The sequence below is a fragment of the Drosophila grimshawi genome, unplaced genomic scaffold (genome assembly GCF_018153295.1).
Source record: "Drosophila grimshawi isolate 15287-2541.00 unplaced genomic scaffold, ASM1815329v1 contig_311, whole genome shotgun sequence".
NCBI classification, from domain to species: Eukaryota; Metazoa; Arthropoda; class Insecta; order Diptera; family Drosophilidae; genus Drosophila; species Drosophila grimshawi.
This window is the reverse complement of record NW_025063098.1, coordinates 5,954,668-6,076,289: the sequence shown is the minus strand read 5'-3', so window position 1 is coordinate 6,076,289 and position 121,622 is coordinate 5,954,668. Positions and strand designations below refer to the sequence as shown.

The window sequence follows — 121,622 nt, the reverse complement described above, 5'->3', positions numbered from 1 at the left end:
TCCTGCTTCGTGGAAATCAATGTCAGTTGTAATTACAGACAATGCACATTGGGGCAAGCGAAAAAAAAGAGAGAACTTGATTGCATGGAGTAAGCTGCTTAAAATTCCTTATTGGTATTCAAAATCAATCAGTAAATGAATAAAAACGTTTCATTAGCAGAACTATCTCTAAAGCAGCCAAATTATAGAATCATTTTATCATACTTCATATCAGTTAAATATTAATAAAATATGCGGAGCCATTTTTTATTTTGTATTTGCCAATTTTGAAATGATTTGAAATTTATAGAAATAATAGCATTTTTTAAAGTTAAACTAATATAATAAATTGAAGATAGAATCACAGAAGAGTCTAAAATAAGATCAGATTAGATATTTTAAAGAAATGTCAATTCGCGATTCTGAATTATAAATTGTAGTTGAATTTCTTCTGGCCTTAACAATTTTCTGATTGTTATTTTTTCACTAGAAATAGTTCGGTATTATTTTTTTATTCACTGATTGTTTTATTAATGTGTAAGCAAAAATGAATTACAACAATAAATTTGTAAAGAGGCGTTAAAGGCGTATTTTCAACAAGAGTAATTTTAATTCGCCTAATAACTTCATTTTCATTGTTGTGCATGGCCAACGATTTGTTGACTGTTACATATAATAGGCGTCCGCTTCCCAGTCTCATCTGCAGGTCAGCAAGCGTTTTACAGTTGTGTTTTCGCTTGGAAAATACAAACCGTTGCCAGTTGCTGTTGCACCTGCAGCAGCAGCCAGTGGCGCATCATTGGCAGCAATAATAACAAGAACAACTGCCGGCAATAAATCTCAATTTAAATGGCGCCCCAGCATGCGTGGCCAAAACGGTGCTTGGTGCTTGCTGGCTTGCTGGTGGCTGTTGGCTGGTTTGCTGGTTTGCTGGTTGGCCTTCCACTAGTTTTCCTTCAGCATTTTGGTTTGCTTTCTTTCTTTTCATCTTGCATCTATCTATCTGTACGTATCTGGCCCCGCTCATTTGTAGCAGCGCGCGTCAAATTTGTTGCCGAACCAGTTAGGAGGCTGTGCAGCTGTTGCAAATACGATCTGGGCGGCTCATCGCCGCAGCAGCAGCAGCAGCAACAGCAGCAGCAGCAAATTCGAACTGTACTCTTGTGTCCGTTGAGTTTCGAATTGCGATTTACTGTGCCAAAGCGCGATCATTATCCTAACGCAATTTATGCGCGCTGCAACCGCGCCCCACGCCCAAACTAATTGCAACAGGCAACTGGCAACTGGCAACGGGCAACTGGCAACTGGCAACCGGCAACGGATTGCATTGTTAGTTGCCTTTTGTGTGCAACAGTAGCTAACAGCAACAGCAGTCAGTAATGGCGATAATCATTATAAAAATCGAACGTTTCTCGATAACAGCAAAAGCAACACCAACAAAAACAACAACTTGCTGCAACAGGTTCTGCACGCGTCACCAGGCAAACTTCGAGCGGCTTGGACTAGCTGGCATAAGCAGCCAATCTTAGGTCTTTGTCTTCCTGTCATCAACAAGATCGTTTTGCAACGACATTAAGCCTACCCCCAAACACGGCCCAAACCCAGGCCGGCTAGTTCTGGGTATTAACATTGCCATCAACGGATTTGTCGGTCTTTATCAATTACGCTGGCTTGCATTCTGTATTCTGTATTCTGCATTCGACATTTGCCACATTTACAGCATGTGACATCGAAGCATTGGCATCTGCTGCTTCTGCTGTCCATGTAACTGTTCCTGGCAAGCTTAATCTATGCCACAACTAACAGTTAGCGGAACTGATGTGCAATGCCGATTTAGTTGCTCAATTTGAAGATTGTTTCAGATTCGAGATTTCATTCAAATACTCTATTGACATTATTAAATATTAAAATTACAATACACGAATATGTATTATATATAAATATATATATATAAATCACTAACTTTGATCAGCAGCCTTTTCTTACTAGCGATTTCCATTTATCTCTGTCATCTTACAAATGTTTTTTCTTTCGCACTTTTCTCACACAACAATTTATGTTTATGATATTTCTTATCCCACAGCTGTCAATACTTGAACGATATAAATGTTATTTGTGAACTATTTTTGTAAATCTATTTTACATGACAGCTTTCAGAATGGAAATGAAAAGGAAATTCTTTTTTCAATGGGCAAGTTACAACTAAATATTTATGCAGTTTAAGATACTCTTCTAATGGTTTAGTTAAAGTTCAGGTGTTGGTATTAGCTACAGCTCCTCTATCACCGATCAATTACAGTTAACTCTCTCAAGGACAGCGAAGTGACGGGCAGCAATAGTCGATGCTAGCGGTAATGCCACTCACAGACAGACACACACACACACAGAGTCGACACGAACAAGTGCAACTAATGCAAGAAAAATAAAAGATACAATACGACAGCCCAACAGATAACTCACTTTATAAGATTTAACGGGCGAGGGAACCCAGTGACGACAACTCGCGCAACGGTATCAACGGAAAGAAACTGGCAAACATAACAGGGAACAATAACGAGTACAAGCAGCGTTGATAGTTGGCCGATAACAGGGAGTAACAATAATAACGACAACAACAACAACAACAACAACAGCAACAGCAACAACAAACCAAAGTAAAAACAATAAACAGGGTTAGCAAAAATCGAGGAATTTTCAAGTGGATTACCCAGTTTTTTTTTCTCTTTTTTTTTTTTTTTTGTTGAGCAAATGCAACATGAAAATAAATAAACTTGTGGCATGATTGGCTGTGCATGATTAGTCATATGTTGAAAGGAGAGAGGGATAACGACTGAAAGAAAGAGAGAGAGAGAGAGAGAGAGAAAGAAAAGATCTGGGAAGCTATTGTGCTTAATAGAATTGATATAAGCAAGGCCGGTTGTTAGATACACGAAAGATAGGCAACATCAACAGCAGCAGCAGCAACAGCAGCAGCATTGCAATGCCGTTGTTGCAGCAGCAGCAGCAAGAGCAGCAACAACAGTTATTGTAACAATAAAATTAGCTAACGATATGAAGGCAAGGCTAAGCAAGACACAATAACGGCAAACCAACACAAGAACACAGGAACAGGTGGCAAACGTTGCACGAACAACGGAAAATGGAATTGCTCTCCACTGTTAAAGTTACTGTTGCTGCTGTTGCCACTGCTCCTCTTCTAGGGTAAATGCTGCATTTAAATCACACTCGTGGCTTCCAGTCTCTTATAGCCAATATTCAAAATTATTCGCTGTTCAATTATGAAGAGAATTATTCGAAAAAAAAATTGGCCACCGTTGTCACTGCCCGGAACCTTGCCTTTCTTCGATTTTATTGATTGTCTGCTTCACGCTTTTCATGTTCTCTGTTTTGTTTCAGTCTATTCAACTTTGGTCTCAGCTTTTATCTATGTCTCGTCTTTGCTGGCTGCTCTGACTGTGCTCGCTGTTTCTGTTACACATTTTATTGACACTTTAATGCTGGACTACACCTGCTAAGCCAGGCTCAAAATTGGCATTTTACTTGATTAACTTTTGGTAGCTGACGACACAGGTGTGTTGCGTAATTTCCATAAATTGATGGACCTATTCATTCTGGCTTTTCCCATGGAATTACTGTTTGTGTAAACAACATAACGTATACGTAATATTTCGGGTTATACAAGGAAGATAATACAAGACAAGGAAATAATAAATAAATTATATGATAATACAAATTGCAGAGCAACTGTTAGTTGAATAGTTAAAAACAAAAAATAAATACAGTTTATTTTGCGCTTGTTTACGTTGTTATTGCCTTGACAGCTGCTTATACATATTAATTGAATATATTTAAATGATTTTCAAAATCGTCCATCATAATTAATGACAGTCAACTTATGTGAAAGAAACTTCGCAAGCAAATTGCAAGTAAGCAACACACAAACAGAGAAAAACGAGAATCGAGCAAAAAATCAATTTACATAAGAAATGCATACGACATGGCGCCCAGCCAAGTGGCAGGCAGGGGATGAAGCAGGGGAATGGAGCATCCCGGTGCATTGGTGTGCTGGTCAGTCAGCTGGCCATTCAGGCGGCACTGCGATGCGTGCGCCATTAGAAATTGCCGGTGGGCAGCCAGGCAGCCAGGCAGGTGGCCAGGTATGAGACGAGAAGCTATTCTCGATGGGTTTACGTGGCTGGGTACCGTTAGGCCGTAGCATGAGCAGCATCTAGAAGAAGTTTCATTGATGGCAGCCCCGTCCGGTCCATTGCGGGCCAACTCAATCAGGCAGTCAGTTAGACAGTCAGACATGCGCAGGGAAGACTGGAAAGCAGTTTGCAGTTCTTGTTGCCCAATGGGACGCCCCAAGGATCAATGGCAGGTTTTTGCCGTTATTGGCCGCTTGACTGTTGTGTAATGCATGTTAATTTCATTAACTGGCTAAATTATTGTTATTATTGATTTGCCAGTCTGCAAAACGAAGCGAGGCAAGTGGCCAATGAGCGATGCCATTTTATTGTACAGGGTATATTTGACAGCAAATATATCTTACTATTTGTCAGCCACGTTTGGATATAAAGAATTCAATTGAAAATTGAATGCAGGAAATATTAAGCTCCAATTGGCCAATTTATATAATAGTAAAACTAAATTGGCAATAATATTAAAAGGGTCAAGGGCAAAAAATATTGTCTCATTTTATAAAATTTATATTTATTAATAATTGAACAAGCAAAAATACATTTGATAAACGCAATGAAAACTACATTTCAAATTTCTCGCACTTGCTAAATTCTTAGAAAATATGATAAAAATGCAAGAATAAAATGTTGGACATCTGAAGCTTGTGCGCGTTATTCAACACTGCTTAAGGCATTGAATTTGGACAGCAATTTATTTGGGCCACAAATAAAACTTTGGAGCCGCTTCGTTTTTGAGCACTCGAAACACCTGCAACCCAATAAGCTGATAGATACTTACTAATAATTGAAAGCCTTAGCTTCTTTCTGATGCCGTCGTTGTCGTCGTCGTCGTCGTCGTCGTCGCAGTCGCTGCGCGATGGTGCGATTAGCGTGCAACAAATTGCACAGATTTATTACGCGCCGCGCGACTGCAACGTCGACTGCGACTGCGACTGCGACTGCGAGTGGCGAGCAAGTGTGCGACTTAGCGGCGGCTTATCAAGCGGCTTTTGCCAATTTTGGCAACAACAGTTGCTGTGTTATGAATTATTGGACGCTTTTGACTGCCGCCACACGGCGTGCTACCAAATTTGTGCGCCATGCTGGCCGGAGGACTTCCATTCGATGCTGATGCTGGCGACAACAACAGCAGCAGCAGCAGCAGCAACAGCAGCAGCAACAGCAAAAGCAGCAGCAGCAACAACAGCAACAACAACAGCAGCAGGAGGCGACTGTGGCAATTTGTCAGCAGAGTCGCAACGTGTCTGGGTTTGGGTTTTAAGTTTGGGCAGTTGGCAAAGCCAATGCCAAATATGGCCGGTCCGTGGTAAATGCTGCGTCTCTCGATGTTGGCCAGCTGCCTTATGTCCGTTTGCCCGTTTGCCCGTTTGCCCGTTTGCCCGTTGAATGCAGGCAACTGGCCCCCTCGTGCCACCTTGCACCACCAATGCGGCCGCTGTTGTGCACTTGCGCATGCGCATTTATCGTTTACGTTATTTGTTGCCGCTAGTTTTCCAGTTAGCCTCAGTTAGCTGTGCTGCATTTGCTCAAAGTGAAAGATTTACGCGGCCTCGGCCATCTTTCTGTTGCCCGCTAAACCCCCGTCCATCACTCTGGTGGTGGTGCTGTGGTGCAGTGGTGCGCATGCGTGCCGTTATGGTTTATTTAATGCGTTTTGAAAGTGCATTTTCATGTTCGATGAGATTGATGAGAAAATTTGATTTATTATTTCAACGTATCGTACTTCTGTACTCTCATAATATTGTATTGTTTTTACTTAAGTCTATCTCTCTCAGACCATCGGTTGTCAGTTACACTTGCAGGTTGCGGCATTTTGTCAGAGGGACAGTTAGAAAAGGCCGCCTTTGCCGCTCGGCATTCGGACTTGCATTCAATGCCATAAATGGCCAGCCATGGGAAATGTGATGAAGTATTTTTTTGCTGTCTTCGTTTGGCTTGGGAAATGAATCGAATGCAGCGCATCGAATGCCAAAGTTGGGATTGGTATTGACATTGGCGTTTGGCAAAATGGTTTTAGCCTTATACATTTAAACACCACACGCATTTGATAAGCTGCATTGCTTACATTTTATTCGATCTACACTTAACGTCTTTCTAATTTTTTGGTCAAGCAACTAAAAGGAGATTTTAACATACAAAAAAAAATGATCAATTAATTATATTAAATCAAATGAGATCATATAATGAGAAAACTATTTTTTGATGATATGAATAAGATATTGTTAAATCAAAAATAAAACAACTAAAAGCCAATGAATGCAACAACTTCAATTACAAATGCTACTGTCTGCTAATTGAGAACTTCTCTCCATAAATTGGCAGGCACTTAATGCGATCATAAAAATATTGCAAGCCGCATAACGTTAAGAAAGTTGCCCAGGAAGATGCTGCGTCTGCAGACTTTGTTGCCAATATTAGTTACGTTGGCCAATTAATTACATGATCGTAAAATATACATTTCTAAGCGAATTGATAACGGAGATAAAGGCCGATGCAGTGGCCCATAAAACGTGTCTAGTTGTTGTTATTGTATTTGTGATCGTGCCACTGCCACTGGCAACTTACAACTGCCGCATAGCCGTCTGTCGTTTGCCACTGACGGTATCAATAAACGCATCGTTAAACGTCTCAGCAGCCGCTCGTTATAACTGTGGTCGCATCTCAAGCTCTGCTCGGTCTGCGGTCTTCTTTCGCCGATCGCTGCTTCTCTCGGACTCTCTCGGACTGCATATTACATAAAATTCACACACCTCAGTGGGGGTCAAGCTTCTAGAACTGGCACTCCTTCTCGGTTCTTGTTGTTGTTGTTGTTGCTAGCCGCATCAGATTGGCAAGCAACGTGTCGCCTCATTTGCTGTCTGTCGCATCTTGCATAATGTTTATTAATGCGCAAATTTTTACGATGAGCTGCCCCCTTTAACGATGCCTTTTAACGATTGTGAACGACGCGTGAGGACGGGGCCCAAGATACTACCAATAGCTATTCAATAAGTTCCAGTTGCCAAGCAACAATCGCTTTTAGGCCTTAACAGCATTTTTATGGCCCATGGATATGTCCGGGCCGGTCAGTTAACTGCTAATGCTGCTGCTGCTGCTGCTGCTGCGGCGGCTGCTGCTTACTGTTCTTTGGCAACAATTTAAATTGCAACAATTTACAATTAGCCACGTTTGTGCTCCATTTTGTTGCTGCTGTCGTCGTTGTCTAACGGTCAAGAAATGTACACTATGTGGTCTCCAATGAAGAACCTCGATGCACAGCAATTAAATTTGCTATTTTTCTATATGCGATTTGCCGTTAATAATGTTGCTTCACTTCCAACTCTCTCACTTCTTTCACCGAGGCGTAAATCAATTGTGCAGCAAGCTTCTGCTGTTGCTGTTGCTGCAACACTAAATCATGTTTTACCAATAATTCAGACACTTCATTGCCACACGCCACCCACTTGGCCGGTTTTTGGTCTTCTCTCTTGGCTCGCTTTTCGTTGTTTGCCAGCTTTTGCCACGACCTTGACCAAGAAAATTGGACAATGCTGCTCCTGATGCCTTCTGCTGCATCTACTCACATTTGGGCGTGACATTACATATTTGATAACAACTGCACAGTCTTTTATTAACCTTACAGTTTTACTTAGTTTCTTACAACTTCACCGAATACAGTAATAACAGGGCAGTCTTCGAATTTCCCTTTGCCACAGTCAGCTGCAAGTTAAAGAACTGATGCCACAATTTCTTTGAAGTGCATTTTTTTATATGTGTTCAGGAATTGAAATGAGCGTTGTAAGATAACATATCTCAATCGATTTGGTAAATATGTATGTAGTAAAATATGTAATTTTAAATCGATCAAATAGTAACTGAACGGAAATACTGAATATTTACTGCATCTACCTAAAAATAGTGGATCATTCAATGTATTTGTATACACACCAAAAGCGATTTTAATTTATATTGCTTAAATATCCTTGGCATTACAAGTGTCACAGTGGCTAAGAGCAAAGCTTTTTTTAAATGCGTAATTAGTTTGTCAGCAGTTTCGCTCGAAGTGTTGGCTAAAATACAAATAGATATATATATTTAGATATATATATATATCTATATATATACAATCGTAGATCGACGTACGCATTTTTGTAGCTTTGATGGATGATTACGGCTTTACCTCTATATCAATATTTCATTACAATATTCATTTAATGTTCTTGATTAATATTAAAATTAACACTCCTACCCAAAAAAAATAATAATAACAATAAGTTGAGCATCGATCCACTGTACAACTCTCATAATTATGATAAAGGTAATCAAATTGATATTAGCATATTAACATTTATATTAAGCGATCAACCAAATTGGTCGACCTGTCAATTTAAATGGATTAAAATCAAGACTCAATTAGAATACACCCGCCCTTAATACTGACATAGCTGACATCAATAAAGATTATCAACTGTTGCAAGTGGTGCATGAATGTCAACAAGGTTGACTTATATTTCTTCTCAGCATCGATCCAGTTTATTTGAGACAATCAGTCTAACATTTCTACTAGGAAACAAGAGAGAACATTGCAGTTGAACAGGTAGAAAAGAACACGGTGCGTGTAGCCAAGAAATACCATCCAAGTTTGCCTTTAAAATTGCGGTAGATATAGGCTTTTGGGAATTTTGAAGATGGGAGTGGGCGTGGCCATCCAATTTTGTATTGATCTCATAAGGGTCATAAGTTACCAATAAAATACGTTCAAAATTTAAAGACGAGCTTACAAATTGTGGAAGATATGCATATTTCAAATTTCTATGGCCCAAGTTCATGGAGGCGGTGGGCGTGGTCTGAAAATGTATATGCCAATCTTGGAAAGAGGTTACCAGCAAGTTAACTTCCAAGTGTGGTGACTCTATCTTTAACATTGTGGAAGATATTCGGATTTATCGATTTACACTTTCCGATATATCGACTTCGGCGCAGGCTACAAAAATTTGTTATCGGTTCCTAAAAGCAGCTATCAGTAATATACTTACCAAATTTGAAAAACTACGGAAGATATATCCATTTAACATTTTTTTATTTTGGGTGGCGGGATGGGTGTTGCATTTGCCGATCTTCAAAGTATATCAAATGGGAGATATGTGGCTTTGTCGATGTGCAATTATAGATTTTATCGATTTCCTAGACCCCTACTGGAAGTAGCACTCAAATTTTTACACTTATATACCATGTGACCTTCTGTATCAAGGTATAATTATGAGTGACATAGCAATGATGCATTAAGTCACAACATCTGGTCGAAAATATTACTAGAAATACTTGACACATTCAAGCAGCGTAATGCAGAATCTGCTTGTAGTACTTGTCATAGTTCTCCATTTCTGAGTTTTGTGGATCTGTTTATACATTGCAAATGTGGTCCTTTAAGAATACGATAAATATTTATAAACATGAGACATGTTTATTTATGTTATATCCACAATAATTACAAAAAATATCATCATAACCAAGTTTTCAGGAATCGTTTGTAATCACAAGCTAAATATAAATCAGCAAGGGCGGGTGTCCGATCGCAGCTCTTGCAACAAACGCAGATACAACTTACGTAAATAATACTGTAAATAAAAAAGATGTAGTTGCATGGAGCTATTTGGATCTTCTGGCGATCATTGTTGAGCTGCACTTGCTCGTAAAGTGTCCGTCGAATGCCAACGCGAATAGAAAACTTGCACAAATGTAATCTTTATGGTCACTTCCATAAAGTTGAAGCATACTTAAAGCACACTAAGGAATTCTCCAGGCGTCAACTTCTTGAAGTCAATAATGACGCTGAGAGAATATTCGATTAGAAGATAAACTGATAAACTTTAATCCCTCATTTGTTGATATACAACACAAAAACACTTTCTAGAACATATCCGTGTTGGATATGGATAAATGAGTCTAAACTACTGGACATTGAAAGTAGTACTGTGACCAGAACGTAGAACACAAATCGAGGAGTGACAATTTCTCAATAAGCCACAATAGGAATCCGACCAGCTGCTTTGATTCGCGCGTTTCTCATCACTCCTCGTAAATTCAAGTAACCTGTAATTATGCAATGGAACAAGCCTATAAAATGTTTCAATCACTAAAGTCTATCGGCTGTGGCAAGTGATGCATGAATATCTACATAGTAAATGCCGATATGGAAATATATATGTCCCGAATGATTAACTGTATCCACAATCTGCCACAACCATTTCGCCAATCGAAGAACGGATTGTAATTCATCCAAGATGCATACCGACACAGTAAATCAACAACTTAGTACGCAGTCTCTCGTCCAGATTGTCAAGGATCGACTCCGATTAATCCAGATGCGTACAAATTCTTAAATTATTCAACAATGGTAGATGCAAGTCTGCCAAAGATAATTTCAAGTCAATACAATTAGGTAAATTGGAAATAATTCGTAGCAAGCAAAACCAATTGGAGCTGGATAAATTATCCGGAATATCCAAGTACAACTGAGACCTAAATTAAACCAACTTCAACTGTATACCATTTGTATGCGTGGGATATTCCCAGCTGTTCTCTTGACGCGTCAATAGGTGTCAATCACGCCTTTAAAAGGCGATCGGCCTATAATGAACAGCCAGCATTAAATGCCAATTTATGTCAAATGAATTTTTAAGCTGCGTTCATCAATAAAATGGTTGAAAGTATAATTAAAATATTTTAAAATGCCGAATCAAAAAGGTTCGCAACCTCAACCTTGGGCATTGATATTTGAACTCTGCTCATGAACTAAAACAATTACTGAATTATACACATATATATATATGACAATTATAATTAATTTGTTAATATGTTTGTTCATTACAATTATAGACAAAATAACGAGAATTCTAAATGTCAAAGGTTCGAATTGCTCTATAGCTTGCAACTAATTTTAATTGTTTATGCAATAAGTTAAATTATTAACTGAGAATGTCAATTACTACGGATATAATTTTCAATTAAATTTTTCAAGACTTTGCTGCGTTTGCTGGGTAAAAAAAAAGACTTGTTAAATTACAATAAATATATAATTATAGGAACTAATCAGATGTGCCATTACGAACTAACATCCAAATAGTAATTTACAGTCCTTAATTTAATAAATTATCCTCTAATATAATAAGCAGCTCAGGCCACACATACATAGATACATAGATACATAGATACATATATACTTACCTAATGATTAGCGTCAGTGGCATTAATTTTAGATCAGCATATGAAGAGGCGATGCTGTCGTGCTTCTACTTTTACTGCTGCCATTGCCAGTTACAGTTAACATTATTAGCCCCGCCATTGAGAACAAGTCTGCAAGTGGCCGCTTAATGACTTTAATAATCCTGTCACCGATCATTAAAAAATCTGTGCGAACACACAAAAGAAATTCCATGGCAGCTCCAATCAAAATAAAGTACACGCTCTTCCTGCCCATTCCGCTGAGATGGCCGGAGACTTTGTTTCGGTGCCAGCTGAGAGAAGAAGGCGGCCAATTATAGTGAGGCCAAGAGACATTGTTGGTCAAAAACAGCCAAGATCTGGACGAAGCATTGGCCGTCAGTGACGATCGTCTCTTCTCACATGGTATTCAAATTTTAACAACATTTTAATGATAACTTCAGCAAACATTAAAACTCATTCAGGCATAATAAACATTAATAACACTTTAATCCAGCGAAAGGCAAAGGCGATAGCTATGTGTGGGGGGGGTGGGTGGGTATAGGGGGGAATGTGTGCTGCAGCTGCGCACCAAGTGCTATCGAAATAATCAGAGGAGAGGCTGCAACATATGTAGGCAGGGAGGGGGGGGAGGAAGAGCAAAAACAGTGCAATCGTGGACTGTGGCCGCCAGGTTGGAATAAATAATAGAGAAACTTGTTGTTGCCTGGGCGCGTTGTAAGTCTATAAAAATGCATGTTTGCTAAATCAATGCAACAACTTGGGGGCATGGCAGCGGCGGCAACAACAACAACAACAACATGCAGTGGCAGCAATAGCATCCCACATTCAGCCCGTTGCACTTTTGTGCGAGTATGTATGTGTGTGTGTGTGTGTGTGTGTGTGTGTGTGTGTGTGTGTGTGTGTGTGTATATCTATCTACCTGCCCACCTTTCGCTTGGCATCCTTTAGTGGCAGCTCGGTCGGCTGTGTGCGATCTTGCCACTTACGTAGGCCGCGTGTGGCAGGTTGCAGTTGCTCATTGCAATGGGCCCATACCACATGCCCCATACCCCATACCCCATACCCCATACCAAGGTCTTTCTTGCTCGCAGGCCAGATCAGTTTGCTTCCTAGTTGCTCCATGTAATTGTATAGCCATATGTGCGTTTGTGTGTGAGCGAGACAGGCAAAGCAGCTCGCCTGGTTCTTGGCGGGTTCTAAATGTCGCTGTCCCTTGGACTGTGATGTGATTGACCGGTTCAATCAATTATCGCATGCAGCTTGCTACGCTCAGAAAAAATGATTTATTTCTTACTTTAACTGAACTAATTTGTTTCAGTTAAAAGAAAATTAAAAATAAATATTTAAAAAGTTATACAAATATAAAACAAAACTTGCCTATTAAGTTGATATTACTTAAAAATTTATAAATGAAAAAAACAATTTTTACTTAAAATGTATTTTGTTATAATATTCATTTATTGCCTCATTGAGGTAAGTGTACACAATTCGTTGGCTTTGTATGGTTTCCATTGCATTGGATTCTATTACTTTTATTTCAGTTATCGGGCAAACATGTTGCCGTTGCACGGCCCCCTGCCGCAAACTTGTTGCCACAGGAAAATGGCAAATGGTGGTGGACGGTCCGCTATCTTTCGTATGGTCGCTTCTTATGGCCAACGAGTAGGTTCGCAAAAAAAAGCGTTTAGAATCTGGTTGGCCGTACCGGACCGGTCCTCTGGCATATTTAAAGGTTATGTGGAGGGCTGGTTGACTGGTTGACTGGCTGCCTGGCTGCCTGGTTGCTTGCAGTTAGGAGAGTTTAAAGTGCTAGGCTGCGTAATAAACATAAAATTCAATTTTCATTAAGATGTTGGCTAGATCCCTTGGAATATACCGTTATGAGCCAGACAGAGCAACGGGCCACATAGGGCTTACGGTAAAGAATTATTTCAATAATGAATTCGCGATAAGCTGGTCGCATCTCGACCGTTCACTCGCATGCCGGCCAAACAAGAATGGTATAAAGCATTTGTGGCCTCGAAGAATTTTCACTTTATACGCTTTTGCAACGCGGCTTTAGCGATCCCAGACTCAGACCCAGACCCGAACGGTGAGTGTGAGTAACCTGAAGGTTCTCAGCGCTCAAGTGAGCAATTTTCTCACATGGCACAATCCCATCCCAGTGCCCAGCATCCAGTATCCAGCATCCAGTCCACTCTTGGTCTGGTGCAGCCAGTCAAGTTATCCCTCGGAAAGTTGTAGATTTAAATGAACATGGCGCTGCTAGAATGGGACATGAGACAGAGGGACAGCGGGACATCGGCTAATGCCCAGGCCCATGCGTGTTGATCTTACTGCATCGGCCTCAGCCTCAGCCTCGGCCTCGGCCGTACAGCGATTTCAGGCGATTGCAGTTAGTTGCCCATTGCTGACACCGTTGACGAACATCATTATGAGCTAGCTGCTGATAATGAAGATTAGCGGAGCGGGCAGCGATTCAGATTGCAGATGCATTTGCGAGCTTTTAACCCAAAAAACAAGTTTTGCTTCAATGCAGTTGCCGTTGTTCGTTATTGTTGTTGTTGCAAGTGCAGCGCGGCAATATTTAAATTGTTTTATGCTTCGGAGTGCTGTTAGATGCCCCTTTCTGCTGCTTCTGTTGCACTCAGACAAAAAAGTAGAAAGCCAATCTAAATCATAAATAAAATCATTTTTTATGTTTGTTTCAATAATTTTAAATTGCGTTTGTAAAATTGTTTAAAAACAGCAATCAAAAAATGGCACAAATTATTTTAGTTTTTAATTTTATTCAGAAATACTGATTACAAAGCTTTAAATGAAATTCTTACAATCTTTTTCTATAATGCACTAATTTGTTTAATATCTATTTGCTTACATGAATACAAATAAAATCTTAACACATGCACATGATAAGCTTTGAAAAATGGTTGAGCCACTTGAAAAGTGTAGCGAATTCCTCACTCAATGGCATACATATTTTTTGAAGTGTACTTCTTCCGCTTCGGTTCAACTCTCCCCGGTTGGGCCAACGCATGTCCTAATGCGTAAAACAGCGCTGCTTTGGAGCTACAACGCAATTGCTTCCTTGTTGGGATGGGATTTGGCGCGTTGCATCGTTGTTTGCTATTTGAATTGCTTTTACTGGGGCTACTGCTATACCTGCTTTAAATTTCCGCTTATGCCTTTTGAGAGCCTGTAAAATGTTGAATAAAATTTAAATTTATTGCATTGCCGAGCGGCGATTGACGTCTGCGCATATGACCAAGCAAGTGCTCCGCCAGCCAGGCGGGCAACCACGCAACCAGGCAACCAGGCAACCAGGCAGCCAGGCAGCCAAGCAGCCAGCTGGCCATCGCTTAATGCTTATCGCAATTGCTTATGGCTTCTACTTGCCACAACTTCAGTAGAAAAGTCTCGTTTTTGTTTTTTTTTTTTATTTTTTTTATTTTTAGGGTGGGCCTCAAACGCATATTGCCTGCATTACCCATTCCAGGGCAACTAACGGAAAACACTTGAAACATAAAATTTTATTGCAGAATTCAATTTAATTGATTAAATGGAAAAGCAGCTGCGACCAAATTTAACGCTTTTAGCAATTGTTGTTGGTTTTAGCTAGACAAAATATTTATATTTATATATTTCCAAGCATTTTCCATGTGAACTTGAATGAAAACTAAAAGTCATCCAGCTTTTATAGATCATATGTTATATAATTTATAGATCATATGTTATATTAACTGCAAAAAAATTATTAACTGTCAAATTAACAACTTTTCTCATGGTTTCTACAAAACATCACTTAGAAATTGAAATTATTTAAATTATAAATATAATATTAAGTATCCAGAAAGTGGCTTACCTTTTCAATTGGTAAACAGCTCAAGCTGATTACCTCTTCCTGTGATTTAAAGTTAACAAACATATCCGTCCACAAACTGTTTTTAAACTGGATTACTTAGTTCAATATATATATATATAAATATCTATATTTTTTTGTTGTAAACAAATCTTATTGCCTGTAATGCCTCGTGGTTTTACTTGCTAAATAGGGGCATTAAATACAAAATGAGAGTAACCACAAAATGGCAACAACAACAATAACAATTTTCCACTTGACTTGAGCATTGCAGTTACGAACAAGTGGGCAGAGGCCGACCAAGGCATTTAGGAGGGGAGTCGCTCCGCAGGAGTCGCCTCCGTTTTTTGTCGGCCTCGGTCACTGCCTACTTTTTTTTGTACCTAAAAGGAGTCCGAGCACAGTGCACAAATCCAAAAGCCGAACAGGCAACTCGAAACTAAACTCGAACCTGTTGCCTACTGAAATGTAAATCTTGATGGTAATTTTAATAGAAAAAGCAACAAACTCCGTTGCACGGCCCTCGCAAATAAGCTGTGAGACAACAGGAGCAACCCGGTGGCAGGGGAGGTTGCAGCAGCAACAACACATAAGCGTTGGGCATACAAAACGTTGGCTAACTAAGCGCTGCCACGGGGTAACACTATGGCAACAACAACAGCAACAACAACAGCAATAACAACTACAAGACCAACAACAAAAACAATGAGAGACCCACACCCATGCGAGAAGGCAACACCTAATGTTTATTGTGCCATATAAATGGCAGCATTTGCAGTTAACCAATGTCCGCTTGATAGTCGCCGTTGTTGTTGTTGTTGTTGCAGGCTGCTGAACGGATTCCTTGTTCAAAGTGTCTGCTTCTCAGAGGTACATTGGCCCAATCCTATCTAGCCGCAACTGTGCTGGGCCGTCGCCCGCTGAGCTGAACCTGGCGCTGTAGCTGGAGCTGAGTGGACAAACCAGATATTGATAACGGCTCTTCCGATGCTGTTACTTTGCAGCCGCATTGCTTAGTCCCTGGTTGCTAAAAAGAAGATGAAGATGAAGCAGAAGAAGAAGAAGAAGAAGCGTCGCAACATTGGCTATCATGCAACATTTGTTGCCTGCCTCACACACAGCAACACTCGGCGTTTTTTTCCTTTTTTTTTTTTTTCTTCTTCTAGCTGTTGTTGGTGGTTGGGCTGTTTGTTTTCGTATGGAATTAAATGCCGCGCACAGGTGCTGGTGCCAAGAACGAAGTCTTTGGCTTCAGGTGCAACAGTGCTGCAGTTGCAGTTGCAGTTGCAGCTAAAGCTGAAGCTGAAGCTGAAGCTGGCTGCATTTTATTTGCAATTATTTTGTAGCGCACTTTATTTTTGTTGGCCAATGGAATTACTTGGCCATGGCTTTGGCTCTGTTGGCTCTCTGCGAGCGTGCCTTTTTATCAGCTACCTGGCCATCTTCGAGCGCGACTTTGGCCCGACTGAAATTCTAATTTTGCCATGCAGCTGTGCGCCTGTGCAGCCTGCACACACACACACACACACACACAGAGAGCCTGCACACACCTCCTGGCCACAGCCCCTTGTCCCCATTTCAGTACATTCAATGCGGCCTATGTCGACCCGATTGCCTGTCGCGCTGTTGGTGGCTCTGTTGGTGTTCATTACGCAAGAGGTTAATGCACCAGCCTCGTCGCACTTGGACTCACCGCACTTGCTGCCCTGCAGTCATTGCATTAAATCAAGACGAACTTGTTCGCTAATTGGTGCCGCCGTGTGGCCCATCTATGTGTGTATATATGTATGTGGCACTTAGGGACAACAAAATTGTGAGAGGCAGCATATTTTAAATATACATTTGAAATGAATTGCCAGATGAGCTACAGCTTGCAAACATATTACACAACTGTACTCCAACTCCAACAACAACTCCAACAACATATAATTTATTATGAAGTGTTTAACAATTTATTGAATTGACTTCCATTTAATTGTTGGAAATATGTTAACTTTACAAAAACAAGCTTATCTTAACTTTAATTTTTTTTAATGTAATTAAGGGATTATATTTTTCAAGCTTGGTTATGTTTTTCTTAATGGTTTGCTTAATTAACTTAACATAATTTATTATTGCATTCAGGATGCTTAAAAGTGGTTTTGATTGGACTTATGGCTTTGCCTAAAAGCATGCAATGGAAAATGTTTTCTATACATTTGTGAATACGATTTTAGTGGCATAAGAAATTGCCCCACACACTTGCAACTTTTATGTACGAATACTGATTATGGGAGCACAAAAAAAATCAATCCAAATTATTAAAAAATATTTACATTATTCACATTGCACAAAAAGCTCATATATGAAATTTAGGTATGACATAAGAGTCATTTTAAATAGCAAATAAATGATTTATAAATGAAACATTTGTTATAAATCACAAGCTTTAAAGCATCACAATCATTCAATTGTATTGAATTTGTTTTAATATTCTCACAAAATGAGTTAATTATTTTTTTTATTATTTTTATTAACATATCGTGAGAGTTTTTAATTTGTGGATTGCTTCTTAAAAGATCATAAACTTAAACTGTGACTGCCTCTTGGATTATGTAAGCAAATGGGAAAACATGTTTTACCCCAGCAAAACACAAAAAATCTAAAAAAAAAAAAAACTAAACATAACAGCAACTTAATATGCAAACAAAATACAATTTAAATTCTTCAAAATAGCAAAGGTCGACCAGCAAATCAGTGACAGCAACAGCAACAGCAACAACAACAACAACAACAACAAGAAAAAGCATTAGCTGCGATAACGAAAGCATTTTTGAAGGCTGTTCCCATGCAGCGGCCCAAATCCGAGCAAATACATTAACTAACCGAAATACAAAAAAAAAAAAAAAAAAAAAAAAAAACAATAACTAAAAAACCAAAAAAAGCAAAAAAAAACACCTAATCTTAGCTCACAAAATAGCAATAGCAATAAATAAATAAAAGCAAACAGCAACAAAATCGGGTATCGATGACTGCAACAAATGCTCAACAAGTTTATTACACTTTAAGACAAAAGATAAAACAGCAGCAAACGCAGCCAAAATAGAAACTTCCGTATTTGCAACAAGAAAAAATACAAAGCTGTCATTTTGCTGCTTTTTTTTTCATTGTTGTTTGTTTGTTTTTTTTTTTGGTGCTCTACGATTTTTGCTATAAATTACGAGACGACCTGTCGCGGCCACAGGGGCCAAGAGGCGGTCATGGGGACTGCGGCTGAGGGCAGCTCGCATAATTTTGGCAAAGTTAACGAAGGCCTGCGCCGGCGTCGCAACGCGTCGGGGTCCCCACTAGACCAGTTTTTTTAAATTACATGCAAAGCATTCAAAATGCAAACTAAAACATTTATTTTATACGCTACTGTTGTTGTTGTTGTTGTTGTTGCTGTTGTTGCTGTTGTTGTTGCTGCTGCTGATTTTGGTGTTGTTGTAGTGCTGCTGTTGCTGTTGCTGTTGCTGTAGCTTTTGGCGACGTGTCTTCCTGCATTTATGTTGTGTGTGCTTTTGTATATCAAATGTTAAATAAAATGCAAACAGCTCAACAAAAACCAAAAACCAAAACCAAAACCAAAAACAACAACAAAACACAAGCAACAACAACATTTGCTTGCAAACTAAACTTTATTTTCAAGGGCAAATACGCGATTTTTTGGCGATTTTTTTGCTGTTGTTTTCTGGCGCTGTCTTGCCAACATTGCAATGCGGCGTCATCGTCTTGGCTGTTGAATACCCTACAATTAAGTGGTTTGACAAATGGGGCATGTATCTTGCAACGCTTGAGCGTTCCATTCAGTTGGGGTGAATTTACTTTATAAATGACTAAAACTTATCAAGCTGATAAATGATGTTTGTCAACATTTCATTTTCTACTTTGAATGGATAAATATGACAAATCTAGACATATCTAATCTGAAGGTATACAAAGTTCTTAAGTGGACATATCTAATCTGTACAAATATGGAAATGTCCTATCGAAATCAGTACACTTGAATTAATTTGTTCAATTGTTTAATTTGACAAAATTTTCGTTCAACAAATAAATAAATTAATGAAATGAATGAATAAACACAATAATTCATAGCTTAAGAGATACAAATTTTAAGCGATTATCAATTTTAAAGGATATTTTTCAAGTCTATGAGACACGTTCGCCAAAGTTCGTCTTCTTTTTTATTTTTATTTTATTTTTATTTTTTATTTTTTTTTATTCTTGGTTGATTTTGATAAATTGTGGGGCGCCAAACGCAGGCGCTTTGTTTTCTGAGTAAACTTTACTGAGGCGCTTTAGATTTATGCACACAGGCAATTAAATTCATTAAACGAAACTTATGAGCAGTTTGTGGGTGACATAATTGAGTGCCTTCGAGGGAGTCGAGACTCAACAAGTCAAGAACTCAAGAACTGCAAATCGGTTAGACAGTTCAATAGCCGACTGGAATTATAAATACAAGTAAACAATATTATTACGCGGAATTTGAAAATGGGCTAAGTAAATTACGCACATTTGACTTCAGCAAACAGGTCGAGTAAACAATTACTTTGTAAGGCATACGTACGTATTTATGCAAAACGTATGTAAACATAATATAGCCCGATTGTAGGCAGCACAACTATAACACTACAAGACCACAGCGTGTAATATTTGTGCTATAATCAAAATTGAGGCGATAAAAACCATATTGTTTTGCCGATCGCGCCAATTCGGCTAGGTGTGCATATGGTGCCCTACTTTCTGCTGGGTTTTCTTCTATATATCTAGCTATTTTGGCGGAATATACTTAGCATTAAAGTAACATACATAAATTTGAGCTATTGGTAATTATTTGAGGCGGTTCATATTGAAATTTAGGGCAGCTACACGCGTTTATTTGTAAAACTGGCTATTATTGTTGTTCTTCTTGTTGCTGTTGCCGAATAAAAGAAAACACATGTGTGCAAACTTTTACCAAATGCTTAATAAAAACAGCAACAGAAATAAAAAAAAAAAACATATAATAACAAAAAATGCTAAATACTATTTGCAAAATACGAAAAAATATACACACAAAACGCGCACTGCTCGTTACTCATACGCAGCGTGAGCCGCTTCTTGGCCAAGTGGCAAATCCATGTCCATGCAGGCCAATAAAAAGATCGTCTACAAATTCTACTTGCAACCGAATTCACTCTCATTTAATATGTCCACATATATATAGTATTTAATATATGTTCTAGTTTTCATACTAGCAGCAGCAGTTTATGATTGATAGCCCAGATAAGATACAATAAAAAATAGTATGCATTATATATGGCTTTATCACTGGGACAGGTCAGCTGATAACTACTGGCGTTCAACTGGTCTTTGTTAATAATTTGACATTTTGTTTATTTCATGTGTAAAATTTGTGTATTTGGGCACATTTCGTACTCTTTGTCTTTACATTATTCAATTACATATTTTACAAATGCGTTACTTAAATAAATAATTCAACAGAAAGATGTAAAAAAAATGAGTAAACTGCAATTTATCGAATCTTGATTTATGTAACTGAAACCAATTCTATTCGCTGTAATTCAAACTTCGCCGTAACTCGAAAAAAGAGTCAAGTTTTGTTACGAAACATCAGCTAAAGCTGAGCTTTCGGCCAAATTTAATGCTCAATTTATTACAACGTTTTTTTTTTTTTTAGAATGGGAAGCAATCAGTGCAAAGGCCCTCGCTGATTTATTTGGTATCAGTTTAGGTTATTTGGGGAAAAAGTGTAAAAGTTCATTATTTGCTAACTAACGACCCAACAACAAGGTAATGGCAAATTTAACAAAGGCATTCAATTTTTTGGTCAAGTGTTTTTTTTTTTTTATTGTTTTATGTTGTTTTTGTTAGTGTTGCGGCTGTTTGCTCTTAGCCCGGCAACTTGTAATGCGAACGGTGCTTCTCATGGGTCTGGGACACACAACAAATGCAAACAGGCAAAGTTTGTTTTTGCCATTCGTTCGACTGTCTCTCGTTCGGTTGCTCATTTGTTCGTTTGCAGTTGGCCAAAAAGCAAACGCGGCGCAGCAGCAGCAGAAGCCAAGCAAAACGTTGCCAATGATTACGACAAATGCCGAAACGACCTTGCCAATTACTGCCACCACACTCCCCAAATAACCACAAGCCATACACAATTTGTTGTTGTTGTTGTTGTTGTTGTTGTTGCTTGTTTTTTGTTTCTCCGCGCGCTGTTTGCGTATGCGTGGCGAGTGCTCAGCTAGATGAGTATCTGTGTGTGTAGTATGTGTCTCCTGGTGGGTGTGTGAGTGCTGTATGTGTGTGTGTGTGTGTGTAGCTAAGCAATGTTAAAGGTTAAATGCAAACCCTAAAATTATTGACTGGGGCAAACTTTAAAAGCAACCAAGTGCGAATAAAGTATAATTTTGAGTGCCCTAATACTATACAGTTATTGATATGTACATATGTATTGATGTATGTATGTATATATGTTCAAACATCAACAACACAACAACAACGAGAAACTCTTGCGAATAATTAGCGCAAATTTGACGCTAGTCGCTCAGTCGCTGAGTGCGTGCGATCAGCCAGCGCTGAGTGCCGTTTCTTCTTGCGCTTGTCTCTGTGTGTGTGTATCTACACAGCTGTGAATCTTTTGGCGTTCAAAACTGTTTTTACATGCGATAGAGAATGAGAAGAGAGTCGTGCACAAAAGAGAGCATGCGTATATATATGCATATATGTGTGTGTGTGTGAGAGAGTGCGCGATAGAAAGAATGAGAGACAGATAGAGAAGGATAGAGGGAGGGAGGGAGAGAGGGAGAGCAAGAGAAAGACGACTTAGGCGCGCAAAAATGTTTGCGAAAAATCGTTGAGGCAGCGTCGTCAGATAGTTTGACTGTTGTCCGCATGTACGAAAACGAAGCGATCTATGTACGCCTTGTTGTTGTTGTTATTGTTGTTGGTGTGCCCATCTTTTGTGTGTGTGTGTTTTTTGCACAGTTTACGCATGGCCCCTGGCCCCTTTGTTCCCCCCTCTCTGTTTGTGTTTGCCTTTGTATTTGCTTTTGTATTTGTGTTTGTGTTTGTGTTTGTGTTTTGTATCTGTGGGCCAGTAGCAGCGGCAGCGACAGCACTTCGAAAGCCACTTAAAAGTTGTTGCGCACATGTGCCGCAAGAACTGAGCATCACACACACACACACACATACACACACACACACACACAGATGCACACTTAGAGACAGTAGGCATTTCATTGCTCAGCTGCAAACCGGCAAGTCAAGAAAGCAAACCGATCTGGCCAAAGGCACGAAGCCCACTCGGACTTTGGTTCGGACTTAGTCTTAATCTAAGTCTATTCTAATGCAGGCCCTGGCGAGAGCGAGAGCGAGAGCGCCAATCGTGCGATAGAGATGGCAAGCATGCGAGAGCAACTGCAGTTGGTATTTTTTTTTGTTTTTTTTTCTTATTTTTTGCTTATTTTTTTTTCGCCAGCTTCAGCATTTGCCACATGCGGCGTCGCGTTGTTGTTGCTGTTGTTTGCTCTCAGCTGCAACTGCGGCGACTGCGGCGACTGCGACGCTGCTGCTAAAGTTGTAGCTATTGTTTTTGTTGTTGCTGCCGCCGCCGCCGCCACTGCTGCTGCTGCTGAACGTGTTCTTTTTAGACTTTTAGCATTATTTGCAGCATTTGCAACGAACACTCGCTAAAAACAACTGCAACCGCGACGTTGTGGCACGCGTTTCTATCGCAACAAGAAAAACAAAAAAAAAGAAAAAAAAAACAAAACAAACAAAAAATACAACAACAAAAAACACAACACAACACAACCAAAATTGAGAACATAATGCAAAAATAATAATAATAGATTTGAAAAAGATCAACTTTGACAAAACTGTGACTAACTGTGAACTGTGTGCAAAGTGTGTGTGTGTGTGTGTGTGTGTGTGTGTCTATGTGTGTGTGTGTGCGTGTGTGCGTCGAACAATCGGCGTAGCGGTGCAATATTGCCACAACAACAACAACAACAACAATGCAAACAATCTGCCAAACAAATGCCAACAACAACAATTGCAACTAAAGCGAAACAACATCAAAGTCGAACAACAACTTTAAGCTCAAGCTTATCAACGGCAGCGTGCAACATGTGTCGCGCAACATATTGAACTACTCCCTTTTTTATTTTTCGTTGGCATTGCCAATGAGATCAGCAAAAAACACACACACATCGAAATTTTGGCCAAGTATGTGACAGGTATTGGGCTGCTTGGGCTTAGTAACAGAAACGATTGAAAATCTTAAGAAATTTGGCTTATTTATTGCTGTATTTTGACCTTTAATTATATGAAAAATATTGTTAGCATATTGTTGGGCAGACTTTCGTAGTAATGTAATGTTATATTCAATCAGAAAACTTCGATTGAAAAATGCAAATGTGCTGTAAGAGAACCAGAATAAACAAATGCAAATCGCGAATTTCAAATTCCAATAAAATAAAAAAATAAAATAAAAAAGGTGCGCAAACAGACAAAAGCCAGACAGGCACAAAGCTCGAACAGCTGATGATGATCATTAAGAAGCCAAGGAGCCGAATGATCGTCATCAGGCTCAACTGTCAGTCCCTTTGAATCTCTGACAAACACATGAGTCGCACATTTTGCACACAGGCGCAGCTTTTTCAGCTTTTTCTGCTTTTTCTGTTTTTGCGCGCTTAATTTTTCAGACAATTCCATGGAATTAAAATGATATGAGACTGTTTTTTTTTTTTCTCATATTTTATTTGGGGATGATGCCGATGATGGGCACACGAAACGGAAAAGCAAAGCAAACGCAAAAGCGACAGAGACAAAACGAGACTTACAAGAAGCTAATGAAAACAAAGAATGAAAAAAAAGTATGTATATATATATATATATATATATATGTATAAAGGCAAAGATCGGGTACTAGGTTAGCAGGCGAAAGAGGAATGGGAATAAAATGCCGCTGTCGAAGAAGAAATTCGCAAGTTGCGCGTTTGAAAGCGAAAACCCAAACAGCAGATACATAGCGCACACAGATACAGATACACAGATACAGATACACAGATACAGATACACAGATACAGATACACAGATGCAGATACATATACAGATGCAGAGACACCGACATAGACACAGATACAAATGCATGCGGCTGTAAGCGCCTTCAAGGGTGAGACAACAGCAGCGACAGCAGCGACGCTTCAGCGTCAACGTCGACGTCGTCGTGTCCAATATGCCCTTGATCGTTGCTGCTGCGGCTGCTCGAAATGTCGCGCCTGCAGAGACAGCAGCAGCAGCGGCAACAGCAGCAGCAACAGCAGCAGCAGCGACAGCGACAGCAAACGTATCTGTAAGCTTTGCCGCCGCTTTGCCTGTCCCTGTGCCTGTCCCTGTCCCTTTCCACACCCGACCCGACCAGGCCCCGAATTTTGGCAACACACACACACACACACATACACACAAAAAACAAAAAAGATATTCAAGCAGAAAGAAGAAGAAGCAGAAAAAAAGCAAAAGAGGAAGAGGAAGAAACAAAGCATAAAGAGCGTTCGCTGTTTTGCCGTCGCTCGCCTTTAGATACTCAAATTTTTTGCTCAGTTTTTGCGCTTTTGTGCTTTTTTAAATTATGTTATTTATTTTGTTTACTTGGGAATTGGCAAGGGTTAGGTCTGTCGCATGGCCGGCCAGCCAGTCGGCGCTACGTGCTGATGCGGTTCGCTTTGCATTCTACGTTTGCTAACACCAAATTACAAGCATCTACATACAACATACAACATACATACACAAATAAATACGTATCCGTATCCGTCAGATAGTGCCACTGCTATTAATTAGCCAACCAACCAGCCAGCCAGTCAGCCAGCCAGTCAGCCTGTCCGTTCTCTTTTCTTTTTGGCCTTTTTTTTTTGGTGGGGCGGGAACTCTCTTCAACGAATTGTGTAACAATTTGCCAAATTGCCAAACAACAGCAACAGCAACAGCAGCAACAGCAACAGCAGCAGCAATAACTAAAACAACAAATATTTCGCGCGTTCTTCACAGCTCATAAAATTTTTTACTGCCGTTCGCGTAGGAAGTCGCACGTTGGCCGTCGAAAGTTAGAATGCGTGTGTGTATTCTAGATACAAAGATACAATAAAATATTGATTGGTGCTAGTTGGACACATTAGATACTGCAGCATACCAAAAAAAAACATCAAAAAATCAAAAAAATCAAAAAATAACAAAAATAATTAAAAACAAAATAAAATCGCGAAAGAGAAAAATAATCACAACAAAAATACTCTGCATGTATCTCAACTGCTTACGCACATGGTGCAAATGTTATAAGTCGTCCAACTCTACTTTGCGGAAATGACCAGGTTGGTGTTGCACTTCAATTTCATGCCACTCAAAATGAGTTCTATAGTTTTATATATAAATAAACAACAATCAAATGGGGTATACAAATATATAAATCATTTATTTTTAAAAAATACAATTCTCACAATTCTGGTTTGATATGATTCGAATTCTTGTCTTAAAAAAATGATTAATAAAATAAAATCAAACTTGACAAACATATTTAGAAACTTGTGTAAAAAGTAGCTTCTGGAGATGGAACTTTTAGTTGTGTAACCTCAAAAAAGAATCAGAAGATGCAAATAAATGTAGATCGAAACAAACAATGATGAGCTCATCTATATAGAATTTGTAGAGATTTTTAGATGAAAACCTATAAAGTTTTTTATTTAAAATGAAAGTTTTACATCCATATTGATTTTAATTATAAAATGAAATTTCGAAAATTAAGTGGGTTGTTTGACATAGTTGTAACCATAAAATAATTAAATTTAACAATATAAAAATGCATATTTAAAATTGAAATGTTCATTTTACATATAAATTTCAGTTTGCACTGCTTTATGGTCAACAATTGCTAATTGGCCATGTTTAGTGGCCCGCATGTTGCGCCCAGCTTGATTTCAATTTGATTTTTTTTTTTCAAAATGAATTTTTGCAGCAGTAACTTAGTCGTGGTCATTAAAGCATAAAAGTCGTCTGCTCGCGCCCATATGGCTAAAGTTGCTGCTGCTGCTGCTGCTGCTGCTGCTGCTGCTGCCGCAAGCGTTGCCAAATCAATTCCAATTTAGTCAACGGCTTGTGAAGGACAAATCGAAACGATCGTGTGGCCAGCTGAAACACTTACTATGGCAATGTGGGGCTTAGCTAAATAGGAGCAGCTCGTAGCTCGTAGCTGATTGGCGACGTCATCAATTTAAAATAGATGAAAATACGCAATGCATGCTAATTGGCTAAGTGGCACCTACAACAACTACCGACTTTGCCGACATTTGTCAAAATGTTTATTTAGCTGTTGTTTTTACAATCGCTGCAATTGATATTTTGACGGCTCTGATTGCGTTGGCGTCGTCTCAGGTGTGCATGTTGCCGTTGCCGTTGCTGTGGGTGGCAGCAACATCGCCAGCAACAACAGCAACAAACAACAGCAACAACAACAATCAATGCAAATGCACATTTTTGGTCAATTGTGCGCAAATGTAATTTATAACGTTCAACATTTTCGAATACGACTTTGGCTAACTTTGGCTAACACTGCGCTTAAAACACACATTCTCAAAATGATGTCATCCTGCAGCTGCTGCTGCTGCTGCTGCTGTTTGTTGCTGCTGCTGTTTGTTGCTGCAATTGTGTGACAGACATGCAGGGTCAGGTTAAAGTTGAATCATTTGTTTTGTTTTGCAACACGATTTTTCTTTTAGAACAGCAGAACATTTGATATGCCATTGCAATTGCCTGCTAATTAATTGAAAGCCATTTTATCGCGCGCACAAAAGCCGACTGGCAATCAATTTCTCAGCAATTGTTGCTGCCATTATTATTATTATTATTATTATTATTATGACGCGTATTGTGCAACAATAACTTACTTACAATACACAATACACTTACAATAACGGCTAATGCAATATGGACAGCATATCTTCTAACTGCTGTTTTGTTAGCATTTCAAACACGCCCCAAAAACGGGCACAGGCTCGCCCCAGACAAAGTCCTCCAACCAAAAAAACAAAGCCATAACAACAACAACAAAAGCAACAGCAACAACAACAACGATAACCGCAACAATAAAACCAGACAACAGCTTGTGTTTTGCGAGATATTCTTTTTGGCGTTTTCAGTTTCGTTTTTTGTTGGACTGGCCATCGCCTGCTGGCTGTTAACTGTTGGCTATTCGCTGCTGGCTTACAACAAATAAACTGCTTTTAACCTTGAGCCGCGCGCATTTAGTTTGTAAGTCACGTCTAAGTCGCCATCGCCGCTCAAAGGTTTTGACAGTGAACGTTGACGTTGACGTTGGCGCTGGCGCTGGCTGCGACGCTAGCAGAGGCAGCGACACTTGCGCTCTTTTATTTTTCGGCCACAGACTTCGACGCGTCTGCGTCGGCTTCAGCTTCGGTTAGAGGTTTTTTTCTTATATTTTGCTTTTGTATTATTTTAATTTTTTATTTTTTTGTTGCCATTTTTGCAAATTTTTGGCGTGCTTCGTTTCTACCCTTTTTGCCTTATTCTTGTTGCCAAGTGAGTGTGTGTGTGTGTGTGTGTATTTAATTTTTTTTAACTTGTAAAGTTGCTCAGACGCTTGACCATTTTGAGTTTGAGTTCTGCACGCCACAAAAAAAAAAAGTTAAAACATGTTTTTGAAGAAGGTTTTGCACTCGCTTCTAATGGCCTGCCTGATACATTTACAAACTGGGCAGAGCTGAGTGGCAATAGGCATCTGTTAATGTAATGCCAGAAATGTTGCCTATTTTAGTAGTTTAGCCAAATACGATGTCTTCACTCTTGGGAATAAATTTCATTAAAAATTTAGTTTAGTATCTTTAAAGCACTTAATTCTGTTGTACACAACTTTTTTTCAAAACAAACAAAGCTGATCAAGATTTTCATTCAATAAAAGGTTGACCACTTAACAGATAATTTGATAGGAATTCCAAATTATGAAAAAAAATATCCGAAAAAAAAATGATTAAAAATAAAAAGTGAATAAAAAACAAATCATAAAGTCGTCAATTGTTAAACTTTAGACACTTTAACTAAAGTACTTGTCGTTGTTGTTATTTCAATAGTTGCTATCTGAAATGAATTCTAAGGCAGATAAGAAATATACTCATTATGGGCGTAATGAAAATCTCCTTTCCGTTTGCTTATCAATTGTTTTTATCACAGAAATATAATATTTTTATATTTATATTTGTATGCTTACATTTAATTTAGCCAAACACGCGCGTTTCCATTTGTTTAATCCACATCATTAATCGCTTCACACACACACACAACACACACACACACAACACACACACACACATAAAGTTGCCAAAAAGTTGTAGACGCACACAGAGCGATATAGGAAATACTTAAATGTGTTGAGGGAGAGCGAGTAAGAGCGAAGTAATCAAATGTGCAGTTGTATTGGTTTATTGCTTTACCAAATTTTTAACAAATACACATCAATTAAAAATTAAAAGAGCACAAAAAATATAAAAAAAAAAAACGAAGAACACCAAACACACACCAACAGTAAAAGCAAATAATAAAAATTTAACATCGAAAAATTAATACAAATATTTTAATATAGTTGTTAGTGGCCACATACATATACATATGCAGATTGTTGTAGTTGTTGGCTATTTCGGGTTTTTTTTAAGTGTATTCAGTTACACACACACACACATACGTGTACAGACAACAACAGCCTTTTTGTGTGCATGTGTGCGATCTTTAAATTAGACGAAATACGACAACAACAGCAGCAGCAACAACAACAACAACAGCAACAACAACAACAGCTGCCCATGCGAGCAGACCCTAATAAATTTCGCATACTTTGCGAATTTATGCTGAGAGCGAACAACAACAACAACAACAAGAACAGCAGCAGTACAAAAAGCAACGACAGTTGTTCGCTGCTGAGCAGCAGCGATGGCAGCAGCAGCCAAGCCCAAAGCAGCGACGCCTCGCTTCGTCTAATGGCGTAGACGTCGACGTCGACTGCAGCTGGCAGCGCTGGCGTCGCTGCCGTCGCTTTGGCTGCTCATTTGGCGTTTGTGTGATCTTCTTTTGCTTCGCTTAGCATTCAAGGACAAGTGGCTGGAGTCCGCTCTTCTGCCTGCCTGCCTGCCTGCTCTGTTACTGCCCCGGTTCGGGATGAATATCGCTTAGTCACTCTTCTTCTTCTCATTCTCTCAACTTCTTTTGTATTTTATGTTTTTTGGTTTTTGAGATGTGTTCAATTCTTTTTGAATTGAGACAAGTCTTGAATAAGTTTCAGAAAGACTAGTTGGTATCAGCAAAAGAAACTTGAATTCGAAAAACTCTGAGAAATTAATTACAATAACAAGTATGTGTGTTATAAATACATACTTGTGGATTGTTTTGGTCAACACATCAACTCTAAAATAACAGTGATGTAATTAATCTCAATTTCGTGTTGACTTAGCACTTTCTTATCAATCAGCGCTGATAAAATATATGTATTAAGCAAGAAGAACTATGAATGAATGACGGGAAAGTACAAGACCCTCATAAAATGCGCACACATTAGTTATAAACAAAATTTCTAAGGTAATAAACTTCAATATGTACTGCCTATCTAAAGAATAATATATACCAGCTTAATTGCAGTAATGTGAACAAAATAGCCCCCTAAATTCTGCATTAATAACAAAGAATGCAAAAATCTATGCAATCCGACTAGCTGATACCCTTTTTAGTGGCGCATGATAAATTGTACACATCAAATGTATGATTAAATTCGAGAATATTTTATTCCCCATTTTCTTTACGTTAACAAAACATTTATTCCCCAGCTTTCTAGCACGGGTGCAGGGTATAAAAACACGGCAAAGAAAGAAAAAAAGAAACAGCTTTAAGATTTCTCCATTTGCTCATTTCATGCTGCTCTCTTAGGTTGGTTGGCTGTTTTTTTTTTTTCGTTCGTTTTCGTTTTGCTTACTTTTTATTCGCTCTTTATCGTGCGCTTAATTTTTGCATGCACGTTTCGGCACTGACCTTGAATATTTTTTTCTTTTGCTTTTGCGTTTTGTTTGCTGCTAATGTTGTTGTTGTTTCTGCTGCTGCTGCTGCTACGTTACTGTTGTTTATTATTTTTTTGTGTCTTTTTTGTTTATTTAAATTTCTTATATATATATTTTTTTTTTTATTACGTTACTACGACTGCAAAATGCTGAAAAGGAAGCAATATTCACAAGGCAGCAGCAGCAACAACATGCAGCCGAATATAATACATAATAATAATGAAATAATGAAAAAAAAAACCAATCGACAACAGGAACAACAAAAACAATGCGCACGCATTGCGGTTATGTCTTAAATTTATTTATTGTACATATGCATTTAAATGAACCTGCTTTTTGTATTTTCGTGTGTATTTCTAAAGCCGGCGTTAATCAGGTGACGTTTCACCCACCAAATGAAGCTGGCAATTAATTTAATTTACTTAAAATTGTTTTTATTTGTATTTCGGCTTTTATTTCTAGTTTTTTTTTGTGGGTTTTAAATTAGCTCATTTTGGCGTTATTTGTGTTTTAATGAAACTGACTTTCTTTGGGCTCTTAAAAATTAAGTTGATTTACAAATTAATCAATTGCGAAATAGCGCATGCAATACAAGTAGTTTGTCAGAATTGTGAACTTAATTAATTTACATGACTTTTAAAATTTGTACCCGGTACCCAATTCGGCTCTTTATAGCGCATACAATGTATGCATTTACATATGTTTTTATCGTTGCCTTTTTGCAGCTCATTAAATGGTAAAAGAATTGTCGCCAGCATTCGCACCTGTCGCGTCGACTGCCACCTTCAAAATGTTTACTGACAATGCGGCCAAGATGGCAACAACAAAATCACACACACACACACACACAGACAGAGAAAAAGAATCTTCATTGAAATCGAAAGTGTCTGTTTTGCTTGATTTGGCTGCCTTTGTAAATTTGCAGTCATCTTTCGCCTACCAGTTGCAGTTTTTAATTTAGTTTTTAATTCTCATAATGTGTCTATTTACAAATGTCTGTATTTTTTTTTATGTGCGTGTGTATGTAATTTTACAAATTCATTTTGTATTTGTTTTTATTTCTTATTTTTTTTTTTCATTTATTTTTATGCTTGCTTTCGCATTACTTGTGCGCAAATTTTTGTACACGCATTTTTTTGTTTTTGTGGTTATTAATTTGACCCAATTTCTGTGAAAAGTCGACAAATATTGCGGATGGCCAACACTTTGGGCTATCTTTAACAACATGATGAGGCAGCCAGCCTTAAGCATGCAAAGGTGCGTATACCCTGCTGCAAATGTGACAGCTGGCTATGCACAACTATTTGGGAAGAATGTCTAAACTATTAATTAAAGCGACAAGATGGGTTGAAGTGATTAACATCAATTAATATATATATATATATGATTCTTTTATATGGCTTGACTTTTGTGAATCTCAGATTTGTTTTCAACTTAAAAATAACAAAATTATTATGTAAAATAACTGATCTAAAATTGATGTATTTTATGTAAACGGTATCGCAAAACTGTATGAATGCACACAGGAATTGTGATATTGCTGTAAGATATATATATCTGTATATATGTTGCAGCATTTCGTCAGTTGAGAGTCAGTTTGAGGCATTGGGTAATTTATCAAACGAGAGCAGTGTTCACAGGCGGCTTCATTATCCAAATGACAGTTTTGTGACAGTTGCTGTGACAGCACTTTCCGCATTATTAGCTGACATTACATGTGTGCCATGTGCCATGTGCCATGTGCTTGGTGGCCTGGCCGATGAAAGCGAAAGCGAAAGCAGCCAAAGGAAGCGAATCCCGAACGGGGTCGATAGATCAAAACTACTTCAAATTCAATGCAGCTGTTAATTCTGTCAATTATGCCATGTGTCAATTTGTTGTTAAACACGGCCGGCAAATAAATTCATTTAATTAGTGAGTGGAAAGCGTGTATTGAGCGTGTGGATCTAACACCTCTGATCGGTATTAATTTCACACATTGCGCATACGCCACGCAAGCAAGTTGGCTGAGAGACAAAAGGCTGGCAAAACTGTTGCCGCTTGTAATTTATCATTTGGCTTGTGCATAAAGTCGGTGCATGTCTGCACCAATTATAAAATAAATACATCATGCTCGCCCAAAAAAACAAAAAGAAAAATAAAAAGAAAAGGCAGCAAAAGCACAAAAGACGCCACACGAAAATTAACTTGTACCAAGCGACTAAGTGCCGGACTTGGCCACATTCAAAGCGTCTTCCCAACCTGTCGTCTGTCGGCTCGTGCAATATTTTGGTTGACAGAACGAGTGCAGCAAGCGAAGGCGTTTTGGCGTCTACGTTGCCCAAAAGGCCTCTCCGTCCCCTTCTCTGTCTATGTTTTTGTTTTCTGTTAATTATCACATTTCTTAATACTCTTCCTATAACTAAAACAACACTGCACAAAACAACACTAGCCGAGTCAATATATTGCCTTCGTTTTGACCCATTTTCGATAAGAGTTGTAGCATATCTTGCAACATATTATTTTTTAAATGAAAAGATGTATTGCTTTTAATTATGCTTATTACTGATGAGTGTATCTAATCATCGGTGTGCCACTGAGTAAGCAATTCCTTCTTGTTTTGTTGACAACTGCAAAAAACATGCTGGCCATTTAATTGGGTTCCTCGTTTGATTTTTGAGCGCTGGAGCGCCCACGCATGTGAAATGCGTACAAATGAAAAGCTGCAACTCATAAAGATGCACAAATTATGTCTTATTAAGTGTGAAGAGGCCACTTGGCCGCATTTGTCATTAGCATTTGGCCTGTCGCTGCAAATTATGCAAAAGGCAATTACACAACAAAATGAAAACTAAGCAAGAATCTTAGCCCAAGGCGTTGTGTACATTTCGTATTTGTTGGTGAGGGGAGGGGGGTGATTTGGGGAGGGGCTGTCAGTTCAGATGCTTCCAGTTTGGCTTCCAGCGCCGAAACATTTGCGCCGAGCACTCGTTAATTGCACCGGAAGTGCCGTCATCAACATTTTGCAGTACGAATATTATTATTATTATTATTAGTATTTTTGTTATTTTTGTTCTTTTCTATTTATTTATGTATGTATTTGTTGTTAATGCGTTTTTGCTTTTGCACTGGCCAATTAAATCCAGCGACAACTGTTGTGTGTGGTCAAGAAATGAGGCAGGCAACCAGACAAACCAAAATTTGAATATTACTTTTTGCCTGAGTTTCGCGTATAAATCTTTCACGTCCATGAATCACAATCATATTCTGCTCTGTGTCCCAACCCATATACATATATATACATATATATGTATATGTATGCATATATATAGGTACTCTAAACATTCCCCGACTACTTTGAATAATCCTCGAGAGTGTCAACTTAACGCAACCTTTTGTGATGTGCACCAGACTGGGCGTGTTGGCCATCGTCTGGACACTTTCGCATCTAAATAAATTGAGTCAGACGACACACAAAACTTCATATAGATATGTATGTATTTAGCTATGTACGTATGTAAATGCCTCTGAATTTGTGAGCCAGTCACGCCAAAATTGCCGCGCTTCGGTAAGCCACCTTACAAACCGGGCTGTAACTGCAGCCTGTGTCAGCGAAGCGGGTAACCAGCCAACAGCCAGCAGCCAAACTTCCAACAATGTGAAAATGTGGCAAATATGCAAGGGGAGCGTTAACAAATCAGACCGCAGAATCAACTCAACTTTTTCTGTTGTCATTTCACATCACAGCGCTGTAGCAGGATGGTTGGGGCAGGTGTGTAGAGAAAGGTGTTGTGCTGCCAGAGAAAGTTGCTGCATTTGCCATACTGAATTTAATAAATATATATTTTCATTTGTCATGACTTGTACCCATATTTACTTCATATTCCATCAGACGTCAACTCTCTCAGTAATAAACTTGAAGACAAACTCAGTGTTGCACCAGAAACACAGTGTTGCACCAAAAATACAGTGTTGCACCCAAAATGCTAAACATTTCAAGTCCAGCATATTCAACAAAACTATGAATAGTTGAAGGATTGAGTGTTCTTGTTATCGTTTAGAGAAATAAAGTTACATTTGCCTTGATATACACTCTAAAATAAACTTTTAGTAAAGTCTTAAAAGACTCTGATTAATAATAATATTTAAGAAATTTGTAGGCATTTTTGAGTAGGATGCTCAATACTGAAGAAGTTCCATGCAGTCCAAAATAAATCTAGATATAGTCACAAGTTTTTTATTTTTTATTTGTACAACGAACAAAATTAATATTTAAGCTTTAGCTTTCAGAGCATAACTAATTTGTAAATGAATAATACGTTTTTTACAACAAATTGCGTTAATAAATTATATTTTTAACAGACAAACTATTTGTAATATTTTGCAAAGCTCTTAATTGCAATAAAGTGATTACAAACTTTCATTAAAATTCAAATATATTATTGACCTTAGCACAAACGACAAGCAGCATAAACAAAACTAAAACAAAACAATAAAAAAAAATTCAACGAGCCGCTTAAGTTGTAGTTAGCCTAATTAATGTGCGTGTAACAACAATAAATTAGCAACAAATTATTATCAAGGCTAACCTCAACTTAAACTCTGAGTCAAAATTTCTTGTAAGCCAACGCAAAATTTCAATACAAAACAAATTGAAAAACCAATTTCGCATGCGTTAAAGACTGAGACCAAATAACAACAACAACAACAACAACAATAAAAAAATAAAACTAACAACAACAGCAACAACAACAACAACAGCAACTGTAAAATGGGCCTGCCAATATATTAGGTATTCAAATGCTTACAGCGCGAACAACTTGGGTCTGTATAGCATTGCGGGCGTCAGTTGTTGTTGTGGTTGTTGTGGTTGGTTGGTTGGCAGGGGGGGGCTGGTGGTAGGGTGGCCGAGGGACTGAAGGTGGTTTGATGGTTTCATCGAACGCCCTTTACCTTGCTGACACACATTTTATGCAAAATAGCCGACGGCAAAGCGGACGTTGTTGCTGTTGTTGTTGCTGGCGTTGGTTTGTGCTGGTTATGTCAGTGGGTCTAGTGGATCTTGTTGTCTACGACCCACTAATTTGGCAATAATCTAAACGGGGGATTTTTGTTTTTTGTTGTTTCGTTGTTGTTGTTGTTTTATGCGTGTGTGCTTTTAACCTTGAAGAGCAACAACAACAAAGTACATTTACATTTGAGCTGAGCAAAAAGCAGACAAAAATGTAGGCGAAGGTGTAGGAATTTTAGCATATTCTCTAACTTAACAAACCTGAAACATTTTATGTCTTTATTCAAAAATATAATTTTTGAATTTAATAACATTAAAAGAAAATCATTAAATTATGTTCAAATTGAATATGCTATTCAAAAAAATTAGCAATTTTTTTAAAGGCTTTTTGGCCGCAAAAAAAAAGTGCTGAATTAATTGCATCATAAATATAAAAAATAATTAGAACACTTGTACAACAACAATAAATAATTTTTTTTCCTCTCACTTATCAATTTATGTGCCAACTCAAAATTGCTTACAAGTGCCAACAAACTTGGCCCAAAGTAAAAGCAAGAAATTAACTATTTCTTAGACGCCGAATATGATATACTCTTAAAGATCCGAGTCTATTATTAACATATATATTATGAGGTTGAAGATATCTAGAAACGTGACACACTTCATGCCAAGCATTTAATAGCCGCTGCAAGAGTATTCAACAAATAATTTTTGCTGATTTGCTGAAAGAGACAAAATTTCAAAAACCTTTTCAGCTTTTTGTTGACGCAGCTGGGCCAAGTTTGGGGGGCCTCTCAACTTACAGTGTTAAGCCCGTTGGCGCCAACGGCTGCGGGGAGACAACCCTCGCGAAGGTCTACACTAGCGCCAGCTATCACAGCAGAATTTGCTTTGTTAACCAAAGTGCAATTCAAAAACAATATATATATGTATATATATACGTGATATATATGCATAAATATAACTTTATAACTGTTCGACAAACAATGCCACTTACAATGACTCTTTACAGCAGCAGTAGGCATGACACTGAAGTGCTGTTGAGTGCCGGCCAACAAATTGTTCATCAATTGTACAGTCAAAACTGTTTTACGAGTCCACTGCATCTATTCTGAGTTTGCATACAATTAAGAATTTTTGAGATGACACAACACAAAATTATAAATATTTATATATATATATTTGAATGTTGTTCTGCAAAATTATAATACAATTCTATTTTTCTATGATTTGATGCAAATAATTTAAAACATATTTTAAATAGCTGTAATTTAAAATTTTGTTTATATATATATATATATATTTTTTTTTTGCAGTGATTTTTTTTTTTATTTGTTTGTCAAACAAGTTTTTTTTAGTTTTTTTTTTGTTCATTTCCCGCAAAAGGCCAGCGGAGCGTGCAGTTTGACTAAGTCGACGACTTCGACTTTGGTGGTAGCAGTTGCCCCTTGGTTCGGTTACCGGATTGCCATTTGGCAAATTCAGTTGTCGCTGCTTCGTTTTGGCAGTGTTGCATGAGCGTGTTCTAATGTGAAATTAATTCAGCATGTTTTTTAATTCGTTTTTGTATTTTATTTTCTTCTTTTTTTTTTTTTGAATGTAATTTTTGTTGTTGGCTTGCAAATTAAAAATCTTTAAAACCAAAAACCACAGACAGACAAAAATTCTAAAGTTAATTTTATTACTAGTTAGACGCAGCTGCTGTCGGTTAGCTGCAGCTAACTGGTTTTCATCTTAGCCAAATATGACCGTTTTTTTTTAGGTTTATGTCTTGCTATGCGCTCTGCTGTCGTTAATGAACGAAGGTCAGTTTTGTGCCGGCTCTCTTTTTGCTCAACACTCGATACACACTCGAGAAATATTCAAATATTCAATTCAAATATTTTTTCGTATTAGATATGTTAAAAATATGTAAAAGATCAATACAACATTCCGATTACTAATGTTAATAACAGAAAATATCGATACTGCGCTCGATACCTTAACCTAAGAATACATTGAATAAATCTTCTTAGTCTAACCGCCAAACATAGTGCATCACTTTTTGCCGCTTTAAAAACCCAACCAGATATATTATATGAAAATATACTAGCAGTAAAAACTAACTTGATAAGTATAATAATTGCATTTTAAAATGCATTACGACAGAATATTGTATTTCAAAATTGAAATCCATTACTTGCATATAAAACTATAAAACAAAAGTCAAAACATGATCTAAAAGGTATAGCTTAGTAATTGATAACAACACTTGGAAGATAATTTAAAACAATCAAATATATAATAGATTCATTATATATAATAAATAAATATATTTCAAAAATAAAATAAATTTATATTTCGCTCAAACTAAAAACATAAAACAAATAGGAAAAGCACACTTATCTGTAATCTTTATTAAATTACAAGTTTTAAAATTTTGCTTGCTAAGGATTTATAACAACTTTTTTATTGTGCTCTACATATCTTGATATAAGATTAAGGTTTAAGTTTTTGCGTGTTGATTATATTTTGACCATTTATATAGAATAGTAAGCTTAGTTAAGCCAATCGGTCAGATTCATTCTCTGCACTAAAGTCATAACACTAAAGGCAAATTTAGCCATCTGAAATTAGCAGAAAAAAATAATACACAATCAAATGATATATTTATGCATTCATATTAATGAAGTTCGACCCACCTTTATATTGGTGTTCAAGGAGATGGGAAAAAGTCCTCCTGCAATGAAGATGATCGGTTTCTGAATTTGTATCATGAAAATGTGCAACGATGATTTGTATTTGCGATCAGCATCGATCCAATTCGATTGACCCAATATATTGGCCAAATCTGTCGCATCCTCGGCGAGCAAATCGCAAAAGTAACAAAACGGAAATGTCTCAACCAAAACTGCAGCGACAAAACCAATCGGGGAAATTGCTCGAAATCCATCGGAGAAATATAAAACGTTTATCAGAGCCTCTCCCAGCACAGCGCCAATCAGCAGAAACTGTACGAAAATTGTACACTCTACAATGGGACGTATCATCTCGCAACAGCTGGTGAAAATGAATAGATTAATGGCGCAACTATTATTTCCGATATGAGGTAGACTTACTTGCGGATCGACTCGTAGTCGGAGATGCAGGACACGAGATCATCATAGTTGTCGGCCTCTGTCTTGAGAGGATCGGTGCGGAGATGACGAATATGGTCCTTTAATATATTGATGTGGGTTAGAACTATATTGAGAATGACTATTGGATATGTGTCCAAAATTAATAACACAACCGACAGTAACAACAATTGTATTTTCTCAATTAATGTTTGTAGCCACATTTGGCTACATCCGTGTGGCCAATCGAAAATTGGATTGTACACCAAACAGGACGGCTGGTCATTTGCCATATCGGCTATAAAATCAGACACCAGATAGACCAAGAAAATTGTGCCAAAACCCAAAAAAATTCGGTTCGAAAACGCCACACCCTTATGGACCTTCTCCCGATCGCTATCGCTCTGCAATCCCACGTCGAGGGAATCCAGTAATGAGAGCGTTTTATGCAAACGGTGAAGGAAATTCAACATTGCAATATTTTTTATCAGTGCTCCACTTGTGTTTGAGAACAGTTGCACGCAGTTAAGAAATTCAAACGGGGTAAACCGTTTCGAATTAATAATAAGGCTGAGACCGAGACCGACTAGTACGTAAAAAGATGACCCAAAATATAGACACGACCACAATAGATATAGATATCGCCTTGGTCCTTGCTCGGGTGGTATCCAGCCAACAAACGTCATGGCTCGATACATATAGCTGGAACAGTCTCTGGATCGAACCCGAACTGACAACGGAGCTGGATAAATCAGTTTGAAAGTTGCGGCCATTTAAATGTCACTGTGCGCTGAGCGATACGTGCCGGGTTTTTATACTAAAACAAAGGACTGACAATCCAATAAATATATATAAATATGAATATGGCCAGATGTGCTTTTGGCTCAAATGATGGGTTCGTCCCATGGAATCCGAGCAGGTGCAATAAAAGGTGTTCACTAAATAAAATAACAATACTTTTGCCTGTAATTAAGGGAATCGGACATTCAGGTATCGAATGTCAATCAATTCAAAAACGCATTTAATAACTTGGCCACCTTAAAATGGCCAAAGTATTTAGATATGGTGCCGCCAGCAATGAAGTTGATCGACTTTTGTAAGTGAATCATGTATTTTCTTTCAAAATGTGTCTTATTGGATTGATTTAATGGGATTGCCAATTTGTTTATATTATTTTGCTTACTGCAATTGCAATTGAGATTAAGACTTTATATAGCCCAGGAATAATTATCTATATACATATATAATTATATATATGTTCATGTTGGGTTTTTAAAGTGGCAATAAGTGATGCACCAGGTTTGGCGGTTAGACTAAGATGATTTATTCAATGTATTCTTAAGTTAAGGTATCGAGCGCAGTATCGATATTTTCTGTTATTAACATTAGTAATCGGAATATTGTATTGATCTTTTACATATTTTCAACAGTTCATTTGGAGCCAGCTTCTGTTTCTTCAATACTCGAGAAATATTCAAATATTTTTTCGTATTAGATATATTATATGAAAATATACTAGCAGTAAAAACTAACTTGATAAGCATAATAATTGAATTTTAAAATGCATTTCGACAGAATATTGTATATCGATATTGAAGTGCATAACTTGTATTTGTTTCTAACTATAAAACAAAGGTCAAAACATGATTTAAAAGGTATAGCTTTTGAAAACAGGTTCAAATTGTTTTATCGGGATAGAATTTATATTTAAATTTCACACAAATATCGTATATCAACTTTATGTGCACAGAATGACAGTACCAATACAGTTGGCAAGCGATGATCCAAAATTCTGTGCCTTTAAGAATTGATTCGGTTTCGTAAATGTAACTAAAAAGTTTCATTTGGCTTAGAATGTTAAAATACTAATTAGGGTTCTTATCAAAAAATTGTGACTCTTTTTATTATTGCCATCTGCCGTTGGGAATTTGAAAAACATGCCGACAAAATATAAGTTTCAGAATTCTGATTTCATTTTCAGAATTTATTGCTAGTAATCTGCAAGTTAAATGATTATGTAAACATCCAGCTATTTCACAGATGTACAATGAAATGATTTATTAATGGAATAAATTCGACTTGCGTTGCAGTAAACTCAGTTCATAAAGAATACAAAAAAAACAACAGATTCCACAGCAATGCTTAACTAAGCAACATCGATCTCAGCAAACAGCGGTGCCTGCCCCCTTGAGATATAGGTATTCAATGGAAACATAAAGCTCAGCGCTACTCGCCCAACCAGACAGCCGCCCCTTTCCGTTTGTAAACCCGCCCCGCCCCCCGTTGGCGGACGTTGTTAACGCGGCTCATGTGAAATGCAAACAGGCAATTAAATGGCGTTGCAAAAGGCGCAAAAGCCAGCAATGTGCCACAGTTGCAGTTCCAGTTGCAGTTGCTTTTGCTGCACTTGCCCAGACTAAGGCGATCTGTGCATTAGTCTCTGTGTGTGTATGTGTGTGTGTGTTTATTTGTGTGTGCGCATGCGTCCAGTTTTTACAGTTTTATTAACTGCATTTTTATCTAGCTGCAACCAAACAACAACTCGCAGCAAACTGCACGAACTGGCTCTCAAACTCGGCGCATTGAGCGGAAAAAAACATTGCCCATGTTGCTGATTTTGTTGTTGTTGCTGTTGTTGTTGCAGTTGCTGTTCGTATCGCACGAAATACCCTTTTGGCCAAGAAGAATTTTGCTGGCTAAAGGTACTAGCACGAGGAGGAGGAAGCTGTTCGGCGGCCTCAATGCAGCCACTTGTTTCCACAAACCAGTTGAGCGCCAAGCAACGTCAACGGTTTCTAACTGTTCACTGCAGCGGCGGCCAGTTGGGGCAAGTGCAACAGCAACAGGCAGCAGCCAGGTCCGTTGGATCTTGGCTTATTACTTATAAAATTTATTTGGCCCACAACACACCAACCAAGCAAGCAGGCAGGCAGGCTGCTGCTGCTGCAGCAAAACACGACAGACTTGTACAGCAAAAAAAAAAAACAAAAAAATATAAAATAATGATAACTGCTGAATCGTAAAAAAAAGGTTGTGCATTTTTTATAACTACTGGCATTTGCCAATACCCAGGAGCAGAGCCAGATCTAAGGCAGCAAAAATTGTTTGTCCTACAAAAAAACAAAAAAATAGAAATAGAAAAAAAATAAGCCGGCTGCTGTTTGTTATTTGTTCTCATTGCTGACTTACTGGTGGTTGTAATAGAGATAGCGCTGCCGGGCACGGGCTGTTTTCCTTATAGGGGCAATCAGCCATCGACAACTTGGCTCTAATTCAGGTTGCAGCAGTAGCTGCTGCTTGCCGCAGTTGCAGTTGCAGTTACCGTTGCAATTGCATATTTACCAAGGAATGTCAACAATTTCCTTTTAATAATTTGCCATCGACAGACAGGTTTTCCAATGTTCACAACCCCGCAACTTATTTGATTGATGTGAAAAACAATACAATTTTTCACTTTGGCCAATAAATTAATTAGTTAAGCAACTGGCTAATGCACACCCATGCATTTATGTATGTCTATGCATGTTTGTATATCTGATCGTGCTGCTTGCCACAAATCCGCAGTACCGTAACATTCCAAACTTAATACTGAAACATTGGGCAGTGGCAAGCAAACAGCCGTTGGAGAGCTGCTGCCACAACATACATATACAAACAAAACACACACACACACACACTTCTACATACATATGTTTATCAGAGTACTCACTCCGATGCTTCCTCACACCTCGGCGAATGTTAAACAGATCATTTTGGTACCAAGTATTTGGACTTAAATAATATTGGCGAAGCGCTTGTTTTCGCAGCTTGTGGAATTTCACACATTTGTGACGTCACTTAGTAATGGATAAAAACACTTGGAAGATAGTTTAAAACAATCAAATATATAATAAATAAATATATTTAAAAAATATAAAAAATTTATGTTTCGCTCAAACTAAAAAGATAAAACAAATAGGAAAAGAATACGGATCAGTAAATCTTTATTAAATTACAAGCTTTAATATTTTGCCAAGGATTTATTCCAACTTTTTTATTTTGTTCTACATTTCTCGATATAAGATTAAGGTTTAAGTTTTTACGTGCTGTTTATATTTTGACCATTTATATAGAATAGTAAGCTTAGTTAAGCCAATCTTTCAGATTCATTCTCTGCAGTAAAGTCATAACACTAAAGGCAAATTTAGCCATCTGAAATTAGCAAAAAAAAAATAATACACAATCAAATGATATATTTATTCATTCATATTAATAAAGTTCGACCCACCTTTATATTGGTGTTCAAGGAGATGGGAAAAAGTCCTCCTGCAATGAAGATGATCGGTTTCTGAATTTGTATCATGAAAATGTGCAACGATGATTTGTATTTGCGATCAGCATCGATCCAATTCGATTGACCCAATATATTGGCCAAATCTGTCGCATCCTCGGCGAGCAAATCGCAAAAGTAACAAAACGGAAATGTCTCAATCAAAACTGCAGCGGCAAAACCAATCGGGGAAATTGCTCGAAATCCATCGGAGAAATATAAAACGTTTATCAGAGCCTCTCCCAGCACAGCGCCAATCAGCAGAAACTGTACGAAAATTGTACAATCTACAATGGGACGTATCATCTCACAACAGCTGGTGAAAATGAATAGATTCATGGCGCAACTATTATTTCCGATATGATGTAGACTTACTTGCGGATCGACTCGTAGTCGGAGACACAGGACACGAGATCATCATAGTTGTCGGCCTCTGTCTTGAGAGGATCGGAGCGGAGATTACGAATATGGTCCTTTAATATATCGACGTGGGTTAGAACTATATTGAGAATGATTATTGGATATGTGTCCAAAATTAATAACACAACTGACAGTAACAACAATTGTATTTTCTCAATTAATGTTTGTAGCCACATGTGGCAACATCCGTTTCGCGAATCGAAAATTGGATTGTACACCAAAGAGGACGGCTGGCCATTTGCCATATCGGCTATAAAATCAGACACCAGATAGACCAAGAAAATTGTGCCAAAACCCAAAAAAATTCGGTTCGAAAACGCCACACCCTTATGGACCTTCTCCCGATCGCTATCGCTCTGCAATCTCTCGTCGAGGGAATCCAGTAATGAGTGGGTTTTATGCAAACGGTGAAGGAAATTCAACATTGCAATATTTTTTATCAGTGCTCCACTTGTGTTTGAGAACAGTTGCACGCAGTTAAGAAATTCAAAACGGGGTAAACCGTTTCGAATTAATAATAAGGCTAAGACCGAGACCGACTGGTATGTAAAAAGATAACACAAAACATAGACACGACCACAATAGATATAGATATCGCCTTGGTCCTTGCTCGGGTGGTATCCAGCCAACAAACGTCATGGCTCGATACATATAGTTGGAACAGTCTCTGGATCGAACCCGAACCGACAACGGAGCTGGATAAATCAGTTTGAAAGTTGCGGCCATTTAAATGTCACTGTGCGCTGAGCGATACGTGCTGGGTTTTTATACTAAAACAAAGGACTAACAATCCGATAAATATATATAAATATGAATATGGCCAGATGTGCTTTTGGCTCAAATGATGGATTCGTCCCATGGAATCCGAGCAGGTGCAATAAAAGGTGTTCACTAAATAAAATAACATTACTTTGGCCTGTAATTAAGGGAATCAGCCATTCAAGTATCGAATGTCAATCAATTCAAAAATATGCATTTAATAACTTGGCCACCTTAAAATTGCGTTCGGTTGAAATCATTCGAATTGTTTTTGCTATTTTTTCCTCATGCTCGAAGCAAACTCATTTTAAATTTTTAAAGCAACTATGCTAAAATGGTTGTCTAAAAATTGGAATCCTTCCAAGTGTTTTTTTGAGCTCGCAGCACTTTTGCCAATTCTTTGGCGAAGTTATTAACTTTCTAGATTGATGCTTCTAGCTGCTTTTTGCAATTAAATGTTGATTGACACATGTTCAAAGACTTGTACTACACTTAAGTGGAAGAGATTCTAAGGCTGTGAGTTCCTGGACTTTAAGATTTGCTTGACTCTTCCGCTTTTGCACTTCCAACAGGTTTAGTGAAATTGAGGTAATAGAGTTGCATGTTGCTGACTGATTGGCTATAATATTGGCATTTGACCAGATAAAAAATAATAATAAAATAAGAGTTGGCAAATTATTATAATTTACACACCGCTTAAGCGCAATTTATATTCTGGGCGTGGTCGCTCCGGATACGAAATACTTAAGACAAATATGTATGTAAATAAATATTTTAGCCTAGTTGTAAGTAGCTAAGAATTGCAAGCTGTGAATTCCATTGCCTGTGCTAGATTATAGTGTCTTGGAACAAAATGAAAATTAGTTGACACCTAATTGATAATCTTGAAAATATCTAGTCCATAAAAAAATGTAGCTTAAATATGCATTCATAAACAGAACATAAATTGCATTATATAAATTAATGAAAACTAAAACCAATATAAAAGCATCAGCTAAACACATTAGTGTAAACATTAAACACACTAGCTGATTACAAATATTATTTTTATAGTTTCAATTCACGTATATATTTTCAATTATTAACTTGCTGCATTTTTGCACTCGACTAATTTACACTTTTCTCTATTTTTAGGTAAGTTCTGTTGAATGAAGCATCCACCAACTGTTAAACGATACACATAAGCCAAATCAACGTTTCAGGTAATAATGTAATATTAAGTAAGAAATAACTTATGACCAAGATTTAAATTTGAACTGCAAGTGCATAAGTAATTGAAATTCCACAAAACCAATTTAAAGCTCACAATGAACTTCAAAAATTTCGCTTTTACAACAAACTGTGTGAGATTTTTTATTCCGGCATTTTTAAAATTCCGTTTTTTCGCCTCTCGGGCATTTAAAACACTTGATAGCAAAAAAAAAAAAAAACAAAACAAAAAAAAAAAAACAAACAAAAATGAACAACAAAAAATGTGAAAAGTAAAGCCACAAAAAATGCCACAAGCTTAAAAAGCGACACAGCTGAAGGGCTATGCAGCAACAACAACAAGCACAAAGGCAACAAGAGCAACAAGGGAACAAGGGAACAACATTTAAGTGGCAAGAGCTGAGAGAAGGGTGGTGGTGGTGGTGGTCCGTCAACCACATGCCGGCATAAAAGTAAAAGCGCAAAATAATGACATAAAAGTGTGTAATAAACTGAACGCCCATTTTGACCACACCCACGACGCGTCATTGCTTACCAAATAAAAGCTGCAATTTTGAATGCCATAAACATTAATGCGCATAGATAAATTTTCGCTTAAGCAGCAATATTGCGAGGAGCGCTTTCGACCATGGGCAACGTTGCAGCAGCAGCAGCAGCTATGACGGTGCTACATTGCGTATGTGCAATTTTTAAATGCATTTGCATTTGCCTATCATATTTTTGCATTCTTTAGTGGCTGTTGCATTTGTCAAACTGCAAGATCCGCGTGGGCAGCCACCGATTGGCTAATAAAGCCATAAAGAACACAGCAACAAATTAATTAAACAAAGCAACAAGATAACTCGCAGCCAGACAACGAGTGAGAGACTGAGAGACTGAGAGAGAGAAGGGAGATGGAGACAGAGACAGAGATGGAGTCATAGAACGCGCGACATAACTCAGTGCTCGTGAAATCTATGCAAATCTGTTAAGTTGCATGATGTCAGCGCCCAAAAAGAGCAGACACCGAAAAAGCGCGACACAGATACAAATATACATAAGTATGTAGATATGTATCCATGCCGCATGTGGGTTGCAGCAGTGCGCATCTGTCAGATACTTATGCCATGTTGCACTTTGCTGTCACCTGCCTGGCAGCCTGGCAGCTGCCCACGCCCGCCTGCCGCCGATCGCGTTGTCTGTGCACCTTGTTTGTGGCAAATGCAAGTAGCGCAAAACCCCCGTAAAACCTCGACCAAACCGAAATGGCCAAAAACATTAGTCATAATTGTGTCGTCCGCGTCGAGAAACCTTTTTTGTGTTTGGCCATCTTTTTTGGGGTGCGCGTTGGCGTGATTTTGGGTCAGCTTTTGGCGGCAGCTCCTTTTTGGCGTTGTTATTTTTGCTGTCTTTGGCTTTGGCTCGTGATACGAATTAAAGTCAAGGAGAACTTTTCGATGCTGACCAAGCAAACCGGTTTTCTATTTTCTATACCCTGTAACCAATTCTAATATGTGCCAGGCAATTGCCTTTACATATGGTTCACAAATAACAAGAGTTGGTTCAACCAAAATCGCAGAACTATTTCGTTAAAGTTGGAGAATTGGAGCTTAAAATGCTTAACTTCTTTTTCATATTTTAGATACAGCTGCTCTTCGAAACTCATTCCTTGCCAAATCCAAAAATGCTTGACTTGAGTAGAGGGCATCTCCTAAGCAAGCATATTCTTACTTGTATTTTGATATTGTGTCAGGCATGTCAGGGCGTGGGTGTGCCAGTGCCAGTGCCAGTGCCAGTGCCAGTGCCTGAATCTGAGTCTGAGTCTGAGCCTGTGCCTTTGAACAGCAGCAGGCGCAACAACGAATCTCGTTTGGCCTAAACCGCACTGACGGATTGCTTTCTAATAGATGGCAAATGTAAGCCATTTGTTGCTGCTGTTGTTATTATTGCTGGCTGACCCTTTGCATGGCTTGTTGGCGTGACCACAGCGAGGCCAATAAAAGGCAGGCGGCACGAACAGCGCAGTTGTGGCTGCCTCATGCGGCTGCTGTTAGCGGCTTGCATAAAAACGGTTAGATCACCGCAGGCGCGTAACCTGTCTTAAGACCTTTACCACAAGTGCAAAAATTGGCCAGAGTGGCGGCGGCAACATTTAACTGCGTCGGAGTCAAAGTCAAAGTTGGTCAAATCCGTTTTTAATGTATCTTGTGCCGTTCGTTTGCCTGCCACATGGCCACTTTGGATCCGCAGCATGAAATCGCCATATTTGGCCAAAAAATTATATACACACATGTATACATATATATATATATATATATATGCAGGTATAAATACTGCATTTAGCTTGTTGGCCATTTTGGCTAGCAAAAAAAAAGAAGAAAAATAGGTTTGCATGCCACTTGACTTGCTGCTTTACTCGTATTTGGTTAGACGTCGCCCTAGGCCCCAGCTTGACTACAGTCAGACTGGCCGACAGATAGACAGACAGACAGGCAGCCATTCATTTACCGCACCCCTGCATTGGCCAAAACCCTTGTCTAAGCCGGTTTCGTTTGCATGCGCGCTCATAATTCACAAGGCATTCGCATTTTGGCTTCCAGTTGTTGTTTTTGTTGTTGTTGTTTCTGCCATTTTGTTAGTAATTCAAGCTCACATTTGACTTTTAACTTTGGACTAACCGAAATGTGCAACGTGGCTTAAATCGTTGGCAGCCATTTTGATGATATGTGTGCCCAAATTGAAATCAATTCCAAGCCACGCATCGCTAAGAATACATTAAAATATGCATTTAGTTTGTGAGGAATTTGCAAACTTTTTTTTAAATTTTTTATTTATTATTTACTTATTTTTTATTTACTTATTATTTGCTGTTTTAGTTAGAAATTATAGACACAACAAAGTCATCCACTTGAATATTCTAATTCTAATCCTTAAACACAGTTTTTGATGGAAATTTTTTATTTTTAATTTTAAGAAAATTGTTGTATTTTTCACTAGAAAAAAAATGGGCATGTTCAAGTTTGGGATTGGTTTATTCTTTTTACAATTGGTATGGGAAAAAATGTGAAAATCTTAAGAAACTAATTAACCGATACAAAAGCAGAAAATGCAGCTGCTTACATTAATTAATAAAATATTAATAATATTAATAATTACATAGTGCAAAATTAATAAAAATGACTAAGCTCTTAACTAAGTCAGGCTGGGCTTCTGGAGCAGCCAAGCAAATCTAAGCAAATCAAATTAAGGCCACACTTTAAGAATTAACGTGGCTTGTAAATTTGCTTTAACGGTGCTGAAGTAATGCGCGACGTCAAAATCGCTGCAGCGTGCCACCAACAACACCAACAACAGCAACAACAGCAGCAACAACAACAGCAACAACAACAGTAACAGCACATATAACAACAACAACAGCACTTTATCCGACAACGAGCAAAATAAATATGTTTGTTTGTATACGAAAAAAAAATTGCAAACAGTAAAGCTGCGATCTGGCCAGCAACAAAAAAAAAAATAATAATAAACAACAACAATAACAACAACAGCAACAACAACAATAAGAAAAATAAAGCAAGCATATTATATATAAATATAATCGCTGGCGCCACGACACGCTTCGTGGGTCAAAAGCGGTTGCAGTTGCAGTTGCATGGCAAAATAATACACCAACAACAGCAACAACAGCAACAGCAACAAAAAATTAAGCGCCAAATACAAAAACAACAACATCAACAACAACAACAATCGTCAGCCACCAATGGCCAAAAGTGCAGTGGCAAATAAATGCCGAAGAGAAAGAAGAATAATGTTTAAAAAAGAAACAGTATGAAAAGAAACAAACTGCACATGCAACGTCAGCAGCAGCAGAAGCAGCATCACCAGCAGCAGCAGCATAAGCAGCAGCAGCAGCAGCAGAATCGACAGCAACAGCCAGAAAGGCAGACAGCAAGACCAAGGGCTAAGGGGTGGCAGGAGGGGGTGTGTGGAGCTGCAGCATACTATCTGTCATGCAGTCAGTCAATGGCACATTTCTTTTTTTTACAACTTGCACGCGCACAGTCTGGCTGGCAATCCATCAATAAAATGGGACCAGGAGCGTGCAAAGAATCAGCCAGCTAGCCAATAAACACCACTATTAGCAGGGAGCGCTGCAGATGAGAGGGAGTAGGAGATGGAGATGGAGAGCCGTCTGTGGTGTCTTTGAAGGCATATAGCATATTATGGCTCTGGGTTTTTTCATTACTTTGGCTTGGCTGCACTTGACTGCTTGCCATCGTTTCCTACTCAGCTGAGTCTCAAGGCCCTGTAAACAGAGAGCACTGATTTAAGATAATCAAAATATTAAATACGTTTACCTAATTTTTTAAACATTTTTCCCTTCATTTTTTTAATTTGACAACGAATTCTGTAAATAAAAAATGCTTAACAAAAATTATTTAAATGCAATATTCAGTTTCAGAGTCTCTGAGGTACACCAAAAAAAAAGCATAAATTTCAAATTTATATATTTTGTCGAATTTTTTTATTATTTTTTTTATTTTATTTTTTTTTATGTAGCAATTTATTTAAACATTAATCAACCTATTGAATTGAATTTGTTTTCAATATCAGTAAAAAAAAAAGTAACGTGCAACGTCTAAGCTTCATTTTGGATTAAATTATTGGATAACTTTTAGTCTAATTTCTGTTGCTTGCCATTATTATTTTTATTATAATTTTTACGTTTAGAATTTGATTAATATTATTATTATAATTATTTATTTTTTATTATTATGATTATGTGTATTCGCTTAGCAGACTTGCTGCTGCAGTTTGCCCCTTCAGGCGCCCCACATTTGTATTACTCCGTGCCCCAGCCACCATTCGCCATTCGCCATTCAACTGCTGCTAATGTGGCGCACTCATTCAATCAGCAGCAACAAGCAACAAAAACAAACAACATGAATCTGACTGCAGCTAAGCAGCGTGCAATCAACGTGCGCATCAACGTTGCATATTTCACATAGCACGCTTCACCCTCAGACTTGCCACCTTGCCCCTCCCTATGCTTCATGCTCAATGTTTTTCTCTCTTTCCACACGTCATTCGCACTGTTTTTCTTCTTCTGTTTTTCTTCTTCTGTTTAGTTTTTTTTTTCTTCTCTCTCTGTGTGTGTGTGTGTGTGTGTGTTGTGCGCTTGTTTGCTCATCTCATGTAGCCACTTAACGGTTTTTCAGTATACACCACTCGCCCAGTAAGCAGCCGCAGCAGTTAATTTCCGAGTAATTGGCTAAGCTAAGCGTTTCGCTTGCGTTCAGATTGTGGGGTGTCTGTCACAATTGGGCAGAAACACGTCCGGCGAAACGGTGCTATTAGCTCAAATGATATCGAGTCTGCTAATAGGCGAAAAGAAATACTAAGAAAAGATGCTGAATTTATATCGAACACATTGAAAATGATGTGATTAATTGATCAAGCACAGCACATAAAACCGATCTCAGCTGAAGCAAAGTCTCACACATATAATTGTCAAATAATACTATTAAAACAATTTATTTATTATATTAGATAATAATTGGTTGTAATGTGAAATGTGCCCTTTTATTTTCTATTCAATTGAAAATGATAAAGTCACGATAATTATTTAATTATTATTAAATATTTCACTAGCACACAAAACTTTTCAGTTACTTGAAATTTGGTCTAGAGATTTGATTAACCCAAATAAATGTGAGCCAAAATAGTTAATTAGGGCTGAGTATTGCTGCCAACAATCCCAAATAATTTCAAATATTTTACTAACCATTTAGATGATGTCAAAACGCGTTTGTCAATTAAACATTTAATCTGGTCATTGCCCCTAATTTAAGCCAAATACCAACAAAAGCAATAACAACGTAATAATTATGCTGCAAATTGTAGCGTAACTGAATAAAATCGGCTGTACTCAAGTATTGTAATTGCTGTCGTTATTGTTGCCATTGTTGGCACGTGCCATCATCATTCATTAAGTGGCAGAGGCGACAACAACGACAACGGTGCAAGGTGCAACAAAAGTAAATCGAATAAAAAGCAGCCAACAGACAACTTTAAAGCTGCAGTTGAAAAAAATTCCACGTCTTTTAATCAAATTTGTTATTAATAAATATACAATTATTATTAAATTAAATGTATAAATATCAAATGTTAAAAATGTTGAAAAGTAAACTTTTCATGTAATTAATTTTTTAGCTAGGTAATTATAAACTCGGGTTGAAAGGGTCAAGTTGCTTACTTGGCTAATTGGCCGCCGGTAGCAGCATAATTAAGTACAGTAACTTGCTGCAGCCGATAGATATAGAGGATATCGAGAACTGTGTGAAAAGTGCGGCAAACGGCACCTTTGACATTGCTATTCCTGACCAAAAGAGCGTCGTGCCACAAACAGTTGCATGCATGCTCGTGAAGATGCTGCTCAGCATGCGCAAAATTTGCTGTTGCTCAACCGTCTGTCAGAGCAGACAGATTACCGGTAACAACAACAACAACAGCAACAACAACAACATTTCAACTGTGCCCAAGAACCGCTCACGACTGAAGGTCGACGTTGTAGTCATCATTGTGAATAAAGTTATCTGACTCACGTTTTGCTCATTCGCTCAACACTTACCCCCCAATCCCCCATTCAGTCGGTGAGTCAATTCGTCAGTCTCCGGCGTACTCTCACCAACGCAGTTGGCGCTCTTCGGGTCAAGGTAGCCTTCCCTTGATAACGACTACGAGGACTCAGCTGATTCAATCTGGTGTCTTTGGGGGTTGACGTTTCGCTTTCGCAACGCACTCTGGGTCAGCACTTACCGTTTTTTTTTCGACCTTATACAAAAACTGATAATGTATTTCACTAAAAAAAAACACAAATTAAAACAAAAAAAAACACGTAATGCATATTTTGCTATAGTTCTCGATGACGCTGTTTAATTTCACAGCTCAGTGCGTTACGCGACTTAGACGAGCCCATCTCAATAACTAAATGTATCTGTATCTACAAAACGTACATCGTTTTTTAGACACTTTCACATTTACAAGCCGCAAGCAGACATTTGGTTAGACAGCCGCCGACAGCCGCCACATTTGCAATGCCATAAATTGTGGACTTTTTGGTTTGGTTTGGTTTGAAATCATTTTTTTTTTTTCTTTTCATAAAAATGGCAACGGATACAAAAACAATGCTGGTCGTTTTTGTAGCCAACATGTAACCTTGCCTTTAAAAACCGGAAGTCGCTTTTGCTTTAGTATTTGTTATTGTTTCCTATGTTTAAGCAGTGCATCATATTTTTATGGCTCCATAAGTGAGATCTTTGGTACATATCCTTAACCCTTGATTTTGTTCGGTCAAAAATATTTATGGGCCCTTTTTAAAATGATTTATATTTATGCAGACTACATTCACTCCTTGCCAATTCGAATTTCTTTTTAAGTTGAACATCGTATTGAATTTAAAAAAAGAAAATGTAAATTTATTTGATGTTAAAGGCACGATTACTAAATGATAAGCTCATCTTATGGTGTCAATCAATTGATAAAAATGCATATGAATGGATTCATATTATTTAACAATTGTTTTCCCCAATCCGTCATTTATGGAGTATTATTTGCAAAGATAAATGGTTTCAGCTCTCATAAAGACATACAAAATAAAATTACAATGACATGCGTTGACATTTCGCTTTTATTGAAATTATTATTTGTATTTTTATTTTATTTATTTTTTTGTAATTGTTCTTTCCACAAAATTGAAATGCTATTAAAGTCAATTACAAACATTTTTTTGTTTGCCCATTTTTTCGTTAATGGCGAACAGTTGGAGGGAAGGAAAACAAACAAAAAAAAATCGAGCCATAAATAATAAACTGTTTTCGTGTCGACCAATTGAAAATGCCGTTGCGTTGACAATTTGAGCACCAGGATATTAAAGTCGGATTCCAGGACACTCTACGTGAATGCCTTTTTTTGAAACGATTGCTGTCACTTGACTTGTTCAGTAGTGGACACTGGAAACTGTTGACAAAATCTCATCCATTGTTGCTTACCGAGATTTACAGAACCCCCCTCCACTCCACTTACCAGCATCCCACTACCCCATCCTGCAACAAGACCAACGCTTAATTACGCCATAAGTTTGCTGTCATGCGGAGCTGTCACAAAACCGCGTCCATTTCGCGCATTGTTTTTTAATTATTTGCTTAACTTTTGTGGAGTTTGTAAAAACGAAGCCTTTACTGCTGCTGCTGCTGTTAATGAGCCAACATTGTTGTGTTAATTTACTAGACCGAGCGCCCAGCGGTCCTTGGGAGAGTGTGGGGTGTTTTTTCCTTTTGGGTGCATTTTTGCCTCAGTTATTAAATTGACATTCGTGCTGATGGCACGTTGATTGCGATGTCCCGGCACAGGGACATGTAATTTTTATGGCCGCCATTTTTTATGGAAATTCAATTTGGCATTTAATTGATTTTAATGTGCACACTGCGCATTGCATTGCATTGCCCATTGATATTTGTATTTGGGGCGACACACACACACACACACACACACACACACAGATAGAGAGAGAGACAGAAATGCAAATGCCTTTCATTGGCAACTTTAACAGGATACAAAAAAGAAATTGATAACCTGCACACTTGATATTTTATGCATATTTTGTGTTCAATAAACATTAAATTAAACAAGCAAATGCACTTTTTATTTATTGCTTTTTGCACACTGACTCCGCTCGACGCGGCCACAAGCGAGGACTCAAAAAAAAGAGAAGAAGCACGTTTAGCCGCCTTAAAATATGCAACACTAGAGTATAACCAAAATATGGGAATGTATGGTAACTACAGGCGTACAGGTAATACAATTGTTGTAAAAACATTTTCAAAGCGTCAGCAATCGACAATCCCAAATGCATTGTCCATTTAAATATACAAGAGAAGTCTGTTATTTATGTAAATTTTTGTGTACTTGCATTTGTTCATTGGATTTGCGTACTGGCTGGCAACATTTTTCACAATTTGCACAATTTTATTCAAATACAAATATTGTCTACACAATTACAAATCAAATTATAAAAATAAAATGCTCGTACTCTGTGTGAAAAATATCGTAAACCAATCTTAAATGATCGTTGGTTATTTACAATAAATTTAATTACAATAAATGTGTAGAAAATTCTTGTAAATTATTATTACACTTTTAATCGAATTACTTTTGTTAATAACATCGTTAATTATACAATTGAGATTTTAAATTCGAAAGTTAATGGAACAAAACACTCAGTTTACACTTCTAATTCATTTAATTATAAACATAATTTACGTAATAAAGCTAATTTATTGTAATATTTTGTAAAGTGCATATTTAACACATACGTTTAAGGTTCATAAACCAAAGTTATAGTGCAATTAAATGCACCCAAAAACTCCTAAAAATAATTTGCGTCTACAGTTTATTTTGATGGCCAAATGTACTGGGCCCGAAACATAATGTCTTCTGTAAAATATAAAAAGCGTATGTGTGTGTGTGTGTGTGTGATTGTGTGCGAGTTACATGGCCAACATAAACTGACGCTATATTTGACAATAAATAATTGTGCTGCAAGTTAATTACATATTGCACTCGACGCACACTTTGTTTAGCTTATTAGCGCATTGCATTTATTTGTGTTTTGGCTCGGTCAAGTGTGGGATTTGTGGGCTGTGTTGCTTTGGGATTATACTGGCTGGTTGGTTAGGCACACGTTAGTTGATTTGGCTAAATTGTTTGTGCAAATATATGCTTATTAAATGAGCTGCTGGCAACGGCAACCACTTAATTCCAGTCATGGCTGCCCCACATATCAAACAAATATGTATTAGAAAACAAAAGTATTCGTAATAATAAAATTTACAATTACAACAACAAAATCAACCGAGAAATGAGAATGAAAAATTAACGCGTTGAAATGCCAAAATCATATTTATAAAAATATTTACGATGCTATTTTCTCGCTGCCGATATAAAATAAATTCTGTTTCTTTTTTTCACTTTTACTCGAGTATCTGTATATTTATACTATTTACTTATCTGCGTGCTGCGTGCTGCGTGAGTACTTGCTACGTGCAACTTGGACCCGTTGTGGTATCTACGGGTATTATTATAATATTTTTTTATTTTTATTTTTTTTTTCGCATTTTTTTGCGCACTTTTCGATTATAATGCAACCACTGATAAAGTATTACAGAACCACGGGGACCGCTGAGGTCGCCCACGCGCCATTTGTGGCGAACGTGAACTTTGCGCGCCAACTGTATCTAGAAAATAGTATATATGTGTGATATATATTTGTACATAGATATACACACACACACATACATCTTTCCATATCAGTTTCTCACGCTCACAATATGGTTTTTTACAACAGGTAAAATGCCAGCCAAGATTTTGCCGTTTTTGGGCGCCAGAAGGTTTTCTGTTGCCTGCGATTTTTGCGCTTACATGACAAGCGCCCGTTTGGGCCTTTTCATTTGTTGTTGTTTCTGTTGTTGCTGTTGTTGTTGTTTTTGTTGGTGTTGTGGTTGGGTTGAGTTTTTGCACAGCGCATGCGCCACACGTTTTGGGCGAGTGTGTCAAGGCGAATAGATATAAAAACAAGCAAAAGTATGTATGTATTTATGTCCGAATCCAATTGGCGTCTACTGTCAGCTTCTGTAACTGAATGTCAGCCTTTTATGGCCATTTCGCTTTGTAGATTTCATATTTTAAGCGAGGCACAGTTTGATCAGTACAGATCAGATCAACGACAACGTGTCCCCTAATTAATGGGCGCTAATAGAGCTGAAATTAACTTTTGTCATTAACAGTCACGGCTAAGTTGGAGTCGCGTGATTCTCAATTTACATATATATTTTTGCGTGTGTTGCGCCGAGATTTTTAGCAAGCAGATTTACAACAAATTTTCAATTTATCCAAATTTATTATTAAAAACAAATATATATTTTATACTAAATATCTGTAATTCTAACATATAAAAAATTTAAATAAATAAGAATATATACAAATAATCATGGGTTCAATTCAAAAACCGCTTTTTTGAGGCTGCTGAGTTTAGTGAAATTTATTTTGCTAAACAGGTGAAATGCAATTTTTTTGTAAGTCTTAAAATAATAATTCTTATTTTTTATTTACAATACCAATGTTTATTACTTATGAAAACTATTGAGTCTAATATTGTATTGAAGTGTATTCCAATAAATTTATTCAATTTTTGTTTATTTTGTTTTGTTTCTAATCGAAAGCATTTGATTGCATTATTATGAAGTTTAGAATTTCTTGTTTTAATTTAATTTTGCACAGTAGTGGAATTTTCCTCAGCTTCCAATTTTATAGGCAACACTTTTAAAGCTTTGTTGCTTATGCAAAGCATTTTTCAAATTTATATTATTAACAAATTTAAGAACATATTCTTAAGCTGCAAAGTGTTGCACATCATGTTGCACATTATATAAAATTTGTATTCAAGCTGGGGTGATTTAATGTTGTCTTAATTCTCTGCATTCTGGCTCTTAGTGTGAAAAACGCAGGCGCAGCAGCAGCGTCATGACACACACACACACACACACACACACACAGACAGATACAAGCAGGCGTGAATGATTCTCTGATAGCGTCGTGTCGTGACGTCGACTGCGCAAATTGCTTGCCAAAATAAGAGCCAGTTGTGCTGGCATTCGCTCTTTTCTCGCTCTTACTCTCTTCATTGCTTGCGACGCAAATACCGTTCTTTTCATTTATTTATTTTTTTTTGCTATATTTCGCATAACTTTTTCGCTGTGTGCGTGCGCGTGCGTTTTTATTTAATAAGTTTGTTGTAGCTGCTACTGCTACTGCTGCCTCTGCCTCTGCCTCTGCTTGTGCCTGTGCTTGATTATGTGAGCGCGACGCTCAACAACATTATTGCGTGTTCAGTTCTTTTCTAAGCGGCATGCGGTGTAATTCTTCTTCTAATCGCTCTGAATTTTTCGCACTACGTTCGGCTCTCTCTCTCTCTCTCTCTTTCTGTCGCGTTATTGTTATTGTTGTAAGAAAAGTTTAAAGGCGTGCGTGTGTGTATGTGTGTCAATGCGCGTGTGTGAGTGTGCTGAAAGTGAAGTTCTTGTTGTCATTGTTAGCTCATCGATTATATATGTACGTGTGTCACATAAAAAACGCTGCTCGCGAAAGCTCCTTGTAATAATTACCAGCCCCAATTGACGTATGTGAAACCAAGAGCCCAAAGCGATAATATTGTGTATTTTTAGCATTGTCTAATCACGCGTGATTGATAATCATGCTGTCAATCGTGCCCACCATATGTGCATACACACACACAAACACATCTACACTTAGAAATGCATGCTATGTGTGCAAATATGTAATGCGGAATTGTAACGCTTCCATTTGCAATAACAGATACTTTTTGCGATTGAGCATTTGATGTTTGATTCGAAATTGGAGTAAAATACCGTTGCTTAAAGAAATAAATAACTGCATGTGTGCCTATAAAAATAATGTTCAAAATAAGCAAAATAAAAATTAAAATTTATAGATGACCTTTTAGTCCGCTTCGATGTCTATATTTTCACATTTGTGTTTCCTATTGTTTGCATCAACATTTAATGTATTGAAACGGTCAGTTCCGAGCGAATAGCTTACTTTTGAAAACTACAACGAAAACCTATTCGATTTTTAAATAAGATATTTATATGTGAATAAACATCTGGTAGTTAATGAACTTCAAAAGTTGCAATTTATACTACAAATTGAAAGAGATTCAAAAAAAATAAAAATAAATACAAAGAAAAAGCTTTTGTGTAATCTACAGGAGATATTTAATCTTATCAATAATTGGTTGAAGTCAATTCATTCATAAAAAATGTCGCCCTGCGAAGAACTAACTGGAGTAGGATTATGTGCACATATGCACATGTACATATATAAACACATATGTATGTATGTATATGTACTTTTATATACATTTTTGTATGGCTGTATGTGTAACTTGCAGCAATAAAAAATCAACAATTAAAAATACTCAAACGGAACGAGCCCAACAGCGGTTTTGATTATATAAATGCAAAAAAAAACTGCAAAAATTCTAAATTTATAAAAAGGCAACAACAAAGCTCCATATACACATATACAAATAAATACATACATATGTATGCATGTGTGTTTTATTCGCTAACGGCTACAACAAATTGGGCAGCTTGCGTTAGTGTGTGTGCGTGATCAAGGCAGCCGGCGCAGCGGCAGCGACGCCGGCATCGGCCGTTAAAAAGGCAGCGGACCGACCCTACACGCGCATGTAAAGTTACCCGAGCGCACACACACTCGCAAGCGCAGAACCAAAAAGCCGAATGTGCCAAAAATAAAGCAAAAAAAAAAAACAACAACAACAAACGTTGGCAGCGTCAAGCGGCGGCATCGACTGCGACTGCGACGCAACTAACGCCAAGTAAAACTGGGAGCAACAACAAATTTTGCGCTTATGGGTCGTAAAGTTGACCTTCAAAAAACACACAACGAAAATTGGTCAAAAAAATTGCATGTTTTTTTTTTGTGTTTGTTGGCTATGCTGCGCCCAGTTTAAGTTTATTTTTTTTTCAAAAGCCGTCAGCGCACGACGATGACGCTATGTGCACGCCATTGTAGTTGTTGTTGTTGTTGCTGCTGTTATTGTTGCTTTTGTTTCATAAATGTGTACGGGCAGCGGCAAAATCTAACTTGCTGAGCGCATTTTACAAAGAGAGTCGAGTCGATCAGATCGCTGCTCATGGCGGGGGCGAGGACGCTGCACATGCTGCTGCTTTGTGTTTTGTTTTTTTTGTTGTTTTTTTTTCTTTATTACTTTTGCGCGGTTTTTTTTTTGCAAACACTAGCGCTCTCTTACTCTTCTTTGATTGTGTTTGCTTTGCTCTTTTTCTGCTGGCTGCGGTGCTCTTATTGCTGTTGCCTTTTGCGATTTCTATACCCTATATGCGTCAGCAGCATTGGGGGTATATTTATATATGTAACAGGCAAATGATGACATTTAGGTATATATATATGCAAATGAGCTCATCTGAATTCGATGCCGAGCTGAGTTGGTTGACAAGGAGCTGTAGTTTTTGAATAGATTGATTCAATGCGAATTGTTTTTGCTCAGATACTGCAAGTCGCACTCTTAAGGGGTATTTTGCAATCGAGGACTGAGCTGAAAGCTGAATTAAACTTATGGATATATATCTGTGTGTGTGTGTGCGACGCGATCGGTATCAAGGTTTTTGGCAATTTGGTGTGTGCTGCCGCTTCAGTCGGTTGGTAGGTCGCGTCGTCAACGCCGGCTGATGTTGTTCTGCTGCTGCCGCTGTCGCTGTCGCTGCCATTGCTTACTGCGCTGCTTGCTGCTGCTGCTGTTGCGCCTTTTTCTAGCTGTGGCTCGCTTGAAATTATTTTCTGTATTTGTATTTTTTTTTTTCGCAAATTGCCAATGCAGAGATCAACATAGTCGCGTCGTACGTGTGTGCTCCGCTCGCGTGCGCGTTTAGTTTTTGAAACGTTGACGTTGACGTCGCCGTCGTCGTCGCAGTCAACGCCAACGCAGTTGCCGCAGCACTGCGCGACACTCTTAACCTATTTTCTCGCGAACCGAACATTAGTTACAATTTTGTTGTGATGTTGCGTGGCAGATACGCGTCGGACACGGACGCTGCTTGCGCGGATTCTAAGCACGCACACTTACACTAGCCCCACACACACATACATACTACACACATACACATACTCAAACGCATAATACACAGATACACGCGCGATAATGTTGTCCAATCAGATCTTGTAACAAAATCAAAAATAATTGATGAACAATAATTGTTCTAGAATTTCGCAAAAAAAAAAAAAAAAAAAATTTATATTAATTGAATAGTGTGTAAAATAATTAAATATTGATTGCAATGTCTACCGAAATTGGGTTTAATTAATATAAATAATTATATGCAATCAATTTACAGTTTAAGAAAATGTGGTGCCTTGATAAAATCTTAAAATTGTATGCATAAAAAGTGAAAAACACAATTAAACGCCAAACATTTTATTGGATAATATACGGATAAACTATTTTTGCCGCACGTCAACTGTACCCCCAAAAAGAAAAACGCATCAAATTGGATTACAATCATTTTTGGCTCCTGCACTCGCTCTGTGAAAGGTTAGTACGGCATTAAGTATACGCCATATCAGCCGACAAATGATCAGTGGAACAGCAACGAAAGCAAGAGTGCCGCTTTAGCAAGAATAAGTACACAAGTAAATACATATATGAACTAGAAAGTATAGTATATGAATAATGACATAGAACAAGTGCTGATAACGATTCTCTTGAGAATTTCAAAAAAATACTAGGAATCTCTAAGCACTTGGGTGATATATAGGAATTTAGGTTAACTCTGTGGAGAGACTTTTAAAAGTGATTTTAAAAAGAGGAAACAATATAAAATCCACTTTTGTATTTGTTATATAACACATCAGTTAATAATAGCTTGTTGATTTTTTCTTCATTTTTTAAGCTATGGTTTTTATTTTGTGTTTATTAATAGGCACTTTGAATAAATTCGATTTTTAAGACAAATTTTGAATCGTTTTTATGCTCAGATTTATCCAAAACAAAAAATTCAAGAACATATTCAAAATGTTTGCAGATATGTTTTTATGAGTTCTCTCTCCTTACTGAGGTAATTTACTTTAATTTGTTTAAATGTTAGCTTCATATATTGAAGATCTAAAGATAAACTCGTTCATATATAGTTAATCTTCTATCTACTTAATTATTCATATTTTAATAACTTAAATATTTAAATAACTGCTGTTACATCGATAGATAAGCAATTTATAATTATTGTTTCACTTTTAATTGCAATTGGAAATTTCAAATTTAGTTTTTTGTTTGTTGCAAAAAGAACCCGTTGCTTTAAAAACTTTGCTCGAGTTCTGTTTCAGTCTGTGCAAACTAGTTATATAACTGGGTTCAAAAGTGTCCTATCCAAAGTAAACAAGTTTTTTTTTTTTTTTTGTAACTTTGAAAAGTTAACGTATCTTATCTGTGCAGGGTGTTCCCTAGATATAGCCTTAGTTTCGTAATAACCGAAATTAAACTGTGAATTGAATTAACAAATATTAAATTTATTTTTTTTTTTGTATAATATTAGATTTGCTTTAGGAATTAGATCTTGTTATTTATGTCTTGAGCACATTTGAATAATTACTAAAATTGGCTAATTTATTTATTTTTTATTATTTCCGTCTCCAAAAAGAACAAACGATGAATTCAGACGATTTATGGTAGTTGTTCTTTATTTCGTGCAGTTCATCTCAAATAAATACGAATTATAATGGCAGGCCCTATTATGCTCTCTTATATAACTGTACATTTATACATGTATACTTATTATATGTTCTAATTATGATGTAAAAGGTACCGTTACTCATATATAAACGAGTCATGCGTTAAGGTACACACATACATGGATATTTGTATTTAAATACTATATGCACAAAAACATGCGAAAATTATCTATAAATTTAAATTTTTACAATCTGTGTGCGATTATACGAACAACAACAACAACAAGTACAACAAAAAGTGCTGCCCAAAAAAGCTTTGGGCTGACGTCAAACGGTGAAGTCGACTGCGTCGCAGGCAGAGCCAATTTATTTTACACAATTAAGGGTGTGCGCGTAGCCTGCGACTGAGCGAGAGAAAGAGAGGCAGAGAGAAAAAGATAGAGAGAGACAGAGAGAGATAGAGAGGGAGAGGGAGAGGGAGAGAGAAAGATATATAGAGAGAGAGAGAGAGGGAAAAGCAGGGGCAGATATGTATGTATGAACATTTTATATACATGTAAAAATTGAGCGATCACACACACAATGATGTGAAGAAAAAACACACACACAAACACACACACACACACATTTCTATGCGCCAATTTAGATTAAAGCAATGAGCGACCACGCCCCACTGCCGGCTGCCTGGCCCACCAGCCAACTGTCAAACAAAAAAAATAATGAAGAAGAAGAAGAACCATAGAGTATATAAAATGTTGGTTAACCGCTTTTAAATTAATAATAGAAAAAGGAACTCTTCACTGCACAAAGCGAACGCATTGTTGCTGCCATTTGGCGTATTATTTATTTATTTGTATATATATATATATTTATGACAAATCTATTATTATTATTATAAGTAATTTATTTTTATTTTTAAATACCAACCATAAAATGTTGCGCCAACTGTGCAAATATTGCGCGTTCCTATTGTTGTTGTCGCTGTGTATTGAACGAGAACGAGCACAAGCGAAAATATTACCCTATCATTGCTTTACATATGTACACATATGTATACTTTGTACACAGGGCAAAAAAGTTCAAGAAAATTGGCCATCAAATTGAATGTTTTTCCTTCAGCGTCGTTTCTCCGATCAATACACCAAATATGCATTAATTATTCATTATATTGTTGCATTAACATAATATGTGTGTTGCTACCCTCGATCCATAAGATATCGATTTTAGCTAGGTTTTAGTTTTCTGTGTATCTATTGCATTGTTGGGCCCATGGCCCATACCATACAAATACATATGGGGATCACTCATTCCGATCACTGGCAAAATACCAGCAGCACAGCACACAAATTGGGGGATGTATGTCAGTCTAGCCGAACAACCCACCAAGCAGCACACCCAACCCAACCCAATCCAACCCAATCCAACCCACTCATCCACCTACCACACACCTTGTGCTGCTTACGTAGTAGATCATATGTACGCGTGCGGTTGTCTGTGTGTGTGTATGTGTGTGTGTGTATATGTATGTGTGTGTGTGTGGGTGTGTGTGTGCCCATTACGCCTCATTTCGTTTTGTTGCTGGTGTTGTTGTTGCTGCTTCGTTCCCTTAGCAGAGGCGCGAATCGTTTCTTGTTGTAGTTTCTTTAGCACATGTTTATACCCTACCAAAAGGGTATTCAAATTTGTTCATAAAATACATCAACCAAAAAATATATAAAAGTATATATTTATGTTCTAAATTAAACCATAGAATTTACAAATTTCAGCTTAAACCCTTTTTTTTTAATATAAATCTATCAAACTAAAATTTTTTCTTGGCAATTCTGGGTTTGGTAGGGTATTTTATCTTCGGCAACGCTCAGTTAACTAACTCTACCTGCATGTTTTGTTTTTGCTACTCGCACAGCTTAAAAATAAATTTGTTGGCAAAATGTTGAAAACAGAAAAAAATTGAAAAAAAAATAAACATTGAGCAAAAAAAAAAATGAAAAGTTTAATATTATTTTCATACGTAGCCTTTGGCTTGACGGTTGTTCCTGTTGCCTGCTTTGTTGGCCCACCGCTTGCCAACTCGCGACATGCCACTACACTACAGCGAAAAGTATTTGCAAACAAAAACATAAATTCATCGCGTATACGAATATATATTTAGACGCTTGAGTTGTCCGAACGCATATTTATAAATGCCTGCTACCAAAAAATTCGACTATTAATACATCGCACCATGTGCGGCATTCAAGTTTAAGTAACAATCATAATATTCAAAACACGATGATTATTGTTCAACTTTATTAAGTATTATTGCCCTTTGTATTCCAAATTGGAATCTCCACTACAGTAAATCAAAAAAAAATAAATAAAATAATAAAACATGATAAGCTTATCGGTCACAAGTTTGAAACGTCAATTCATGCCGACGGCTCCTTCCTTCTTGGTAACTATCTAAGCGTCTAAGCTTGCGCTTGATTGACAATCCAGATAACTATAGGCAGTATATGTTGATGTTATTCTTTAACTGTGCAACCACTTTTAACCTATATGTAAATCAAATAAAAGTTTGTATAAATTGAAAAAATACATTTGTTTTTGAACTTCTTTGTCAATGTATTAAATTCACAAGAGAAAAGAATTCGCATCTTTGTTTTAAACTCTGAGGATATGAAAGCACTCAAACCGACAAACACTCTCACATTCGTCCAGGAATTGGGGTTGAATAAAGAGATATAGATGCAGAATAGTCACAATAACAAATCTCAGTGCAACGATCATAATAATATCATAGTTAAATTAGTTTTTCTGTGTCGACTGTTGGCAAACATTAAAAATAAAAATGAAAAATAAATTGAAAACAAATCTTGACAAGCGAAAAAGATATTTATATAGGAATATTAAATGAAAGCGTTAAGTCAACTTGTGTGACACTCTGCAATTTAGATAAAGTACAACTCAATGCTTAATCATGCTCAGCGCAGTTAACTGATTCACTTAACTGAATTCTCAACGCTGACTTACACTTACCTTAGGCGTTTCCTGCCTGTCGCACACATAATTACGATCGCTGATTCTCGTCATTCGTTTGCATGAATTAGGGCCACATGTTGGCGATCCACGCTGCCGCAACAACAATAACAACAACAACAACTCCAACAACAGCAACAACAAAGCGCACTCAGTGCCGCTGCCGCTGCTGCTGCTGCTGCTGCTGCCCACGCAATGCGCACGCAAAAATTTACGCGATTTGTCAGCTCGTTTTTGTCTGCTCTTTTTTGCCTTCAATTTGTTGTTGTTGTTGTTGTGGCATATTGTGTGCTTACATATTGCTTGTTGGTTCTTTCAAATGCTTGAGGTTGCTTTCGGCAGGGTTTAAGTGGGCCTACACACATACACACATACATACACACATACATGCAGAGTATTTGTTTTTCTTGTTGTGTACTTAGTGCTATCGAAGCTGTCGTTGTTGTTGCCGTTGTATTTTGCTTGTAGACAATTTCTAAGTGTGTTCAAATTTAGGTCAGCTCTTCTACGCACTGACGCTGCCTGCCTGCCTGGCTGCCTGCCTGTCAGTCCGGCCACAAAGTGTCATTGTAATTGCAAATATCGCAGCCGCAGCGACACTCACTCACTCACTCAGTTAAAATGCGAAAATCACTCATACGCCAGCGTGTACGCGGCCCACGCTCAAAAGGAGAAAAACCAAACGCAAAATTGTCATCATTTTCATTTCAGTTGTTGCTTGTAACACGCTAGCCAAATGAAAATTAGCGCATTTAATTGCCCAAAATGTGATGTCTGCCAACCCGACGTAATGCAACTCACACAACGTGCAACAACAGCAACAGCAACATCAACAGCAACAGCAACGACAACATGCAACAGCGCCAGCAACAAGGCGCTTGACGTAATTGCCCAGACAACTTTCTGCCTTGCATTTTGCACATCGCACATCGCACATTTTTGACAGACCCAAACGTTGTCTGACTGCTTACAACATCCAAATCTATATTATTTGTGGATATAAATATAAATATGAATTTTATTGCGCTACCAAGTAAGGTAGCCTGACTTCGCGTCTGTTTGTCTCATTGCTACAAAAAAAAAAAAAACTTGAAAAGTTTATATTTAACGATTACAGGAATGCAAGGCTGTCATCACTTTGAAATCACTAATATTTGTCCCCAGTATTAGTACGGAGTATATTGAAGTCGGTAGTGCTCACGAGTGTAGAAGCTTTGGCAGTGTGTTAATTAATTTAAATGCTGGTCACGTGACGTATGCGCGATTTTTGTTAAAATGTTGCGCATACGCGGAGGAGGTTCTTGAAAACAACGCGTGATTTTGAGAAAACTCTGGCATTTAGCAAGTCATAAAGTCACAAACCCTTTGCTTACATATGCATATATAAATTGATGTATTTCATTCCATATATAGCTGGACATTCCCAGCTTAGCCCTTAGTGCGCCCTAATTAATGCTAATTCAGTATTTTTTTCTCTTGCTCTCAATTAACATTTCGTTAATGGCCATCACAATATTTGCCACTGTCAACACACACACACACACATACACACACACACACACTTGCTAACTCATACACTGACTCTCGTGTAATCAGCAAAAACTGAGCTGTTCGACAGCTGGAGAGATGCTTAACATCGCGTTGAGTTTGTGGTCGCCAAGTGCCCGACAACGATGACAGGCTGCCAAAAGGGAGTTGAGAGTGTACACTCAAAAAAAAATAATGACCATTCTTTTGACATTATTTTAAAGATTGTGGATTTTCATTTCTGAATAATTAACTTGATTTTGCTAAAATTTGGAAACCAAATTTATATTTCTATCCACAAATATGCATATTACTTTATAAAATACTTTCATTGGAGTTCATAAAATTAAATTGGTTAAATTCACTTATTTTAATTATATATATATATATATTTGGTTAAGTTAATGACATAAAATAGTAGCGGTCACTTGAAGATTAAAAAATTTTTATGTGAATATTCCAATTAAGTTCTAAGTTTGGAAACTCTAAAAAAAAATATTCTCCCTCTCTGAATTATTCAAATGGTGCAACATATTTTTTCTGTGTAGTCTCTTGTCTACATTGTTGTAAAGTTTCATTGAACAACAGTTTTTGCTCATATTGTTGTTTTGGCAGCCCACGGCAAATTTCACAACCAAACAAATCAGCAACGATGAACGGCGCTGCCTTTTCAAGTGCTAACAAGTTGATGTTGCGCCACTCTTCCCTTCTCTACATCGTCGATGTGTGAGCCGGCAACTGAAAGCGGCAACAAGTTTCCCCTGAATAGCATCAGATTATGGCATTTGGCACCCACAACCAACTAACTAACAACTGGCCGACATAACTGTAATAATTACAGAGCATTACATTGTCCCTACACCCAGTACCACTCCACCCCGCTCCTATCTGTGGAGTGAGTCATGCGGTGTCCGAAGTTCACCATTGGACACCATATTAAAACACATATTTGGCTGTGTTGTTTGGTGCGTGGTGAAAATGCAGCCAATAAGAGCCGGCCATTCATTAAGGTCCAGAGCATGACATCATCCGTTGTAAACTGAAGGCAATTGAGACAGTCGCCAACAGGCACAGGCCATCATTATACCCTGTAGCCCAATGGGAGATCGCTTCAGAAAACTATAGCTTATTAGTTTCGAAGAAGATTCCATTCGAGTATGATTTTTTAAGTACAACTCTTTCAGATATTTACTGCATACTGGACTTAATGCGCGTGATTTTTGAGCTGAACAAATATATTTCTTGTGCATAATTATAAGTTCGAAAAGTTATAAAATGCCAGTTTGAGATTTTAAAATTGCCGTTTGTATTAAATATATATTTAAATCAATCCAATTGCTTAAAGCTTAAAAGTGTTTTAAAACTGAAGATAGTATTTATTCCACAATTATAATTTTGAAAAGCATTAATATTTTAGTTTGATAGGATTTGAAGCATTGAGTTGGTGAAATATTCCCATCAAATCTCAACAGTTTTAGATTGGAAGCTGAGTAACTGTTAGTTGGCAACTGCCAACTGCAATATGCTAAATTGTTTTTGACTGTTTTTCTGGCGCACAACCAGCCAGTCGCATGGATCGCTTTATGGGCATTTTATGCAAGTGTAACGTCAACAAATTGCAGATTGTCGCTCTTTACACAATTTCGCACTTTGCAGTAGTTTATTTTTTGCCGCCCACACGACACTCGACATAGTTTTTGGCGCTGGTTTAATTCAGCCCATTTTTTTCATTTTCTCTCAGCCTGCCAGCCGCCCCTCTATTAGGCTGTGTAAACAGTTGCGTGTGGGCGTTCTATTCCTGGCACACGCATTGCAGCAGCAGTTCAGCGTAATTAACACATTTGTATCTGACAAATGCAATCTGTGCGATCGTATCTTTAACCGTACACTTGCACTTTCCGCTGCCTAATAATTTTCATTGTACGGCAAAATAATGGCGGGGAGACAAGTTAAATTATTAGCTCGCCGTGCTGTAAGTGTTGATATAATGAAATGCAAATAATTAAATATAAATAACCAAATTAAGTGCGTGTATAAAATATGCATTTTAGTCTTTCACAGCCCTGTCGGTGCGTAGTATAATTTTCAAACAATATGTGCTGACGCTGGAAACATCATAATTTACAGCTGCCATTGGCAAAATGGAATACTGACCCAACTCAACAATACTAATTAACTAAGTATTTAAAGCCTGAACGCATTGAACTTTTACACAATGTAAAAATCAGAATTAATATCTTCAACTCCATAAAATATGCATATATATTTCTGATCACAAATCGAGCTGAACTAACAATGTTCAACTGTTGTAACGCCGATCTTAGAGAAAAGAGATTCAAATTTGGAATACAATTTTTATTTATGCCGTACGCAAATTGCTTGTATTTCAATTTATCGATAATTTCATCATGTTGCCCAATATCGATATAAGTCGATTATCAATAGCAACCAGATCTATCTTGCTAATCGAGAATGTACCTTCTAGTCGAGCTCTGTCTTGATTATAGCATAATAAAATTCACATTCTAAGCATACTATAAATGTTTTTTTGAGCTTAGACAACTGAAAAATAACTTTTATCTTAAGATCAGTTAGTTAATTTTGAGTTTCTCATTTGGTTGGTAGCCTCTAATATTGACCTACATTCTGGAACCAGAGCTTCATCCAATAACCTCTGGCATTTGACCTTGCTATTTTAGCTGGCCAAACCCCTAGTTTAAAGTCAATAGCTAAACAACCTTTTTTAGCCGCTAAATCAATCATGGTTTTGCCAAGTATCTGTATCTATGTCTGAGCGTATCTTTGTATCTGTAACTGATGACCTTCGTATTTTACAATTTGCTGCTGCTGCTGCTATGGCAGCTGGGGCCAAACCTATAGCGCTACTCTGTTGTTGTGTATTTAAATCTATTATGTTGCTTTTGTTGCTGTTATTGTTGTTTTTGTTGTTGTTGTTGCCTTTCGGCTGATTCATTTTCAACTTTAACGTTTTGAGGCTTTTTTTTTTTGCACATTTGACCATTGAGCCAAGGTGAACTTCAAACGCTAATCTTGATCTCGTTTACCTTCTGCATAGATCTACGTGTGTGTGTGTGTGTGTGTAGATACATAAATGTATCTATGCGAGCACTAATAAATATGAAATATACATTTTTGTTATCTCGATTTGCTTGCGCATCTTTTGGCAATTCGAATTGATTTGTGCGCCGCTGTTGAAGGGCAAATGTTAAAAATCCCCAATTCACACACACACAAAACTCATGATCTATTTGAGGGTGTATGTATATATATATATGTATATATATGTGTATATATCTGGCTGATGATTGATTTGCGTAGCGGCCATGTGGGAGATCGGAATTGTTGTAACGCTCACGCGCGTTTCGCTGAGCGTTCGTTCAACCTAACGGTAAACTTACAATGTAGTCGAGAAACGTTAATAACAAGTAAAGCAACAAACAACAACAACAACAATATACATCGACAGCAGCCAACGACAAACGCGCAAAACCTACGCCAACATGTAAACTTCTAGCGCAAAAGATAAACAAAGGCAAAATTGAAAATGAGCAACAACAAATATCAACAAACTACTTTGTATTTATAATTATTATCGCAGCCGTCCGGCGCGCTCGCAGCGCCATTTCAAGTGCTCGTGTATCTCTCTGATAGTCTTTGCACTCCCCACTCCCCCAGCCAGCCAGCCAGCCAGCGTAGCGCGTTTCGTCCGCGATTTAGAACGTGTAAATTGAAAAACTATTTGGATGTAACAGCAGCGTGTGCTGCCCGTGCTGCTGCTACTACTGCGGCCGCTGCCACTGTCGCTGTCTACGTCACAGTTGGCGTCGCTGTTGCGCACGATAAGCGAACTAAAAGTTGAAGGCCATTGCTGATACGCCGCGTGGGACGCGTGTGCTGGCAATTGTATATGTGCGCGCCCCTCTATGTGTGTGTGTGTGTGTGTGTGTGTGTGTGTGTGTGCAGCTAGTTGTTAGCATAGATTATCTAAGTACTAACAGAGATGTGAATACAAATTTATGTATGTGCGACAGGCACGTGACAAAGTGTTCTATATGTATCTGCATTGGAGTTGGGCGCCAGTCTTAATTTCTATACTCTTTTTTCTTATTTTTTTCCTCTATTTTCTATTTTCAAATTGGCTTCCTTTATTTCAATAACATTCGTTATTTTGTGTTAATTCTTAACTTTATATTTCTTTTATAATAGAATTGTGTTTGAATTTGTTTATTTGATTTTGATTATTTTTTATTATCATATTTGGGAATGTTTAAAAAGAATCAAGTTACTATCAGTTGAACGCACCGCAAAGCTATTCAAAGAAAGCAACTTTGTTGTTGTTGTTGTTGTATTTTTAAGCAAGATTACTTTGAAGTAATCAGCATTCTCAATCCCTTAGGCTGGAGATGTTTTGCAGGTATTACATTAACTTGTTAGCTTGCTAAGCAAACAGTCAACGGATAATGCGGACATATTTAACATATTGCGCAATTTGCTGATCGTTCAGCTCAACTCTCGGGGCTCGTTTCGTTTTTTTTTTTTTTTTTTTTTTTGGGGTTTTTTTTTTGTGGTGAGGGAATTGTGGGGGGCTCTATTTTGTTGTGTTCTGCTTGTGTATACTCAAGTGTTCTTTTTTTTTTTTTTTTGCTTTTTGCTTTTTCTGCCGCCCTCTGCGCCTGATAAGCGCCGAATATGCGCACACAAGTTTTAAACAATTTTACGTAAGCAGCTGAAAGTAAAAGTTGATACTGCCATTGCACCCATTAAATAAATACAAAAGCAGCAGCAGCAGCAAGTGGGGAAAATTGTTTTTGCATTCGCTGCAAATGTGCATTGAAAGTGTAAGTGAAAATGAAAACTGCAATCGTCAATTACAATCTGCAAACTGTGAAATTGCGTCGACTTTCGTCAATGAAAATGCAAATAAATGAAAAATAAAAACGTTGCGAGATTTATTTATTTGTGTTGCTGGCGCCGGCGCTGCATTTTTTTTTTCTTTACCCTGTTCTCATTAAAAATGTGAAAAAACGGTATAATGATTTTGAGGAAATCCCATAATGAATATATATATATATATATATATATATATATATATTTATAATTAGTATCAACAGTCGAGTCGAGTCCATATAGCCATGTCCGTCTGCTTGACTAGCTGGAGCTGGTCATTTAAAATTCAAAATATAAGTTTACTTATATTCCTGGCAGCTCATGTTTATTTAATTGTACACATCGATTTACGAAAGCGTTTAATGTCACAATTTTAATTAATAAATAATACACATTCGAATATAATTGATAAATTGGGTAAATTTCATCAATATCGGATTAGAAATACCCAAGTCATACTCGAAACGGATTCTCATAATGATCATATTTAACAGCTGAGTTCAGGGTATATCGTAGGCGAGCTCGACTTCAGCATTACTTGTTTGCCTTTTTTTTAAATTTAATTCTTTGTTTATGTATTTTTTTTTTTATATTTATTTGCTCTTGGTTTTGATAAGAGATTATTGCGAAATTTTTAAATGTCACAATTATCAGAATATTAATATAATTGTTATTATGAAATACATTTGGTTTTTTATTGTGCCTGTTCTTAAGGCTAATAAATAAATAAATGTAATTTGTATTTAAAATCAATATGAAAACCAAACATTTATCTCGAAATGACAATATTGACACGATACGATAAATGCACCTATCTTGACAGCAAATATAATTAGAATAATTATGGGAAAATCCAGTGTTCAATCATGTAAACATCGAATCATTCTTATTAGCTTGTTCTTTATAATAATTACTTATAGAACTGCAACAGAAACCCATGTGAAAAAAGTGACAGCACATTAGACAATAATTTATTAAAATAAAACGAGAAATCATTTCCAAAATGAATGCACAATTTCAATTGCATTGCGAAATGCGAGGAATATAAGAACAAATTGTGTCTTGTATATATTTGAATGCCACAAATAAACGACATTCAAATTGTAATACCAAATGAAAGCCGCGTGATTGTCTGTCCCTGCGAAATTTAGAACGTTTGCAGAAAACAGAAAATAAAAAAAATACCACAAACAGGCAAACACACACATACATAAATAAAATGCGAAACAAATTAACGCAAAAGTTTTCTCAGCTGAAAGCGAAAGTTCTCTGCGAGAGATAGTTTAATGCCCGTTGTTTATTTGTATGTATGTATGTGTGTATGAATATTTGTATGTGTTTTTGTGCTCGTAGTTGCTTGTGCTATTAAATTTTAGAAGCCACACAAACACTGCCAGCCAAATATAAAAAAAAAACACACACACACACACAAATTGCAGGCGTCGGCGTCGGCGCCGCAAATAAAAAACGCTTACGACAGCGCCGGGCCCCAATGGAGCACACACACATGCACATTTTGCGCTTTGTTGTTGCGTGTAGTTGTAATCGTTATTATTGTTATTGTTACTGCTCAGCAGCACACATAACATACACACACACAAGCACACTCACACGATCGCTCAGTCGCGTTCTCTATCTCTCTCTTTCTCCTGCCACGGTCACACACATTTGCGAAAAAGTTTTTTGACGTTTTGTTTATTTATTTTGTTAAGCTGTGCGCGTCGCGTCTGCCAGCAGCAAAAAAAAAAAAACATTTGTATTTCTATTACTAAAAGCTCTGTCCAAAGCTCTCTCTCTCTCTCTCTATGCCTCTCTTGAGCGGTGGCGCTCTTCCTCTCTTCTGAGTAGCTTGCTTTTTGTCTTTGTTGCTTTTGTTTTATATTTTTTTTTATTTTATAAATCGTAAAGAAAAGCAAAAGTGTTTCTTATCAATTGATTTGCTTACACTGCTCCCCGCAGCCGCATGCGTTATTGTTTACCTTCTGTTCGCTGCAATAGAACTTTGCCCAAAAGCCGTAAAGATTAGCAGGAACTGTAAAAAAGGAAAAAAAAGTGAACCACTACCCACATTACACATACACATACACATACACATTTATGTATATGTCCAATTTTAAAAACAAATCCCAAGTAAATCTAATAATAGACGCAAAAAGCACGTACGTGCGAGGGTGGCACTAAAAGTTTGGAATATGTACATTGCATCTGTATATGTCAATAAATATATGTGTGCACGTATATATTCAGTTTTCCTTCATAAAAATAAATGGCTAGAATTTAGAAATTCAGCATCCTTAAAGTAAAATGACATTTTGAAAAGCAGAGCATTGTAAATTTAAAAATATATCAATAGACATTGTCACGATTTCTCAATTCTTCTAAATATTTTTCTATATTTTCAAAATAATGTTTTAAAGTGTATTTCTTTTAATTAGTGACAAATATTTATGAATGTATGTATATATAGATATATGTATGTATATATATATATATTTTTGAGTTGATTTACAGAAATGAGTAAATGCATCCTCATAAATTAGCAATCGCTTACAGAGGCCATTAAATTTAGCCGCAAAGCAAATGCATATAAACACATACAGATACACATACACACATAAATATTATAATTATGTATGTTTGTAGGTTTGTGATTATCTCTCAGCTTTCTACTAAATGTTCATGAGCATTTGCTGCTGTAATTAACAGTTCGTTTAAGCTGTCTAAGCATGGCGACAACAAGCGTAAATTAACACTCGATACACCAGTGAACACACTCACACGCACTCATACACAACCACACACACACACCCGCCCATCCATCCATCTACCCACCCACAACCCGACTCGTCGTACGCATTCGCATCGCAATCAGAGCGAGATAAAATTGGCACACGACTGGCGCTCGTTATCTGCTAACGGAAATGCAATTAATAATTGGCCCAGGCTAGCCTCCTATCTACCCGTTCCCATTTCCGCCCCCAACTTGTAGTAACGACCAATTTCAATTTGATACTGACAATAGGAATATACATGGTGATAGCGATAACGATAACATGCCGCTTCCGCTTCCGACATGGAAATTGATAAATATCTGCACACTATTAAAAATGAGGTTGGAAGAATTTGTAGTAGAACGGGAAGTGCTGCCATATCATGCTTATGTATAGAAAGTAATAGTATTAATAGCAAATGGTGACAAGAACTTTAGAATATAAAATAGATGGCATTTTTGCACCGAAGTAGAAGAACTCCTGGAACTGAAGATCAAATAAATTAAACAAGAAATAGAGTTGAATTTTTGCACATTTAAAGTTTGTACAATTTGAATTTGTATTATAATTCAACGTAGATGAATACGCTGTTAATCATGTTCTCCTTTGTGTAGGGAAACTATCATAAACTGTTTTTATTATCTCATTTACAATTTACATCTTTTCATCTAACCTATAAAACGAATTTGCATATTGCATTGCAGGTACAACACTGAACAAGGAGCTATGGACCAGCAATTCTGTTTACGCTGGAACAATCATCCTACAAATCTGACCGGCGTGCTCACCTCACTGCTGCAGCGTGAGGCGCTCTGCGATGTCACTCTCGCCTGTGAGGGTGAAACAGTCAAGGTGAGCAGCAGCGCACTTAATAATACTTAATCATCCCCCAAAAAGTGACCCGAGGGCATAGCTGAATAAATGGCTTATTATATTTATTTATTTATGTGTTTTTGTTTGTTTTTTTTTTGTTTGTTTTTTTATGTTTAATTTTACAGGCACATCAAACCATACTGTCAGCCTGCAGTCCATATTTTGAGACGATTTTCCTACAGAATCAGCATCCACATCCCATCATCTATCTGAAAGATGTTAGATACTCAGAGATGCGCTCCCTGCTGGACTTTATGTACAAGGGCGAGGTCAATGTGGGCCAAAGTTCGCTGCCCATGTTTCTGAAAACCGCTGAAAGTCTGCAGGTGAGTTTTTTATTAGCAATTACACCACAAACATTTTTAGAAACTTATATTTTAACTTTATTTACATTATTTTCTATAGAATAGTTAGTAAAAAATGTTTTTTTTTTGGTTTTTTATATAGTATTAATCACAATATTTGTTTTATCTGGACAGGTTCGCGGTCTCACAGACAACAACAATCTGAACTATCGTTCCGATTGCGACAAGCTGCGCGATTCGGCCGGCAGTTCGCCCACTGGGCGTGGTCCCAGCTATGGCGGCCTCGGCGCCGATGTGCGCGATTCACGTGACTCCCTGCGCTCCCGCTGCGATCTACGCGACGATTTGCAGCGCAGTAGCAGCTTAAGCCTGAGCGAACGCAACTCGGCAGCAGCTGCCGCCGCCGCAGCAGCAGCGGCTGCCGCTGTCGCTGCCGCAGGTGGCAACGTGAATGCAGCAGCTGCTGCGCTCGGCTTGGCAACCAGCGGCGGCGAACGATCTCCAAGCGTGGGCAGCGCCAGTGCTGCTGCAGCTGCAGTTGCCGCCGCTGTTGCCGCTGCTGCCAATAGGAGTGCCAGTGCCGATGCATTGAATAGTCGCGGCGGCGATGCATGCAGCGATCGGGGCAGCGAGCGAGGTACGCTGGAGCGGGCTGATAGTCGGGATGAGCTGCTGCAGCTGGACTACAGTACTAAGGATAACAACAATAGTAACAACAACAACAACAACAACAATAGCACCAACAGCAGTAGCAACAACAATAACAACAACAACAGCAGCAGCAACAACAACAATCGAGAGCGCAACGATAGCAGAGATAGAGATCGTGACAGGGAGCTGTCCACGACGCCCGTAGATCAGCTGTGTAGTAGTAAGCGCAGACGTAGGAACTCATCATCCAACTGTGATAATTCGTTGTCCTCGAGCCATCATGCGAATGCGGCCCACATACAGGACAGACACTACGCGCAGGACTCTCAGGTGAGCGAAAACCACACAATATCAATCCACTAAATGTATTTATAATTAGTAAATTAGTGCAAATTCGTATTAAAAAATATATATATATATTTATATATATATATATATATATATATATATATATATATATATATTTCCATATCCATAGGCAAGTCTCTCAAAGTTTTAGCTATTTTTATACTTGGAATGTATCCATCTGATATATGTACATCAATTGCCAGATGTATTTAAACAATAATACATTTTCAAATTAATATTTGCTGTTAAATGTGGGCAGAAGTAGCGGTAGCTATTTTCTATTCATTATTATTATGTATTTAATTTTATTGGGCTTACCGCTCGGTTTGTAAAAACCTTTGGAAATAAATCGCTTTTTTTTTAGGCATCAATTTAATTTAATTAGAGACTTAACCGCAAAAAATATAAGCGAATTACAATTGCAATTATGTTTTCATGTACATTTAATTGCAAAATTGATTCAGTTGCTAAACTGTAAAACTATAATCCACCAAGTAATGCTTAATCAAAATAATGAGCTTAACTGTCTGAGTGATATAAAGATTCAAAATGAATATTGTAGATTTTCAAAGATGCTTAAGCTATGTAAGCCGATCTCTCAGATTCCATTGCTGTATTACGCTGAATCTAAACTTTATCATCTATAAATTACAGATCTTTAAAGACAAAACAAATTTCAGTTCAGATTTACTTTTATCCTAAAATTGCTGTTGATTGATATGGGAAAAGTGCGTCCAGCAATGAAGATTGTCGGCTTTTGTTGTTGTTGCTTAAATGTTTTCAAAGTGAATTTATATTTAGGCTCAACATCGATCTAGACTGATTGACATAATAAGTTTGATAGCTCCTCGCAAATCCTCCAAGGGATATGCTTCTAACAGGACAGCTAATTGAAATATCAGCAAAGAAATTTTATGAAATATCCTAGAAATGCATAAAACTTTAATAGTTAGCAAATTATTATAAACTGTACAAAAATAGTACCTCATGTGGGATAATTAAAAAATAAAATAAATAGTTTACAAGAATCATGAAATCCTTTCAAAAGATTAACTTAAGATTGGATTATACAGCTCCAAGATCTTCATAGTTATCGGATTCTGTTTTAAGCAGTTCAAGATGCAGTAGTCGAATCTGATCTTTTAAAAGATTAATGTTTTTTTTTTTAAAGAATTCTTTGCGAGAATATGTATCGCATATGAAATCCTGAATGCTCATCGTTAAACCAAGGCATGTACTCAAAGACCATTTACATCCGGAAGCGGCTCACTCAACTCCGTCAATTTCAAAACTCCGCATGCGTAGCGAAAGCGGAAGTGGATTTAAAAGTCTGAATATTCTCGATATTTTAAATGAAATGCAGGAATATCATTTAACCTGCTGTTCATTTCAGACCATTGTAGCTCATTTGAAGACTCTAAGCCTACAATTAATAAACACCCAATTTAAAATGACAATGGAATGTCAACGAATAGAAAGGCTAATAAAAATGCATGGAAGGAAGTCAAGCTTATTCAATAAATAATATGTTTAGAATTAACAGCTAAGCGCTGCAGTTGTTTTTTGACTACTTGTTAACTTTAGAAGTTAAGGATTTCAAATTGGATTGACTAAAACAATAATCATATATCATAATTAAAGCAGATGGTGTCTTAATATGTGTGTTTAGACTGCAGACGTATGAAAAATGTGTGTCGATATTTAGGCAAAATCGGAAATATAGGATTTTATTTTAGTTTTATTTCATTACCTGGATAAAAAGAAATATGAACAACCAATAAAAAGTGTTCCGCCCTTAATTTGTAGTAACGACCAATGACAATTCGATACTGTCAATAGGAAAATACATTGTGATAGCGATAACGATAACATGCCGCTTCCGCTTTCGTCATGGAAATTGATAAATAGTTGCACACTATTAAAAAGGAGGTTGGAAGAATTTGTAGTATAACGGGAAGTGCTGCCATATCATGCTTATGTATAGATAGTAATAGTATTAATAGCAAATGGTGACAAGAATTTTAGAATATAAAATAGATAGCATTTTTGCACCGAAGTAGTAGAACTCCTGGAACTGAAGATCAAATAAATTAAACAATAAATAGAATTGAATTTTTGCACATTTAAATTTTGTACAATTTGAATTTGTATTATAATTCTACGTAGATGAATACGCTGTTAATCATGTTCTCCTTTGTGTAGGGAAACTATCATAAACTGTTTTTATTATCTCATTTACAATTTACATCTTTTCATCTAACCTATAAACAGAATAGACTGATTGACCTAATAAGTTTGATAGCTCCTCGCTAATTGAAATATCAGCAAAGAAATTTTATGAAATATCCCAGAAATGTATAAAACTTTAATAGTTAGACCTAAAACGGAGCAAATTATTATAAACTGTACAAAAATGCTACCTCATATGGGATAATTAAAAATAAAATAAATAGTTTACAAGAATCATGAAATCCTTTCAAAAGATTTACTTAAGATTGGATTATACAGCTCCTCGATATGCCTTGAACTCAGCTGTTAATCACATTATTCTAGTTTTGGACAATTACTTGTGTGTTTCTCAACAGATCTTAATGAAGTTTGTACAGTATCTTCTGCCTATGATATACTTTTACACAACTTCAATATACTATTAACACATTATAAATGGCTGATTCAAACATTTCCGAATCGAATAAAAACATTAAACTTTGCCAAATATTATCATGTTATCAGGCAGAGCTAAAATGCGAAGAAACATTTATGTTTTGGCACTTACGATTGAACAGCCTGTCGGCAACTTAACTTATCGTGAGGCTTGCCACGTGCCCCATTCGTAATCAGGCTTATAATACACATATAATTTTCGAATGATTTATACAATTCTGAGATATGATGATAAGCGGAATAAAAAATGTATGCTTACTTTTTGTTGGTGTTTTTTTGTTATTTATTTTTACAGGCCAGCGCACACAGTAACTTCAAGTCGAGCCCGGTGCCGAAAACGGGCGGCAGCACATCCGAATCGGAGGATGCGGGAGCCGGCGGCGGCAGACGCGATTCGCCATTATCGATGACCGTTGGTCATTTGGGCGGTGGAAATGTGGGCGCGGCCAGTGCACTGAGCGGCCTCAGTCAGTCGCTAAGTATTAAGCAGGAGCTAATGGATGCACAGCAGCAGCAGCAACAACAGCATCGCGAGCATCATGTGGCGCTGCCACCCGAATACTTGCCGGTAAGTCCATGCCCCAATTTGACCCCTCTCAACGATGATTGTATGTACAGAAATGCAACTATTGCGAAATGCCTTTTTTAGTTTGCTAAGTTAATTGTTAAGGTTTTTTCTTTTGGACCGGTGCGATGGTTCCAATTACATATTTGTTTCTGTTGTTGTTGTTATTGTTGTATATGTACAAAAATCTGCAGCATCATTTTGTTTGATTTGTTTTTCTTAACTAACATTAACTACATATACAATTGCATAATTTAAGTCAATTGCAAAATGCTTCGAAGAGAAAACAAGAAAAAACAAAAAAGTCGACAAAAAAAAAATATAAATTAAAAAAAAAAACAAAAAAGCTGCTAACAAATATATTGTTTTTGTAAAATTTAAGAAAAAATCTCGTAAAGCAACGGCGAGCAGAACGAAGGATTGGTTGTTTGTTTGTTTGGTTTGTTTATAGATTACTCTGAATGCGAATATCTCGAAATGGAATATCGGCCCAGAAAAAGAAAAAATCTCAACAATTTGCAAAAAAAAAAAAAAAAAAAAAATAGAAAAAAAGAAACAGCGAAAAATCCTTCCTTCTACCAGTAGATTGTTTTGCCAATTTTTTCTTAAGTTGATTTTTCCCAAATTTTTTTTCGTTTTGTTTTTGAATGCTGTTGTTGAATGCGTAGCTTAAGGCTAGCAGCACAAAAGACACAACTGACGCGTTTTCAGTCAACAAAACGAGCACAATGCATCAGCTGCTGTTGCAGCAGGCCGTGGAGGCGCAACTCAAGAGTCTCCAGCTACAATATCAGCAGGAGACGCTAGACAGCGCCGTCAAGCGATTGCTACAACAACAACAGCAGCAGCAACAGCAGCAACAACAACAAACATCACACCAGCAACAACATCAGCAACAGCAGCAGCAGCAGCAGCAACAACAACAACATCAGCGCCACATTGAGCACAAACAGTTGCTTGGGCCACCGCCGCCCGCTGCAAGCAGCGCCAGCACATCCCGCAAAAGTGGACGCTTTCGCGCCAATTGGCTATATCAGTTCGATTGGCTGCAGTACGATGAGTTGGCCAATACGATGTTCTGCAAACACTGCCGCAAATGGAGCACTGAGCTGGCTGATATACGCACCTCCTTTGTCGAGGGCAACTCGAACTTTCGCTTAGAGATTGTCAATCATCACAACAAATGCAAGTCGCATCGCCTCTGCTACGAGCGGGAACTGCAGGAGCAGACCAATCTGGCCACGACAACAGCTGTGTCGGCCAGCAGCAGCAATAGCGCCAGCTCCACAAAACGTTCATCTCCGCCCGATATCATAACCATAAATGTGGGCGAGGACAGTGCCTGATTGTCAATTTCAACTTAACCCGCGAACTTAACTATAAATGCAACAAACACACACACACTCACACATACATCTATACATATATACACATGATGCACATGCTCAGGATTAGTGTTAGGCTTTAGTGTTAGTAGCTTTTGTAATTAGTTGTAAGCAGCTTGAAGCATTTTGCAATTGACAAATAAAAAACAAAATCAAATAATTTGCCTTAAATATCCGCAACTGAATTACAATTGTCAACATTTCTTTTCCACTCTCTCTCTCTCCCTCTCTCTCTCTCTCACTCTCTCTGTCTGTCTGTCTGTATATTCAATATATATCTGTCTCACTCAATATCTTCGATATGTATCGCATTTTGCACATCCTTAGACCGCCGCTCTGAAAATGCACGCCGAGGATATGTCAACGCTGTTAACCCAACACGCACTGCAGGCTGCGGATGCGCGGGATGAGCATAATGATGCCAAGCAGTTGCCACTGGATCCGACGGACAACATTGACGGTGAGTAGCGCCCCATCTATGCCATACCAATATATATATATATATATATATATATAAAGATATATACATACATATGTGTTTCGTTATTTTCTATCTGTGCTTTAAAGCTAATGCACTCGAAACTAAACAGATATGAAATATTACTATATATATAAACAACAACAAAAAAAATAGAGACTTTGCGTCTGTACAATTGTTTAATTAGCTTTTGATTTCTGTATAATACCATTTCTTTTTTTTTTTGTCAAGTCCGAGCGGAACAAAGTAAAGATCTTGTAAAAAAAAAACAAACAATGTAAAAAACTGTAGTTCTTAGCTTAATTTTCCGTATAATCCGTTCCTAACTATCCCCGCGAACTTTCCTGTAGACAAAAAATGTATTTTTTTCTGTAATACTTATGCGCAATTAAAATGCACGAATAACTGACTACAGTGGACATAAATAAGTATATTTATTATTTGAAATTAATAATCATGTCCACTGTATGCAAGTGTTTCGATATATCTATTTTTAAGCCCAACAAATTATATCCTGCATGCATTTGATCGTATCCATATATCTATTATCCACGTATACCCCCTTGTACCCCGAAACCGACCCAAATCCAATTTCACATCAAAGCAGTTAAGGGGCCATTCAACCCGAACACCTTCTTCCCTTCATGCGTTAAACGACAAGTTTTCTGTACCAACTACCTACATTTTAGTACGTAGTTTTATTTATCCACCTATTTACTTTATATGCTTTTGTAATTATGTATTTATCTATTTTTCCGTATGTATCTTTTTTTTTTTTTTTGGCGTTTTGAATGATAACTCTTAAGCGAAAGATAAGGCAAGATATAAATATAAAAAAAAAAAAAAAAAAAAAAAAACATAAAACCAAACCAAAAAAATGCCACTTGCTAGAGCAACAGATCAACACCTCTCCTACCAAATAGTTGAAATGCTATATTTTCCTTACATATAGCACAAGCATTCAAAAGTATTTAATTATTTTGTTGTTTGTCGTATACTCGTATTGCCATCATTATTTTTGTATTATTCGTATATTGTTATCTTTACTATATAGCATTTAGGCAAATCTACCTTAGCAAACTTATCGTAATCGTTATCGTTATCATAATCGTAATCGTGTAGTTACGGTTTAGTTTTGTATGTTGCCGCATGTTGCATGTTTATGACGCATACACACACGCCCAATATATTTTCTTACCTTATGTATCGAAACATATTTTATATTACTTTTACTTTTAATGATTTGTCACCTACTCATTTCACTCTCTACTTTATGATTAAGCTTACTTCTTATCACTATTATTTTTTATAAAACCTAGTTGTACTCATATAGGAAATGCCTCCGCTGACAACCACGATTTTGTTGAGTTTTATCGAATTGGCTCACTATAACATCATAACCAAAAAAAAAGAAAAAAAAACAAGAAAAACAAACGATTTTCATAAAACACTTTTACACCTTTATAATATATATAATAATAGTAAAAAAAAGCTCACAACAAAAATTACAAAATTGAAACTCAAGTTTCACACACAATACAAAATTTCTACACACACACACACACACACTATTCTGCTGGGACATTGCTTTTCAATTATTATTGACATTCCTTTTTCTATCTGCTTATCATCTAGATATCTTTTATCTTTCTTTTTTTATGTTGTTTTTTAAGTAGTTTTGAGTGTTGTTTTTGTTTAACATAATTTTGAAAAAAAAAAGTTTTTCACTACTTAATCATAACTCTGCTAAACTTAAAGAAAACCCCTAAAATTTTTCAACTCTATTTTCGTCTTTAATGTTGCAACTTATTGTCTAAGAAAATCGAATACATAAAATGTTTGAATAATTAAACTACAAAAAAAAAAAAAAAAACTTTCGGTTAGAATACCAACATAGTTATAAAAATTAAAACCAAAAACAAAACGCTTCAAAATTAATTAAGTTTCTATATAATTTTTATGTTCAATATTTACACTAACCTTGCTGCATATATAATTTAATGTGAGCTCCATTTATTTGCCAAACTGTTTAACGAGATGTAAATGGATGTCTGTTTTTTAATTGGTTTGTCAATTTACTAAATGTTTTTTCAAACACATTTTCGTCTCTCTCTCTCTCTATATGCATATACTATATCTATGTGTATGTGTCGTTATGTGTGTGTGTGTGTGTGTATGTGTGTGTATGTATGTATGCGATCATGTGTGTGTGTGTGTGTGTGTGCGTGTGTGAGTGTGATTATAGTCTTACGGTCTTACCAATCCTAAGCAAGAGCGCCATGCGCATAACTTACGGCAAAAACAAAACAGGAATTACCGTTACCGTGCACATTGGCTCGACATTGCGCAAAATTGAAAGGATAAATCGAACCCTAACAAACCCTCTCACCAAACCTCCACTTAGACCTAGAAAAGAACTGGAATTTGCATAAAAAAAAAAAAACAAAAACAAAACGGAGAAATTTAAATATAATTATAAAAAAAAATAATAATAAGTATCATAAAACAATGAAATCAAACTATGAAACTATTGCTGAAAATTTGTTGCAACATTGAAGTACTAAAATGAAAAAAACCATTTGATAATGAAAACACAATTATTGTATTATATACTGTAAATGGCCACAAATGACACATAAACATATGAAGTTAACATTTTGATTTATTTACACTGTTGTTTTCCTTATATGCCATATAATGCAAAATATACACACAATACTTTATAGCTGAATTGTTTTAATAGAGCCTCTAATGTCCTTATGAAACCTGCCAAAACCAAATGATACCTTAGCTTTTAAGTCCAATTTTTAATTTGTGTTAATTATTAATTTAATTTTAGATTACCTCAAATTATAAATTAAGATGCTATATAAATACGTTTCCGTTAATTATAATTTGTTTTGTGTTACCTACGAAAATTCGATATGATTATAAAAGCCTTAGAAACCAACCACCCAGCTATAGCCAGCCAGCTTCATTCCTAGTTCCATTGTCAATGCATTTGAAATGTAATTTTCGTTACGTTATGCCTTATCAATAATTATATATACTACATATATGCCAAAAATAAACATATACAAAACAAAAACAAAAACAAAAACAAGAAAAAAACAATGAAGTGAAATGAAAACTTTTACGAAATGTTTTACATACATATATATATACATATATCTGAATTCAAACAAAGAACAATTCTTGTAGCTGTCTGTTATTCCATTCGTTTGCATACTACCTAAAACATATATCGTAAATACATATATCTACCTTACTCTACTGTTGTTAGTACCAAATGCCTACTACACCATATATACCACATACATATTATACCACATAGCAAATATGCAACCCTTCGACATGCCAAGTTTACGCCCAGATTACGCACACACCTTTAAGTTCCATTTACCAATTGGCCACTGTGGCCGACCATTGTGCGCATGGAATGTAAACGAGAGCGCATCCCACGGTTCCTGGCATTGCATTCCATAGTCGCACCAAAATGCTAAACAAAAAAAAAAAAACAAATGCAAAAAAAAAAAATAAACAAAAAATTATTCGCCATTCGCTCTCACAGTGATAACGCATAATACGAAAACGCAAATGTTTGCAGGTCGCGTTAAATGTTTTAACAGTGCCAGCAAGCACGAGATGGACACCAGCACCGATGTCGACGTCACTGTTAATGCACCCCTTATTGTCGACGATCACGATCACGATATGGATGCGGAAGAGGATGGGGAGCAATCGCCACACGTTGCCTATCATGCGACGCCCAAGTATCGACGTGCAATAATCTATCCGCCGCATGATGAGGATATGCCCGCACAGGATATATATACGGACAGCAGCTACAATTGCGAGTACAAGTGCAGGGAGCGAAATATGCGCGCCATACGCTGCAATCGCCAGCCACATTATGCTCAGCAGCAGCAGCAACAAGATCTGAATCTTCATCCACAATTGCATAATCATCAGATAGCAACGGCGCCGCAAACTGCTTTAAATCTGGGCCGGCACAGCACTGAGACGCTGTGTGCGGCTGAAGCCTCCCATTCGCCCACACCAACCACATCGAGCAGCAGCTATCGGGAACAGCAGCCGCATTTGAGCTACGCCCGACCGCAGTCGCCGACGCAATCAACGATTCATCAACTGGAGCTGGCGCATAGCTATGGGCATCATGGCCATCATGCGTCGCCCCAACACCATTCGCCGCATTATCAGTCCGGCAGCACCGCCGCCATGGCACCGCTATCGCCGCAACCGAGCTCATCGTCCGCCTCAGGCAGCAGCACATCGGCAGCAGCTGCTGCTGCAGCGGCCGCAGCGGCAAATCGTCGGGATCACAATATCGACTACTCGACACTGTTTGTGCAGCTGTCGGGCACGTTGCCGACACTGTATCGGTGTGTGAGTTGCAACAAGATCGTGTCGAATCGCTGGCATCATGCCAACATCCATCGGCCACAGAGTCACGAGTGTCCCGTTTGTGGTCAGAAGTTTACGCGACGGGATAATATGAAGGCGCATTGCAAGATTAAGCATGCGGATATCAAGGATCGCTTCTTCAGCCATTATGTACATATGTGATCACTTCTCTAGATAGTTAGCCGTACATGAATCGGATCGTTGTGACGATATTGTATTGTATCTAAATACCCTCAAATACGAACCGGATATTTAAAGTCTGCACCCAGTTATACGTAAATACTATTTAGATCCCTAAGAATTTCAGAGAGTTTCTTCAGCGTTTACCGCAACTAAAAAGTTAAACAAATTAAGTCGAATCAATTCAAATCAAATTAAATTGAATCAAAAACAAAAGGTTTTCAAATTTTATCTATTCACAATTTTAAAATAACAAACTACATACGTAACTTATTAAATTGTAACAATAAGGTATTTGAGGCGATTTTAGGTAAATCAAACAATTAATGCAAACAAATGTGTATTGTACTCTTGTAGTTGATTTAAAAGACTTTTATTATTGTTACTTATAAACCTTTAGATGCTTTTTTACATCAATTAAATATGGTACTTGAATTGTCAGCCGAAATTATATATACCGCATACCGAGACCAGTACTTAAGAGTAAACTTAAAAAAGTATTACATTAGAATTCCACGACTTATTTAATTTATTTTGAATATTTATTTTTCTGTTTTATATATTGTGTTTTTTTTTTAAATACTCTTACAAATTTTCATTTAACATGTTCTGTAGTGAGTTTTAACTAATACTATTTTATGTGCCATATTATATAGTATTTAAATAAACAGAGTATGTTTAATCAAATGAAATAGAAAGTGCGAGAATTCTCTGCAAATGAAATTTGATCGTCCATAATAAACAAAAAAAAAAAACACAAAAACATAATTTTAACCCCAGATGCAACGAGTGAGGCATGCAACAACGAGACTAATGAGTAGCTGTTATTTTGGAAAAACAAAGATGTTAAAGCGAAAAGCAATAGAAACAAATACGATTTCATAAAGTATTAAGAACAAATCTATTTTACTTATATGTACTACTTATATCCAGCAAGTTGTCTCAACTTTGGCAACTTAAGAAAAACAAACTGTGAAATTGTTATACAAATTGAAAGCGCATAATTTCAATTGCAATTATACCACAGTGCCACAGTGAAAATGAGCCCCACTTGCACTTCACAGATTTATTTTGAAATATATATAAAGAATATTGCATTGAAGTTATGCGCCAGTTGAATCTCTGTACTCGAATCTTTGGCAAAATGCCCACCGAAGTCCATTAGTTGCATATTAAAATAATAAATTGAACTTTTAACAATATGTATTTTAAAGTGGTTTGCTAAAGGATCATTATTTGAGCCATATTCAATACTCAGCAATAACAGTAACAATACAAACTAAACATCAAATCAAATGCATTGTATTTCAAAATAGTCGTAATTTAAATCCAAATACAAAATCAAATTTATGCAAAATGCAAGCTCTATAGAAATAGCAAAAACAAAATCAGCAAACAATACTTAACGTCTTTAACTTTACTTAATAAATCTCTTTCAAATCAAATTCCAGTTCTTTTCAATTAACTTAAATCAACAAAAATATCACAAATGTTGTCCCTAGGTACTGAACTAACAACAAGATCAACCATCTTAACCCAGTTTATTCAATAAAAACCAAAAAAAAAATACGAAAAATACGAAAAAATATCAAAATCAAAATCAATTTCAATTAATAATAATAAACAAAACTACAAGCGCACTGTCTTCCTACGGTAAGTTTCATTTTCTAAGCTCTAATTAACAATAACCTCAAGTTTATTTGTAATTTAGATATGTTTCATTAGTTATAAATACATTTAAATGCATAATTGTTTAAGTTACGTATTGATTTATGTATGTTTGTTCTATATATCTTAAAAAGCTACAGTACCAAAAAAAAAAAAAATAATAATTAAAAAATTTCAAATTTTTATAAAACAAACTGGAAAAAACAGGAATTGGCCAAACGATTGAAAATATTTACTATACCTAATGTTTTGAAACACTTGCTCTTACTCACTCACTTTCTAACTCTCTATCTATCTCTGTCTCTCTCTCTCTCTCTCTCTATCGATCTCTCTATCTATTGCTGTCACTGTCTTTCTCGCTCTGTTTTCGTAAGGATTTTTGTTATTTTAGCTCTTTATATTTGTATACAGCAGGCAGGAGGGGTGTTGAAAATATGTTCGATATCAATATTCAAATGTTTCGCAACATCCGATACATTCAATTTGACTCTCTCTCTCTTTCGCTCACTCTCTCTCTCTCTCTCGCTCTTATTTTTTATCAGTATTAATAAATATCCATCTTTAATGCTGTTATTATATCGAATATTATCTGTGAATTCTGGCCCTCTCTGTTACCCCTTGTACATTCATATTAGCATCCCCCAATACCAAAAAAACTGCCCTCAACACCAGTACCAACCAGTACAATATCTCTTGAAACTAATGCGGTTTCGGCTTTAAATAAACCAAAAAAAAAGCAATACAAAAATTAACAGTCAGTAAAACCACGAAAACATCCAACCAACCAATACACAATCATCATCTTTTAAACCATTAAACAAATTATAAAAACTTAGTGTTATATATTTATATATAATATATATATATATATGTATAATGCTTAAAAATTGGCATACTCAAATAAATAATAAAAAATAATAAACAGTTCATTGCATATATATACTTTTAATCGTATACATACATTATTTGGTTTGGGTTCTTCAAAATATCAGCACCTGAAATTGAGTATAGTTAATCGACTTATAAATATTGATTATTGTAAATAATATTTTTAAAATACACACTTATTTACATTTATTTCTCAAGCAACTGTCACTTGCCAATGCCCTAAAAGCGTTATTTTATACTCATCAACAATTTATTGAAATTCAATTCTCTTTTGTATACTTCATTTAGTTGATCACCCTTCAATTATCGTGTTGTCAACATGTCTTCCAAATTAATTGAAAATGCTTAACTAATTTAATTATTTTTTTTTTTCGTTTTTTTCTTTTGGGTGTAACAAAATTTTTGCGTGAAATTTGTATTTGATATTTGAAATAAGATATAATAAAAATATTTCAATCAAGTTCCCACACCTCTCATGGTTCCCCAAGCAACACACTTAAAATTCCAACACATATATTACTAAAAAAAAAAAATAAAAAATAATAATCCCCAGATAAGATGCAAACACATCTTATATCATTTGGAATTATATAATATTGAACCAATTTTCGTTACATCAAAGTATTCATTGGCAATGCTAAAAAAAAGGGCAACAATTATAACTAGAGAGTGCTACAAAAAAGAACAAAAATAAAATGCAGTATATGAAACCATTCAATTATACAGCTTAAGAATATAATAATTTTTCTGTTTCTGTGAATCACCAACAACAACATTGTTTTTCTCTTCTTTTTTCTTTACGCGTTTGAACGAACAAACCAAACCAAAAAAAAACCAAAATCCAAAAATCAAACCGAACCAATGCAAATACATTTTAAATTCAAATTAAACAATTTAAAAAAAAAAAATAATAATATAAAATAAATAAAAACAAATTTCGGTTATGCAAACGAAGGCTCAAAGGCCTGGCACATGCGGCTCACCTTTGAGCGCCTCTCCGGTGGCTGCAACCTGCATCGCTGTAAGCTGTGCGGCAAGGTCGTGACGCACATACGCAACCACTATCACGTCCATTTCCCCGGGCGCTTCGAGTGCCCCCTCTGCCGCGCCACCTACACCCGCAGCGACAATCTGCGCACCCACTGCAAATTCAAGCACCCCATGTACAATCCGGACACCCGCAAGTTCGACAACCTAATGTCCGCCTCAGCGACAACGGTGGGCGGTGCGGCCACGCCCACAGCAACACAGCTAGCGGCCGCATCGCAGGCGGCAATGGCAGCGGCGGCAGCAGCCGCCTTTACTGCAGCGCAACAGCAGCAACAACAACAACAGCAGCAGCAACAACAGCAGCAGCAGCAACAGCAGTCGCAGCAACAGCAGCAGCAGCAATCACAACTGCAGCAGCATGCGCATGCATTGGCCCAACAGCATATGTTGCATCAGCAATTGCAGCCGCAGCATCATCAGCAGCAGCAGCATAATGCAACAAGTGAATGATACTGCCAGTATCTGGCCTGGAACTATGGTGCATGTAGTCCAGAAGACTCGTCCATGAAGCAACCGCCGCACTTTGCCACCAACTATCAACACCATTTCCAACACCATCACCAGCAGCAACAACAACGCATTGCGCAGCCCTTTAATTTCTATGCACGCAACTATTATCAACAACAGAATGATGAAGCCAAAACACAAACAACACTTACCAGCAACGGCAACATGAGAGCCCAGCAGAAGCACCAACAGCAACAGCAACGCCAGCAGCAACAGCAGCAGCAGCAGCAAACGATTGTCATTGATGAGAGCGACACAGAGCTGGAGGAGGAGGCACGTGACATGGAAAACTGTATGCGGCGAAGTTTCAATCATTATATGGCACAGTTAAAGCAATTAGCACCGAGCAGTGCTGCAAGTAGCGATTATATTGCCGATGCAACAATGTGCAATAGCAACAAAAGCGATAGCGATAACAACAGCAAGATCAACAATATCAACAATACAACAAATGCCAATCAAATGGATGCTAATACTGTTTCAACAACAACTACTACTACTACTAATAATCATAGTAATGATAATGCAAATACTAATAACTATTGTAATCGTTATGCTAACAACCCTAGAAGCTTCGACAGGCAGCTGCCACCATAAACAGTGGCAACACAAAACAAAACAGCAGCAGCAGCAATAGCAGCAACAGCAGCAACATCAATAGCAACAATAGCAACATCAGTCGCACACAACAGCAACAAGGCAACCGATTGATACTCAGACTAAGCAAATTATATATAAACACAAACTGAAAGAAATCTTTAATGTTGACCATGCATTGCAAAATATTATGGTAAGCCAAATTTATTTGTCAATTATGTAGGAAACAAACAAAAAAAAACAAAAATCTAACTAAATGCTAATGAAAAATGAAAAAGAATGGAGTCAAATGCTGACCTGTGTACGATTCATGGTTTCAACTGGATTCAGATGTTTCATTTAGTTACATAGACTACATAATAAGAAAACTTAATTATATCACAAACACAAATACAAACACATAATAATACATTACAAAAAAATCAAATAAATATAAAACATAGGGGTTTCCAAGGCAGCCAACAGAGGACTTATGGAGATTGAAGGCCAACATGCAGCAGCTTTTATTATAATCAAAATATATAGTAAATTTCAAAAAGCAGTACAGTAATTACATGAAATAGAAATATATATATATATATATTTGACAATTTTATCAGTACATAATTCTTATTGTTATCTAAGTAATATATATATATATACATTTTATACAATTGCTGTTCTGGCCCCTGTCAAATCTTTGGTGCCAACTATGGGACAAGTATTGTGCCAACTATTCAAATAGCTGCGCACTGTTTGCACCTATTTGTTGTTGCATTTAATTCTGAATTGCACTTGCTTATAGCCAATATGCCCACTAATGCTCCCACTCAATACACACACACATACACACACACTCTAAAACAAATAACAGAAATATTAACAAAAATACAGAAATTCGAGATTTAAATGACCCAAAAACTTGTAAGACATTGTTAAGAGAGATTTTGGTGTGCAGCTAATTTTTGAATTCAATTCTCTATGTAGTACTCATGTTATATATACTAAATATACACTTAAAAAAAAAATAACACCACTGTAAAATAAAATAACAAAACGTATAATTCTTCCCTTACCTATTTAGTACAGTTACAGCATATATATATATATATATAATATAATTAGTAAACACTAAACATAAATTTGACAAAAACAAAAAACAAAAAAACAAAAAAAAACATATATTTATTATGTACAAAATTTGTGCGTTATAATGTTAAAAGTTGGAAGACATGCATACGATGCCCTATTAGGATACAATTATTAATTAATTAATTAATTAACAGACAAATATAAAATGTTAATTTATTTGTACATATGACATACACGCGTGTATGTGTGAGTGTGTGGATGCAAACCCTAACCCCCATCCCGGCCCATAACATCAATCACCAACCCCCTCTCTGTATTATATCAATAATAATAATGCCATTAATCAAAACAACAACAACAATCTGAAATGCATGTGAGCGTCGGGCTAGGGCTACAGGGCGTGTTTTGTTATCCAGTCTATATAATTTAATTATATTAATATTATTATTAATTTTTGCAGCATTTTTTATAAGCCCACTGTATATATACTTATATATACATATATATACTTATATATATATAGAATATATATATTTACTTTTATAACTTTTTCACTAAGTAGTTTTGTATATTTGATTTGTTGTTGTACATTTTGTTGCCACTATGTTTTCATTGGTGCGCACATGAATTGCCTAAAAGAAAAGAAAAAACAAAAAAACAAGAAAACAAAAACAAAAGGGAAATCAAAAAGAAAAGAAAACAAAAATGTTAATAAATAATACATTAATTAATACTATTTATTTGTTCTTATGTTTAACATAAAATGTTTAGTAATTAATGCTACATCAAATACTGCCCCGACTTAATGTTTGTTTTATGTTTATTTTAACTTTGCTTTGTTAAACGACATGAAATTTATCTATATATGATGTGATAACTATAGTTAAACTTAAACACACACACACACACACACACACATACACACATTACAAATTGAAATTATGTTAATTATAAAAGAATACAAATATGGAACAGAAGTCTATAATATGAATACGATATGATACATGTACATCTAATTTGTGGTATGCAAAATGGTGCTAAATCCAAATATATACTTTAAATGCAAGGCTACACCCATAGGGATACTACTTACCCCGTGACGAGATCCCCGAACAGTAGACAGCTTTTGAACTTATGTATGTGCAATATAACTAGTTTTTGTTTAAGTGGACTGTGGAATATGGAATATGGTAAATGGAATGTGAATTTAGGCGGGTGTATTGTATTTCAAAAGCAAACCATTTGAATTACAAATAAATAACTAAATATATATCTAGAAAGATTTAAACGAATGAATGTTAGCATATCACTACATAGCTATGTATATATATATATACTACATACAAATATATATATACAAGTGTTCGTTCTATGCATCTGATCTATTGGTACTACATACGAGTATACTGCAGTTAGTTAATGATAACTATTCGCTACATTTCTGTGTCTATTTTAAATATTTAATTGTCATAATGGTAAAACAACAACAACAACAACAACAAAACACAAATACACGACACAAAGCAAACAGTTAATTTAACCACAAACAAAACCCCATCCCTCCCTCCCTCCCACCCACCTATTTGTTCACCGCACAATATTTATTAATTTGTTTAACCCCAAGAAGACTTTGAAAAATACAAAACACCCAACAACTGTTTTTAATTTTGTTCAACTAGTTTAACATCCGAGCAATTTTAGCGCATTTGTTGCAGTTCGATATGAAAGTTATAAACTTTTTTTTACTAGTTTCAATATAATCTTAGTTCTTAAGTATTAATATAACTTGTATTAATAAAACGCAATACAAATAATTTTAGTTTTATTTATATAAAAAAACAAAAACAAGAAAATGAAAATGAAAAAAAAAAACACAGCATAAATATCAGTTTAATTAACGCTAAGCAAATTGAAGCAAGTCTCAATTGCTTGCAGCATTTGTTACAATTCTTTATCTATATATATGATTACATATATTTTAAAACATTTTTAATAAACATTCTACCCATAATGCCAGCATTATATTAATTTCAAATGAGTGCAAAATATATCACAACAACAACAACAACAAGAGAAATAATAATAATAATAATGATAATAATAATAATACAAATAACCCAAATGATAACTGAAGAACAGACCAATCAACCGACACACAATTTAAATATAAAATGCAAATAAATTGAATTTTATGGAACCGAAACAAAATGGTGATCACTTTTTTCTTTCTTTTCTAAGTTGTACGCTTTGAATTGTGCTTCCAAAGACTTAGGGGGTGCCCAATAGAAACTTATCATTCATAGATATATATACATATATATATATATATATGTACACACACATGCATATTTATACACATACACACACACACACACACATATTACCTACATGAGCAAAACACATGCATTGTGTGTCAAATTTTCAAACCTCGGCCGAATTTCCTGTTTTTTACCTTTAAATTTTATAATTATTTATTTATATTATATATGTATATGTATATATAAATTTATTATATACTTTATTGCAACAATTTTTTTAAATCATCGCCCATTTTAATGTTTTACTTTGAGTTTACTATGAAATATGAAACAAAACAAAACGTTAAAATCAAGTGCAAATGGTTCTTCGCACAAATGAGTTACACCCAAAATAAATATGTTTAAACAAAGCATACAACAAAAAATTACATTTTATGTTAATCTTATTATTCACACACACACAAACACACACACACACATACACATATACAAACCTATTTCTTATATTTGTCATCAAATCAACTGTGTTGCCCATTTGTGCTCAAACTTTATTATAACAACAATATGTATATATTTATATATATACATCTACTATATACACCTCAATGTACTTGATTACCTAATCATAATTTGATCCAGCTGATTTGTGACTAATTTAATTTATATCAACTATACGAAATCAATCAAAATTACATATTCCAGGAAACGTGAGCAAACTCAACGGAGGCATTTTTAAAAGTTATAGATATATTTATTATTATTGTTTTTATATATTTAAAGATCGAATTACACAAAAATCGGCTAAAATTTATCAATTATGTATGTTTAAAACTTGCACGCTTGAATGTGAAGGGAATTTTGAGAACTTACCTAATATTCCGCAGCGCCTAGAAAACAAACATTGCTGCCCATTATATAACAATGATTTGTAAAATTAGTAAATTCTTATTAGTTATGTATTTAGTTTTTCGTTTTTCTCTTAGGAATATCTGTTTAAATTTGATTTCTTGTTATTATTTTTGTGTATGCCCAGGCTAATAGCGCATATTATGTTGACTAAGTTGCTTGATCGTAGTTAGCCATCCACCTACACAGATACATATGTGTTAATATATATATATATACATATATATATATATATATATATATATATATATTAGTTTATACATTGTTTTAGTTTGTTTTTGTTTATTCCTGTACTTAGTTTTAGTTTTGTAACGCCACTTTAGTTTGTATTTACTTCGCTTAAGACAAAATCATTTTTGCTCACAAAACGATACTCTACTCTCAACTCTATCTCTCTCTGCCTCTCTCTCTTTTACCATATCTTTCAATCTCTATACATCTCTCTGTCTCTCTCTCTCTCTCTCTCTCAATCTATCTGTATCTCTGTCTGTCACACTCCTGCTATCCTTATCATAAAAAAATACCAAATTCAAAACAAAAACAAACCAAAAAAAAAAAAAAAAAAGATTCTATTTCTCTGGGCTGATTTTCGTCCCGCTCGACGGGCTGTTGTGTGTCTGTTCTTCTCTTTCTCGTTCTCGACACAGGCGTCAACGCTCGCCACCATCTCTCGACACCGCTCTCAACCTCCTCGTCGGCCTCACCCCCACCGCCGCCCTTTGGCATGCACCTCTCGACTGTATTGAAGAGCGACTACCATCATTCGCTGCACTACATTCGCGCCGCGGGCAATGGCCACAACAGCGCCGGCGGCACACCGCCCGCCCACAGCTATAATCAGACGCAGGCGGCTGCGTTGGGCGGTGCCAGTACACCGACCAGCACCGGGCACAACTCACATCACACCATGTCCTATCATAATATGTTTACGCCGTCCCGCGATCCTGGCACCATGTGGCGCTGCCGCTCCTGCGGCAAGGAGGTCACCAATCGCTGGCATCACTTCCACTCGCACACAGCCCAGCGCTCCATGTGCCCCTATTGCCCGGCCACCTACAGTCGGATCGATACGTTGCGCTCGCATCTGCGCGTCAAGCATCCGGATCGGTTGCTCAAACTGAACTCCTCCATGTAAGGGCGGCGCAACAATAAAAACAACAACAATTACTACTACTACTACTACTACAACAAAAATAACAACAACAACAACAACAACAACATGTAAAGGACATACAGAAAAAAAAAAAAAAAAAAGATTTGTTAAGCGATTCATTCGCGACTTTTCCTACTAACTTGTAAGTTCTTTCTGTCTTGGAGTTTACGTACCATGTCCGTCATATGAAATATGAGATATATATATATAACAGATATATACATATATGTTTGTACCACATAACTGTAATTTTTTGCATTTAGTCGCCTTTAAAGTCGCTTTTGTACATTTTCCGCTTAGTTCTCAGTTTTAACGCCACAAGCAATAACCCAAAATAAATAGAACCGAAGATGCTAAAAAAAAAAAACTATATATGTATAATACCTACGATACAACAGGCATAAATATAAACTACAAATATATGAATATGCAAAAAAAAAAACAAAACAAAAAAAGAAAAGAAAAGAAAACAGCAACAAGAACATACCATTTAAATGGCTAGTTATAAACCCTTTTCTAAATGGTGGAAATCTTTCAAATTAGCAACAGCCAAGCCAACCAATGAGTCAGGCCTGATACCTCTCAAATTATATACATTGATTTGTAGACTAATCCTAAATAAATGGCGCTTTATTCGTTTGAAAACGGTTTCGATTGCTTGAACTAAATGTGCATACAAAGAAAGTTTGAAAAGCGTAATTCAAATTCGATGTAAACTAACTACTAAAAAAAAAACAAAATATATTAGAAAGAAAAAACAACTTTAATGGTTTCTACGGGTTGTTTCCTAATACTTATATGCATACAACAACAACAAAAACAAACAACAAAAAAAATGAATACTATACGTACGCGATAAATGTAAAACGGTAAAAAAAAAAACAAAAAATTTAAATGTAAAAGGGGGGACTCAAAAGCGCAAGTTCCGAAACGATCCCCAAGGCAGTCACAGTCACCTACTCGTACTACTACTCATATATTATCACATTAGTGTTTAGTTTGCATACATACATACATATAAATAAATATATTTTTTATTAATTTTACCATATACATTACTTATAATTTTTTTGAAAAAAGAGTACATACTTATGTTATTACTCAAAGAACTATGAAGAAATTTTGATATACCTCAGATGCATTTCAGTTTTATTGTTGATTGATTGCTTAATTTTAATGAATTATGTTAACATTACAAAAAAAAAAATAAATAAAAATAAATAAATATAAAAATAAAAATAAAGAAAGTAGCTATATATTAACTATTTTAATTTTAAACAAAACAAGCATATGTAAATGGCAAATAATGTTTGAATTAATGTTCGTTAGTTCGTTTGTTTGTTTGCGTGTAAATGTGTTTTTAATTTTTTGTATGGTTAAAGTTCTTTATAAGTTGTAAGTTCTTAGACTAAATGCGAACCACTTGAACCACCTCACAATTTTGTTAAACATTTATATTAAGCTTGCTTATATATACATATATATATATTTATATAAATATAATACAACAATTAAAACGAGAAACTTGTGTAAAACAATATACAATAAATTAAATTTTACAAAATTCATATCAGAAGCAACTAAGTAAACTTAATTTAACAAAAACAAAACATTTGTAATTACAAGCTTTTAAAACATCCACAATAAAAATGTATGTAAAGTGTACTAAATGCGATCGGATAACTTTAGCACTTTATAATAATAATACAAATAATAATAACAATAAACGTCCCTGCATAAATTGAATACTTTTAAACATTTTGTGATAAACAAAATTATGGTTCGGCACTTATTGAAATTAATAATGGCAAAATGATAAAGAAAAATATGAAAATCTAAAAAAAAAAACAAAACAAAACAAAGTAAAACAAAAAATAAAATCAATGTGATATTTTCGGCACAAAACTTTACATAACAAGATTATGGACAACAAAAAAAAAAACGAATATAATTAAGGAAAGGCAACATAGATATAATGTTTTTCTTTGGTAATTAAATTTATGTTGCTTGCCTTTTAATTATATTTAATTAACAAAATTATTATATTTCGGTCCAAAGCACAAAATGTATAAAATATTTTTTTTAGCTCATAATTTACTGCTATTATGACTTTAGTTCCGTGCACTGTTTTTAAGTTATGTATGTGTGTATATAAATATATAATTATAATTTTATTTAGTTTTATAACTATTTACTACATAAACCAACAAAAATTGCAACAAAACTTCTACAACAAAAACAACAGCACAAAAGTTGAACGCAAATTAAACAACACAACACAACACACCACAATACAACACAACACAACACAACACACAGATTTATGTACCAAAAATGTAATAAATATGAACTTATATTAATAACATACAAATTACTACATACTCTACGTATTTAGAATGGGAATATCCTAACCCTCACCCAAGGAATCCTACATCAAAAATATATTGCACTCTCTTCTAGAGCTTAAAAAACAAAAAAGCAACATGATAGGAACTGGAAAATGGAGTATTTTTATATATAAAACTGAAAACTCATATATATAGGGGCTTACTAACTGAAGAATTAAATAACTATATCAACAGCAACAATATAAAAAAAATGAGTTGATTAACGTGCACCACACATAACAAGATTTGATGTAATTAATTTTTTCCTCTTCACTCGACAATTTTGTATTTATAATAATATTAACAACTAATGGAAATACGTGCTCAAATACATACATACATACATATGTAGACATTTGTATGCATATGTGAATTTTTAACTATTACATAATGTCATGGCACAAGTGTCAAATATTATAAACAAATTTTTCGTCGTCTAACAGTTTATATAAATCAGTTCATATACTATATATGTATATATATATATATATACAAGTATATGCATATATTGCAAATTTATTCAAACTAAATCCAAAATATACATCACTAGCAGCATTTTAATGTCAATGAAAATAAAACCAACTCAAATTTATGATTATTATTAATAACATAGCTTTATATTGGGTATACGATTCTAGTAAATATGCCCTTCGTTGGAAGCACAATTCAAATCGTTAGGGTTTTTGGGTGAAGTTGCGGGAATTTTTATATTTTCAGCTTTTATCCAGTTTTTGCCTACATAATTCAGTAAGTATAGATGTCCAGTGATAAGTATTTAAGTAAGTATAAATCCTAATTAAAATCAAAATGTATAACAGGTTGAAATTGAGTGATTTTTTATGGGAATATCCAAACCCCGATTGAACCTGTATATACATATTTGCTTTAAATGAATTCGATAATTTGTACCAAAAATAATAGAGCAATTTGTTATTCCAATTAAATGAATTTAATTTAAAAATAGAAACCATATCTAAACACGACCTAGCAAAATTGTGTTATCCTTCATAAAAATTGGTATAGTTTTGGCTCAGTTAATATCCTAGGAAGCTCACTATAGGTTTTCTAATATTACATACATTTTAAAGATATTTATATATTTTATTAAATATGACGCCATAATAATAGAGTTCCAAAATGTGTACTGAGACTAATTCTCTTTACACACCATCAATTATTTACATTATCAGTTGATACTTGCTCTTTACCTGCTTTTTGGAAGGAATCCTTTATTATTCCTATCAATAAAAATAGCTTAAAGACTGATGTAAAAAAATACAGTGGTATTTTCAATTTGTCCGCCATACCATTTTACAAAATGTTAAAAACTTCAACTTTCCAGCATGATTTCTTAAATATTTAATACATTAATTTTAGTATAAAATGCATACAGACTTTAGTAATGCCTTTGATACATTAATCATTGTCTTCCGTTTTACTTTAGGATTTTCTACTTGATATATTGAATGTCGTAAATGATATGGGTTTATTTCTTGATCATAAATTACACTTCTTTAGTAATATTAAGTATTAAGCGTAGTTCGAAGGAATTTGAAGATCCTTTGCGAATCACCAAAGCAGATTAGAATATGTGCAAAAGAATTTCTGACTTTTTGCTCTTCGTCGCTGTGACTGGGTTTTATCACCTCCATGCATCGATCATCATCGTGTTATGCTAGGTGTTATATTTGAATGATGCGCCAAATTAAGTTTTCTATTTTCCCTGTAGACCGGCTCTACTTCTTCGAGTACTCTGTAATGATTATAATATAATTTATGAGGTAATCAATACAGAGTCCTCTATTTGTATCAATAAAGACCAAATTTTAAGCGTATTGTCTCCTGCAAACGATTTTTGGTTGGGCTTAACTAATTTATGCTCACTATTTTTTATTTAATTGGGCTTTTTTCCATCCATACAACAAATTTTAAACCATTTTGCATTTAAATATAGGAAGTCAAATTATTTTAATGCAGTTTTGTTTCAAAAGTCGTGCCAATTCTAAAAATACGTTAATATTTGAAATTGGACAATTTTTGACGAAGATATGGCCATTTATTTAAAGGTTTGCCCTATTTCATGTTTTGAATTTATTTTCGATTTTTTGAAGGATATCCCTTAATATCTTTCTTAGATGAGTCTAAAGTCCATTTTTTTAAACGCAGTTTTGTTTCAAAAGTCGTGCCAATTCTAAAAATACCTTACGATTTGAAATTTGACAATTTTTGACGAAGATATGGCCATTTATTTAAAGGTTGGCCCTATTTTCAGCATTCCATATATTTTCTATTAATCGAAGAATGTGCCTTAATATCTTTCTTAGATGAGTCTGATGTCCATTTTTTTAAATGCAGTTTTGTTTCAAAAGTCGAGCCAATTCTAAAAATACGTTAATATGTGAAATTGGACAATTTTTGACGAAGATATGGCCATTTATTTAAAGGTTGGCCCTATTTTCAGCATTCCATATATTTTCTATTAATCGAAGAATGTGCCTTAATATCTTTCTTAGATGAGTCTGATGTCCATTTTTTTAAATGCAGTTTTGTTTCAAAAGTCGAGCCAATTCTAAAAATACGTTAATATGTGAAATTGGACAATTTTTGACGAAGATATGGCCATTAATTTAAGGTTTGACCTTATTTAATGCTTTCCATACATTTTCTATTAATTGAGGAATATCCCTTAATATCCTTCTTAGCTTAGTCTGATGTCAAATTATTTTAATGCAGTTTTGTGTTATAAATCGAGCTAATTCTAAAAATACCTTAATATTTGAAATTGGACAATTTTTGACGAAGATATGGCCATTTATTGGAAAGTCGACCCTATTTCATGTTTTGAATTTATTTTCGATTTTTTGAAGGATATCCCTTAATATCTTTCTGAGATGAGTCTGAAGTAAAATTATTTTAATGCAGTTTTGTTTCAAAAATCGAGCCAATTCTGAAAATACCTTAATATTTGAAATTGGACAATTTTTTACGAAGATATGGCCATTTATTTCATGGGTCACCCTATTTAATGCATTCCATATATTTTCTATTAATCGAAGAACATCCCTATTATAAATATATTTAAGTTAATTTTAAAAATACATGATTATGTGATATTCTGCGTGCATAATTTCAACAAGATTCTAACCGAACCCAATGTTTCTTACCTCCTTTAATAAACAAAATGATTAAAATGCGCAATTCGCAGGTGTTTGCGTTTCCCTCCAAACATTCAAGAACAATGAGACACAAGTGTTTTAAGGTTGCCATTTCGGCAAAATAAAGTCGAGCTGTGAACTTCAAATTTCAGTATTTTTTTTAGTATTTTGGCATATGGTATTTTTGCTAGCAGCTTTGCTGCCACACAGACGCCAAAGTGCCCAGTCTTAGGATTTTTAACAGGATTTGTGTGCCCATATTCGCTCTGAGTGAAAATATCAATGTAAAAATACGAAATTAAAAATACAGACGCAAAGATAAAAGAAAACGGGATAGCAGCAAAAGACGCGGGAATATTTTTCTAAATAAGCAAATTATAACAACAACTTAAAACAAAAAACGGCGTAAGTACATAGAGAGCGGCAAATTGTTCCAGCGTGCAAAATTCGCGCGGTGCGCTGAAAATTTTGCATAAATTTGTAAAATATGTGTGTGTGCGTGTGTTTGTGTGTGTGTGTGTATGCTCGCGTGTATATGCGTGAGCAAAGTGCTAGTGTATATGAGTGTGTGTGTGCGTAAGTGTGTGTATTGAAAAAATCCATCTCTTCGCTACGCATTTCACCCCTCAAGAGCTGGTGTTGCTGCTGCGCTGCTGCTGCTGCCGCTGCCGCTGCTGCTGCGCTTGGCCCTTCAGACAACTTCAGGGTCATTGGTGAACAGAAACTGCATTAGCAGTAGAGCGAATGTCGCGCATGGGGACACCACATAAGCGCAGCATCTCCCACCTTTGCTCTGCACTGCACCCTTAAAATGACGCCCACGTAATGCAACGCTTCTTGCCTACCGCAAAGCCACCGCCACTGACCCGTTTTTGCGCACTCATTGATCTTGTGCCTCTTCTTGTGTATCTGTTGTCTGTTGTGTGTACAGGTTTAACCGGCTAAGCCGAATGTGAACGACCCTTAAGAGCATGCAAAAAGGGAGGTGTGTTATGCAATTGCGGAATGCACACGTCTTTGAAAGTGAAATTATCAACAAATTCTCAGCAAAAAAAACCCCCAAAAAAGATGTGTGTGCTTAAATTTGTTTTAGTTTTGTTCTCTGCGCAACGGTACGTTTTGGGTCAAGTCACACTGTGGCGCTTTTTTCTTTTTGTGCTCTCTTTCGCGCTTTTTATTCTTTGTTTATATTTACATACACTTTGTTTTGCTTACGTATTGTTATTGCTCACATTTTGCCCCTGACGCCGCATTGCCTGCCGACAATATGCGTGTTCAAATGAAATAAATAATTTGTGCTTATTTTTCATAGTACATGTCTCGTTACACACACATATATAAATATGTATAGATTTACTATCTCTTCAATTCATTAATCACATACGCCCGCAAGACTTTCTGTCTGCCAAAATCCGCTCACACTCGCCACAACGTAAACATCTATTTGATTTTCTATGCAGTTCTAATTTAATTCTATAGTTCATAAATCGTAAAACCACAAAATTGCTATGTGTTGTATCCCAAAATAATTTTGATTCAATCCCATACTATTTAGTATGCTTGTGCTGTCGTTGCTACACTTTTCCTGAGAGTTCTCTAATTTTCGAATAACTGTAAAATCGGCTTCCTTTTAAAGTAGATACATATATCCATTATCCATTTAGTATGTTTCTATTCCCAAAACTTTCGAACGTTGTGTTATTGTGCGTTTTCCAAGATATTTTGGTCAATCGCATCCTATGATCAGCAACAGATTTTGTATATGAAAAACTTGTTGTAAGAGTATTGAATGTTCGATGGATCGCCACCTACGCTTCCGACATGGTTTTTGGTTAAAAGGCTTGTTGATATTTCTGCCCAAGAGAAAAATAGTTTTTGGAGCACACACACAGTTGTTCTTTGGCGTCCGCAGTGTGCGCATCTTATATAGCTCGACACCGGGTCGTAAATGGTCGAGTCTCCTTACTTAACGGCAAATGCTGTGCTGAGCAGTGCGTGGATTTATTTATAGCATTTGTGCTGATTTTTAAAGTTCGTCTGCTGTGCATATAAAAATCGGAAAAACCACATTAAAATTCCAATTAACATACAGGAAAAGATACAAAATATACACATATATACATTGATCTATAAGTTGGAACAGCATTGATCGGTTTTTGTGTGCCCACGAATTATATAACTATGTAATTGTTTGGCGGCTCTCTAGCAGCAAAGCAACACAATGTCGAACAAATTTCAACGCAGCTCGCCACAGATGCTGAGCGTCGGTGCTGGCGGTGCCGGGGGCGGGGGCGTGGACGCATCAATCGTCTCCTCAACGACGACAAGCAATCAGCCGCGTAAGCGCGTCAAGCGCTGCTGCAGGAACTTCGTCACATTCATGTGCACACAGGTGGGCGTCGGTGCTCTCATCGTATTCTATGCGATCTGTGGCGCCTTCGCCTTCATGAACATCGAGCGCGAATATGTGGACAAGACGGCGGCCCATGTGCTCGAACTGAGACAGAATTGTTCGCAGCGATTGTGGAACATCACCGAGGAGCATAATCTAATTGATAAGCCCAAGTGGGTCAACGAGACGAATGTGGTGCTGCGTGAATATCAGATGCAAATCGCTGTGATCATTAAGAACGGCTATGTGGGTCGTAGTCCGGCACAGATCTGGAGCTTTCCGGCTGCCCTGATGTTCTGCCTCTCTGTCATCACAATGATTGGCTATGGAAATATGGCGCCGCGTACGCCCTGGGGCAAGGGCTTTACTGTTATCTACGCCACCTTTGGCATACCCCTCTATATACTCTATTTTCTCAATATGGGTCGTGTCCTGGCGCGTTCCTTTAAGTTTCTGTATCGGTCGATGCACGACTGCACGCAGGAGCGCAGCTACGATGCCAGATTGGAGGCCCTGGAGAATGGCGGTAGTCTGGGTGCACTGACGTTGCGCAAAAAGATCATTGTCCCATCGACCGCCTGTCTGTGGGTGATCATATTCTATGTGCTCACGGGCACCATCATGTTTGCCAATTGGGAGAAATGGAGCTTCTTGAATAGCTTCTACTTCTGCATGACGTCGCTGTGTAAAATTGGATTTGGTGATTTTGTGCCGGGCGCATCGCTGACCACTGCTGCCGATGTGGATGCGGCGATGCAAAAGCTACGTGAAGATATTGCCGCCGATCCCAATGAGTTGCCGGATCTGCAGCGTGTCACCGATCAAAACTCAAAGTTAGCCATTAACTTTATATACATGCTGCTGGGCATGGGCCTGGTGGCCATGTGTCGCAATCTGATGCGCGAAGAGGTCAGAGTCAAGCTCAAGGAGATGAAGGAGGACGCCAAACTGTGTGTGGAGGATACGCGTCTTCGTTTCGTTGGCTGCTGTGGGGATCCTCGCGATGTCTATGAAAATGATTATTACTAATACCGAATGTTCGTCTGAGTGTGTGTGTGTGTGTGGATGTCTGTGTCTGTGTGTGTGCGTGTGCGTGTGTGTGTGTGTATTGTGTGCGTGTGTATTTGTATCACATTTTCATTGCTGTGTCGCTTTTGGGATCGTATATAATCGATGCCAACAACTCCCATATCTGCAGCTCACCATTGATCAATTTCTGCAACTGCAAGAGCGGATACGAAACTTCGAGGGCATGCTTGGCGGCAGCAGCGGGGAGCGTTTATGCACGCCAAGCACTTCGGCCGGACCATTTCGAATTTTCTCCGTGGCCGGATTCCAGAATCGCGCCAACGATATTGTCTATTGTCCGCCAATAGTGCGGCAACAGTCCCAGCATGTTGACGACTCGAAGGCGATCATTTATTTTGGTGGCGATGTGCAGGACTTTCCGGAGAGCATGGAAACGAACAGAGACAGTCGCGGCTACATGAAATACAATCTAGAGAACTCTGCGATACTGCTGCGTGAAGCCTTTCCGCGATCCCACATTATAGTCATACGGCCGGTTCGGTAAGTAACCCATTCAATATGAAATTACATTGTTATTTTGATGTTTTGTTTTTATTTACTTAGCATGGAATTCAAGACCTTCAGCTGCTTCGACAATTTCGTGCGTGGTAATAACGCTGGTGTGCCAGATCACACGCCTATGAACCATGCGCTGCAACATTTAGAAAAGTAAGTTGAATCAATGAACGTTTCTAATATGTGTTTTTCACAAATTAACTCAAAATTTGATCGCCTATATAGACTGCTACAGAATCTATCGCAACGCCTGATCTCCATACCCGAGAATGAAATACTTGATCAGGCGGCACAGGCAGCGGCAGCAGCTGCTGCCGTTGCGGCTGCTGCAGCCGCCGCAGCGTTAACGCTCTCCAATGCCACGGTTAACTCAGACACTGGCCCATCCTCAGCGGCGGTAAATGACAGCAGTCAGGAGATGGATATAGATATATTGCAGGTGCAGGAGAATGTTACAGTTGATGCAGATGGTGCAGTGATCTTTCCCATAATCTCCGCTGGCCTCACGGCAACGGGTACAACCACAAATAACACAACACCTGCTGCCGACACCGTGAACAATGGCAACAACAAAGACGCAACCACTAATAGCCATCAGGAGCTGAACAATCAACTGCAGCAGCAAATAGCCGCAAAGGCAACAGTATCAGCGCCAGCGAACAATGTGGAACACTACAACAATATAAACAGTAGCATCGATTGTGCTGCGTTGCAGTCGTCATTGCAAACGCAACCGCTGCAGCCGCGACCGACAACGCCCACATCCGAGAACAATCCGTTGTGGTGGCGCGAGAATCTCAATCTGGACAAGTCCAAACTGGTGCTGATTGGCTTTAGCAAGGGCTGCGTCGTGCTCAATCAAGTGAGTCACATTTGGTGTAAAAATCGCTAACAACATTTTTGGCTCACTGCTCGTCTGCCGTCAGCAGGGTTTTGTATCTAAAATGTGTCATATGTGCATTTTGTTCTTTTCTTGCAGTTTATCTATGAGTTTCATTATCTGAAAACGCTGACGCCGGACGACAGCAGCATGTGCCGGTTGCTCTCGCGCATAACAGATATGTACTGGTTGGACGGCGGGCACGGTGGCCAGAAGAACACATGGATAACATCACGAAGTTTGCTCGAGACGCTCACGCGAATGGGTGCGTTCTCTTAATTTCAATTATTTTTATTTGTTATTCATATTAATTGTTTTAATCTATTTGTTTAGGCATGAACATACATGTGCACCTCACACCGTATCAAGTGCAGGATGATCGGCGGCCCTGGATACGCAAGGAGGAGAAGCTTTTCACGGAAATGTTGCGGCGTTTGAATGCGCCAATTACACGACATCTGCACTACGATAACCAGCCGGCGAATCTGATGACGCACTTTGAAGTGCTGCAAGCCTTCTGCCAGCATGTCCATTCACTCAATCAACAGCAGCAACTGCAGCAGCCGGCTGGCAATGAGCTGCCCATTGTGGCTACCAACAATGGCGCTGGCAGTATTAGCAACAGTCTGCTGGATGCCAGCGAGGAGGCAAAGTGACAGCTTCAATTGCATCCCCATCATCACAGGCGGCGTTTGCATGCGATGCGCAAAGGCGCCGCCGCAGCTAAGCGATTGCAGCTGCAGCAGTTGCGCCAGAGGCAAAAACTGCTCCTTTCCACAGATGTGGCCGCATCGACGTCGGATTCATCTCGCTTGGCCGCATTATTGATATCATCAGCGGTGGCCCTTACTGATGCATCGACCTCGGCTGCGGCTGCAACGGCGAGCCTTGTAAATAATAATCATCAAAGCCATATGCAACAACCAGAAGAACAGCAGCAACCAGAACAGCAACAACCAGAACGGCAGCAACCACAACAGCAACAGCAGCAACATCAACAAGACAGTTTAACACCACCTCACCATGAGCAACAGCAGAACTTGGAGGAACCACAGCAACCGCCGGAACCAACAACCAACCATTCACATTCAAATTCACACAAGCACACTCACAGACATCACCATCGCCACCACCACCATCACCATCACCACGAGCCAAATCAATCACACAACCATCATCACTGTCGCTCGAAACGCAAACTGCAAAAATTGTATTATACGCTTTGCCGTTAGACTTGTACACCTAATTATAAATTACTTATACATACATTTTATGCAACCGTATTTTGTTTAAGAGTAGCTTAAGCTCCCCTACTCAACTCTCTTTTTATACATATTCTATGTAAAGCTAAGGTTTAGGTTCAAAAGTCGTGTCAATTGTGCTGAAACAGATTCTAATTGTATATTTTTCATTAATTTATATTTTGACGTCCAGACTATTTATTTATTTTATTTTGTTGTCCTTATATACATATCCCATCTTTAAACTATCTTTGATTGGCTAAATCTAAAGCAAAAAATCTCATCAGTGCAATAATACATAACATTTTTTTTTTTTTAGTTTTGCCTATGTAATCTTTTAACTTCCATCTATTTAAAATGTATACGCGTAAATTGATCTACCGACGTTAATAGGAACGTTTCGATCAAAGAATTTATATCAAACTAACAATTTATCCACACAAACATAGAGCCGCAAGTATCCAAACAATATTCAATATAGAAAGCAAAACAAAAACTCTGATTAAGTATTACTTAGCGTTAAGTAAGCATAATTTAAGCTCCAAAACTTACAACATTTAAGCTTACAAAAACAAAAGGAAACCCCTTATAGTAATGCCTTTATTGTACTTTATTTAATGAATTTTGTAAGATTACAAAAACTATTTTTGCTCTATGTATTGTGTACGTAGTTCATCATGTACTGCGAAATTCTAAGTAGCCCATCTCAATGAAAATAATAAAAAAAAAAACAATGACAAATTTTACATTACAAACACGTTCCTTAATACAACCACTAAATCCACACCTATCATCACTTATAAAACAGATAAATGCAGCAGACAGCAGACTAAACTTATCGTATGTTTCAAAGAAATACATACGTGCAAAGTGATTTAATACTTATATTATTGCTTATAATCGAATAACAACCATTTCGTACCTTTGTAAAATTTGCAGTTAAAAATTGTCAGTAAAGCTTAAAAACAAAATATATATATATATGCTGCGAATTTTAAACCAAATTTGAAGACATTAAATGATAATGTTGTCATTAGAAAATAGGGTTCTATGTAAAACATTCTTCTGATTTATGCAAATGTAGTAATAAAAGAAATTAAGCATAATCCGGCGTGCGGTTATCAGCTTAAAATGGGGGGGTTAAAACTTGACCAGCAAACTGTGCATTAACAAGTTATATGTTCCGACTTATTTCTGGAACAAGGTGTACAATTTTATATATATGCTTTCAGTTTCTTTTGTTTTTCAATATTTGACAAAAACTTTCGCATGTTTCTTCTTTACACAGAGTGTCAAATTCGCGTTGCTTACGTATTTTTATTCGATCTAATTAATCTACTTAAATTTAATTCCTATCTTTTGTTGTTTTCATATTAATAAATTACAGTATTATTACAAAAAAATTTCTACAAAAAATATGTCCTGTGATGCGGCTTACTATCTAAATCGAATGGTTTAATCTTTGAGATGCGATTGAGATAGATATATCGGTATCTATATAGTCCATATTGGAGATCTGCCAAGTTTGCTAATCCCAAAACTACGCACACCTATTTTGGCACTTGACATTAGTCGTCCACTCGTCGCTGCCATCGCAGCAATCACAAACGTTGTCGTTCACCCGCGACGTCCAAACCCAGACATCCAAGCCACGACCCGTGATATGTCTTTTTTGGTATTTGCAATAGAAGCGCCCAATGGCGCAGGCATTTGTGCTTGGCTCATCGCTGCCATCGCCATCACAGTCACAGTAGTTGTCGTTGAGATACTTGAATGGAATCTCTTTGCTACCATCCAGGCACTTAAACATACCTTTATAATTTGGCTTGTATGAATCATAGTCAAATAGACGTATGCCCCTAAATATAGTTAACGTGGCCAATATTATTGTGTTCACATAAATAAAATGTTTTTGTTGTATTCCGTACCGTATTATCTTAATCGAGTCGGCATCTTGGGTTGCGGGCACAGCATAATCGGCCCCGCCTCCGGCAACTGCTGCGTTGCCTCCTCCGGCAAAGTCATCCACATCAAGCTGTTTGCTCCCCAGGGACTGCATCATTTGTTTGTGCTTGCGTCTCAACTGCTGCACGCTGGGCAGCTGATTCAACGAGAAGGCCTATTATTTATTTAAACACAAACATAATTTTATATTTATTTATTAACGCACAGAAGCCATGGATTTGTTTACAAACCTGATAGACAATGAAAGAGATTCCAACCAAAAATATTAACAGCATAAACATTTTTGATTTGTCCTTGTAGAATGGCTTGAAGTAAATATTCTCGCGTTTTACCCATGTTTTGCGCATCTTAGGTGATTTGTGGAATATCTGTGAATGCTTACTAAGAGTTTTGCAGTTTATTCTTTTTAATGTTTTTTTGTTGTGTCAGTCAGCGTAAGCTATGTGTCCAAGAATGCCACATAAATACAAACTTTAACCCTTATGCGTGTTCTATTTTTCTGGTATACGTATATCAGCTGAACTTCAGCATACCTTATTTGTTTATTTTCTTGCTGTACTCTGGCAACAAATATGTAAGAACGCGACATAAATGTGTAGTAAATTTAAAAGTTTAATATTTTGGCTGCGACCATGCTTAAGGAAACCAATTTAACAAATTTAAATTCTATTAACCTGTTGTAATATTATTTCAATTCACAAAAATACAGATTAATACAGTAACTGGGTGTTTTGTGACAGATCTGCCATACATATCGGTTAATAAAGTCAGCTGGATTTTACCTAATGTTTTCAATCAGCTGTTTTTCGAAGTGTGGTAAAAGATTGCATTTCGCAAACAAATGCTTTGCAACACTGCAAAACAAAAAAATAGAAAAAGGTAGAAAAATATGCATGCAGAACAGAAACAGATACTTATAATGGGATTTAATCAATAAAGGTCGACTAGCTGCTATTAAAAGTGGACACTAATTGGATTGTTTACCAGAACACTGGTGACGGGAAACGCACGGTCGCGGTAGTCAGAAATAAATTGCCAGACGAGAAGTAATAAATACACACGAAGCACAACAAAAACACAACAACAACAACATCAGAATGAAGTCGACAACAACAGCAACAACAACAGGCAACAAATCACGGCTAACAAGTCTCACCGAGGACATAATACCGGAGGATGCATCCTATCGTGCCCGCCTCCACTACCTCTTCGCCCAGATCGAAAAGGAGTTCGATCAACTCTACTTGGAAAACCAAAATCGTAAGTAGAAAACTGTGAAAATTGTATAAAAAAAACAACTTTTATTTGCCTTTTTTATGCGATGTAGTGCAAGATAAGCTGGAAAATGCCATCGCCAATAGCAAAGACTCGCTCACTCCACATGACACACAACGCTCGGCAGCGGCTGGCGTTGCTAGCAACGTCGTCCTATCCGGCAGTGGTGGCGCCTCCTTGGCAGCCACACCGGCAACGCCATTGGCACCGTTGGGGGCTGGCGACGAAATCGGTGCTAGCCTGCTGGCAGCCGCCTCCAGCACCCACAAGAGTCTCAAAGCGAAGCTGAGCAGCGCCACCGGCAGCAAAGTGAAGGCGAGCAACAAAATTAAGGCGCAGACCAGTCGCATTGTGTCCAGCTTCAAGGCCCAGACGGTGGTCAGTACGGTGGTACGTGAATTTGGCGGTCACAAGGATGGCATATGGCAGGTGGCCGCCAAGACGGGCCAACCAATTATTGGTACAGCATCCGCTGATCATACCGCTTGCATTTGGGGCATAGAGAGTGCACGCTGCCTGTTGCAGTATCAAGGACACGTTGGTTCCGTAAACTCCATCAAGTTCCATCAGCATCGAGATCTAGTGCTGACGGGCAGTGGCGATGGCACCGCACACATCTGGCAGGCGGCAGTCAACTGGGAGGTGGCCAAGTGAGACACAAAAAAAAAAAACACCAAAATTATAATAAATCATTAATTGAAATCCTTTTTTTTTAGGAAGGGGCACTCTTCCGAGGAGGAGCTCGATGACAGCGACGGCCAGTTGGAGGATCGCGATCGTGTGGACACGTTGCGCACGCCTCTTTGTGAGTTCACTGGCCCGGGTGGCCATCTCTCTGTTGTGGTCGCTGCCGATTGGCTGTCGAGCATGGATCAGATTATCACCGGCAGTTGGGATCGCACTGCGATCCTTTGGGATGTGGAGACGGCACAGCCGCTGCAACCGCTGACCGGCCACGATCATGAGCTCACGCATGTATCCGCACATCCAGCGCAGCGTCTAGTTGTGACCGCTTCCCGAGACACCACCTTCCGCTTGTGGGACTTCCGCGATTCGATACCTGCCGTGTCCGTCTTCCAGGGACATACAGAAACTGTGACCTCCAGCGTCTTTGCACGCGACGATAAGGTCGTCTCAGGCTCAGATGATCGCACCATCAAAGTGTGGGAATTACGCAACATGCGCTCAGCCCTGGCCACTATCCGGACCGATTCATCTGTTAATCGCCTGGCCGTGTCGAGTGGAGGCATTATTGCCATACCGCACGACAACCGACAGATTCGCCTGTTCGATTTGAATGGACAGCGGGTGGCGCGTTTGCCGCGTACGAGTCGCCAGGGACATCGTCGCATGGTTTCATCGGTCGCCTGGGCGGAGGAGCCACTCCTGAATTGTGACCTATTCTCCTGCGGCTTTGATCGACGCGTCTTTGGCTGGTCCATCGTGCTGCCAAAGGATAATTGAAAATTACTCAAACGTCGAGCTGCTATGCAGTCAAGAAAAAAACAATAAGATGCTCCCATGCTGCACATAAAAGCGAATATCTCTCGAAAACATTATCAGCGCTTTGTTGATTCACCATCACAATTAAAACGCGTGTATTTACTTAAAAAGCAAATAACCATTGTATATCAAGTATTTCGTTCTTTATCCATAGCATGCAATTTGCCTCATGCCAAATAATCCCGAAATGCATATATATATATATATACGACTATATTATGATTGTTATTACTACATGTGTGTGTAGATAAGGGGCTGAGAGAATCTCCATAATTTTTAGCTGTGTTTTATTAATATCGATTATATATATGTACCATTTACAACACAATATCCTACATGTCTGAGGCATGTTCTTAACCTAGAATTGTTAGATGCAAAACAGAGATATACTAAATAAAAGTCCATATTCAATACAAATACAGGATATCTTTGGAATTTACAGATGTGCAAACTTCAGCACTAGGAGGCCAATGAGGATGGCCACCTCCAGTATAATGATTAAGATCAAAACAATCTTGTTGTAGAGCACTTCACGGCTGAGCTTGCGTATGATAATCCGCGATTTCGACAATTCCTGATCGGCGTCTTCCAGTCGCCGTGTGGTGCGCAACAACGATTCCCGTTGCTCCCCCAGTTCGCCGAGTACCTGCATTGAATTTGCATGAAAATTAGTTATGATGATGATAAAGTCAAAAGCATTCAGTATTTACCCCGGTTCCAATGGTTTCAGTCTCAATTGCGACTTGCTGTGATCGCTGAATACTTTCACTCGTGCGCTGGAGCACATCGTATGTGTTGGCCACAACCTGTTGCTGGCGGTGCTCATGATCGATGCTGCCGCTGGGCAGTTGAGTATATCCTCCGTAGGACATGTTAAGGCTTCAAACTTTTCTAAATAAGCTAAAAAAAAATCTCTTTTGTTCTTTAATTGAACAGCTGTAAACAAAAAATAAAACTAATCGATTAGCCAGCGTAAGTTATCGGCATACCACCTCCACAGCTGATTCATAGGCCAGCCCTGGTACATATACATAAATGTATTTGTATGCTAAATGTTTAAAACTAACGTATTTTGTTGCCAAGACCAGCATTTATTTTGGGAGCGACTATAATTTTAGCGCACTTATAAATTGCTGACAGAATCCAAACAAAACGTAATCAATATCAACTGGCTTATCAAATCCAGGGAATTACTATTTTGAAGCATTGTTAATTATAATTGATAGTGTCTTTTGAAAACCGTCGTATATATATACATATATATATTTAAAATATATATACAGAGCACTTGGGGGCTTGGACTTTTGTATTTCGATTTGTGATAAGAGAAAAAAATTGATCACACACATTGTACATGCTACACACACACAAGCCTACGCATATGCATATTTAGCACGCTTCGCGGCTGAGAGAGCGAGAGAGTAAGAGAGCAGTCCCGTTTGGCTTGCCGCTTGCATCAGTTAAATGCTTAACATCACAAGCAAGTGAACGCTGGTGTTGGCCAGACGTGTGTGCTTTTTGTGGCTCCGTCGAGATCATTTCATTCTTATATTCTACACAGGCGCAACTACGGGCAAAACAAGTTCTAAATTTACCGCACGTACGCTTGTCGAGTCTTTAAAGTTTATTGTGTAAAAATCCGACTGAAACAAGGTAAGCAAGAGAAATAGAAAAACAAACAAGCGAAAAATGTAGAAACAAAGCAATAAACTTAGATAAAAGCGACAGTTCAAAATAATTATATATATTTATATGTATATGTATGTATGTGTTTGACTTCAAGGTGATCTGCTGCTTGCAAATAAATAAACTATACGAATAAGGAGACATTTTTTCTGTACAATTATGAAAATTCAGCACACGTGATTCCGCTGAACAGCCTCCAGTTAAGCGATCATAAGACTATTGACAAATAACCAGCTGACGACGCCCGCTGGTGGCGGGAGAGAGACAGAGAGTATCTACATATATAGATCGTTGTGTTTGTGTATCTGTGTATCTCTGTCTCTCGAGTTACGTCGAGTTGAGCTGAGTTTTATGCAACTCGCACATCATGTGATCTGCTCTTCTTACATCTCTCAGAACATCTTTGCATTAAGCAAGAGCGTAGCCTGGGGGCTACACCCTTGGGAAAGCTCGTTCAGTCTTTTTTATTTCTCCTTAATAGTGTTAAGTAGCTATTAATTGGTAAGGGAATATCAATAAATTTCAATTGAATTGTGATTTATGAGTGGAGATCATAAAATTTTCACGAGCACCTCAATCAATCAAATTTTGATTAGAAAAATTCCGGTTCGTTTTGTATATAATTTTTGTGTGTGTGAAAGCCTCTTAAAGTCTAGACTCTAGATATTTGAAGTAGGTATTAGAATATTTTTTTTAGCGGATTAAACGCTTGCCAAGCACTCGAGTAGTTGTAGGTCCCACTTATGTAACTTTGCAGCTACAGTTATCAACGCCGGGGCGGGGCTTATGTGTCAGTTCAATAAGTCTCTTAATTTTTTACCTACCTTATCATGTTTTCTTATCACTTGCACAGACTATAGTCAGTTTTTAAATTTTAATGCAAGCATACGAAAGTGATCTCTCCAACGGTAGTTATGAAGAATGACAAACCAGCAGGAAATAGCAAAAAAAAAAACGTATAGTCAAATAAAACTTCGCACGCATACACACATGTATTCCAGTGAGCGCACAAGAGAGCGAGCGCGAGAGCACGTGAGAGAAGTAGAAGCAAAAACAAAACAAATCATAAAAAAGTTTTAACGAAACTCTGTTGTTGCCGTAGCGATATTAACTGCGACTAGCATATGCGTGCGTGAATGGGGGACGTCAAAGTCATTGGCGTTAAACACGAGTTGTTGGCTTCGTTAAAATGTAATTAAGACTCACCCGCTTCTTGCGTGTAGGCACACACACACACACGCGTATATATTCTATATGCGTATGTATTATTGCAAAGGCAAATAGAGAGACACAGAGACCAAAAACAACTCCCACACATTCCACGTCCAGTCAGACTTGTTAACGAAAATGACCAGCGAAAAGCAAACGGCAAAAGCCCCTCGCTGGCAGGCAGGCGACAGAGAGCGACGGCAACGGTGTGTTTTAGTTTAGTTGTTTTGAAGTTGAACTGGTTTGCAGTTGGTCCGGCGTTTGTTTTTTGTTCGTGTTTGGAAACTGAAAACTATTTGTATTTGTATTTTTTTTGTGGTTAGTATCGAAATACAATACTCGCATACAAACATACAAGCAATGCAACGTCGGCTGTTTGTGCAGATGTGTGTGTTCAGTTTTTATTTATTGACTTGAAAATGCATATCGTGTTTGCAGCTCAGCCTGGAAACGTTTCAAATTAATTGCAGCTTCATTAAAAACGATATGCCACTGTGAGTCAGTGTGTGTATGTGTGTGTTTGTTGGTGTTGCTTTTAGACTTGCTGGCAGTGCTGACTAAAAGAATTCGCACATGCATGCAAAAATATGCAGTGTTGCTTAACTTCAACAAGTTGATGGTGATATTAACTAGCAAAATACTTGTTAATAATTTATGAGTATTGTCCCTTATTGATTCATGTCTCATATTAGAATACATACACACTTTTAAATATATACAATAAATGTGTAATTTATAAGTAAGCGATAGAGTGAAGTGTATTTTATTTTTATTTCATTGCTTATATTGACTTACAGTCTGATAAAATGACAAGCCTTAGCTCTAGTACAGAAAAATCCACTGTCAAATATTGATTAATGAATAAGTAAATAAATGGACACTCTTATTTGCAGAGCGTATCAACTTGAAAGAAACAAACTGTTCCTAATGAAATCACCAACTAAATAAAGTCAACGATAATAGTGCAATGCTCATAAAACTTGTATTATTTTACTGCACCGCTCTATATATAGACGTGCTTCAGATAAACTAAAAACTGTAAAAAACCAAACGGTTCAGTCAAATCGGGTGACAAATAAAAAAATAAACACTCAGCACTACGGCAATCATTATGTGGGCATTGTGAGCAACAGGCGCGATAAAGAAGTCGGCAGTGGCAATTGTGTTCCAATTTAAAAGGGCTTCCATATATATGCATGTATGTGGGTATATATGCTACATATGTATGTGTGTGTGTATAGCTTGATTAGCATATTGGTCCTCGCCGCGGTATCTGCTTCGGTTTGCTATGTTTTTGGCCACCAGCCAAGAGCGGCGGCGTAAACTTTATGCACACATAAAACAACAAAAGAAGACACAAGTTCACAACTAGTTAAATGTATTCAGCATATATACATATGTGTGTACACATGAACATTTATCATTCATTCCGATGTCTATATACGTGTACACAAATTTGCATGCGCGCGCGTGTATGTGTGTGTGTGTGTATAGCTAAAGCTAATTCCTGGCCAGGCCATTAAAGTTCGATAATGGGCGACGTGTCGGGCTCTCGTCCCGTGTCCCGTGTCGTTGACTGTTTCGAGACTGATGATGTCACAATGAACCTTGGCGCGTCCCCGTCTGTCTGTGTTTACAATTCCATGTACATATATATAAATATATATATATATATATAGTTCTTTATTCAGCTAAAACAGACACCACCCACATTTCCACTCCCAACAGGCGCCTCGAGTGCAGTGCGAGCAGGTTTGATTTTCGCGCTTTAATTAAATCAAAAACATTCATCATACGCATTAGCTAAGTGCCTTCGATTTTGACAAGGCTTAGCCATAACATGTACTCTTATGTTTTGTCACAATTGTCAGTCAATTTGTTTAATTAACTCTACCTGTGCTTCCCCTCTGAGTGCGCCTTGAATTATTACATTGGCGTGGTAAGTTTCGAGATTTTCAGTGTAATGTAACCCATAATTGTATATATACAATACACATTTCCATAATTCTATTCTGTAAAATTCATTTCAAAAATAGGAAACATGTGGCTCATAGTTTCCAAGTTAATAAAGCAAGGAAATATATACTGAAAATGTTTGGTTTTCTTAGAATATTATCGTAAATCTACCTTTGTATACACATTTTACACAATTGCTCAGAAATATACGCTCTGCTTTGCGTATAAAATCTAACATTTCTGTTTATATATATAAAATATTGAGTTTAAACTCAAAGTTAAGCGCATTGAGTATGAAATTTTAGTGCATTTGACAATGTTTTTTTTTTTAATCTTAGAATTACACCTCCAGAAATAATAATGAACTCTAGAACCAAATCTTTCTAATTTTCAAGGGACAGCCGTAATTCCTTTACAACATATTCCACTACAAAAAAATAAAAGAAAGATAGAAGATTGATAAACAAATTGAGAGAAGAATTAATACTTGAATCAGTAATTCTGTGCAGATAAATACAAAACAGATTTGCTTTTCGAAAACAGCGGCGCCAACAAAAATGGCTGACTAAATGTGATGGCTGGCAAGGCGACACATGCAACATATGCTTCTCTGTAGATTTATATATGCACATATGTTTACATATGTAGATATAGACAGATATATCGTATATATCGTATACGATATGCTAGACAAAAGAAGCCGTTGGCTGTCGTGGTTGGGTCAAAACACAAACAAATAACAAAACCAATTCAAATCACTTGCCAGGCGACGACGTCTTCGTTCTGTGGCAGTTGAGTTTTTCTTATTTTTTTGAATTTTAATTGCATGTCTGCGGAATGTTCCAACTAATCCCCCACTATATATGTATGCTTTCTTTCTGTCTTTCTTGCAGGGAGCGGGAACGTGAAGAGTCGCCAAGATGGGGGATATGTTCCGCAGTGAGCAAATGGCATTATGCCAGGTGTTTATACAACCAGAGGCCGCATACACCTCTGTCTCGGAGCTGGGCGAAACCGGCTGTGTGCAATTTCGCGATGTAAGTGTGTCCACAAAACTGACTAAATTCAATAGTGAAAGTCGTCGTCATCGTTAATATCCCTTATGGGCATTCCTCCACACAGCTGAACAGCAATGTGAACGCCTTCCAACGTAAGTTCGTGACGGAGGTGCGTCGCTGCGATGAGCTGGAGCGCAAGATACGCTACATCGAGACGGAGATTAAGAAGGACGGCATTGCGCTGCCCGATATCCAGGATGACATTCCGCGTGCGCCCAATCCACGCGAGATCATCGATCTGGAGGCGCATCTGGAAAAGACCGAAACGGAAATGATTGAGCTCGCACAGAACGAGGTGAACATGAAGTCCAATTATATGGAATTGACGGAGCTGCGCAAGGTGTTGGAGAACACACAGGGCTTCTTCTCCGACCAGGAGGTGCTCAATCTGGACTCAACCAATCGCCCCGGCGGTGTCATCGATGAGGCCACTGCTCAGCATCGTGGACGCCTGGGATTCGTGGCAGGTGTTATCAATCGCGAGCGTGTCTTTGCCTTTGAGCGCATGCTGTGGCGCATCTCGCGTGGCAATGTGTTCCTCAGACGCTCCGACTTGGATGAACCCCTGAACGATCCAGCCACTGGCCATCCCATCTATAAGACCGTCTTTGTGGCCTTCTTCCAGGGCGAGCAGCTGAAGAATCGCATCAAGAAAGTCTGCACCGGCTTCCACGCTTCGCTCTATCCGTGCCCCAGTTCGCACAATGAGCGTGAGGAGATGGTCAAGAATGTGCGCACACGCCTTGAGGATCTGAAGCTGGTGCTCAGCCAGACCGAGGATCATCGTAGTCGTGTGCTGGCCACTGTCTCCAAGAATTTGCCCTCGTGGTCGATCATGGTCAAGAAGATGAAAGCCATCTATCATACGCTCAATCTGTTCAACATGGATGTGACCAAGAAGTGCCTCATCGGCGAATGCTGGGTGCCCACCAAGGATCTGCCTATTGTGCAGAAGGCATTGTCCGATGGCTCCGCTGCTGTCGGCAGCACAATTCCGTCATTCATTAACGTCATCGATACGAACGAAATGCCGCCAACCTTCAATCGGACCAACAAGTTCACACGCGGCTTCCAGAACCTGATCGACTCCTATGGCATTGCCTCGTATCGCGAGTGCAATCCGGCATTATATACTTGCATTACATTCCCCTTCCTCTTCGCCGTAATGTTCGGCGATTTGGGCCATGGTCTGATCCTGTTGTTGTTCGGCGGCTGGATGGTGGTCAGCGAGCAGAAATTGGCGCGCATCAAGAATGGTGGTGAGATCTGGAACATCTTCTTTGGCGGCCGCTACATCATTCTGCTTATGGGTCTGTTCTCATGCTACACGGGCTTCATCTATAACGATGTCTTCTCAAAGTCCATGAATATATTTGGCTCTAATTGGAAAAATCAATACAACACTTCCACCGTTCTTGCCAATGAACATCTACAGTTGGATCCAAATACAACCGCCATAGGTGTCTACCCTCTTGGCTTGGATCCCGTCTGGCAGCTGGCCGACAACAAGATCATCTTTCTCAACAGTTTTAAGATGAAGCTGTCCATCATTGTCGGTGTGCTGCACATGATCTTTGGTGTTTGCATGTCCGTCTGCAACTTTGTACATTTCAAGCGCTACTCATCCATATTCTTGGAGTTTGTGCCACAAGTCCTGTTCCTGCTGCTGCTCTTCGGCTACATGGTGTTCATGATGTAAGCTATCATCATATAAGGCCGCTTAATATCTTATCTATTATCCCATATTTGTATTCGTTAATTGCAGGTTCTTCAAATGGTTCAAATACAATCCTTACACCGATTTCACGCCCGATACACCTGCATGTGCTCCATCCGTGCTAATCATGTTCATCAATATGATGTTGTTTAAGAGAACGCCGCCATTTCCTAATTGTAATGAGTACATGTTCGAATCGCAGCCTGAGCTACAAAAGACCTTTGTCATCATTGGTCTAATTTGCATTCCTTGGATGCTGCTGGGCAAGCCGCTGTATATTTTAGCCACTCGTCGCAAGACTGTCGCACATGTAAGTCGTCGTCATATGTTCTTTGCTTAAAGTAGATTTTTATTATTTTTTATTGATGTTCAATTCTTGGGCAGGTCAAGCACAATGGCGAGTTGACAGGCAACATGGAACTGGCCGAGGGAGAGACGCCATTGCCCACTGGATCTTCTGAAAACGAGGAAGGTGCAGGTGGTGCTCACGGCCATGACGATGAACCCATGAGCGAAATTTACATTCATCAAGGCATTCACACCATCGAATATGTACTCAGTACCATCTCGCATACAGCTTCGTATCTGCGATTGTGGGCTCTGTCCTTGGCTCATGCTCGTAAGTAAATCTGTAAATTGTTATTTTGAAACTTGATTGTAATGTGCTCGTTTCTTGCTGCTCGCAGAACTGTCCGAGGTGTTGTGGAACATGGTGCTGTCGCTGGGTCTTAAGATGTCTCCCTATACCGGCGCCATTGCACTGTACGTCATTTTCGGCGCATGGTGCTTGTTCACTCTGGCAATTTTGGTCATGATGGAGGGTCTGTCCGCCTTCCTGCACACGCTGCGTCTGCACTGGGTGGAGTTCATGAGCAAGTTCTACGAGGGTATGGGCTATGTCTTCCAGCCCTTCAGCTTCAAGTCAATCATTGATGGCGAAGAAGAGGAAGGATAATTTCCACGACCCCACAAAATATATAAGTAATCAACTTATTTGTATCAGCTCGTTTATTATGTTTTTCCGTTTTGTTAATTATGTATTTTTGTTTTCTCAATACTGTCAGTATTGTGGTGCTCTTCCCACATTTACCTTCATACATTGTATTCCATCCGTTGTTGAAATACTTGCGTCTTATTCGATATGTATTCGCATAAATCGTTTCCAAGCAATAATTTGATATTCGTTACAAATAATTTTTTAATTAAAAGTCAGTTTTATAACTGTCTGTTTAAAATTTATCGTAGGGATGTTTGTGAGACTTGGGATATCCTTGATATAAATTTTAAGCAAATATTGTACTTGATAAAATAAAGCAAGAAGAGAGCAGAAAATGGATGTTTTTCTTATACCTCCAAAAGCGTAGGGGAAGTGGTCCATGTGATCTGCACGGATATAAAAGTTAAGTTCAAACGGCTGAATTAAAAACCTGGTCAAAAGCTATCCAAATCGTCTTTGTAGTTTCTGAGAAAAAAAGGATTTTGCGATTTCGACTCCAGTTTCTTAGATGAACCCATAATCCTTGAATGCAGCTTAGCAGAGTTGCTCCCTGCTATTCTAATGCACCATATCCATATAAAATATCAAAGCATTTCGCCGAATTAGAACAATTCTTTTTCTTAAATTGTCCTAGAAATACGATCAATCTTGAAAGTATGCTTCTGAACTTTTAATCGTTCCATATTTTTAATTGTTCACCCTAAAAATATATGTTATTATTTTGATTTTCTCCTAAAATTGCATCCTAAAAGTATACTTCTAAATTGTTGATTGCACCATAATTTTCATTGCTTATCCTAAAAATATATTTTGATTTTATCAGTTTCATTATTGAATATATTTTGAGCCTAAAATTGTTCTTTAATGACAAGATATGGGTATATTTTATACATATACAGTGGCTTACAGTTCATTTCGGGCAGTGTCTAGAACAAATTTTAAAGT

General features: G+C 37.2%; 7 protein-coding genes across 13 annotated transcripts; 5 read left to right on the top strand and 2 right to left on the bottom strand.

The window, feature by feature from the left end:
* Positions 1–25,561: 25,561 nt before the first annotated feature.
* On the top strand, positions 25,562–95,709 carry LOC6564432 (sex determination protein fruitless). Of its 5 annotated transcripts, none has more exons than XM_032737191.2 (7): positions 25,563–25,637; positions 74,405–74,552; positions 74,699–74,899; positions 75,053–75,859; positions 78,837–79,109; positions 80,819–80,951; positions 89,086–89,869. In XM_032737191.2, the coding sequence occupies exons 1-7, from the start codon at positions 25,630–25,632 to the stop codon at positions 89,628–89,630; spliced, it is 2,115 nt and encodes a 704-aa protein (XP_032593082.1). In that variant the 5' UTR covers positions 25,563–25,629; the 3' UTR covers positions 89,631–89,869. The 5 variants fall into 5 exon arrangements, with proteins under 5 accessions (XP_032593083.1, XP_032593082.1, XP_032593085.1 ...); XM_032737194.2 differs by lacking the exon at positions 89,086–89,869 and adding an exon at positions 95,167–95,709 and having other exon boundaries at positions 25,564–25,637; XM_032737189.2 differs by lacking the exon at positions 89,086–89,869 and adding an exon at positions 84,577–85,748 and having other exon boundaries at positions 25,565–25,637.
* Positions 95,710–102,983: 7,274 nt separating this feature from the next.
* LOC6563756 (potassium channel subfamily K member 9) lies at positions 102,984–104,667 on the top strand. The gene has a single exon (XM_001990196.3). It carries the CDS (start codon positions 103,436–103,438, stop codon positions 104,633–104,635), a length of 1,200 nt encoding a protein of 399 aa, XP_001990232.1. The 5' UTR covers positions 102,984–103,435; the 3' UTR covers positions 104,636–104,667.
* A 21-nt stretch (positions 104,668–104,688) lies between these two features.
* Positions 104,689–108,417, top strand: LOC6563757 (UPF0565 protein C2orf69 homolog). The gene is made up of 5 exons (XM_032737202.1): positions 104,689–105,175; positions 105,239–105,343; positions 105,416–106,052; positions 106,170–106,335; positions 106,404–108,417. Exons 1-5 carry the CDS (start codon positions 104,859–104,861, stop codon positions 106,724–106,726), a joined length of 1,548 nt encoding a protein of 515 aa, XP_032593093.1. The 5' UTR covers positions 104,689–104,858; the 3' UTR covers positions 106,727–108,417.
* Positions 108,318–109,712, bottom strand: LOC6563758 (glucosidase 2 subunit beta). Its single transcript, XM_001990198.3, has 3 exons — positions 109,507–109,712; positions 109,240–109,430; positions 108,318–109,170 (listed from the first exon to the last, which is right to left on the bottom strand). The coding sequence occupies exons 1-3, from the start codon at positions 109,621–109,623 to the stop codon at positions 108,852–108,854; spliced, it is 627 nt and encodes a 208-aa protein (XP_001990234.1). The 5' UTR covers positions 109,624–109,712; the 3' UTR covers positions 108,318–108,851.
* A 435-nt stretch (positions 109,713–110,147) lies between these two features.
* Positions 110,148–112,473, top strand: LOC6563759 (WD repeat-containing protein 37). The gene is made up of 3 exons (XM_001990199.2): positions 110,148–110,536; positions 110,604–111,201; positions 111,268–112,473. The coding sequence occupies exons 1-3, from the start codon at positions 110,374–110,376 to the stop codon at positions 112,013–112,015; spliced, it is 1,509 nt and encodes a 502-aa protein (XP_001990235.1). The 5' UTR covers positions 110,148–110,373; the 3' UTR covers positions 112,016–112,473.
* LOC6563760 (vesicle transport through interaction with t-SNAREs homolog 1B) lies at positions 112,325–115,426 on the bottom strand. 2 transcript variants are annotated; one of them, XM_001990200.3, is made up of 4 exons: positions 115,305–115,426; positions 114,947–115,241; positions 112,765–112,990; positions 112,325–112,700 (listed from the first exon to the last, which is right to left on the bottom strand). In XM_001990200.3, exons 3-4 carry the CDS (start codon positions 112,924–112,926, stop codon positions 112,491–112,493), a joined length of 372 nt encoding a protein of 123 aa, XP_001990236.1. In that variant the 5' UTR covers positions 112,927–112,990; positions 114,947–115,241; positions 115,305–115,426; the 3' UTR covers positions 112,325–112,490. The 2 variants fall into 2 exon arrangements, with proteins under 2 accessions (XP_001990236.1, XP_043070973.1); XM_043215038.1 differs by lacking the exons at positions 114,947–115,241; positions 115,305–115,426 and having other exon boundaries at positions 112,765–113,031.
* LOC6563761 (V-type proton ATPase 116 kDa subunit a1) lies at positions 113,497–121,012 on the top strand. 2 transcript variants are annotated; one of them, XM_001990201.3, is made up of 6 exons: positions 113,497–113,707; positions 117,799–117,942; positions 118,028–119,658; positions 119,729–119,990; positions 120,065–120,299; positions 120,367–121,012. In XM_001990201.3, the coding sequence occupies exons 2-6, from the start codon at positions 117,826–117,828 to the stop codon at positions 120,633–120,635; spliced, it is 2,514 nt and encodes an 837-aa protein (XP_001990237.1). In that variant the 5' UTR covers positions 113,497–113,707; positions 117,799–117,825; the 3' UTR covers positions 120,636–121,012. The 2 variants fall into 2 exon arrangements, with proteins under 2 accessions (XP_001990237.1, XP_032593094.1); XM_032737203.2 differs by lacking the exon at positions 113,497–113,707 and adding an exon at positions 116,056–116,147.
* The last annotated feature ends 610 nt before the right edge of the window (positions 121,013–121,622 follow it).

What these genes read in the sequence shown, in the direction of transcription:
- LOC6563761 (XM_001990201.3), top strand. Translation starts at nt 117,826, where the DNA reads ATGGGGGATATGTTCCGCAGTGAGCAAATGGCATTATGCCAGGTGTTT. An exon ending in GTCGCAAGACTGTCGCACAT is followed by an intron (nt 119,991 to 120,064) that starts GTAAGTCGTCGT and finishes ATTCTTGGGCAG; the next exon opens with GTCAAGCACAATGGCGAGTT. An exon ending in TCTGTCCTTGGCTCATGCTC is followed by an intron (nt 120,300 to 120,366) that starts GTAAGTAAATCT and finishes TGCTGCTCGCAG; the next exon opens with AACTGTCCGAGGTGTTGTGG.
- LOC6563759 (XM_001990199.2), top strand. Translation starts at nt 110,374, where the DNA reads ATGAAGTCGACAACAACAGCAACAACAACAGGCAACAAATCACGGCTA. An exon ending in CTACTTGGAAAACCAAAATC is followed by an intron (nt 110,537 to 110,603) that starts GTAAGTAGAAAA and finishes TATGCGATGTAG; the next exon opens with TGCAAGATAAGCTGGAAAAT. An exon ending in GTCAACTGGGAGGTGGCCAA is followed by an intron (nt 111,202 to 111,267) that starts GTGAGACACAAA and finishes CTTTTTTTTTAG; the next exon opens with GAAGGGGCACTCTTCCGAGG.
- LOC6563758 (XM_001990198.3), bottom strand. Translation starts at nt 109,623, where the DNA reads ATGCGCAAAACATGGGTAAAACGCGAGAATATTTACTTCAAGCCATTC. An exon ending in TCTCTTTCATTGTCTATCAG is followed by an intron (nt 109,431 to 109,506) that starts GTTTGTAAACAA and finishes AATAAATAATAG; the next exon opens with GCCTTCTCGTTGAATCAGCT. An exon ending in GACTCGATTAAGATAATACG is followed by an intron (nt 109,171 to 109,239) that starts GTACGGAATACA and finishes AACTATATTTAG; the next exon opens with GGGCATACGTCTATTTGACT.
- LOC6563760 (XM_001990200.3), bottom strand. Translation starts at nt 112,926, where the DNA reads ATGTCCTACGGAGGATATACTCAACTGCCCAGCGGCAGCATCGATCAT. An exon ending in CTGAAACCATTGGAACCGGG is followed by an intron (nt 112,701 to 112,764) that starts GTAAATACTGAA and finishes AATTCAATGCAG; the next exon opens with GTACTCGGCGAACTGGGGGA.
- LOC6563757 (XM_032737202.1), top strand. Translation starts at nt 104,859, where the DNA reads ATGCTTGGCGGCAGCAGCGGGGAGCGTTTATGCACGCCAAGCACTTCG. An exon ending in GCTGCGTCGTGCTCAATCAA is followed by an intron (nt 106,053 to 106,169) that starts GTGAGTCACATT and finishes CTTTTCTTGCAG; the next exon opens with TTTATCTATGAGTTTCATTA. An exon ending in CGAGACGCTCACGCGAATGG is followed by an intron (nt 106,336 to 106,403) that starts GTGCGTTCTCTT and finishes CTATTTGTTTAG; the next exon opens with GCATGAACATACATGTGCAC.
- LOC6564432 (XM_032737189.2), top strand. An exon ending in ACTACGCGCAGGACTCTCAG is followed by an intron (nt 75,860 to 78,836) that starts GTGAGCGAAAAC and finishes TTATTTTTACAG; the next exon opens with GCCAGCGCACACAGTAACTT. An exon ending in TCCGACGGACAACATTGACG is followed by an intron (nt 80,952 to 84,576) that starts GTGAGTAGCGCC and finishes AAATGTTTGCAG; the next exon opens with GTCGCGTTAAATGTTTTAAC.
- LOC6563756 (XM_001990196.3), top strand. Translation starts at nt 103,436, where the DNA reads ATGTCGAACAAATTTCAACGCAGCTCGCCACAGATGCTGAGCGTCGGT.